At 36.4% G+C, this 113339-nt stretch overlaps 3 protein-coding genes across 4 annotated transcripts; 1 reads left to right on the top strand and 2 right to left on the bottom strand.

The window, feature by feature from the left end:
- Positions 1-26957: 26957 nt before the first annotated feature.
- Positions 26958-54815, bottom strand: FANCM (FA complementation group M; the record flags this gene model as incomplete). Its single annotated transcript, XM_079699500.1, has 11 exons — positions 26958-27179; positions 29241-29447; positions 35233-35417; positions 38588-38674; positions 39188-39313; positions 39949-40081; positions 41799-41930; positions 46816-46974; positions 50418-50495; positions 53540-53712; positions 54281-54815. 11 exons carry the CDS (start codon positions 54813-54815, stop codon positions 26958-26960), a joined length of 2037 nt encoding a protein of 678 aa, XP_079555626.1.
- Positions 54816-56342: 1527 nt separating this feature from the next.
- On the top strand, positions 56343-70518 carry FKBP3 (FKBP prolyl isomerase 3). The gene is made up of 7 exons (XM_079700682.1): positions 56343-56465; positions 58891-58992; positions 59566-59673; positions 66313-66448; positions 66940-67007; positions 68577-68674; positions 70197-70518. The coding sequence occupies exons 1-7, from the start codon at positions 56358-56360 to the stop codon at positions 70249-70251; spliced, it is 675 nt and encodes a 224-aa protein (XP_079556808.1). The 5' UTR covers positions 56343-56357; the 3' UTR covers positions 70252-70518.
- A 1014-nt stretch (positions 70519-71532) lies between these two features.
- On the bottom strand, positions 71533-108491 carry PRPF39 (pre-mRNA processing factor 39; the record flags this gene model as incomplete). Of its 2 annotated transcripts, XM_079700680.1 has the most annotated exons (14): positions 71533-71589; positions 71855-71975; positions 72214-72288; positions 75308-75492; positions 76361-76629; positions 76994-77120; positions 77435-77599; positions 78994-79101; positions 79553-79718; positions 84823-84990; positions 90092-90210; positions 90856-90981; positions 91894-92240; positions 108384-108491. In XM_079700680.1, 13 exons carry the CDS (start codon positions 92209-92211, stop codon positions 71533-71535), a joined length of 2004 nt encoding a protein of 667 aa, XP_079556806.1. The 2 variants fall into 2 exon arrangements, with proteins under 2 accessions (XP_079556806.1, XP_079556807.1); XM_079700681.1 differs by lacking the exons at positions 90856-90981; positions 91894-92240; positions 108384-108491 and adding an exon at positions 90339-90425.
- Between the last annotated feature and the right edge of the window lie 4848 nt (positions 108492-113339).

Genomic DNA, 113339 nt, shown 5'->3' with positions numbered 1-113339 from the left:
TACTTCTAACTGATATAAAATTATCTTATGTATTTATTCCAAGAGTAACTCAATACCCTGCATACCCATTATAATAACTTTAACTCCTGCCTATTAATTTACTTCCCTACTTTTCCCATTCATTTTCTTTCCATGTTCTACCTACATCCTTTTTTTGGCATTCCTTAAGCTAAACAAAAGATGTTTTTCCATAACTTTTGCCACATTACCTTCCTTTTTATTCCAAATCTATTTCCTTTATAAAGGATATGTTAGTAAAGAGTAAATTACAGAATTTTAACACTAGAAAGACCCAAAAGATCACTTAAACTAAAGCCCTCACTTGTCAAATCAAAAAAGAAAAAAAAATTTGGGTAACTGAAAGAATGACTTATCCAAGGTGACATGGTTCAGTAGTGACTGGTGATGAAAGGTACGTTGCTCAAATTGAACCAGTGTCTTATGTAAACTACATTATTTTCTTTTACATAATGACTGTATAATCCTTGAATTCTTCCATAGTGGCTTTCAGCTGCATTTCACTTAATCCTCATAACACCCCGGGATGAGTAGGAAAAGTATATTATTAACTCCTCAGAGCGAGTGATTTGTCAATACAGTGTCACAGAGCTATAGAGACACCAGAACTCACTGCATCTTCTGATCCCATATCCTATGACCTTTTCACTATTCTCAGGGGCTCCCCATTACAATTAAACATTACCCATAAAAATGCCCTAACTGAAGCTCCAAGCCTGCATTTTTTAATACATCCTAAGCATCCATTTTAGTGACCCACTGAGAACTCAACATATTCAAAATTAAACACCTCTTTGTCCCTCAAATCTGCTGTTTCTCTGATATTCATAATTTCAATGAACAGCACCACTACCTAACTGCCCAGTAATCAAGAGATTGGTCAGCTCAATAGTAATTCTTGATTGCTCCCACTTACTCCTGCTACCTCCTGATTTCACTTACCTCCTGATTCCTCCTTTCCCCCACTGCTACCTTATTTAGGGCCCCTCACCCTTTCTGGGGCTCCCAGAAAAAGACTTATGATTGGTTCACTTGCCTTCAATTTCTCACCCTTCAATTCTCACAAGCTGCATTTAAACACAATGACTAATGAAAAACATTATGGCATTATGTAAATATGAAATGACATTCATGAGTCAGGTATTTAAATTTTAAGAGCTTCCCACATCCTGACAGTAGGATAATGAACCAAATAATAGGTTCCTTTACAGCCCTATAAACAAAACCATTTAAAAATACAAACCTGTTTTTTCTCTGTCCTTTTCCACAATCACACATATTCTTTCAAACATGCTCTGTAGGTGCTGGATCTGGTCAATGAGCTTGTTCTTATTGACACTATTTAACATCTCAGATTGAGACCTCCTTTCCACCACCATGCGGTTACTCACAATATAGTCACAACCATTAAGAGGACAAACCTCTACCTGTAAGCCATGAACTGCTCTTAGGGAAGAAATTACTTCCGAACCAGAAGTGATTTCACGACTATCTACAAGAATACAAGTTCTTTGGCCTTCCTGTGGAAGTCTAAGAGAAGCATGTGTGCCAGCCAAGTGTGGTCGTGAGTTGGAACAGTATGCCACTGAAGTGCCAGAATCCTCCAGAGCACTAGTATCCTGAAAAGCAGAAAACATCAATCACGATCAGTTATACATATGTTAGCGCCATAAACTTCTAACACCTAGGCTGATTTTTCTTATTGATACTTTTTTTTCTTCCTTCAATATCAGCAAAGTGACTGTGTAGATGAAAGACCAAGCTACTACTTAACACCTCATAGGATGGCTAGAATTTTTTAAAAAGGAAAATGTGCTGATGAGAATGTGAAAAAACTGGAATGTACATTGCTGGTGGGAATGAAAAATGGTGAGGCCACTGTGGGGAGAGTTCTCAAAGTTAAAGAATTACCATATGGCCCAGGAATTCCACTCCTAGGTAACATACCCATAATAATTGAAACCAGAGACTCAGATACTTGTATGCCAATGTTGATTAATTTTGGAAAATCCTCAGCCATTGCTTGTTCAACTATATCTTCTACTTGCTCTCTTTTCTCCTTAATTCCAATTACATGTATCTTAGACTACTGCATACAGTCCCACAGCTCTTGGATGCTCCATTCTGTTTTTTCACTCTTTCTTTATATTTCTGATTGGGTAATTTTATTGACCTAGCTTTAAGTTTGTTGGTTCTTTCCATGGCTGCATTGAGTCTACTGATGGGCCTATTGCAGACATTCTTTGTCTTTTTTACCATGTTTTCCATTTCTAGCATTTCCACTTTATTGTTCTTTATATATTCCATTTATTGGATGATATTCCCTTTCTGTTCATGCATGTTTGTTTGACTTTTCCACTAGAGCCTTTAACATGTTAATCATGGTTATTCTAAATTCCCTGTCTGATAGTTCCAATGTCTGGGTCATATCTGAGTCTGGTTCTTGAGAATGTGTTTGTTTCTTCCTTCTATGTATCTTGTAACTTTTGGTTGAAAGCCAAACATCTTGTGTAGGAGAGTAGTCATTGAGGTAAATATGAGCTCTACCAAAGCACAGAAATAGCTTTGGACCCATGACAAAACATCACAAAGTCCTTTCAAACTGAGCTGAGGTCTGGGCTCATTTGCTAGGTTATTTTTCTAAATATTCTAACTTTTCTTTGTAAACCTGTGCCTCAGAGAGTTTTTCTCTCCATACTCTTGTCTCTCTCTCAGCAGTAGATTGCTTTTATTTCTCACTTACTGCTTGCTAGCCTGGTTGGAGGGAGTGCTAGGAGTGTGGGGACACGTGGGGGGAGGTGGGTTTCTATAGCCCTGGTTCAGCCTGTCTTGGGCAGGACTTGTGTCCCTGGATCTCAGAGATGGGAACTTCTCAATGATCCTCCCCCCCTCCCTGCCCCCAGTGGTTAGAGATCTCTAATGCTCTGGGCCCAAGATGTTTTCCTGCCCCTTTCTCAGATATAGAGCATTTCTCTCTTATTCCTTTCCTCCATCTGCAAAGGGTCTTCACCTAAGCCCTGGAGGCTGTAGGGTTTGCTGTTCTTCCCCCAGTAGTTTAATGCTTTTTGTTCCATAGGGGAAATAGGGGAGAAGGAACTAGATGGGGTTTGGTGCCTTTTCCACAGTAGCTTCTGGTCACTTCCCCAAGGCCTGCACTGGCAAGGAGGTTTTCTCTGATTCTCAATCTTTCTTGTGACCACCTGATGACTCTGTGGAAAAGAGCCCACGAGTGGGTGTGAATTACCCTTCTCTGCAGCTCCCAGGGGTTCTAAACGCTCATGCTATCCTGTTGCCTTTTGCAATTCATTAACGTTTTAGCTGAATTCTTCTTACCAGATTATACAGTGCCCAGTGACTGTCCCAAATCAGCAAGTCTCTCCTTGGAGGCACCTGTCTCCTTAGATATCAGGTTAATTGGCTGTCCTGCAACCTCAGATCCAAATAAACTTATGATTTTGTAGATTATCTGGCTTTTTTTGCTGTTGTTACAAGGATGGGAGCAATGCTCTTTCCAGCTTTCTGTATTCTAAGCTAAAGAGGAAGTCCTAATCACTCAGAATAATCTTTAAAATATATTTAATATTCAATTTTTTAAGAAAAGGAATAAATATAATGAAGGAAGAAATGAACACTAAAGAACCAAAAGAAAATATTGGAAATATTTCGTTATCGTGGAGTACAAAATGGCTTTTTAAACATGACACTGATGTCAGAAACTATAAAGAAAAAAATTGGAACTGTATAAAAAAGTTAAATTTTCCTGTGGCAAAACCCACTATTAAAAACAAAGGCAAATGGCAAACAAGGAATACTGTCTGCAATACACATGACAAAATAAATGTTAACATTTTTAGTATCTAACAGTTTTTGACAGGATATTTAGTCTATTTTCTGTCTTCTCAAATTCATGTCAAATTCCTTCCCCTCCTAATTTGAAGAAGAATCATACTATATGTATAGTATTAGATAGTAGAAGTTAAAACACATTTCTGTTAAAACTCTATTTATCCTGTTTCACAGTCCTCAAAATATTACTAGCCTATATCTATTTTTTTTTTTTTAGTTACAGCATGGCAAAGTAGAAATGTAGAGAGTGCTTACTGGTTTTGAAAGTACTGTGCAAGTATTACCTACCCTGACCCTTGGGATTACTATCTTTCTAATACAGCTGAGAATACCGAGGCTCAGGGAAATTAAGTACTTTGCTGTTCTCCAATCTATTTATAAGACTTAATCTAGTCAATTTTATCTAATTATGCCTTCCAGAAATAACTTTGTGCAAAAAAAGCCTGGAGATAATTTACAACTAGAAATGCCAATTTGAGGGCCATTGTGTGGACACTGGAGCATGTTGCTAAGGTGGAATGGGCTGAAACACCTGGAATAAAAGAGAAATCTAAGTCTAGTTCTAGGTATTCCTATTACTATGACTTTAACCCCTATTTTAGCAAAACTACTGCAACTATGAACTCTTAAAAACTGAAAATGATTTTATGGATTACTTCATCAATAGTAACCATTCTGGAAGGAAAGAAATTCAAAGGAAGGAAATCAGGTGGTACCCCTAAACTCCTCACCCCAATAAGCAGATGAGAGTTACATACCAGAAGCCTTCAGAGGGGGAAAGAAAAGTTAATCTGGGGAAACTAGTTCTGAGCTTTCATTTCTGTTAATTTTACCTTGTAGAAAGCCCATTTCCTTTATCCTTTTTATAAAATTAGCAGGTTTCCTTATAGAAAACTATTAACACATTTTAAAAATAAGCATCCTACAAATCAGCTACAAAATTTAGTGTTCTGGTTTCTTGTCTGAAGAATTTTATCACTTGCTAATTTTTCTTTGACCTAGTTATTTAACACAAAAGAAAGAAAAACCAAAGAAAACCTTTTGGTAAACATACGAAGGCTTTTTTTCTCTAATCTGATTCATACCTTCAACTGAATTGGAAATTTTCTACAGTCTTTCTGTGAATCAACAGTAGTGAATGATGATGAGGTAGATTCAACTTTAGTACGGCTCTGAGGTTTGAAGTCTGAGACATCGGAAACTAACCTTTAAATTAAGCGGTGTCTGTTGTCTCTGGTTTGGCGACTGATTAACAACTGGATTAGAGTGGTCCCTGGACTGCAATGAAGACCCAGAAGGCACTAAATTCAAACAGTGGTTTTGTTGTTCACTCTTGGTAACTGCACTTGGATTAATCACAGCGCTGGATTCCTGTTTATCATTTACATCGTTTTCCTCCTCACTTGAATCATCTGGTAAAATAATTCTGAATAATTTTTTTTTTGAAGATGCACAGCTTTGTCTCATCTTCATTTCTTTTAGCTTTACTGCATGTCGGGTTTTATATTTTTTACTCCTACTTGCAAAGCAATCTTCAGTTATTAGGTTAAAATCAACACAGACTTCTTCACTTGATTGGCTTTTGCAAGACTCCTCTTCATCAACACAAAAACTGTCTTCTAAATAGGTTTCATCTTGCTCAGGAATCTACAATACAAATACAAAATAAGAATATTATAAATTTCATAAAATCAGCATATTTTAACATATCCTTTTTTTTTTTTTTTTTTGCGGTACGCGGGCCTCTCACTGTTGTGGCCTCTCCCGTTGCGGAGCACAGGCTCCAGACGCGCAGGCTCAGCAGCCATGGCTCACGGGCCCAGTCGCTTCACGGCATGTGGGATCCTCCTGGACTGGGGCACGAACCCGTGTCCCCTGCATTGGCAGGCGGACTCTCAACCACTGCGCCACCAGGGAAGCCCCTTAACATATTCTTTTAAGTTCATGGTATCTTTCTGAGTATTTATTTCACTTACTTTATTAAGTCAGTCACTTGCTCACTAACATATATTGAGCATATTCTTTTTTTACTTCCAGTTTTATTGAGATATAATTGACATACAACACTGTATAAGTCTAAGGTGTACAACATAATGATTTGACTTATTACATCATGAAATAAGTTTAGTGAACATCCAGCATCTCATACAGATACAAAATTAAAGAAATAGAAAAAAAATTTTTTTCCTTGGGGTGAGAGCTCTTAGGATTTACTCTCTTGACAATTTTCATATTTAACCTACAGCACTGTTAATTATGTTTATCATGTTGTACATTACATCCCAAGTACTTATTTATCTTATAACTGGAAGTTTGTACATTTTGACTACCCTCATCCAATTCTCCTTCCCCCTACACCACTCCCCTGCCTCTGGTAACCATAAATTTGGTCTCTTTTTGTATGAGTTTGTTTGTTTTTGAAGTGTAATTAACCTACAATACAATGTTAGTTCCTGTTACATAACATACATTTCAAAATGATCACCAGGATAAGTCTAGTTACAATCTGTACAAAGATATATACATAATTATTGACTATAATCCCCACACTGTACATTTTATACCTATGACATTTATTTTGCAACTGGAAATTTGTACCTCTTAATCTCCCTCACCTATTTCTCTCCTCCCCCAGCTCCCCACTGGCAACCACCTGTTTGTTCTCTGTCTATGATTGTTTCTTTTTTATGTTGGCTCATTTGTTTTTCAGATTCCACATATAAGTGAAATCATACAGTATTTGTCTTTCTCTGTCTGACTTCTTTCACTTAGCATAATGCCCTCTAGGTCCATCCATGTTGTCACAAATGGCAAATTTTCATTCTTTTCTATGGCTGAGTAATATTCCATTTTATATATATACCACATCTTATTTCTGATTATATTCTTTATGGAAGAAAGTGGGGAGTTTGGGAATAAAAAAAGAATGATTTACCCTCTAGAAATTTACAGTCTAGTGCAAGTAGCCAGAAAAATAAACAGTAATTTATAAACAATGTGATAAATGCTATGTAATAAACACAATGAAAGTACAAAGATAAGAATGACCATATTTCCAAGGTGAATATGGCAATTTATAAACAAATAAGGCTAATATGAAATTGTTATCCATAAATGAAAAATAATCTATGGTTTTTAGGATATACCATTTTTATGAAAAAATTAATTTTCAAGAGAAATATGACAACATAGAAGAATTAAAATTTTAACTAGTAGATGATAAAGTTCTATTCACTTCCTTTAAGTATTCTCCTAATTGGAAAACAATTTAAGAGTATATTCTAGGGCTTCCCTGGTGGCGCAGTGGTTGAGAATCCGCCTGCCAATGCAGGGGACACGGGTTTGAGCCCTGGTCCAGGAAGATCCCACATGCCACGGAGCAACTAAGCCCGTGTGCCACAACTACTGAGCCCACGAGCCACAACTCCTGAAGCCAATACGCCTAGAGCCCGTGCTCCGCAACAAGAGAAGCCACCACAAGGAGAAGCCAGCACACTGCAACAAAGAGTAGCCCCCGCTCGCCGCAACTAGAGAAAGCCCGCATGCAGCAATGAAGACCCAATGCAGCCAAAAAATAAATAAATTAAAAAAAATTTTTTTAAAGAGTATATTCTAATTAGCTCAAGTTAACGAAAGGATAATTTGATCAAATTAGGACTAAAAGGGATTTTGAGAATTCATTTAGCCCACCTTCCTTACTCAGGGTAGAAATTATTACAAATAGTTCTGATGGTCCAATTTTAGAAACAAAATGAAGCCTTCATTAACAAGAATATATTTCAACACCACCACCAGAAAATTCTCCACTATATTTCTATAGTTCATACCTGTGAGAAAATGTTTATGTTGCTATGTTTCTTATGGACCATTTTGTACCCATTGTTCATCAGTGGACTTCGCACAGATTTCATGTAAATAGCTCTCATTTCAGAATCTGTGTAGAGATAAAAAAAAATTTTCAAATAACAAAATTATTTAAATGAAAACTAACAAAGTATTTAACTTTGACCTATCCCAAAGTCATATGATTCAAAACTTGTGGAATTATTTTACACAAAAGATATTTAATATATATTGAAACATGTTTAAAAACAATTATTCAAAAATGCAAAGTTAGGAGTTTTGCCTTTGACAGACCATCTAGTTGGGTGATCATGGACAATTTATTTAAGCTCTCTGCCTTAGCTATCTCTCTCCTCTGATAACAAAGATTAGGAGAGTGCCTTTTCATTAAAAATAAATGTACACAAAGACCTTAGAACTGTATCTGTTTTATAGAAAGCATTCTATAAAACTAAAACATAAAAAATCCAGGCAAAAAAAACCTATACTTAAAAACATCAAAAGCCACAGCCAATAGTAAGTATGTTTCATAATTTTCAGTCAAGCAAAAACTAGGAAACACAGGTTTTTATTTATGCCTATCTTTTTTTTTTAAGGTTGTAATCAGAAAGCAACTTTATTTTTGTCTCTCATTTCCCCTTACATATTTTTGGAGTGATTAAATTAATTAACACGTTATTTTGAGGGATAACATTGCTAATTTAATGACTATCATGCTTGGGACAAGATGTATAAGCTTTTCTTTGAATAATATTTCCCTTATCTCCATTCCATAGCTAGCTTCAACTATTAGATAGTCTCCTGACTTAACTACCCACTTCTTACTCATGATAAATCCCTACAAAATTTAGTGAGATCTTTATTTCCAGTTTACTGTTTAAAAGGACTCAATCAAGGAGCTTTCAGAGATTTTTTTTCGTTTGTTTTATAGATTTTTTTTGGTATAATGCATATACAATAAAATTCATCCTCTTTAGGGTATAGTTCTGAGTCTTGACAAATGCATAGTTATGGCAACCACTATTCTATTTGCTGTCGCTATAGTTTTACCTTTTCCAGAATGTCATATAAATCAAAGTATATGGTATGTAACCTTTTGAATCTGGCTTTTTCCACAAAGCATAATTCATGTGAGATTCATAGGCCTATCATTTTTATTTTTATTATTTTTTTTAGGCCTATCATTTTTAAAAGTTATATAGCAAAGAGTACCTAAGAAATGAGGCTTAAAAAAAAAAAGATAATGCGGATTTTGAGATTTTCTTAAAAAAAAAAAAAAGCTTTGAAATCCTACGTTTCAAACATACTGTTTCTAAATGGAGTTTCAGATCTCCCTACTCTCCATCCCAACTGCTCCACCTTCAACCTTCCCAATTGCAGCAACTAAAGTCCTTCCTGCTGCTCAAGCCCACTGACTCCCTCTTTTTCTCTCTAATCCATCAGAAAATCCCATAGCCAGAATCCAATCTTTCTCACCCTCTCACTGCCACCACCTTGGTAGAAGCCGCTAACATTCCTTGATTAGATTACTGCGATGGCCTCCTAAATGGTCTTTTTCCACCTTTGCTCCCAAATAGGCTGTTCTCAACATAGAAGCTAGAGTGATACTACTTAAATAATATGAGCTGGCTGCTCACTCATTACTCTCTGATCTCACTTCCTACTACTCCCCTTCTCACTCATTCAATTCCAGTCACAATGCTGTTCCCTTGAACAAGCCAGGCACACTCCTGCTTCAGGGCCTTCAAACTGGTTGTCAACTTTGCATCAACATTCTCCCACCAGATTATACAATACTACAGACCTGCAAAAGAAACCTTATTCTGCAAATCATATCAGTATCAGCGAGATGGTACCGAGAACTTTGTATTTAAAGCCTTTTTTCTTTAAAGTCACTGACCTTGGGAAACTTTGCTGTTTCAAATCATATCAGGCACTGCAGGAGCAGAATAATGGCAAGATTTGTGAAGGATAAGAATACAGAAGAGCCCACCACAATCTTTCCCATTTCTATTAAAGCCAATCTGAATCATCTGCTCTTAATATACTGTATAGAAGACCTGCTCAAGCATTGTTTGGGGAGACTGTTTTCTAAAAGTAGATCTCCCTTACCTTAGCAAATTTAATAAATTTAGCTTTGTGTCTCAGCTGGTTTTAAATTTAGCTTTGTGTCACACTGCTGGATTCTTCATCTCCTTCTAGTCTTTGATTAAATGTCACCTTCTCAATGAGGGCTACCCCTAATCACCTTACTTAAATTTGCAGCTTATCTGTTAATACCCCTAACTGCTGCCACTCCAAATCTTCATCTTACTCAACTCTTTGTTTTTCTGTAAAGTTTTCATCTTATACTAAATAATTTAGTTATTATGTATATTGCTTGTCTTCTTCCATTCAAATGTAAGCTTCATAAGGGGAGGGGGTTTTGTCCATTTTGCTCACAGATGCAGCTTTCTCAAGAACCTTACATAGTACTGGGCACACAGTAGGCACTAAATACTTGTTTATATGAACATCTGACATTGAGCCAACTAGGTCATTCTGGAGAGACATAATCAAATTAGCAGATGTCTATAAACAATCAACTCTCACATAAAGCAAATATTAACAGAATTTGAATGAAAATGACCAAGTATTTTACACACAACAAATTTAATTCCCTTTAAAGTCAAAGTTCTTTGGAAACTGACTAGAATATTTAAGTATAACCACATTAAAGGCATTGAAAATCAAAAGAAAAAGAATCATCATTATATCACTTACCATTTATAGCCTGTGACAGTTGAGTCTCATCATTTAAAAAGTCAAGTAATGAGGAATCCTGTTCATTTTCTGACTCATCATTTTCATCTGATGAAACACATTCTGCATCTTCTTGGGAAAGTTCTGCTTCATCATCTAAAAACTTCCTAGCTACAAGCTAAGATAAATGAGAAAAAAGGAAGATGCCTTTAAGAAAATCATTTTATTTCTTCAAATAATTGGAAACAGTTCTGGAAAATGGATTTCTTGCCAGTGCTTTTAAGATCAAAAATAATAAAAATAGAAAACTGCAAGAAGAAATAATAAAGTAGTATACTTATTTAAAATTTCTTCTTTTAATTTTGTTATGAATAAAATAAAGTACAAGTCAGCATGTCAGCTTGCTGAATGTTTCTTAATAAGCATAAAGTCTTCTTAGTCTTTCAGCTAATTAATTTTTGCCAGGAAAAATACGGTACCACAGAAAGACTGATCAGACAAAAAGGTGCTGAGAATTCTTTTCCAAGAATGTGAACATTAGATAGAGATAAGAAAAACAATATAATTATTACAAAAGCAAATATTCTAAAACTCAGATTTCTGTCTCTATATTTTCTTCAATTTGAATATTAAATCCTCAATACACTAAAGTTTATTCATTTAGTCATTCAAAATAACACAACACTGCAAGATAGTTTCAAAACACAAAGAGAAACTAAAATACCATACCTTAAGATTTTAATTCCAATACAAAAAGTAAAATTCGTGTCAAAATATTTTTTAATTTTGAGATTTTTTCCTATAAGAAATTATAGAGAAAAATCTACTTCTGTGTAAAATCTACTGTTCTTTACTAATAAAAAAATATATAGTATATTTATATAAAAATAAGAAACTGAAAAAAGTTTACCTTTTGGCGACTCAGTCTCTTTTGGACTTTGATGCCTCTTTTATTATGATCCTTGAAGTCTGCTGATTGTGGATCTCGTTTGCTAAAATTCTCACTCTCATCGCTAGATGATAAATCTAACTAAAATTCAATAAAATTCTTACATGAGAAAATATAATTGGAGTGTTGTATCTTAATGTGTTTCTCAAGGGTTATTGCTTCTGTTTTCATTTTTCCTTTTTAAATAGGTGACCTAATATTTTCTTGTTAGAAAAATAAAATGCTCTTACAACTCAAAGCCATGTTATAAATACACAATACTTAAGAATTTAAAAGTTAGGTAATTCTAAGTACTAAAATAATAAATTAGGTAATATAAATAATAATAGTATAGTATTCATTCAATTTTGTATGAAATTGAATGTACCTGATGAAAACTTGTGTTTTTAGTTTAACTCTTTCCTTTAGAAGACCCTGAAGGGCCTCACACAAAAAAAATTAAGTCTGTAAATACAGCTATCAAAATCAGTCCAAACATACATGAGTCCTTTCAAACTAAGAAACCAATATAACAACAAATTTTAACTATGAAACTTACTATAATATCTCTTACAGAATAATATAAAACCAATCAAAAGAATCAAAAGAAATTTATCAAAATAATTTCAATTAACAGGAATAATTTTAGGTTAAAGTAGATTGAGCATCAGCATTATCAATATTTTAATTCACTTCTAGTAAGTCAATCAGACATTCTAGTTCAAGTAGCAAGTTAAAGCAATTTTTCTAATGAAGTTTTATATGAGTATACAAAGTTAATATGGACTGACTGCATTTTCAATTAATTTTGCACAAATTATACTAGTTTGTATTAGAGAATTAAAACAGACAAGATTTCCTAATCTCAAAATTTAGCTATCAGCTATAAACTGATGACAAATGAATACTATTAGCCTTAAGACTTGCCCGCCGACCCAGATTTCACATTCTCATAGTTGTCAATGCCTGCCAGACACTGTCACTTTACTATCCCACATGAACTTCAAACATGTTCAACACTGAACTTACCACTCTTTCTTGTTTTCTCTAAAGATGTGACACATCTGCCAACTAGCCCAAGCCAAAACCAGAGAGTCATCGTGGACTCCTTCTTTTCCTTCTTTCAAGCCCATTCATTAAGGAAATGAAAGAATAAGGCCTTCCAAAAACTCACCCAGATTTGTCTCCAATTTTACTTCCTGGTACTTTTTGTCTTTACAATCCAGCCACAAGAGATGCTGTTTCCCCACTTTGTGTCCTTCTTTAAGCTGTTGGTAATGCCTTCCATTCTCCCTTCTCTTCCCTAACTGCCACAGATGCTTTAAGATTTAAGTAAGGTGTTATCTTCAAGAAGCTTGCCAGAACTCCCAAGGTCTACGTTAAGGGTTTATCTTTTCTTATCACTTAACTTAAAAAATTATATGGAAATTATCCACTTACTATCTATCCTTCCTATTAGATTGCAGACTTAACAGTATGAGGAAATAATCTTTACAGTATCCCCAACATCTTACACAGTAGATACAAAGTAGGTATTTAATCTGAATTGCTGGAGTGTACTGACAAAAATAGGAATAGTTTTTTGAAGGGGTTTAAAATTAAAATAGAAATTCCAGTCACATAGGATTTACTATCTATTTTTCTGTTAAACATATACCCATAAGATCAAACATACCTATGGTCATCTATACACATATTTCTCTTGTAATATTTATTTCAAAAGGAATTACTATACATTATTTGTTATTTACTTACTCTGTTTGGAGGAACCCTGCGCTTTTTGACAGCATGAAGTGGAGAATCAACTTCGCTATTTTTCTGATTCTAGAAAAAGTAGATAAATAAAGTAAAAAGTTAAAAAAAAATAGTTTTAAGGGGAACAAAAGGACTTCCCTGGCGGTCCAGTGGTTAAGACTCCATGCTTCCAAGGCCGGGGGTGTGGGTTCGATACCTGGTTGGGGAACTAAGATCCCACATGCCACGCGGCACGGCCAAAAAAAAAAAATAAGAGTAACAAAAAACTTTATGTGATCATGTTATTGTGATTATTGAATGACTCACCTCAGGGGACTCCAAAACATTTCCTTTTGTCTTTTTACTTTTTCTTCGGAAAATCTCATCATCTTCACTTTCACTGCTTGTTAACTGTTCATCTATAACTTATTAAAAAATAATGAATCTGGTCAACAGATTTAAGTTTATCCAACCACAACTATCTATTTTATTGATGGGTCCAATAAGAATTGTTTCTGGCAATCTCAACATTTATTCACTCTCAAACAAGATAGTTTTTTAGAAATTTGGCCCAAAAATCAGCATGGGAAAAAACAGAAAAATAAAAACAATGCCAGTGAAGAAATTAAGACATGATAACTCTTGGTAATAAACATATATTTAACTCAGGTTCCGTTTTACAAATTAACTGAAAAAAGTCCAGAAGAGTGCAAAATACAATTTTATTAGTCTTATTGGTTGTAGAATTCATCTCTAAAATCTACTATAGTCTTTCTGCCCTTTGTGTCTTATTCTCTTTCTAGTTGAAGGCTACAATATATGAAAAGATTTTTTAATGTATGTATGTACATATGTGTACATATACATATGTGTTTGTAAGTGTAAAATAAAAATTGGTAGCCACCCAAATGTTGTAATTGGAACAAGACATTCACAGGTAGAAAGAATGTTAAAAAAAAAAACACTCATGAGAAATCAAATCCTTCAAGTTTTCAGGTACTTAAAGAAAGTTCTATTTCCGTACTTTCATAAAATTTTGACAGAAGACACCTCTTATGTGTTTTTATGAAACCTTCTATAAAAGTCCTGTGGTTGTTTTAAGATATGTTCATAAATCCTCTGATATGCCTGCCTTTCAAGAGTTGGATCATATTTCTTCTACCCTTGAGGGTGGGCCACACTTGGTCACTTGCTTCTAACAGAAGAATATAATGGAAGTGAAGGTGTGTTACTTCAGAGTCTAGGTCATAAGAGGTCTCATCCTTGCTCTCTTTCTGGCCTCATTCACTCTGGAGGAAGCCAAATGCTATATATTAAGAATAGAGGAAGTAATCCAATGGAGAGGCAAACATGGCAAGAAACTGAGGCCTCCTAACCAATGGCAATGTGATCCTCTAAGCTTATTCAAGCCTTCAGATAACTGTAGCCCTGGCCAACGTCTTGACTGCAACCTCATAAAATATCCGTAGTCAGAATTCTCAGCTAAAGAGTCCAAAGAAACGGTGAAATAATATATGTTGTTTTAAGTCATTAAGTTGTGGAGGAAATCTGTTATGCAGCAAGAGATAAATAACACAGATTTTGGTACCTAGAAATAGGGAATTACCATACCAAAACCCGAAACTGTGGACATAAATTTAGAACTAGAGAGTGGGCAGAAGCTGAAAGGATTTTTTTTTTTTTTTCTTTTGCGGTATGCGGGCCTCTCACTGTTGTGGCCTCTCCCGTTGCGGAGCACAGGCTCCGGACGCGCAGGCTCAGCAGCCATGGCTCACGGGCCCAGCCACTCCGCGGCATGTGGGATCTTCCCGGACTGGGGCATGAACCCGCGTCCCCTGCATCGGCAGGTGGACTCTCAACCACTGCGCCACCAGGGAAACCCTGAAAGGATTTTTGAGGAAAGTTTTAGTGAAGGCTTGAAGAGCCTCAAAGGAATTGTTTGTAGGAAGATTAATGGCCATTTAGGAGGCCATTGGTGAGGGCTTAGAAAGAAATAAGAAAAACCTTATTAGAAATTATAGGAAAGAGGATCCTTAATGTAGCGCCAGAAAGTTTAGCAACATTGTGGTAATACAGAAAGTAGCAAATGTACCTAATGGGACTTCCCTGGCGGTCCAGTGGTTAAGACTTTGCCTTCCAATGCAGGAGGTTCGGGTTCGATCCCTGGTCTGGGAGCTAAGATCCCACATGCCTCGTGGCCAAAAAAAAAACCCCAAAAATGAAAATATACCTAATGAATGAGGTGATCTAAGTAAGGAGATTTCCAGACAAAATGTTTAAGGTATTACCTATGCTTCTTCCTATTTAAGTAAAATGTGAAAGGAGAGAGAGGAACTAAAGAAAGTACTGTTAAACAGGAAACAGTTGAGACTTGCTGGTTTTGAAGATTAACAGCTTCTCCAGCTGGCAAACAATATTAAATTAAGAAATGTTCCAGGCAAAGATCTAATCTAGAAGACTGCTAAGAAGCTATTGTGCAAATGGTGCTGAAGGTGTAACTGTAAATGCTTTAAGACCTCAGAAAGATCAAAGGTGGTACCTTAGAGTACCATTCAGTCAGATAAAAGGCCCTCCAAACATTTGAAAGATGTCTCTTACTTTTCCTCTCAAACAACAGGCCTTCTAAGAAGATTAAGGCACTATCTCTAGACATCTTTGGCTTTGGAGAAGCCAAAGGTAGAGAAGGACTTGCCTCCAAAAGATTTGTGGGCACAGCTAGTGTCTAATGGAATGAACCTCAAATAAGATTCACAAGAGATCCACAAAGATTTATGAGAATTATATGCGAAGAAACACAGCCAGCTACAACTAAAAGGGGCAGAGACAGTACAAAATGAAAAGAGGCCTTTGGATCCCCAAATTTTCACTAAAAGGAAGCAGGCTGAGAAAACTCCACAGGTGCTACCTGTTACGAAATTGAACCGAGCATCCAGAGGACAAAGCCAAGAACCATGGAGAATTATTAGCAGACTTTGAGTACTAATCAAGAAAATTCCAATCTCAGCTCTGCTAGATTTTAGAATTGCTATGGACCAGAGATTCCTCCCATCACCCTCCCCCACTTTCAAATAAGCCATCTTGGAAGCAGATTCTACATGCCCAGTCAAGTCTTCAGATGACTGCAATCCCAAGTGAAATCTTGACTATAACCCTAAGAGAAAGCCAGAACGACCCAGTTAAGCAACTCTCAAATTCCTAAACTACAGAAACTGTGAGATGTTATTTTAAGCCACTAATTTAAGGGGAGTAATTTTTTACATAGCAATAAAAAACTAATACAAGCTCACAGAGTAAATTTCTCCTCACACTCTATACTAATAAAACATCTACCCAGACAGATAAACTTGAATAAATCCTTTTTGTAGATGATCACTATATAATCCAACTCATTTTCCTTTTTTCATTATCTTCTATGGAAGCCACAGTTAAATGCAGGGCTCAGCTACAATAAGCAAATCACTCCAGGAGGTTTTCCTTTTAACTGCTTTAGTGGTGTTTTAATCAACTATTATTGTATACATATATAACATGGCAAATTATCCTAAGTCTTCTATTTCAGTTAAGTGGAATAATAAATACTAAGTAAATATTCCCTAATAAATTGTTCCTTAATGTATATGTATTCAGAATTATATTGCCCATGGCTAGTAGTTAAGTACAATGCTAGAAAAAAAGTTTTAATGCAAATATGACACAAAGAAAAATTATCTCACCCATTAACACAGACTTAATATAAAGGTGTTAAAGCAAATATTAAAGGATCACAGGCAACATACTTAGTAAAAATACACATGTCAGAGAACCTCCAGAACTATGCAGAATAGTCAGTTTTTAAAAATCAACTGTATTTCCAGAACTTATTTTAAATAAGTTTTTATCTTAAATAAAACATTCATTAATCATGCCTTTGATGCTAATGAGAACAGATAAGAAAAAGATTTACAAAGGAAATTCTCATTTTACCCTACAACTATTCTTTTTCCTCAGCCATAAAGAATAAAATTCATAAATGGCCTGCTATAATAATCTATACACAAACTAGAGTTGGATTCTATAACAGGATCTAAAGGATACTTAAATCATTTTAATACTAAACATCTATTTTCTGGGTTTTCTGTAGAATTAGATCACAGAAATCCAAAGATTCCTATAGATCTGCTATGGTCTTATCTCAATCTTCCAAATACAGTCTTATTTCTAAATTTTGCTATATAAATCCTCTATACTATCCCACCAAAATCTTACACTTTCCTTCTTTCCCTTTGTTTTCATCATTTTATAACATCCAAATTCCCTCCTGGTTATTTTCAGCATATCCAAATCATGAATATTCCTGAGGAGCCAAAATGGAAACCTACCTTTAAAGTCAACATTTCCAATCTAATCCAGTTCAAAATGTTTTCATTTTCTGAACCTCCTAGATGTCTGCCATCTTATTATTCACTTGGTAGTTATTTCCATGTTTTACTGGTATCTTTTCAAATGTACATGTCACACAGTTGTTTGTGTTTTACAATAAAGGGCTAGAGCCAAATCTTACACTTCTACATTTCACAGTGTCTAGCATAATACCTTTCCTATGGCATACATGCCATAAGTATATGCAGATAAAATAAGTACTGGATCAGTAAGCATCAACTTAAGAAATATATAATACATCGATTACCTAATTCAATACACCATATACTGAGAAACTACATTTTGAAAAATTATAGAATATGATCCAAAGTAATCATTCTAGAAAGATTTGTATTTTATAAAGATGGAATCTTACCTTTAGCAGAACGGCAGGATTGATGCAGATTGATTTGTTCCCTGCTTTTAGCCTTTTCTATAGAAAGTCCCGAATCATCAAAAGTTGAATTAAATGTTTCTTTGAAACTCTGTAGATTTATTTTTCCCTTATTGGAATCTGACTTCCTAGCCATTTCTATTCTCTTCTTAGAAAATGAGTTCAGCGTGTTTGACTGAGAAAGTGGTGTACTCATAACTTTCTCTCCTACTGGCAATGAAAACTGAGAATAACCAGGAGACATAAATTCTTTATTTTTTGTTGCATTCATTGGAAAACATGCAAAAGTTGGACTCCGCTTATCTTCACTTGATGGGTTAGTAATGGTTACACTCGTAGAACTATCAACAGGATCTCTTGATATTACTGCTTGATTTGAAACATAATTCGCATCATTTATCTCCTTAATGTCTAAACACCCTCCAGATAGATCATCTAAAATTTTATTCTTATTTGTATCTGATGCATGTTCTAGTATTTCATCATCAGTATCTGGACTACAAAATCCTAAATCAAAGGTAACAGAAAATAAATCCTTAGAGCAGTCAAAACCATATTCATCATTCTTCAGTTTTTCCTCATGTACACCTCTCATATCTTCATGAGATTTCCAACTATTCGTATCACCGATAATTTGATCTTGGGGTTCAGAATTATTGCCTAACAAAAGTTCATCAGAAATTAAGAACTGAGAGCCCAGTGCCATTTCACTTAGAGCAGTTTTGTCTGACACACATAAAGATTTGCATTCACTGTTCAAGGGAGGAAGGTTCACATCATTACACTCTGTACTAACATCCTCAAATAATAGCAAACTCTCATCCTGATCAGTATGCAATATTGGGAGGCCACTGTTATCAACATCATGATTCTTTTCTTCAACAAAATACTTTGGAGGGCCAGTGTTTATTTGAATATCATGGTTGGATACTAAATGTTCATTTTTAATATCTTTATGTACTTTATCATAGTAACAGAAGCTTGGTTCAGCAGAAATCTTATCATTCATTGTACCATAAAGGCAACTTTTTTCAGAAGGATGAGTAATAAATTTAAGTGAACTCAATTCTAAATTCTGTTGAGAATTTATAGTTGAATGTGACATCAAACAGGTGGATTTGTCATTTTGTAAACACTCTGTGTAGGGTAGAAAAAGCAAGTTCTCAAGTGCAGAACCCTTAGAAATTTCATATTCCACATTTGAGAGTGCACTAAGAGGCGGAGGAGAATGAGATAAAAATCTCTCTACATTAGCTAGCACTTCTTTTGTTAATGAATGACAATTATAAAATTTGTCATCTGTTCTAGCTATATAAAGCTCATCCTCAAATGGAAAAAATAAGCTAGATGAAAGAGATTTCTCATCACTGAAACTGTTATAACCAGAATCTAAAAAATTTCCAGTAAATGAACTAGTAGATTTATTTGTAAACTGACAATTTGCTAATAATCCACATGACCGATTACCTACATTTTCACTGATAGCACATGTGGCAGCAACTTCATCTGTATCTGATACCCTTTTATCATTTAGTAGGTCTACCTGAAAAATATTTTCAGCAGTAGAACTGCCATCAGTACCTAAAGGCCCCATAACAACCTCCTTATGTTCTTTTTCAGGTTGATCTTTTTTCTGTTCTTTGGAAGCTTTTTTTTTTAGAGAAGCAATTTCAGTTGGTTTGATACGAATTTGTTTAAAAATTTCAGCACATTCTTCATCAGATTCCGTCATTGAGAGTGATTTGCCTTGATTTATATTCTTTGTAAATGAAGATTTCTTGTTACTAGTAAAGGTGCCATTGGCAAAAGGATTATATTCATTCCTGGGAGCACTAGATGTTGAGCTAACATCTTCCGTTTGTAAATAAGATTTAATTTCCAATTCATAGCTGCATTCTCCCTATAAAGAAGGAAAATGAAAAAGTCACAGGAAAACAAGACAAAAAAAATACAATTCTAAGGATGAGTTTTACTCTGCTAAAATATTTTCTAAACAATATTACATTATTCAAATGATTTTTTATACCTTAAAAACTTATTCCAAGTCAAACAAAATAGAAATGACACTACTGTGAAATTATCATAAATTATCTTTCATCAGTTAATATTTTTGTATTCCCAGTACCCGGTACATGAGAGACTATTTGTAGAAAGTACAAATTAATACATAGAATACAATTATAAACACTGTTTTCTCACTTCTGACATTTAATTGAACAATTATTCTAATTTCCTAAGAACAGATATTTAAGAAATTTATATAAATGAAAAACACGCATATCTATGTTAAATTTACTCTCTTGATGAAGGTAAACTAAGAACAGCTTTTGAAACATCTGAAATAATGGTACCTGTATGTCTTCTAGGCTGTAAGCTAGAATATACTGTTTTTAACAAATTTCCCAAGAACACTTCTAGTGAATTTCCAAGTCTTACTTATCTCTAAATCTAAAACTACAGTCCCCACCATCCCTGACTCATCCTTCCCCCTTGCCCAAGAATGCCACTTTAGTCAGGATTCTTCTACTATTCAGAGACTTAAGCAATTAATTCTCCACTTTTTGAATAATAAATACAGTAAATATTAATGTGAAAATGTCTGTCTCCCTGCTAGGATATATGCTCCCTATAGAATATTTTATCTGACTTCTTCACCAATGTAGCCACAGGGCCTAGAACAAACCATGCCATGTAGAAGGCACTAAGTAAATGTGTTACTTTGACGCATAGGCTTTGCTGGGATCCAAAAATAATTACTTTATTTACATGTATTCATGAACAACAGCTAATAAAAATAGCTGCTACAATCTATTGAGTAATTACTATGTGCCAGTTTCTATTCTAATTGTTTTATGTGTATTAAGCCACTTAATCCTCACAACAATCTTATGAAGAAAGTATTATCATTATCCCCATTTTACAGATAAAACTGAGGCACAAAGAGGTTAAGTAACTTACAGATGCACAATTAGTAAGAGGTAAAGTTGGGCTTCTAACCCAGGCATTTTGGATTTCACACTCTTAATACGTTCATCATTCTGACTCTCTCAAGGAAGAATAATCAGGAAACTGCTCAAGAAATCACTAAATCTCTAAACTACCACCAGGATAAAAGAGACATACCAAATGACCTATATGATAGAGAACATTTATGCAGATCCCAATCTAACAATAATCCTAAATTAGCTTTACAGTTTATATAAATCATTAAATGGGAATTCCCTGGAGGTCTATTGGTTAGGACTTGATGCTTTCACTGCTGGGGTCCAGGTTCAATCCCTGGTCAGGGAATTAAGATCCTACAAGCCATGCAGCATGGCCAAAAAAAAAAATTTTAAATAAAAGAAAATTTTTAAAAATCATTAAATATATTAAAATTTTACTCTGGTCTATCAATATTCACAGATGGGGCTTCCCTGGTGGTGCAGTGGTTGAGAGTCCGCCTGCCGATGCAGGGGGCATGGGTTCGTGCCCCAGTCTGGGAGGATCCCACATGCCACGGAGCGGCTGGACCTGTGAGCCATGGCCGCTGGGCCTGCGCATCCGGAGCCTGTGCTCTGCAATGGGGGAGGCCACGGCAGTGACAGGCCTGCGTACCGCAAAAAAAAAAAAAAAAAAAAAAAAATTCACAGATGACATTTTTCTAACTAGGTCTACTTCCCCTAAGACAGAAAACTAGTTCCTCACTGAGATCACAAGAAGCTATATAGAAAAACAAAAATAGTCTAGCTATGATTATTTATAATAAATACTTGTTTCTTATAATAAAGACTTCAAATTAAGAAGAATAAAGATTAAGTATTCTAGTTTCACTGGCATACCGGCAAGAGAAAGTTACAGTAGAACCCTACCTCTTCATGTCTCATTCCTTCTATCATTTGCATAAAGTTTATGAAATGGTGACATCGATCTGAATGGTCAACTTGATATGTAGGTAAAGGATGATCCTGCCACAGTCTCCATTCAGAGAGAGAGAGTTGATGAATTCCAGTGGTTGGTTCTTGAGTCTTGATTAATGATAATTTAACATAATAAAAACACACATACTCAGATTTCACATACTGATTAAAAAATACTTAATATACAGATAGCCTACCATAAATAATTTTAATTCATTTAGGTATTTTCAACTAAAATCTCAGGAGAAAAAAGAAAATAATTTTATAAAGTACAAAGATGCCCTTTTAAATACATTTTAAAAATAACTGTTACATGTACTGCTTTTAAAATTAGAAAGAAAACAATAAATGTCATTAAAAATGAAATACAGGGCTTCCCTGGTGGCGCAGTTGTGGAGAGTCCGCCTGCCAATGCAGGGGACACGGGTTCATGCCCTGGTCCGGGAAGATCCCACATGCCGCGGAGCGGCTGGGCCCGTGAGCCATGGCCGCTGAGCCTGCACGTCCGGAGCCTGTGCTCCGCAACGGGAGAGGGCACAGCAGTGAGAGGCCCGCGTACCGCAAAAAAAAAAAAAAAAAAAGAAATACACAAATAAATAAATGTTATATGAGTTACTACTTGGCCATATTCCTGTTTATATAGTCCCATGTTAAGAGCAAATATTTAAGAAAATGTGTGGCTTCAAAATTACTATTATGCTAGATTTATATTCTATAATCTAATAAAGAGGCAGTCATAATCTGTCAGTGATACTGATCCCAGCTCTTCATGCCTACTGCCATTTCTCACTTTCCCTGTTAGTGAATAAAATACAAATTCTCAAGAGCCATATATTTCTAGCCCTATAAATCTTCCCAAAGGAATCTTCCTTGAGGTTGTTTTTCTAGTTCTCTAGGTTCATATGTAACCTTTGCTCAATTCTCTTGACTTTCATTAAGTTCATCAATAATTTGTTCATAGTAAACAAAATAAACAAGTCTAAGATCCAATTTAAAGTTTTACTGTAATTTCAAAACAAAAATTGAAAACAAGTTTGTACAAAGATGCTCATGACAGCCTAATTTTATATTAGTAATATACTGAAAATAATTCTAAAACATGACAGGGAAAGAGCCAAATTATGGTATATTGCAGAGTAACATAACAATCAGATAAATTACACCTACACAGACATGTTCATATGCAGAAAGTAATAAGAAAAGTCAGAACTTATGTAAATATATTAGGCATGTAGAAATATATATACAATAAGGAATACAAGAAAATTAGTAGTTTTACCAAGTTAGACTTTAATATTCTTTTTTACACTGCTTACATTCTTAATTTTTACATAAGTTGACATTCTGATCATGAACATTCATTCTCTTTACTTCCAAAGCTATTTCACAGTCGCTATAAAGAGCATCTGAAAACATGTTCAACTTACTGGTCTGTTCTCCTCATTTTGTAAAGATAGAAACTGAACTTGAGGCAATGTTATTTCCTTAATTTCATCAGTGTCTCTTAATCTATATCGTCTGTTCCATAATTTAAATTCTTCTTCTGATAAGAACCAATCATTCTTTGAATTACTCTGCCTCATTCCTATAAGTTTAAAAAATAATTGAAAAGAGGTTTAAAAAAATCTGCCAGGCAAACACAAAATATATGACATCAATTCAAACGCTCTACCTGTTTATGTCTACTCATCTCTGCTAAACCACTGATTCTATACCTTAAATTAGTGTTCTTCATACAAACACTCTGGTTATCACTTCCTGCTTCTACATATCTCCTAAACTTCTCTCACCTCTTTGAAAGTACTAGTGCACCCTTCCATCTAGAGCTAACCTTCGGTAATGACTTCATTAGCAAAACATCACCAGGCAGCTAGGCTCTCAGTCCTGGTTTCTTTTGGACTCTCTCCATTTTGCTGTCTAAGACCTGGCAGGAAACAGATAACTCACAGATGAAAACTAGTATCATGATTCTAGCATAACATTATTGGAAAAGTTATCTGAAACTGGTGTGGGGGCGGGGGAGATGCCAAGACTAAAGTCTTAAATGGTGGGGGGGGCGTTGAAAGGGGATAGGAAAGACCTACTGCTTTAAAAAATGACATAATAATATACTTTTTAAAAAAATGAATAGTAAATTAACCCTTTTTTTATTTCCATAATCTCTATGAAGGAAAACAATCACCAACATGGAAAGGATAAAAAATACAAACCTATAACTCTGGTCCCAATACAGATGAGGGCAGAAAAAAAAAATCAGAAAGACTACTGAATTAGGAATTAGGAAGCTTCTGTCTTAGCTAGTCCCAAATATTATATAGAAAGCTTTTATAAAATAAGGGGTTTCAACTAGGTGATCTCTCAGGTCCCTTTCAGATCTAGCAATCTGAGGTGCTAAGGCTTTCAAAGTAGAAAGGTATTCTATTCTCCTAGTCACTTTAAATAAACTCAGACCTCTAGGCCCAAATGAATTATATACTAATACATAGAAGATGACATTCATACACACTATCTTGGCAAGATGAATCACTGACACTTGAAAAATCAGAGAAAATGGAAGAAAAAAAGCACAGAAAAATAAACATGAGCTAACATTATCTCAATTTTTAAAAAAGGACAGGTTCTAGACTTTCACCTTCCATCCCTAGTAACATTTTATAAACAATCATTAAACATATGGTTAATTAACATTTATAAAAATAAAATGATCACTAAGAAAAATGTATGCCAACCTAATCAAGTTTTTTAATAAATTCAAGAGAATTCAAAATACATACTATCTTTTCATTTTAACCCAAAATTTAGCAAAGTCTTGTAAAATGACAGGTATATTCCTATTAAGTGGATTTGCATTAGGTTTAATAGGCATATCCAAAAAGCACTGATTAATGGCTCTGAGTTAAGGGAAAGAACATTAGCAAATTTAAGTGAGTGAGTCCAAAGCAGGTGCCTAGGAGGGAAAGAACTTTGAAACTTCACGGTAATGAAAACCAGTAGAACAATCAGTTGAACAAACCTGAGAGGTACTGTCTTCAAATAAATAAAGAACTGCCACCTACGTAAACCAAAGATCAAATCCACTCTTTGCGTCTAGAAGCTGTTGGCAAAGAAAGTCGCCTGCCATTTCAGTAAACAAAGGATGATGGGGCCATCAAGCCATCAGCCACTGCAGCTGCCCCCAAGGGGGTTTCAGCATGGAGAAAAACAGGATACTGGCCCCAGATAGTTAAGATGTATATCAAAGGTATAATTTTAATGAGCCCAAACTCTTGCATCTTCCCATACATAAAAAAGCACTAAAATCATTACTTGAGACGTCTGTTTTTTGTGATTAGCAGTAATCTTTTGATGCTCGACTACTAGGGTTCTTTTTCAGCAAAATTCCTATACATCCTGGCTCCTCCTATATCTCTTTGGAAGAGTCCCTCAGAGCTGTCTGAGAGGCTGCCTTCCCGGGCTACAGTCCTCAGTAATACCCCAAATATAACATAATTCTCAACTTTTACATTGTGCATTTTTTTTTCAGTTGGCAAAGCCAAGACTAAATCAATGAGCAAAAGGTACAAAGCCAGATTTTTTTTTCAACAGAGGGACTTCTTCTATATGGACAATTCAACAATGGAATGAACCCTCATAAAAGAATACAATTTCCATTAACAAAGATGTTCAAGTTGAGGCTGGATATACATCTAACAAGAATGCTACAGAAAATATCCCTACCTTGGTAAGTAATTGGACCAGATGACCCCCAAGGTTTCTTCCAAGCCTTAGAATATAATTACTTGATTTTATGATTCTTTAAAAGCTTACCTTAAAGATTAAGTAAAATTTTAAAAAAAAGTTTTTGTTTCTCATTTTTATAGTGCTAATAGTTCCAGATATTTTCTTGATATCACCAAAATCTCTGCAGTTCTTAAGCTAGCACTCTCATTACTATGCTCCCTGTCACCAAAGTATTTTTTTCTTACTGATTCAATATCACCAACAACTTAGTCTAACTTCACCGCTATCTGGTGTAACAGTAAACTGAAAAAAAAAAAGGGGGGGGGGATTTCACTGACGGTCCAGTGGTTAAGAATCCGCCTTCCAATGCAGGGGATGCCGGTTCAATCCCTGGTTGGGGAACTAAGATCCCACATGCCACAGGGCAACTAGGCCTGCACACCGCAACTACTGAGCCCGTGTGCTCTAGAGCCCGCATGCCACAACTAGAGAGAAGCCTGCATGCTGCAACGAAAGATCCCACATGCCACAACTAAGACCCTGTGCAGCCAAATAAATAAATAAATAAATATTTTTTAAAAAGAAAGAAAGAATATTTTCTCCTTTGCAGAGATGGAAATAAACAATTCCCCCTCCCTTTTTTCTGGAAGCAATTCCAGAGATACCTAATGTTCCTAAATCCTTTATTTAACCCTTTGATATTTATGCAAATCGTTGTAAAGGGAAAGCAAGCCTCTAGCTAGCTTTCCAACCAGAAATGATTTTCTTAAGGACCTAGGAGCCATATCTTTGAAATGTAAACATCAAAGAAGATAGTGTCCCTATCTCCCATACACCTGCAGAGTTTAGCCTTGGCACCTTTCTCTGAGCTGTCCTTATCTGCTTGTCATAGAGACAGAGAAGCTTTATTATTTCTTTGGATAAAGGCAACTAGCTAACACAAATGGCTACCTCAATTACCAGGTGAATTTGGAATGAACCATGAAAGAACATATAGCAAATGGTGCTGTCCTCTTATATAAGGACAAGTTACTGTTAGTCTTAAGAAAATGATGTAAAGGACTGTGACTGCTTGGATGAATAGGGTAGAATTTCTTTCTGTTTTTGTATTATCTCAGTGGATTGCTTACAATGCACATTGTAATTGGCTTAATGCTTATTCAATAATAAAACTATTTTCTTTCTTTTCCACAATTTGTAAAGAGGATTCTCTGGGCTGGTAAGATATTTTTAATTTTCCTAACACTGAGTTTCTTTCATTCTGTACTGCCAATGTCTCCTTCCCTTTGCCACATTAATCATTTCTTATCCTTCTCAAAGTGAACATTGTAACATCCTAGAATGTATGCTGAGTTTCTCATAGAAGAAAAATATCAATACATGACCTGCTAATGAACAACAAGAAGACAAATGCATGTCTCAAATGTGAAAAATTTTATTTACCCTTCCTATAGGAAAAGATAGATGACTTTCTCTGCAAGTTCCGAGAAGGCTTCTCTGGTTCATAGACACCATGCGTGATGAACATCTTATGTAAGTGTGGATTGATTCCATCAGGAACCATTCGTGGACTTCGTTGGTAAAAATGAAGGACCTGCCTATTACCTGCAATAGCTTTATAAATACTTCTTTTGTTACACTGACTTTGATTATAAGTCTGCAAAAACAAATAAACATCAAATCACATTATTTCTATAATAATCACCAAGCCATGACAAGCAGTTATTATATTAGTCTGAGTTTATTCTAAACAGTAAACTCTGATCCACTTAAATACTTGAAGAATGGAATATCTGTTGTCTTAAATTTGAAGCCTATTTAATTAACTCTTGATGAAAATCATTTCAAAATTCATTATTATAAAAGCTTAACTTAGTAACTATATTGTACAAAGGAAATCTGTCTTATTTAGTATCTTGCTATTTTTGATTAAGGCTGATGTTTATATATAAGTGTAAATTGCTTTTTAAAAAAATACTATTCTCGGGCTTCCCTGGTGGCGCAGTGGTTGAGAATCTGCCTGCCAATGCAGGGGACATGGGTTCGAGCCCTGGTCTGGGAAGATCCCACATGCCGCGGAGCAACTAGGCCCGTGAGCCACAACTACTGAGCCTGCGCATCTGGAGCCTGTGCTCCACAACGAGAGGCCACGACAGTGAGAGGCCCGCGCACTGCGATGAAGAGTGGCCCCCCGGGGCTTCCCTGGTGGCGCAGTGGTTGAGAGTCCGCCTGCCGATGCAGGGGACGCGGGTTCGTGCCCCGGTACGGGAGGATCCCACATGCCGTGGAGCGGCTGGGCCCGTGAGCCATGGCCGCTGAGCCTGTGCGTCCGGAGCCTGTGCTCTGCAACGGGAGAGGCCACAGCAGTGAGAGGCCCGCGTACCGGAAAAAAAAAAACAAAAAAAAACAAAAGAGTGGCCCCCGCTCCCCACAACTAGAGAAAGCCCTCGCACAGAAACGAAGACCCAACACACCCAAAAATAAATAAATAAATACATTTATATAAAAAAAAAATACTATTCTCTTATTTCAGCTTTTACTTCATCTCTCTACGTGTCAATTTTCTTTACTGTATACAACAAGAAAAGCACTAGTACTGCCCTTACAGTGTTGTTGACAAGATTTAAACAAAATAATGCATTTGAAACATTTGCAACACTGTCCAGCACAGAGTAGGTACTCACTAAATGTGGGCCATTATGACTACTTAACAGATAAGAAAACTAACACCTGATATCTAAACTAACAACTAACAACTCACTTAAGGCAACTGACCTTAAGTGAGTTGCCAAGGTAATACAATTAGTTAGAATCCAATTCCACTCAGTGATAATACATAGACTTTTAAAAGCTGCCAGACATTTCATTTATTGAAATCATTTTATAGGTAAACTGGATGTTACATAAGAATATGCTATAATCACATGAAAAGTATTGGGGGAAAAAGAAATTCATTTTTCAGGATGATTTTTAAAGGGTTTATAAAACATTTTAAATCATTTTTTAAAACTATCACAATTAATGAAAAAATCTTTAATGTAAAACTATTTACTTAGACACAGAAATAGTCCCACTCAGTTACAAAAGTTAGTTAATACTTTAGTGTACATACACAAAATAATATTATGTATTGATACAACATCGTATTTAGGAAGACCTGTCACCCAAGATTACAACAAAGTATGAATATCATTCAAGTCCCTTATCACTTAGAATAGGCATCAGCAAACTTTTCCATAAAGGGCCAGAAAGTAAATATTTTAGGCTTTGCAGGCTACCCATTATCCCTGGTGCATATTCTTATTGGTTGGTTGGTTGGTTGATTGATTTAGGCAATTCTTTAAAATATAAAAAAAAACCATTCTCAGCTCACTGTAAAGAACAAAAAACGACTAAACACAAAAAGCAGGCCTTAGAAGCACAGGGAAATAGTAACACAAAGTAATACATATTGATTTTTGTATCTATGTGTCTAAATTAATACTGAAGTACAAAAATGTGTTTCTTTATATGGATAAAAATATTAAGACTGAATCCAGTCAAAAATTCTCCTAATTACAAGAAAAGAACAGGCAGAATCTAATACAAAGGAAAACAGAAATCAATCACAATTACCTACAGATTGTTTGGACTTTGAATGTTAACAGATTGATACTTGTCTTTAGGCTCTGTTTCTCAAATTTCAATTGTCAAATTACGTTTCCACAAGTCTACTTACCCGTTCTTCTCGTCCTTCAGCAAGGATAACAACAATCCTGCCTTGACGTTTGCGGCCAGTTCTACCCATTCGTTGCACAAGACGAATTGGGCTCTTCTGGGCATCAAAACATATTATAAGATCAACTTCTCCTATATCCAAACCTTCTTCACCAACACAAGTAGAAACCAATGTATTGTAACCACCACTACGAAATTGTTTCACTACCTAAAATTAAAATGATTTAAAAATAACTAGATGCAAGTATAAGAGAATTGTAGATCAAAGCATACTTTTTCCATTTGTCCCTGAAATCAGATTCAAAATCAGCACCCAAAGTACTATCGAATAGGAAAAGAAGCAGCAAATGGCAATATAAGCCAAAAGACATTGTGGTAAAATGCAAAGGGCAGTCCCATTTTCTTTGCTTTAATAACGGTTATGATTCCAAAAGGTTTTGCTAACAATTTACACATGAATGAGAAACCACAGATACTATTTTTAGCATCACTAAAAGGGGTGTAGGGCTTCCCTGGTGGCGCAGTGGTTGGGAGTCCTCCTGCCGATGCAGGGGACACGGGTTCGTGCCCCGGTCCGGGAGGATCCCACATGCCGCGGAGCAGCTGGGCCCGTGAGCCATGGTTGCTGGGCCTGCGCATCTGGAGCCTGTGCTCTGCAGTGGGAGGGGCCACGGCAGTGAGAGGCCCGCGTACCGCAAAAAAAAAAAGGGGTGTAAAGCAGATAAGTGGCCCAAAGCAATTACTGTTATTTATCATGTCCTAGACCTAAATTTATTGTTTGTAAATTTAACAATTACAGTAAGTTTAATAATTAAACTATTGTTAAAGTAAGATTGTTTGATTACTTCTAGAATTCATATTTTAAATAGAAACAGAATCATGGACATAGAGAACAGACTGGTGGTTGCCAAGGGGGAGGGGGCTGGGGGAGGGATGGAGTGGGAGGTTGGGGATAGCAGACGTAAGCTTTTATATGTAGAATGGATCAACAACAAGGTCCTACTGTACAGCACAGAGAACTATATTCAGTATCCTAGGATAAATCATAATGGAAAAGAATATATAAAAAAGGAATGCATATATATATATATATATATATAACTGAATCACCTTGCTGTACAGCAGCAATTAGCACAACATTGTAAATCAACTATACTTGAATAAAAAAAATTTTTAATTAAAAAAATAGAATTCATATTTTACCTTTTATACTGTCATTCCAGTGAAGGGTATCAGAATATGCCACCCCAAAATATGACTGTAGGAGTTTAGAACATGCTGCCCCAACCTATGCTGCTTTGGTATATTGATTATTTTGAGCTATAGGCACTCGAAAAACAGCAAATGCGGGGAGAGGCTTTCTCTGAACTCCCCTTATCTGTCTAAAAGCAGATCCTCCAGAAGGAATTAAATTATCATAAATCCCCTCCCCAGGAGTTTCATCAACCAGGGAAAATTGACTCAACAAGACACTGAAAGTCCACACTACATCCAGACAAACTTTATCACAAACTATCATACCTCCCATCTTTTCTTTTAGGGCTCCATTCATTTTCCCTAAAAATCATTTACTCTCCCCTGTGCACCCCCCTTCTCTTTCCCCATAAGATGATATTTAAATCTGTATTCTAAGCCACTTCAGGGAGTTACTCATTTTTCCCTCAGTATCTCCTATGCATACATGAGGTATACATGTTAATAAGCTTCTGTTTGTTTTTCTCTTGTTAACCTTTTATTACAGAGGTCTCAGCTAAGAATTCGTAAGGATAGAGGAAAAAATTTTTTTCTCCCTTTCACCAGGATTTCTCTCTGATCAAGTTAATGAAAATACATTAGCATGACAATGAGTTAATGAAAAAAGTCAACAAATATTTTGAAAAGTTTCCTTAAGCCTTATAAACTTAGTTCTCAACTGCTCTGAGCCTCAGTTTCCTCATTTACATACACACACACACATATATACACACACATCAATGTTGCAGGTTTATGGATGGTGGAATAGTACTAGTGGTGGTAATTAAATAAGATCATGGTCAATAGATAGATAGAGAATAGAAACAAAAATTAAGTGATGATATTCCAGAGGAATCAGTCATACTTTTGACTAATACCTTTATAAATGCCTATTAAAATGTAAGAATGCCTGAACAAAATGGCTAGTATGAAGGACAGTTATCAGACCTCATATCTAAAAAGTAAATTTCAGGAGAAAATATTAGGGGAGTATACACAAAAAGGAAATATGAACTCTATCAAAGTACAGAAATAGCTATGGACCCATGACAAAAGACCATACAGTCGTTTCAAGCTCAAACATTCTACTATTCTATAATCATCAGCATTTAAACCTAGGTCTCTCTGACTCTAAAAAGCTATTATATTCATCCTTAAGCTAGTTCTTTTGTTTAAAACAACCACTTTAAAAGTAGGATAATAAATATAAATTTATCATGTTAAATCCTCTTAGAAACCTTTCCAGTAACACTAGTCAAAGAGTTTTCCTTCAATATGGAAAAACAGAATACAGGGAGAACCAGTGGTCATAATTAAAAGTTAAGAATAATTCATTTCCCTTTGTAATCTGTAATGACATTAAGCCAAGGAAAGACTGACCTAACATTACCTGTATGTAACTTAAAGTAGATGTCCTTTTTGTCCTGATCAAAAAAAAAAAAAAAGCCCACAGAGCTAGAGTTGTAAAAAAAAATAATTCTTTAATATAAATAATTAATAGATTAATAAAGGATGTCAAAGAACTTTCTTTTTAGTAGCAGGTACAAGCTAAATTGTTATTTATTTGCCTAGGATTGATATCAATTTCCCTAGAGTTTGAAAAATAAATATGAACCAGAAGTTGTTTAATTAATCAAAGAAAGGAATAAGTGATTAAGTAATTTCCACCAGGACTTCTTATAATCTACTGATCCTACCATTTTTTTTGCTGTTTACACTACACTCTAGCTTACAACCCACTCCCTTGCTTCTCTCTCCTCCATATTCCTAACTAAACTGCAACACTGATTACATCCCACTTTCCACCGGGTCTGTATTTACACAGTTGAATGTGGCTGAAGGAAAACACCAACCATGCTGACTGATTACACTTTAAACTCATAATATCTCACCTTGAGTGAGCCCTTAGTGCTATCTGAAAATAATCTTATATTTCCCTAATCCATTCACTCTCCCCATTCTCCTCCTCACTCCTCTCTCATCAAACTTCCAACATTTCCTCCCCACCCTCACTCTCAGTTGGTGAAATGACAAAAACTGAGCAATCAAAAAAGACTTTCCGCAAGGTGTCACTGCCACATCTACATACCCACCTCTACCTGTGCCTGAAGTTTACCTTCCCCTCCTATTGTTTTGGACAAACTATCTGTGTTCTTAACTGAGGTCACCCCCCCATAGTTTCTGCTCTATCATCAATTTTTCTTTCTCAACTGGTCATTCCTATCAGCATATAAGCATACTATTATGTATCTCAACATAAAACAAACAAACCAAAAACTACTTCCATCTCTGTGCTCCTTTTAGTAATAATCCTTGAAAGACTTGTATACTTGCTATCTCCAGCTCTTCTCAGTGGTGGCTTGTCCCACCATTCCACTGAAAATGTTCTTTTCAAGGTCATTTGCCTTCTTCTCTTATTCCAATAGTTAATTCCCAGTTATCATCTTATAAGACCCACCAGCAGCATTTATACATTTAATCACTTCCTCCTCCAGGAGATACCACACTCTCCTGGTCTTTCTCCCATTTCACTAGCCACTTATTCTGATTCCCCAGCAGTCAGTCTTTGGACACCTTCTATGTCTTCATTCAATCCAGTCTCATCTACATGATGATGATTCCCAAATATATATTTCCATGAACCCATGAAGTCAAGACATATACTCAATTGTTTACTTAACATTGCTACTTGATGTTTAAAACAGTGTAACTCAAACTACAATCCATGAAGTATTTATTACTGGTGCCAGTACTGGTTCACAAACAGTTTACTACCAGCTGACAAGACTACAAAAACTAAGAGTAAGAGTTTAGAAACTTGACAGAGTATTCCCCATCTGTTGACTCTAAAAGAAAAGTTTAGACATGAACTTTGTTTTTCATTAAGCTTATTTTTCTAGTAATTCATTTTTGTTGTAATGTTCAAAGGTATCTGTCTGTGATGTATTGAATGGAAATAAACTGGTCCTCCATCAGTTTTGACAGTTTGAAAACCACTAATCTCATAGGCATGCCAAAGTTAATTTGTCCAAAACCAAGCTAATATTCTCTACAAAACCTGCCTTTCCTGCAGTCTTATCCACCTTAGTTAATAGCCACTCTTTTCAGTTGCTCAGGCCAAAAACCTTGGAGTCAGCCTTCACACTCCTTTATTTCATATCCCACTCTAATTTGTCAATAAGTCCTGTCAACTTGACCTTCAAAATATATCCAGAATCCAATCATTTCTCACAACCTGCTACCACCCTAGTCCAAGCCACCATTATCTTTAGCTTGAATTATTATAATAAGTCTTCCAATTGGTCTTCCTATTTCCACCCTTAGCCCCTATAGTTTATTCTTAAGACAGCAGCCAGTGTGATTCTTTTAAAATATCAATCAGGACATGACCCTCCTCTGCTCCAAATTCTCCAAGGTCTTCTTCTCACCTTATTCAGAGTAAAAGCCAAAGTCATTAAAATGGAAATGTAAGGTCCTAAAGAATCTGGCCCCCAACTTCCTCTGTGACTTCATCACTTGTTTCTAGATAAATGAATAATTCAATTACAACTATTTGCTTGAAAGCTTATTTCAGAATAAAATTGCTGTTATGAAAGCAATTATGTATAGGAGTAATAAAAAGGATTGTTACCCTGGCCTACATAAAAATATTATTGATAAAAGTGAGTAAAAGACAAAGTGAATAAAACCTATAAGGTTTCTTATGGTACCTGACAAACCCAGGAAATATGACTCTGGGTAATAATGAAGCTGGCCAGAGACCAGGTTGGGGACTATGGGTATTTCAAAATGCTTGACTTCCTAGGTAGAAATTCACTTCATTTTTCACACAGATATTACTAATCACTAACATGATTATTAACATTAGTAATAATCATCCACTAGATGCCTGAACCCTTTAGAGTACTTATTAGACTTGAGATAGGAAAAGTGTTACATTCAGACTCAGGAAAACCTCCTAGACTCCCTCCACCAGATCCAGTTTGCTTAAACAGACTCTTCTGAGTACACTGGGGACTGGTATAAGAAGTATTTAATAATAGGAGTCCTCATCTATTAATGTTGACAGAATCAAGAAAGGATCTTTCAAAATGAATTAGACATTAAAGACATACCTAACTGTCAGAGGCTACTCAAGTGTAGACCTATAGCTAACCTGAAAAAACCTGTATACAGTTTATAAAAATCTATAGTCTAAAATATCCCCCAAAACATCATAGCACTCAAAAATTTATGACCAATATTCAGAGCATACAGCTACCTTAAATACCACCATGGTTTCCTCTGACCATATTTTTAAGTTAAGATTTTTAGATAACAGAAAAAAGTGTAAGCTTATTTGTTTGGAATAAATAACTAAAGTGACTTAAGATAAATAAATAGTAAACATTTCTTGAAGGCTCTACAGTACAATTTCACTTAATGCTTACAATAGCTCTACAGGGTATGTTTACAGATAAGGAAAACTGAGGCATAGGAAGTAAAGAAACTTATAAGTGGAAGAACCAGGATTCCAACCTACATAATATGAATCCAGAGCCTTTCTGCTTAACCATTATACTTTTAAAAAAACATTTCAAAATCCTCAAAAAAACCCCACTTTTTTTGGTCTTTCAAAATATGCCTAGTTTTATTTATACATTTACTACAAAATTATCTTTAAGATGTAGCCAACTGACCAGTGAGTTAAAGCAAAAAAAGGCATAAGTGCAAAGCTAATCAATTTTATTTTTATATTCATCATCTCCAAAAATAATTACCTCCAGTTGCTCCTTCTGGGTAAAACCCTTCATGCTTTTCCCTGAGGCATGGCCGACAAAGGTCATTACTCTAATAATTGGCTGATGCTGTAAAAGCATTTCTGCAATTTCTTGAACACTATCTCGAAATGAAGAGAAGATCATAACTCTTGTCTCGTCACATTTCTTGTCAGATGTCTTTTGAGCTATATAACAAAAATACTTTAATTACAACTTTTATAAAAGCATTTAGATGAGAACTAATTCAAAAGACAAACCTGAAACTATATACTAGTGAGTGACAATTCTTTCAAAAAAATAATTTAAGGCATCTTAAACCTTTGCTGGTTTTCCTCCTACCTTTTCTAGTAATCTTAATAAACCTGGCTCCTTATCTCTCATTGGCTGTCATAAAATAAAAACCTAAACCAAATAAAAATTACCTTTTGACCAGTCCTTCAATTCATGCATGACGCCTGTTATTCCCCTTTACCTTCTAAATCAGAAGCACAGGACTGCAGAGCTCTCACTGATTTTGTATATCTTCCCTTTCCTTTCTGCTCACTAAAGGCACTGTCTTAATCCAGGCCATTGTATTCTGTCTCTGAATTATTGATATGTTCAAATTCTCCAAGGAAACTGCAGAATATACCCAACAGTCAATCACAAAGCTGTTGCCAATGTCTCTGTGCTTGGGAGGAGTAGAATGCATAAATAAAAACATAATTTTGAGGCTGGACCACTTAGTCTCTGGGTGATGTGTGACCATGGTAGTCATTTAATCTCTTTAAGCTTTAGTTTCTTAATATCTAAAATGGATTGAAGTGATGATTAAATGAAACAGTAAATATAAAGTATGTAGACTTGCATATAGCAATTGGTTAATAATTGCAAGTTGTGTGGAGTTTTTTGTTATTTGCTTTCTTTTGTTTTTTAACTTTGCATGGCACTTTGACAATCCTTCTTTCTTAAACATGATTTATATTATGTTAATCATCATGTGTGTGCCAGAGACTACACTAAGCATTTTATATATGAACTCATTTAGTCTTCATAACAACCTTATGAATTAAATGACTTAAAAAGTTAATGTATAATACATAAGGAAAAAGAAGCAGCTGCTGTTGCAGGAAAATTATTCCAGATAAACCTCCTTTGAATCAGCATAGCATCAAGACTCTACATCTTTATGGCTGAGTAATATTCCATTGTATATATGTGCCACATCTTCTTTATCCATTCATCCGATGATGGACATTTAGGTTGTTTCCAGCTCCGGGCTATTGTGAATAGAGCTGCAATGAACATTTTGGTACATGTCTCTTTTTGGAATATTACTCAGCCATAAAGAGAAACGAAACTGAGCTATTTGTAATGAGGTGGATAGACCTAGAGTCTGTCATACAGAGTGAAGTAAGTCAGAAAGACAAAGATAAATACCGTATGCTAACACATATATATGGAATTAAAAAAAAAAATGTCATGAAGAACCTAGGGGTAAAACGGGAATAAAGACACAGACCTACTTGAGAATGGACTTGAGGATATGGGGAGGGGGAATGGTAAGCTGTGACAAAGCGAAAGAGAGGCATGGACATGTATACACTACCAAACGTGAGGTAGATAGATAATGGGAAGCAGCCGCAGAGCACGGGGAGATCAGCTCGGTGCTTTGTGACCGCCTGGAGGGGTGGGATGGGGAGGGTGGGAGGGAGGGAGATGCATGAGGGAAGGGATGTGGGAACGGATGTATATGTATGACTGATTCACTTTGTTATAAAGCAGAAACTAATAAAAAAAATTTTTTTTAATAAAATAAAAAAATAAAAGAGTCGACACCAAAAAAAAAAAGACTCTACATCTGACCAACTGCAGATCAATAGCTACTTTCAGTGCAAAGCCTATCTCCTTCAACAGGCCACAGCCTGCCTTTCTATCTTCATTCCATTAAAGCTGCTCTACCAAAGTCATCAATAACTCTATATTGCCAAACTCAGGGGATGCTTTTTAGTTCATTTGACCACACCTCTCAGTAGTATTTAACACAATCCACTCCTTCCTACTGAAATAGTCTCTTCCCTCAGCATCTCTGGTAATTCACTTGTCTGGTTTCTTTCTCAATCTCCTTTGTGGCATTTTCCCCTCTGAACTCTGAATGTTGGTATTCTGCAGGACTAATTCCCGGCCCTCTGTCCCTAAACTGTATTCCTGGTGATATGATCACATCCATTCTTGAAACTTTTAATATTGCCTTTATGCTGATAACTCTAAAATTTATTTATATATATGTAAATAGATAAAAATATCCCAGACCATTCTTCTGAGACCAGGATTCACTTATCCAATGCCTACACATCTCAACTTCGATGTCTCAAAAGCATCCTAATATGTTTGCTCTTTCTTCTCCATGTTGTTAGTTTTCTCTTTGTTCATATAGTCATCTGCAAACACACACACACACACACATACTCCTACACTTATGATTTTTTTTCTCATACTCTATGTCCAATCCATCAATAAACACTGTTGGCTCCAACTTCAAAATATATCTAGAATCTATAACCACTTCTCAGAACCACCTTGCTGCTTGGTATTACTATCTTGGTATAAGCTATCATCATCTGTTATCATCTTAGATTATTACAATAGCCTCCTAATTGGCCAACATCTATGAGAGTGATCTTTTAAAAATATAAGTCAGATCACGTCACTCTGCTGCTCTGAATGCCTCTGTAATAGTTTCACAAATCACAAGCATGCACAGAATAAAATCCAAAGTCCTGACATGGCCTACAAACCCTACGTGTCCTGGCCCCTGGCTATCTCTCCAACCTCTGCCTACACCATTCATCCTCATTACACTACTCCAGCCAAATTGGTTTGTTTACTGATCCTTAATCTTACCAAGCACCCTACTGCCTCAGGGCCTTTGAATCTGCTATTCTCTTTGCCAGGAATGATCCTCCTACAGAAATCCACAAGGCTTGCTCCCTTACTTCCATCAGGTAACAGCTCAAACGTCACCCTACAAAGAGGTCTGTTCTAAAACCCTATATAAAATAGCCTCCTTCATGACTCTCTATTTTCTCACCTAGCTTACTTTTCCCTACCATTATATTATACATTGTTTTATTATCTGCTTCCCTTATACTGCCCCAGGCTGACTTTTCTTTTTCACATAATGCCCTATTCTTAACATTTCCACCATTCCCCTGGTGCCTACGCTCCCAAAATTTCTCAGAGCATTTTTATATTCATTATCCAGAATAATTAAAAGCTATTTTCTCCATAAGAAATGTTAGCACAAACTAATGAGTCAGAGTTTTAGCTTTTTCAATAACTTTGCCTTGCCTTGAGTCTATTAAATACGACCTACCATTCCATGACTTGAAGTGTTCAACTACAATTTCTTCTAATTTCTTTAATTTTGGATGACTATAGCAGAACTTTTTATCTTCATCTCCTGTAGAAAAACAAAACACAAAAAATTCTTCTGTATTTTTCCATATTCGATTACATTAATGTATTTTAATTACCCTTTTCAAAATGGATTCGTTAAAACTTATTTCTTTTTATTTAAACAGTAAGTAGCACCTGGGTAGCACACAAACCTTACTGTAAAATAAACTGAATTTCTATGAAAATTTCATTCTGAGAAAGACTCCAAATGAGAATCAGCAGCAAAGAGAAGGCAAAAATTCACATTTAGTTAAGCTATGAATCAGTTTTTGGTAGTTCTGAGAATTTTCACTACCAGTAACAACTACTACTAACTTCTATTATATATTTAAAGTTTATGAACTGCTTGAATATATATTTATCCTAAGTTGAAGAATAAGATCTTTTAGCATTTAACAGGTCTATTGCTACAGAAATATAAGTAGATATAAATAGACATGTGGATCAATGGAGCATAATTTTAAAATTAACCTTGATAAAAAAGAAACAAAATAAAATTTTAAAAGAAAAACCAGACCTTTTTTGATAGCAGAAATGCCACTTGCTGAAGTACTACGTGTATGTGCAAACATGCACTCTAGATGATTATAGAGTTTCATGAAGTCCTCATTTCGGCTAAGTTCTTTTCTTGCCCGAGTCATTCCTTCAGAAATTAAGAAAATATTTTTCCAATAAATTTAATAGCAAAACTAATCAAATATATCATTTATTTAAAAGGAATTAAACTATAGCAATGAATGCAAGTTTTTCAAATTTAAAAATAAAAACCAGCAACTTTTTCTAGTTCCACATTTACATATGTATTAATGAATGGCTTCTTTTCTTCCAGCAATTTATCTAAAGCAAAGAAACATGGGCTGGCACCTTGATCTTGGACTTCCCAGCCTCCAGAACTGTGAGAAATACATGTCCATAGTTTAAGAAAAAAAAGAAGAAAAAGAAAGGAAGGAAGGAAGGAAGCAAGGAAGGAAGGAAGGAAGGAAGAAAAAACAAAGAATTTGTTACATAACTATTTCATTGCTTTTTATGTTATTTATTTATTTATTAAGCTGCCCTGGGTCTTAGTTGCAGCATGCGGGATCTACTTCCCTGACCAGGGATCAAACCCGGGCCCCCTGCATTGGGGAGGACCACCAAGGAAGTCCACTGGACCACCAAGGACGTCCCCTTCACTACTTTTTAAAATAAAGCACTTTAAGTAATCCAAATGGCTCAATACATACCGTTAACCAAAATAATACATGTCAGCACTTTAAAAAATAATTTCATATAATTTACCTTTAGTTCCATCCATAATTCCACAAAGGAAGAAATATAATGATCTCATTCCCATTTGCTGCAATAATTCATAACCATGATATAAACTAATACAAATAGCAAACTCTCCCTCGATTATGCCTTGTTGCAGTCCCTAGAAAAAACAAGCATGTATCAAATTTACCCAGAGAAAGAAAAGAAGATACATGTTCCATGCAGAACTTATTGGTTCTACTGAATGTCCTAAGATGTTGCTATGGAAAGGTGTCAATATACTTTCCATATACAATCTGCCCCTTTAATTAATTCAACAATCTGCCCCTTTATTTAATTCAATATGAAACTTACATTTTAAAGAGAATAAATGAACAGGGGAATATTTATCATATGCTGTTTTTCTTTGCAGGTAAATTATTAGCAGTATATAGATTTATTTGGTCTTTCAAAACAATTTAATAAGCACCTACTATTTGCCAAGCACTGAGCTAGACATTTGGGATACAAGGGAAAATAAAACAGATATGGGCCTATCCTCATAAATGTTTCTGACATCAGGACAAATATTTAATCAAACTGTTTAACACTAACATTTAACACCAAGTATACATGCCACAGTAACATCTGACAGGGAGCACCAGACACTGTTATATGCACACTACTTATACAAATTTATTTAATCTTAACACCTAGAAGGTAGGTACTATTGTTATGCCCATTTTACATATGTGGAAGCTCACGTAGGTGATAAGTAGCAGAGCCAGTATTTGAACCTAGGAAATTTGGCCCAGTGTGCTTGTGCTTTTAACCACTACTCTCAAGGAAAAGTAGAGTACATATTCCTTTTATAGGAGCATACAGTCGGTATATCTATACAATAAAATACCTTTAAAAGACCATTGAGAATATATTTTAATTATTTTCCTTTATTAGAGATGAAGACTATTATTTAATACCCTACATTTTTAGTAGCATTTAATATCAGTTACGCTCATTTTAAATGTTTCCAGGATAGTGATAAATGCCTTAAAATGGCACCCTAATTACCTAAAAGTGTAAAACAACGTCTCTGTAAAACATAAACTCTCATCAGTGAGATCAAGTTCAACAGGTTTAGATTTATGATTTAAAATTTTAATGAACTTTTAACTCCTAGCAGAAACTTTAAACATTTTATTAAAGTCTAGTATAATACACTGCAATTTCACAGAAAATTCCCTTTGTGGTTTCCCAGATACTATAGAATAAAGTCCATATTTCTAGTATAACATTTAAAGCTACTCCCAGGTGGTCACAACCTAGATCATATCTGACTCCCTCAATCCTTTACCTCAGGCAAATTGGTTTTCTCACTGTCTCCTTTATACCTTCATTCAATTGCCTCTGTTCTTTTACACATGCATTCCCTCTCAGTTCCAAGAATGACTCAGTGCCTTTTCATGCTTGTGAGCATCTCTTTTGACTCTGGACCTAACTTGATGGATATGTTCCTATCCACCTATTTTTTTCCTATAAAGATTAAAAATACAAAGCTTACTGTGATGCTTAATCCAACCTCGGTATGGAGATTTAAGACTAAATGCTATCGGTCTAAAAGTTAGTTAAAATCTACCCTCTTATGACCCTTTGACTTTGCAAAACAGAAGTGAACTAAAAGACCAATTCTTAATTAAAAGTTATAAGATAAATTTATCTTAATTCACATAATTAAACCGTATTCCTGCTAGATCTTTTTCATGTTTTTAGAAACTATATAAACCATCCCTGAATTCTTGATGAGCTAATATATACCAAAAAACAATCATTATTTACATTTCATCCTGGTTCTAAGTAAAAACGTAGTCTATCAGCAAAATTTATTTTAAAATACCTACCACAATATTTGGAGATGGGTTTTTCCTAAATTGATCTCTTGCCAGAATTATCTGGTATTTTGTTAGATTGGGAATATCCCTTCTCATCAAAACATTCCTCTGGATCAAAGAACTTGCAAGTGCTTCCAAAATCTGCAAATTTCAAAGAAATTTAGTTTAAGTTTATTTTAAAATCCTTTTACAAATATATTTCCTCACATACCAAAATAGTTTTATATATTAAATTATATATTAAATAAAGTTTGTCTTAAAATGAATTTTTAAGTAAACACAGAGAGATGATAAAATTTTAAAGTACTTGACAATTATCCCCAGATAATCCATGTGAGAGTCAGCACAAGCAATTATTAGATTCAACGATAATTCAAGAACATATGTGTTGGGCTTTCCTGGTGGTGCAGCACTTAAGAATCCGCCTGCCAATGCAGGGGACATGAGTTCAAGCCCTGGTCTGGGAAGATCCCACGTGCCACGGAACAACTAAGCCCATGCGCCACAACTACTGAGCCCGCGCTCTAGAGCCGCGAGCCACAACTACTGAGCCCGTGGGCCTAGAGCCTGTGCTCTGCAACAAGAGAAGCCACCACAATGAGAAGCTGGTGCACTGCAACGAAGAGTAGCCCTTGCTCGCCGCAACCAGAGAAAAAGCCCGTGCACAGCAACGACGACTCAATGCAGCCAAAAATAAAATAAATAAATTTATTAAAAAAAAACACAAAAAACATATGTGTTTGTCTGTTTATTTCTTTTCTTTTCTTTTTTTTTTTTTTTGTGGTACACGGGCCTCTCACTGCTGTGGCCTCTCCCATTGAGGAGCACAGGCTCCAGACCTGCAGGCTCAGCGGCCATGGCTCACAGGCCCAGCTGCTCCACGGCATGTGGGATCTTCCCAGACCGGTGCACAAACCCGTGTCCCCTGCATCGGCAGGCGGACTCTCAACCACTGTGCCACCAGGGAAGCCCGTCTGTTTATTTCTTAACTCTCCTCCTCTCCCTCCAAACTAAGCACAATGAAAGGAGGGCCTTGATTTTTTGCTCTGTTGCATCTTCAGGGCCTAGAACAAGTCTAGCACATAGGTAAATATTTGTAGAGTGAGGACTAAATAAAAATTCCTTGAGTACATTTAATTTAATTCACTGATTCATTCTCTCAAAAATATTCATTAAGGGACTTCCCTTGTGGTCCAGTGGTTAAGAATCTGCCTTCCAATGCAGGGGAGGCGGGTTCGATCCCTGGTTGGGGAACTAGGATCCCACATGCCGCAGGGCAACTAAGTCTGCACGTCACAACTACTGAGCCCACATGCTCTGGAGCCTGCATGCCACAACTAGAGAGCCTGCACCACAACTAGAGAAGCCCACGTGCCATAATGAAAGATTTTGCATGCCACAACAAAGATCCCGCGTGCCACAACTAAGACTTGACATAGCCAAATAAATAAATAAATAGATATTTTAAAAAATATATTCATTAAGTATATACTATATATCAAGCATTGTTCCTGATGCTGGGGATATTGTGGATGAGACAAATGAAGTTAGAATAATTTTGATTATGATAACACATTTAAGAACCTAAAACTCAGTAATGCTTTGTAGAGTCTTTGATGGGAAGGGGGTCACTATTTTATAAGTGGACAAAGAGGCTTTCTTTCTTTCTTTCCTTCCTCCCTCCCTCTCTCCCTTCCTTTCTTTCTTTCTTTCTTTTTTTGGGGGGGTGGGGGGAGGAGCAGCAATTGTGCTGCCCGGACACCCCCTGCCTCATCCGTCGTCCAGCCCCAGGATGCAGAGGAGCGGGCCCTTGGATTGTGACCTTGCCAGTGCCCTTCCACCTCCCAGCAGCCCGTTTCCCACACTAAGGTTCCTGGCTGGGGATGGACCGCTCTGGGCCAGGGCTGCCTCTGGTACCAAGCAGCAGGAGAGACAGTGGCCTGGGTTGGGCAAGCAACGGAGCCTACTGCTGCATGAGTGACAGCAGGGCGCTCTCAGGGGAGAACTGGGCACGCAGGCTCCCACAGTTCTCCACGTGTTCATGCCACCAAAGATGGTTTCTTTTAAGAGGTAATACTTGACACCTGAATGATAAAGTATGCCTAGCCTGAGAAGTTCTGAAGACAGAGCATTCCAGGGAGGGAAACCGCAGACAAAAGGTCCTGAGCTTGATGCCATAGTGAAGGTAAAAAGCGACCTCCAGATGAAGACCTACTACAGCAATATGTAATTTACCTAAGTTTTATTTCCTAAAATATAGCTATTTTAGTACATTTCAATCTTTCCTCTCTTCTAGCTTTGCTGATCAGCTTTGCTGACCACATGTGCCTAAAGAAGCACTCTAAAAAAATCAATAAAGTTAAATTATTATGTGATTATACAAATTACAGCTTTTATATTCTTATAAATGGAGTGATCTTAATCATAACCAAATGTATTAGCATTTATGAGATAATTACCAGAAACACTTTGCCATATCTTAAATTATTAACACTTAGAATTTTGTTACAAATAATTTAAAAACAAAAAACAAACCATATTTCTATAAAACTTCTTTTTAAGAAAGACTTATTAAAGATTAAATGATAGATAAACTTTCTGGTTATTCATTCCAGAATAACAAACTACTTCAAAACATCATAGGTTAGGGCTTCCCTGGTGGCGCAGTGGTTGAGAGTCCGCCTGCCGATGCAGGGGACGCGGGTTCGTGCCCCGGTCTGGGAGGATCCCACATGCCGAGGAGCGGCTGGGTCCGTGAGCCATGGCCGCTGGGCCTGTGCGTCCGGAGCCTGTGCTCCGCAATGGGAGAGGCCACAACAGTGAGAGGCCCGCGTAAGGCAAAACAAACAAACAAACAAACAAAAAACATCATAGGTTAAAACAACAACCATTTCATTTGCTTGTGATTCTTTTTCTGCAGGGAAGAATTCAAGCAGGTAACAGAGAGGGCCTAGAAGGGATGATGACACAGTAACAATGAACATATCTAGTGCCCATGTCTTGGTTTCTAAATACAACTCTTCCATAGAAGGAATAAGGATTCCTTGGAGAAATGGTTGATTCTATGGCTGGGACAGGACAACTACTAAATGAACATAAAATATCTTGTAATACCAGGAAGTTAGGAACTAGTCCTCCCCCAACCAACCCCCTGCCCCCAACAAAAAGTGAATGTCTAAAGGACACAGGAGCCATCTTAAAGGAACTCCTAATGGCCAAAGCTGTAACAATCTGAGCAACAAAATTAATAATGATAGTATAGAACTTAACCCACAGGAAAAAGAAATTATCCATTAACATAATAATTATCCATACTAATATAAAGGATTGAAAAAGTAAATTGGGGAGAAGAAACAGCTCTTCATTATAGAAGAATTCAAATTAACAAATGTAAAAGAAATGAGGGAAACAAGAAACAATGATTAGGCAAATACTACAGGAATAACTGTTGTAGGCAAGAACCATCATTATATGCTAAAGTTAGTGGACAAAATATTTTGAGAATCAGGGTATTTGCATAGTCTCAACGTAACTCCCCACTGGAACTCTCTATACTATTTTTGCAAATTTCCTAAAAGTCTAAAATTATTGCAAAACAAAATATTAAAAATAAAAAAGAATTCTGTCAGGGCATTGCAGTGACAGCTCGTCTCTGCTCCTGATGTCTAGAGTCTCAGAGAGCTGGGAGCTTGCTGAAATAGCTCAACTGAGGCTATGTGTCTGCACCCTCAGTTCTAGCTATCTACTGGCTCCTCCTTTCTCCTCAGCATGGTTAACTTGAGGCTCACCATGGCTAACTTAGGGTTCACCAAATTCTATTGGTCAAAGTCAGCCTAGGGTAAGCCTAGATTCTAGGGAGGGGGAAATGTATCCTGCCTCTCAGTGGGAAGAGTAGCAAAGAATTTGTAGCCATCTTTAATCCACAGCAATGAGGATATAAAAACAAGGTTTTCTCCTGGCATGACAATAATTATGAACTTTAGAAAACCAATTGCTACCCCAAATTTCTCCCATTGAAAGTGATAACTGCCTAAGCAGTTGTCTTACAGCTACAGTATTGACATTTGGACCAGATAATTCTTTGTTGTTGGGGGGTGCTCTCCTATCCATTGCAGGATGTTAAGTAGCATTCCTGGCCTCTATACACTAGATGCCAGTAACAAGTCCACTCCCCACACCCTCCAGTTAGAACAATCAAAAATGTGTCATTGGGCTTCCCTGGTGGTGCAGTGGTTGAGAATCAGCCCGCCAATGCAGGGGACAAGGGTTCGAGCCCTGGTCTGGGAAGACCCCACATGCCGTGAAGCAACTAAGCCCATGTGCCACAACTACTGAGCCTGCGCTCTAGAGCCCGCGAGGCACAACTGCTGAAGCCTGCATGCCTAGAGCCCGTGGTCCACAACAAGAGAAGCCACTGCAATGAGAAGCCCGCGCACCGCAACGGAGAGTGGCCCCCGCTCGCCGCAACTAGAGAAAGCCCGCGTGCAGCAACGAAGACCCAACGCAGCCAATCAATCAATAATGTGTCAAGACATTGCCAAATGCCACCAAGTGGGCAAGATGGTCCCCAATTGAGAAACACTGCTGTACAAGGGATCAGGGAGGAATATATTGAAAATATATTCCCTTACAAAGAAAGTTCTGGTTGAATTTGTATACATGTTTTGGGTGTGTTCACTATGTGAAAATTCACTGTACTGCACACTTAAATTTAATGTACTGTGCTGTTCATATATGTTTGGGGGGGCTGGTTATACTGCAATTAAAAGGTTTACTTAAGAAAATACAAAACCAAATTGGCTTTAGAAATGGTCCATCATTTTGTATTTCCTCTTTAACTAATAGTTTGCCAGTACATACAAAACATGGCGCTCATACTGAAAGTTGTCATTTCAAAGAATTTTTTACCATATTAATTATATAAATGATTATAACTATACATTCTCACAGTCAGATTCTGTTAACTAAAATAATTACATTATCAGTTCATTTATTAAAACCCTGAATTATGATCAAAATGGCTTACCTGTATATATGCCTTTTGGATAGCTCCAAGTTCTTCACCAAGGGGAACAACAAGCTTTTCAACTCGTCTTTCATGAGAGTATGGCAAAATATCTGGAGAATCTTCAGAACGAATCTCTATCTGCCCAATTAGTAGATTAGTAATAACCTGTTGCACAGCCTACAGAAAATCAATTAAGCAATTAGTAGATTAGTAATAACCTGTTGCACAGCCTACAGAAAATCAATTAAGTATGATTATATATTATATTACTTATTAAATTTTTTTAGTTTGTCACTAACAAAAATAAAATAGCAATAAGTTTTTGAAAAAAATTAGAAATTTATATCATTAAATATTTTTTAAAACTACAAATTATAGCACATCAGGAGTGGCACAATTGGGGAAAATGCTTTTGAAACATCTGTCTTGCATGCCAAGCATCCAAGAGATAAAATGTCCAACAAGTTCCTCAAATGTGTTTTGTGCTTTCCAATGGTAGTGTTATATCCTGTCAATATTTATAAAGACTCAGACAAAACAGAAGTTTCAGATTAGCAAACCAAATCCCCAAAACATTATATAACAGTCAATTTTAGAGCCAGAACTAAAACCCAGATTTCCTGATTCCCTGGCAAATACTTTTTTCCACTGATTTTTTATGGGGAAAACAGAGAAGTCCTGTTACTACTAAAGGATACAAATGTACCGTGGAAATACTTTACAAACTGACTTGTTAAGAAACTGAGGGCACAGGTCCTACGCTAAATCAATTATTAATAAATGAGTGGAGGGAATTCCCTGGCAGTCCAGTGGTTAAGACTCCACACTTTCATTGCCAAGGGTGCGGGTTTGATCCCTGGCTGGGAACTAAGATCCCACAAGCTGTGGGTGTGGCCAAAAATAAAAATAAATGAGTGGAATATTTTCCATTTAAATCAATATATATACTGTGAATATATTTCTGGAGCTAAATTTCATTCACCAAAAGCTTATAAAGGAACTTAATTGTAAAAATAGGGAATTTAAGAAAAAACAGAAAACCTGTTGGTATAAACAACTGCTGTACCATTAGACCACAGTACTATTGGGTGTGATGAAAAAAAAGAATGGAAGGGAGAGATGGATGGATGGAGGGAAGGATGGAGAAAGAATCCTGAAAGTATCCAGAAATTAAGAACTCCTTTTTTTTAAACTAGTAAAGCCTCATGGGCTTAGTTTCAGACAAAAAATACCCTAGGGCAAGAATCACATCTTAGTCACTTTTGTATTCCCAACACCTAGTATAATGCGTAATACAGTAGTACACTATAGTTACTGAATGTCCACATACATTCAAACTCTAGAGTAAATATATGACCATTTTATAAAATTGACTAAGACTTCAATATTTTATTTTCCTTTGGCCGCACAGCATGTGGGATCTTAGTTCCCCGACCAGGGATTGAACCCGTGCCCCCTGCGTTGGTAGCACAGAGTCTTAACCACTGGACCACCAGGGAAGTCCCAGACTTTAGTATTTTTAATCATTCATTCATTCAAGAAATATTTGAGTAACTCCCATATGCCAGGTATTGAATTGCTGACAGAGGTATAACCAAGATAGACATAATCCCTACATTCATGTAGGTACTATTTTAGTGGAACAAAAATACAACAAATAAATGAATAAGAAAAGAATGACAGATTGTGATAGATATTAAGAAGAAAATAACAAGATAGGAAGAGTTGACTTTTCATAGCTTAAGAGTGAATTTTTCTGAAGAGGTGATATTTAAGCAGAGACTTGATGACTAAAAACAATCAAGCATGTTTAAACAAGGTTGGGCAGAAATGATAGGATAGAAATTTCTAAAACTAATCGAGGCTATGGACAGAAGGAAAAAAGTCTGTGGCTTGGCAGAATTGAAAGCTACCTTTGAAATTATCCAGAACCTAACACAGAAGACCATTCACAGCTACTAAATTAGAATGTCATGGGATAACGCTCAAAATCTGCATGGGATAGGGCTCAAAACTTTTTACCATCCTCCAATAAAGGAAACCTGAGCTCCCTGGAGAAATGGTGGATTCCACAGCGGGGACAGGAAAAATACTAAATGAGCATAAAATATCTTGTGATGCCAGTAAGTTAGGAAGTGTTCAAAACAAACACACAAACAAACAAAAGTGCATTCTAAAGGACACAGGAGCCATCTTCAAGGCACTCTCAATGGCCCAATCTAGAACAATCAAAATTATTAATGATAGTATTGGATTGTAGCCCATAAAATATATGTATCCATTAGTCCATATTGATGTAAAGACCTGAATTAAAAATAAATGAGGAGGACTTCCCTGGTGGCGCAGTGGTTGAGAATCCACCTGCCAATGCAGGCGACACGGGTTCGGGCCCTGGTCCGGGAGGATCCCACGTGCCGCGGAGCAACTAAGCCTGTGAGCTATAACTACTGAAGCCTGTGCTCTAGAGCCCGAGCTCTGCAACAAGAGAAGCCACAATAATGAGAAGCCCCCGCTCTCCGCAACTAGAGAAAGCCCGTGTGCAGCAACAAAGACCCAACAACAAAGACCCAATGCAGCCAAAATTAATAAATAAATTTATTTAAAAAAAATAAAAATAAAAAAATAAATGAGGAGAGAAGACAGCTTTTCACAACAGAAGAATTCAAATTTTAAAATGTAAAAGAAATGAGGGAAGGAGGAAATAATGATTTGGCAAACAGCACAGAAATAATTGTTGCAAGCAAGAACCATCACTGGATGTTAAAACAGAATATTTACAGTCTCATACAGTCTCATTAACAGTCTCATAGTATCTCCCCCACAACAGACTTAATTAAAAAGGGAAAAACAGTAGTTTTACAATAGAGAAACCAGAAAGTCATCATCTGAACCAAGTCAAAATTAACAGCACCAGTAATAAGACAAATCATCATGTATTCTCGGATACAATGCACTAAGAAAGGTACAGCATCATTTCTGGGGTATTCTTGCCCAAAATGCATACATAACCTCACTCCAATCATAAGAAAACATCAGACAATCCCAAATTGAGGGCTATTCTACAAAATAACTGGCACCTACTCTTCAAAAGCATCAAGGTCATGGAAGACAAGAAAAGAATGAGGATTGTCACAGACTGGAAGGTACTGAGGAGACGTGAAAACTAAATGCAATGTGGGATCATAGACTGGACCCCAGAGCAGAAAAGGACCCTGGTGGGAAAACTGGCAATAGTCAAATAAGATTTGCAGATCAGTTACTAGTATTGTACCAATGTTAATTTCCTGGTTTTGATAATTTTACTATGGTTATGTAATATGTTAACATTAGGGGAACCTGAGTGAAGGATATATAGACTTTAATTTTTGCAAATTTTCTGGAAGTCTAAAGTCATTTCAAAATAAAACAGTAAAAATTTAAAAAACAGCTTTAGGTGATTCTTTGGCACACTGAAGTCTGAAGACTCTAATGTAGATAGTCTCTTACAACCATAGAAGAAAAGGTATGCATCTTATATGAAATGCTGTACTCCTGATGTTAAACTAAATACTAGAATGGAAAACTGATCTGGTCACATACAAAAGTACTTATTTTCTTAAACATTAATAAATTTTACTTACCTTTATATCACTACCTGGTGTGGCACTAAGAGCCAAGATTCTAAAGTGATTTGTATATTTGACTAGTTCTCTTACAACCTTAAAAAAAAAACAAACAAACAATTCTGTAATTTCATCTGCCCAATACAAAAATAAAAAATGATTCTGTTAAACAAGCTAGTATATCTGATCCACTATCATTGTTCCTTATTTAGAGTACTGATGGGCTAGCAGATGGAACTATCTTTAGTTATGTTATCTGAAGAGCAGATGATTTAGGTTTATACGCTATCCCAATGAAAAACACTTTAGGGTTTCTTCTATACATAAAGCTACAACATCAAGGCCTATACTGAGGCAAATCAAAATATTCAAAGGGATAATTCAAGAGCAAATGGTAGAAAAAGATCAAGCTTATTCTCCATTGCTTGGGCCACAGTCTAGGCTTACAGCTATATCCATATGCACACTTGCCAGATTAAGATAAATCATAACACAAAAATAGAAAAAAAAATTAAATACAGGGACTTTCCTGGTGGCGCAGCAGTTAAGAATCCGCCTGCCAACGCAGGGAACACGGGTTCGACCCCTGGTCCGGGAAGATCCCTCATGCCGTGGAGCAACTAAGCCCATGAGCCACAACTACTGAGCCTGTGCTCTAGAGCCTGCGAGCCACAACTACTGAGCCCACGTGCCACAACTACTGAAGCCTGCACACCTAGAGCCCGCAACACCTAGAGCCCGCACACCTTGTGCTCCGCAACAAGAGAAGCCACTGCAATGAGAAGCCCTCACACCACAATGAAGAGTAGCCCCTGCTCGCCGCAACTACAGAAAGCCCACGCGCAGCAATGAAGGCCCAACACAGCCAAAAATAATTAATTAATTTAAAAAAATTAAATACAAATATGAAATTAGATTTGAAATGAAAAATGTTTGTTTTAGGAAAGATTTTAAAGAAGTTAGATTTCATGTGGAAGGCTCAAAATTTTTAAATTAAGTTTATTCATAAAAGAATAAGACTAATTTGGGGTAATTTTTAAAATTTAAATTCCCTTTTAAACCCTAAAACATTTTCCAAGGGGCACCAAAGCATCTCTCTAGGCTTTACAGTTTGAATTCAACACCCACTTCTGGTATAATCAATACTGGATAATTTGCCAGATTCCCATATGCCCCAGTACAAGGAAAAAGGACCCCTAAGTAAACTGAGTCACAGGAACAGCTCTTAGTATCCCATAGTTCCACATTAGATGTAGGAAACTAAAAGCAGATTTTTTTTTTAATTGAAGTATAGTTGATTTACAACACTGTCTTAGTTTCAGGTGTACAGCATAGTGATTCAGTATTTTTGCATATTATAAAACATTATAGATTATTACAAGATAATGGGCATAATTCCCAGTGCTCTACAGTAAATCGTTGTTGCTTATCTATTTTACATATAGTAGTTTGTATCTGTTAATCCCATACCCTAATTTGTCCCTCCCCCCTTTCCTCTCCCCTTTGGTAACTACAAGTTTGTGCTCTATGTCTGTGAGTCTGTTTCTGTTTTGTATATACATTCATTTGTATTATCTTTTTAGATTCCACATATAAGTGATATCATATAGTATTTGTACTTCTCTGTTTGATTTATTTCACTGAGTGGCAAATGACAATATTTCACTCTTTTTTATAGCTAATATTCCAGTGTGTGTGTGTGTGTCATATATATATATGCCGCATCTTTTTAATACAATCATCTGTTGATGCACATTTGGATTACTTCCATGTCTTGCTATTGCAAATGGTACTAAAACTAGATTATCTTAAAACTGCTCTGATTTCAACCCATGACAAAGATGAATTCAATGAGACTCAAACCGAATATTGATTAATACTCAAAAATATTATTTATGGAGTTTTTTAAAACATGATACAGAATATATTTAAAGATAGAACATTATAGGGGATTCCCTGGCAGTCCAGTGCTTTCACTGCCAAGGGCCCAGGTTTAATCCCTGGTCGGGGCACTAAGATCCCACAAGCCACAAGCCATGAGGCACCGCCAAAAAAAACCCAGATAGAACATTATACTTAATGGAGACTTAAGAACAACTGTCCTAATTAAAAACTGATACAAGACAAAATGTCCCTGATACATTACTTTCTTTCCAGGAGGGATTCTCAAGCATTTTATAGAAGTGGTGTTGTGTTTGTAACCCAGGAAGCTACATACTTCAACAAGCTGTGTGCCTGTTGGAAACTATATCTGGAAGATTCAGTGTAGTATAAATTCTTAGTGCTATTTATATATTAAAGAAGTCAGTCATGTCTCATTGTACTCAGTGAAAGCACAAGCCTTGTAGTTAAAAAGAAAATCACTTAATGTGTAGAAATTTTCTGAAAATAAAATAAAGTTGCTAAGGGGAGTTCTCTGGTGCCTAGTGGTTAGGATTCTGGGCTTTCACTGCCATGACCTGGCTTCAATCCCTAGTCAGGGGAACTGAGATCCTGCAAGGCATGCAGCACAGCCAAAAGAAAAAAAAAAAAAAAAAAGTTGCTAAATATAAGCTAAATGTACGAAATGAATTCCACAGAGTTAGAATAAAATTTTTAAAATGCTCCTTTCAAGCAGAAACTTTAACACACTGGGTATTAATTTAACTTGGAAAAATATATCTATTTCCTGGCTGAGATCAACTCTAGCAATTCTCGAGAAGATAATACAGAGATATAATAATACTTAAAAGTCCCCAAGGAAACTGCTTTACAAAATCACAAACTGGCAGTGAAATTCATCTCTTTGCACTAAATGAAATAAACTTTCCCTCTACTCTTACTCTATACCCTCTCCCTAGTATCACCACTTATTATTGTTTTAACTACCTACAATTGTATGGTAGTGGATCACTGCCTCAACGAGACTCTCATCATCTACACCTGACACTAATAGTCTTGTTTAAATTTAAAAAACAAACAACAGCAGAGACTGATTTGAATGGATGAAGGAAAGTATTTCCTATCACCATCTGTTGAGATGATAGATATAAGGCTTTTTTCATAATAATACCATCAGTAACTTCCATCATTAATAATTATTCCCCAAAATGCTCTTCATCAATATACTTACACTATAAAATACTTTTTAACAAAATTACCTGGCAATAAGCATAATTTCCAAGAGCTTTATGAGCTTCATCAATAACTAGACACTTTATTTCAGCAGCAGGGCAAGCTCCTCTAGAAAGATCATTTACCATGACTTGAGGTGTAAGAAAATGGACTCTTTTACTGCCCCATATTTCCTTCCTGGTGAAAGCTTGAGTAGATCCTGTAAATAAAAGTGACATTGTACATTCTAAACTCCCGACTGTTATCTGTAAAATATAAATAACCTGGCCTATTTTCAGAATGCATTCCTGCTTTGGTAACGTGCTTTCAAGATGATAATTAGACAAATCATGGGAATGCATTTTAAAGATTTGTTGTGGTCCCAATATCAATGCTGGCTTTTACCGAAAACCACGACTAGACTGCCATTAGAGAATTCCTACAAAATGACATAATATTTGAAGAGAACAAAATTCTTCAACTGGGAAATCCTTCTGCGGAAGAAACTCATGTTCACTTACCGATGGGGTATACACACATAATCACTTCAAAATGCTTTGACAAGATACAGGAATTCTCTGAAGATTGAATAAAGCAACCCTATTCATTAGAGCTGGACTTGCTACAAGTAGATGATGTTTCAAGGGAGAAGACGTAAAATAAGCATATTGTGATCTGAGGACTATTCCACACGGGTCAGGAATTCCTTTAACGCTATTTCCCAGAACGCATACTTTTCCCTGGGTCCCAGCTCTTAATTTCAAATTAGCCCACTGTTTCTAAGATACCTGTCATTTCGGCCATGTGGGACTGCGGGATACCCATCACCCGGTAGCAAGCCTCGATCTGCTGTGTCACCAAAGGTTTCGTGGGGGCCATGAAGACAACCTTGCCGGAGGGGAACCAGCGGTAGAAATTGTACATGACTACGGCGGCAATAAAGGTCTTTCCCAAGCCGGTAGGCAGACACACCAGCGTGTTGCAGAACAGAGCGGTCCTGGCGATGTGCAGCTGGTAGTCCCGCACCGGGCAATTAGTAGGGTAAATCCACAGGGCGCCCGCTGAGGTGCAGAACCCGCCATTCTCTAGACTCAGCTGCCGCTCTGCTTCGTACACCGCGACCAGCAACACATCATCGTCCGACTCGGGCTGAGCCTCTGTCGCCTCCGCCGCCTCTGCTGCCTGTGCCGCTGCAGGAAAACTCGCCCCGGAGATGCCAGGGCTCTGAGGCCGCTCAGTTCCAGAGCTGCAACTCGGAGCCCCAGTGGATCGGGAGACTCTTGAACCCCACGTCTGAAAAAGCGTTCTTTGCCGCCCGCTCATTAGGCCGACGACCACCGAAGGCTTCTCTCAGACGCCAGCAGCTGCTGCAGCTCAACAACCTCCGTTCCAATCCCCATCGGTTATCTTCGCATTAAAAAACACTAGAACTAGAAGGCGGGACTGAGGCCCTTTTATCCAGTTGAAAGTGCCGCCACTGAGTTTGCGTGGGGAAAATGATTGGCGGGCTTCCCGGAAACGCCGCGGCCCTCTCGGAGACGCATGCGCGTTGTTATGGAGCCACCCTAAATTTGGTCCCCTTGTCAATTTCTTTTCGACTCTAAAGTTGGGTTCCGTTTCTAATGACGAGGTGTCCGGGCATCACTGCGAAATTGATGCCTCTTATAAATGATACAATAAATAAACTTGAGGTCCAGAAACAATGGATACCCATTTTTTTTAACAACGTTATTGAGAGTCTAACTTGCCTTATTCCTTGTGGTTGGCCATGTTTTTAAATCGGAAGATGAGGTGAAAAACAAACATGTTTAGATAAAATTAAATAATGTGTCTTATTTCTCTATCCAGGCTGAGAAAACAAAACGCCAGGTCTCTTTTTCAGGAGTGGCAACCCATTATCTTAATATTTTGTATTGCTAAAAGGGAAGTGAATGGTTTGGTCCTGATATTCGTTGGAAAATCCGAAGGAAAAAAAGCAAGGCGTCCTGATGCTCCACCAATTACATCTTCATAAATGATATAGAGCAGTAAGCGTCGGGGTGATATTATTCTACTCTAGCGATAGCATTCTACCTCAGACTTGGATACAATTCCCGGCTTCTCCCCTCTAAAAGTGGCGACTTCGAGTAACCTCTGTAGATTTGTTTCTTCGTGTATTGAGGAAAAATACACACACATTATGAGGTTGTTTGGACCGCTAATAATGTCAACCCCTCATCGCCACCATCAGCAAGCGCCATCCTGCGTGTAGCCACTTTACATTATTTTATATGGTCAAGTGTCTGGACTTGCTTTTAGACATGCTGTTTATCATATGTTTGTATTTGGGAGGGGGAAGGGAACCGGCTGTATTTTAGTTTAATTTGTGTGAGTTTTAAAAGGAAAGTGGTGGAATATAGGTTGTTCTGATGGACAAGGACTGAGCCAAGTCACATGTGAATCTTTAGGCTAGAACTAGATAAAATGAGATTAGATGTCTGAATGCTTTTGTTTCCTTTAAACAGATTAAAGACTTTAAATGCATAGCAGCTTGTCGCTAATAAACAAGTGTGGGTAATGGCTGGTAAACAATCACTACCATCGGAGGTCGTCGCCTCACAAGGGTTCCAATTAAGAGCAGCTGACAGCTTGCGGCTTTCTGCGTAGTCAGCTGCCGGGGCCACATCGGCCGGTTTTACCCCGGACTGAACAAAGAGGCCCGCGGAGCACAGCCTTGACGTCACTCAAACACTGGCCCCAATCCTGCCGGGTAGCGCCGTGACCCCGCCCCCTCGAGCTCCGAGCAGGGTCCGCGCCACGCCTCTGGGGCGGGGCGATGCCGAACCCAGGCGGGCTGGCTCAGTAAAGCGGAGGCAGCGGGGGAAGATGGCGGCGGCCGTTCCACAGCGGGCCTGGACCGTGGAGCAGCTGCGCAGCGAGCAGCTCCCTAAGAAGGACATTATCAAGTTTCTGCAGGATCACGGTTCAGATTCGGTAACGGAGGCGGCGGGGCGGCCGGGCTGGTGCGGCTGAGGGACACTTCACCCCCCCGTAGATGCCCATACATTCCGTATTCCTCGGTGCCCCCGCCCTCGCTCTCCAGCGGCCCGTGGCCTGGAGGGCCGGAGAGGTCCCGCGTGCGCTCCCGAGCCACGCTCCCGCCCCTCGGGCCGGCCCTACTTGGGCGGGTGGAGCAACTTTACCTCTTGGGGCACGCAGCAGTAGCAGATTTAGAACCTCATTGAGATGCTTGAGTGAGGTGGAGGCTGTGAAAAAAAGGAACCCAGTAGATTTTGGGGGTTGAGGCGGGGGCCCGAGGACTGGAGGCTTGCGTGAGATAGATCCCTGGCGGGGAGTGTGGGCTGTTAGGGAAATGAGAAGAGATGTGAAGATTTCGGTGGGAACGATGGTGCGATTTGCTTTTCTCATCAATTACCAAACACTGAACACTAATAAGTGTGATTTTTTTACAGTCTCGCTGTTTAACTTTTAAAATATCGACGCTTTAAATGACCTTTTCACCTGTATATTTAGGGGAGTTACATGAGTATTTCGGGTACAGTGGTCTCCCATTGTTATAAACAAACTAAGAAATCTATTTGGCATTCTTCCTACTTTTACGCCCTGCATTTTTCAGCACAGTCTCCATCTTAACCACTCTCTGTAGTCACAAGTTATTTTTGTCAGACGGCTTTTTTTCCTTCGGAAATTAATATAATTCATATCTCCTTAAATTGCTGAACGACTGTACAGTTTGTGTGCCCGCAGCATCTCCCACTTATCAGAAATAGCAGTGGTCTAAATGTGGTTTATCTACGATTTTTAACTTAATTTCCAATAATCTCCCTACTGAATAATAATTCTGACATCAGCAAATACTTACACAACATCTACAGCAAGAACCGTACTCAGTGTTTGGGGATACAAGGGTGAAAATGAAAGACCATGCCTCAGAGACACCATTTTATACCATTTTACTATTTTAGTGGAATTATTTTCTCTTAAACCAATCCACATTTCACTGAAACAATAGAGTAGATATATCATTTATTAACGTGTAATGCCTCAAAACTGTACTATATTCATCAAATTCTTATAAAACAAATCATCCCAACGTGGAATCTAATGTAAAACTGGCCCACGTTGGACAATTTCAAGAGACTTGGCTTGTCAAAATACTAATATACTAATACTAATATACTAATCTTTTACATGCATATTCTCCAGTGCTCATTCACATATGTAAACCTATATTTGACAATCACTATTTTATTGATCATAAGATATCATGGAGATGTTTATATTTTGGATATCTTTCTGAAAACTTGCTAAAGAAATCACAACAGTGCTAAAGTAACTGATTGCTTCTATTTAATCAAAATAGCCTTTCCCATGAGCCTTTATCGTTTAGAACATTTCTCTCTAAGAGTGAGAGAGAAAAATGCAATAGTGATAGTTTCAGAAAAACTGCTTTATTGTAAGGTTAGAAGGTTAGAAAGGTTAAAAGATGCCAGAGGACAACTTTGGGAAAGTAACAAAATGAGGAATCAAGCAAGGACCACAAGGTAGAAAAGGAAGAAGAAGAAGGAAAACATGTACATGATTTTGAGATGAAGGTACATGATTTTGATGATTTGATATTTCAGTAGTAGTATTTCGGTATTCATCTGACAGTTTAGTCTTATATTTGAGAGAAATGGAATTCTACTGTTAGAGTTATTAAATACATTATTTTATTAATCAAATAGGTAATATGTATTGAGTTCTTACTGTGTGACTGGAAATGGTTTATTACATTTACCCTTATAAGAAGCCTCTGACATAAGATGCTGTTATTAATCTTTCACCGTGATGCAGAAACTGAGTCTTTAGGAAAGCTTAGTCCCTTGTCTAAAATCAGACAGCTAGGATTTTAACCCAGATGGTCTGACACCACAGCCTATACATTTGAACACTATATATCCAGCATTGTGTAACAGTGTTTTGGGTGTGCCAAGAATGGGTTACAGATATGTCAAGATAGAAATACCCAACATGGCTGGAGGCTCCCAGGGCACAGGCCAGGTAACATCCTGCCAGGAGCAGCTTTGCCCAGTTACCAAAATGTGTTTGCTGTGTAAGTGTGCTCTTCCGTGAGTTCCATGATGGGAAAAGGGTTAGTACACACCAGTGTAACCACTATGCAATATTACAGTTCTAATCTTTGAGTATTTCTTATAATTACCCAATATGTTTTTTTTTTTAATATTCCTTAAATCTTATTTTTGTTATGAAGTAGAGTATAAAATGTAATGTCTCATTTCTTTTATCAATAGTATGATTGAAAACATAAGTTCTAACTCAAAAGTTCATTTTCTAATTTTAGACCCTTTCTTACATGAGGGAAATTATTTTGACTAACAAGCTTTTTTCTTTATAGTTTCTTGCAGAACATAAGTTATTAGGAAACATTAAAAATGTGGCCAAGACAGCTAACAAGGACCATTTGGTTACAGCCTATAACCATCTTTTTGAAAGTAAGGTGAGTATTGTTACATTTTATTACCAGAATATCATTTTAGATATTTTATTCCCAAAAAGAAGCTTTAAATGCATTTATTTGCAGAATATGTTGACATTTTTCCACCTGTACTTTTTCTTAACTGTAATCATAAATGGACTGTCAAATTTAGCATGGCTAATCTGTAATATGGCAGGATGTTTTCATATTTTGAAAGGGAACAGATTTTTAAGGACACTGAAAAGTTATAAATCTAAAGTAAGTTGCATTTCATTAATGAATTTAAAGTCTTGGTTAGACCTAGACTGAGCCTTTAGAAAAGCAAATTTTAAGAAATTCTCCAATATATGTTAACTATGAAATGACCACCTTCCACAAAAAAAAAAGATAATCTTTATTAAGGAATTGATTGAATACTCTTCATATCTCTGAGTCTGAATTGGTCTTTCTAAAGGTTACGGGTCTCATTACAGAATTTATTTTGTGAGATAGTTTGAGATTCATAATTTGTTGATTAAAATGCTTAATATAAGATTCTTCGTTTGTTCTTAGCCAGACATGAATATGATAAACATTAGACCATTTTCCTTACAGCGTTTCAAGGGTACTGAAAGTATAAGCAAAGTGTCTGAGCAGGTGAAAAATGTGAAGCTTAATGAAGATAAACCCAAAGAAACCAAGTCTGAAGAGACTCTGGATGAGGTTTGTATAGAATGTATTCTTACTTGATTTCACATGTGAATTTGAGAAAAAGTATTTGCTTTACAGCACTGACTTTTCATAATAAGGGGTGGCCACTTTCAGTGAGCCAAACACTAATATGGAGTGGGTTATCTCCCTTGGGTGTACTCAATAAGGAAAAAAAACCCCTAAGAACCAGTGCTTTACAGTTGGTAAGACTTTCCTGTGAAATACCTCTAGTTTTGTATTTTTTTTTTAAACATGTTCTCACTCATAGGGCCAAATCAGTACATCTTTTTGTTTGTTTGTTTGTTTGTTTTAATTAATCAATTTGTTTATTTTTGGCTGCGTTGGTTCTTCGTTGCTGCGCGTGGGCTTTCTCTAGTTGCGGTGAGTGGGGGCTACTCTTCCTTGCGGTGCGCGGGCTTCTCATTGCGGTGGCTTCTCTTGTCGCAGAGCACGGGCTCTCAGCACGTGGGCTCAGTAGTTGTGGCTCGTGGGCTCTGGAGCGCAGGCTCAGTAGTTGTGGTGTACGGGCTTAGTTGCTCCACGGGATGCGGGATCTTCCCAGACCAGGGCTCGAACCCGTGTCCCCTGCCTTGGCAGGCGGATTCTTAACCACTGTGCCACCAGGGAAGCCCTAGCTTTGTATTTTATATTGCCTCTATGTCTGGCCAGAACTTCTGAGCTTTCAAAGCTATTTTAAGGGCCTCTTCTTTAGCAAGTTGGAATGAGTGAAAGAAACTTCCTTTTGATTATTTTTAGCTTTTTCTGATGTACATGGTATCCTAGGCAATATAAATAGTTAATTCGGGCCTGGCTGCAGGGTGTGGGTTCATCTGTCTCATCTTTCCCAACCCAGGTTTTATATTTTGGTACCAAGGTTTGAAGAGCCAGATAAAACTATTTCTGAAATTGGGAGATTGGGATTGACATACATACACTAATATGTATAAAATGGATAACTAATAAGAACCTGCTATATAAAAAAATAAGTGAAATAAAATTCAAAAAAATAAAACATTTTTCCATCAGTGTCTCCATTAAAAAAAAAACAAACTATTTCTGTAAATGGACAGCCCTAGTAGAGCTAAGGACAGCTCTTTGAAAAGCCTCAGTAGAGCTAAATTGATTATTATCTTGCCACTTTTGATAATATCTTGCTAACAACTAAGCTTACTCATTCCTAGCAGTGTTAGTATCAGTGACAATAATAATAATAATTTGATAAATGTTTTATATACTGGGCAAATATTGAGCAGCTACTAAGGTAAATAGAGGTATAATAATTATTAGAAGGGTTACAAAAGCAGTTGGCATCATAGTTTATCTTCCAGAAAGAGTATTCCAGAAAATTAGAGTAAGGGGCGTATGAGGAAGCAGATAATATATCAAGAGATTAAGAAAAAGAGCATTACAAATAAAAGTAAAAGCTGTAAGGGCTGGAGGCAGTTTAGAGAGATTTCCTGAGAGTCCTAAACTATATCCTTTTCTTTAAGACCTCTTTTCATTTCATTTAACTGGTCAGTGTGAGCCCTCTTTTTTATGTACTCATTGTCTTCCTGCCTAGATTCCGTAACTTCTTGACCAGTACTTTGCTGTCTGCTTTCTCTGTTCATGCTTCAGGACTGCAGAGCAAGTATTGTGAAGAAAAATAATCATCAAACTTTTTACTGGGCTTTGTATAAATTAATGCTTAATATCAGACAAGCATGGTTTCTAGTTTCACTGCTACTCAGCAGCTTTCATACTATCCCTCGCTCAATTCCCCATCCACAAAAACTACTTGACATTTTTCCAGAAGTTCTCAACCTTCTCTTATTCCTTTCTCATTATATACTCTTGTGTTCTATTTTACCAAAATATTAACATACATAGTTGTAACCATTCTCTTCTTCCCGTTTATAAGTTCCCTGATCTTTGGTTTTCTTTTTCCTTTTCATGTCTCCCTCAGATCTAAGGCTCTCAAACATCTTCTTTTTCACATCTTCATCCATTCCTTTTTGATTCTCAAGCATTCCAAGGCTTCAGACCTGGAGTGTGGGAAAAGTCACTAATCTGTCTTCATTCTCTTTCATCATCATTCAGCCCCAAAATGGCTGTTCTAGTAAGTTTTCTAAAATATTTTGCAAACCACACCCTACTGAAAAATCTTCAGTAACTCTATACTGTCTAGAGCTGCACTGTCCAATACAGTAGTCACTAGCCATACGTGGCTGCTGAGCACTTTGTGGCCATTCCGAAATAAAATGTGCCTTAAGTATAAAATATGCAATTTCAAAGTTTTAATATGATTTTTTTTAAATGTAAAATATCTCAACATTTTTATATTGATTACATGTTGAAATGATATCAATGCAGCAATTAGACAACTTAAAATTACATTTGTGACTCATTGTTTTTCTATTGGATTGCATTTTTGGCATTCAAAACCTTCCAATATCTGGCCCCTGCCCAGCTCCATATTTACTACTTCTATAGAAATAGTCTTCTTCGGTCACAAATGTCTGCCCATTGTCTACTAAACTGTCCATACTTTTATTTCTTGCTTAGTGTGTCTCTGCTCTCAACTTCCCTATTTGTCAGTTCTGTGTGCCCTTCAAGACCCAGGTCATGGGCTCATTGCTTCCTCTGAAATTTTTACCATCCCAGACTTTACATAACTGCCAAAAATTTCTGTAGCACATGGTTATCTATATTATTTACCTCTACCTTATTCATCTTAATGCAGAGAACCTTGTCTAATAGCTCTTACTGGACTTTAAATAAATCAGTCATAGTCAATATATTTATTACCTATTATGTATTAAATAGTGTTGAGGAAAGTTTTCAAGTATGAATGAATATTGGACAGGAGAGAAAGTATAAGTTAGGTCAGGAACTCACACTCAGACGTCAGAAACGACTGTAAAAGTACTCAAGCCAAAAACTTGAGATTCATCCTTCATAACTTCTTTACATATAATCATCACCAAAGTCTGTTGATTCTGTATAAATATATCACAAAACTGCTCATCTTTTGTCATCCTCTATGTTGGCACCCCAGCATAGACCTGGACTACTATACTAAGCTCTTCCTATCAAGTCTCCCCACTTCTACTTTTGATTCCCTATCCATTCCTCAACTAGGTCAAACTGATCTGTTTAGAACACAAATCTGATTTTGTAACTTCTTCGTTTAAAACTGGTAATTGGCTGCTCAGTGACAAAAAGATAAAAACCCAGACTCTTAACATGTGTTATATGTCTTTCCAGCCTCGTCTCATACCATTCTCTTTTCTTTCTTACCTTGCAGACTGTACTATTTTCATGCTCTTCCCTGCTATGAAAATGCTATTCTCTGTTGTAAACCTTCCCCTACTACCTGAGTGACCTTCTTTTGTCCTTCAAGATACAGTGTAAACATTACTTCAGAGAACCCTCTCCCAGCCTATAGCCTATACTGGAGTACGTCACTGTGTCCTTCTCATGTTGGCACCCTGTGCTTCCTCTTTAGGTCTCCTAACACACACCTATATTCTCTGTTAGAGGGAGGGCCAGAACCATGTCTGCCAGCTCAGCTGTGTATCTCTAGTTCCTGACATATAGAACATGCTCAAATATTTCTTGAATTAAGAATAATTATGTAATATACAGTTGACCATTGAAAAACATGGGTTTGAACTGCATGGGTCCTTTATAATATGCAGATTTTTTTCCAGTAGTAAATACTGCAGTACTCCATGACCCTCAATCCTTAGTTGGTTGAATTGGCAGGCGCAGAACAGATACAGAGGAATCATGTAAAGGGAGGGCCAACTATAAGTTATACATGGATTTTGGACTGCAGGAAGGGTTGGCACCCCTAACACCCAAAGTGTACAAGGGTCAGCTGTACTCTCATTTTTAGAGGCAATGCCGTGATCTAGTTAATTGCAGCTATGATGATTACTCTCAAAAGTTCCTTTATCTCTGTGTCTAGAAGTTTCTAGCTCAGACTCAGTCTCAGGAATGTAGTTCTTTTCCTCACTCTGGACTAAGAAATTGCTGCAAAGCCAGGAAATTACCTAAAAGCCAGGTCCATTCAAGCACATTAACTCCAGGATAGCTTGGGACTGATCTGACCTCCCACCATGAAGCAATCAGGTTCTTGAAATGAAACCCAAAATGAGATCCACCATTTTACAAAGTGTGTTTTATAGGTCCCAGAAGTTCCAGGTTGTTTTCATGTGTCATCAAAAGCTGTACCTTGTGTCTCCTACTTGAAGATTCACAGTGTATATTAGCTAATGCATAATTAGCTTTGAGAAGTTATGCAAAAGAGGCATATTTAACTTGAATGCAGTATTTCCCAAACTTAATTATATTAGGCCCTTTTCTTCTAACAATGCCAAGGAATGGGTGATCCATAAAAGACACTTTGTGAAGCACTGAAATTGAGGCCCCAAGTAGGCAGATTGCGCCTTCACTGTTAAGACTGATGAGATTAGCCACCAATTTATTGTGTTTGCATTATACTAGGACCTCTAATGTAGGTAACACAACATGCCCAAGCAACGTGGTACAACAAATGGGAAAATAATGAAATGACATTGTTTTTGTTTTTTAATTATTTATTTTTGGCTGTGTTGGGTCTTCGTTTCTGTGCAAGGGCTTTCTCTAGTTGCGGCGAGCAGGGGCCACTCTTCATCGCGGTGCGTGGGCCTCCCACTGTCGCGGCCTTCTCTTGTTGCGGAGCACAGGCTCCAGACGCGCAGGCTCAGTAGCTGTGGCGCACGGGCTTAGTTGCTCCGCGGCATGTGGGATCTTCACAGACCAGGGCTCGAACCCGTGTCCCCTGCATTGGCAGGAAGATTCTCAACCACTGTGCCGCCAGGGAAGCCCGACATTAAGTTTTAAAATGTGGCTATTATTTGCTAATCGTACCTTATCCACTCAATAGTTACCTGTAATTTCTTTAATAAAGTCTTGATATTCTGATATTCTCACATAATATACGTATATTGTCATCCTCATTTTGTGGCTTTTAAATGTTTTAAAATTATTTTCAAATTTGGGATATATGTTAACAGTTTTTGTCAAGTCAACTATATTCCTTAAAAATCATTTGTTTTTCTGATATCACAGAAAAGGATAGAGAAAACATAATTCCAACACCTAGAAATGAATGTTTAACATTTCAGAATATTTTTGAATATTTTCTGTGTATATTTATTGAAATAGTTGAGATTTTACTGTAGAACTTTCTACTGATTTTTCTTGTAATCTTATAAGAATTTTTCCACGTTACTCAAAACTATTATATTATCATAAGTGTGTGGTTTTATTTTGCCATTATGTATAATAGTATATGGAATAACTGCATAAAGATTTTTTCCTAAGTTTCAAATTACTTCTTGAGTATATATTTGTATAAAGAGAATTATCATACTTTTAACATTTTAAAATCGCATTCCAAAGAGATGGCACCAGTTTACACTGCTAGCAGTAGACTTCTAAAGTAACTGTCTCACTAAAACAAGCTTGGAATGGGTCAGGAAGAAAGTTAATGCTTACTTTTGTAATACACTTTGTATTCAAGCTATAGATGTGACTTTCTTTTGACTTAGGGAGGCAGCCCAGTTTTAGCTGAAAGTTCTAATCCTTAAGACTCTGAATTGGATAGGGCTTCATACACTATCCAGGCCTCACTACTTTCTCTATAAAAGATGGGGAAAGAACTGCCAGGTTGCTGTATGGTTAAATGAATGGACATAACAAAATGACTAGTATTAATACCTGACATTCCATATGTGCTTGAGAGGTAGTAAAGTGGTTAAGAGCTTGCGCTTTATAACCAGGCTGCCTGGTTTCCAATCCTACACAGCCACTTTGGAGCTCTAGGACCTTAAGCAAGTTACTTATCCACCCTATCCTTTTGTTTCCTTATCTGTAAAACAGGGATAATAACAGTACCTACCTCATAAGGGAGAGTTAGTTTCTGTAAAACATTTGCAATATTCTGTAGTATAAAATTCTATATATTCTTAAGTTTGCCTAAGAAATTGCTTTCCTCTCAGATTCCTCACTAATGATTAGATTAACCCTTAGCTTTAAAAAAAAAAAAGACCCTGATAATCCTTTGTTCTAGGAAATATGCCGCTTGTGGTAATTTCTATAGATAATTCCATTCACTGTGTGAACTTATTTTCAATTCAAGTCCAGGAACAGATGCAATATTACTTGTATTTATTCTAATTGGATATAATTCAAATATTTAGTAATACCAATTATTGGTGCTAACACAACTCAAATCTTTGAAAAGATGTCACAATGATTTAGTGCCTTATAATTTTATAGGAATTAAAATGTAATGATATTTCTAACCTTGGAAAATAACTGGATTCATTTTATGGTTTGATGAATAATTAATCTTGTCAAAAGAACATTGGTTTCCAAAGAAGCTGGAAGTTATTTGAAATTATAGGTATGCTAGTTACTAATATTCTCATCACAGACTTGAAATGAGATAGTGAGTTTTTTAACTCAGTGGTGAACCAGAGGCAAAATAGTTTGTTACCAAATCTGTGAAATTCTTGTGACTGGACTTAGGTCACAGTTGGCTGTATTAAGTATTCTCTTTGTCATCCTTCTAAAAAAAGGACATGAATTAACAACTCTGTGTGTTGTTTTTGTTTCTAGGGTCCACCAAAATATACAAAATCTGTTCTTAAAAAAGGAGATAAAACCAACTTTCCCAAAAAGGGAGATATTGTTCACTGCTGGTATACAGGAACACTACAGGATGGGACTGTTTTTGATACTAATATTCAAACGAGTAAGTCTAAATGTAATCTTCTCTCTTTGGCTTTAGGGCATGCCAAATATTTGTATTGGCAGTACCTTTTTCTTGGCTGTCATTTTTTTTCCAGAAGTCTTTTACACCTGTGATTTACTTGTAAAAGGTTTTCAGTTCACTACTTGGCTGGGTGTAAATGAAGACCTTTTGGTCACTGAAAAGCAAAAAATAAAGCAGCTTAGTCTAAACTTTGTTAATGCCCCAAATTCAGGCTTTTGTATTTTAATATAAAAGGCAGAATAGTGTTACTTTAATGGTGTAAATATAGGTCCTTTCCGTCTCCCTCCTTTAGACCATAATTATTTTTACATCCAAAATTTTCTTGATGAATTACTTGGCTTTCTGAATTTTTATTTCTTTTCAGATGCATAGCATGGTAAGTTCTGAAATCAATTTAAAGACTTAAATCACTGTGTTTTTCAATTGGAACTTAACTTCATTATTAATTATAAAGAAAATCTGTTTTACAGGTTCGAAGAAGAAGAAAAATGCCAAGCCTTTAAGTTTTAAGGTTGGGATAGGCAAAGTTATCAGAGGAGTAAGTAAAAACTGGCCAAGAACCAGTAGATATTCTGGCACACGCTACTTGTGGTATGGTAACATAAAGAATTAGGTTTGAGAATAAGATGAAAACATTCTTTCAAGTCTCACAAATCAAGTGCTGTCATTGCTAACTGATCTGGCACAAATTACATTCTCTGGGTCTCAGACAGTACAGCCTATCTCAAGGTTGCTAAAAGATTAAGTGGGGGGCTTCCCTGGTGGCAAAATGGTTAAGAACCCGCCTGCCAATGCAGGGGACAAGGGTTTGAGCCCTGGTCCGGGAAGATCCCACGTGCCGTGGAGCAACTAAGCCCATGCGCCACAACAACTGAGCCCATGTGCCACAACTACTGAAGGCCGCGTGCCTAGAGCCCGTGCTGCACAACGAGAAGCCTCCGCAATGAAAAGCCCCCACACCGCAACAAAGAGTAGCCCCTGCTCGCTGCAACTAGAGAGAATGCCCGCGCACAGCAACAAAGACCCAATGCAACCAAAAATAAATTAAAAAAAAAAAAAAGATTAAATAGGTATAACTTAAAGCACATAATAGAGACTCAAATATTATTTCCTTCCATGCCTGCCCCTTTTATTATTTTTTCTTTGTAATTGCCAGAATGTTTGGCTTTCTAAATTTGATTCTTATGTTAGATAGCTGTTGTACCGCTTATACATGATTCAGAAAGGTAAAATATCTGTTCCACTGAAGTACTGATAGAAACTTCTAGGAGTCTTTCCTGTGGCCCTCTCACCTCACAATTTGGCTCAAACACCAAAAATATCTTTCAAATGTAAGTATGCCTTTACCCACCCTTACATGTGAGAGATAACAGAAGGAAACTCTGAAAAAAGGGGAAGTTAGGCTTGAGCTGCCCTGACCATTGCAGTGTACAGTACAAAAGGAGATGAAAGAGCAGGACGTCAAATATTAATAGCCAAAATGCCTATTTAAATGCAGTTATGAGAACCCTAAATGTGTTATTCTTTGTACTGTGGTAAGACCTAAAATATTGTTCAATCATATCCAGAGCCCAAAGTAGAATATAAAACATCTTGAAACTAAAGGTTTAGTTGAAAATCACTTTTAACTACTATCTGATTATACCAAGCTGATTTATCAGGTTGAGCTATTTTTGTTTCTGTAACTAAAATGTTTACTGGTAAATTTGTTCTAATCAACCATACTCTTAATTTCCAGTATGTGACAGATCTCTATCATTTGAGCTTTATGTAATTGTTACATTTCAACAGAGTATATGATACTAGTAATATATTCTGTATCCTTGCATCATATTGTTTTTGGTAATTTGGCTTTAAGATCCAAATTTGTACAAAATGACATATCATTTTGAAAAGTTCAAGTACTTACACTAGAAAATTATTTAATGTGTCCTTAACTTTTTTCATTGAGGAAATAAAGGACAGATTTAGAGACTCTCACCCAAGGACATTACCTTAGGACATGAAATCCTGTAACAGAATGCTTTGTATGTAATCTTGCCTTTCTTCTGGCTTTGCATGCTTTTGTAAAGTATCATTAGTTTTGATTTTATGTTTTTGCCTTTAGTGGGATGAAGCACTCTTGACTATGAGTAAAGGAGAAAAGGCTCGACTGGAGATTGAACCAGAATGGGCTTACGGAAAGAAAGGACAGCCTGATGCCAAGTATCCTTTTTTCCTTTGTAATTAAAAGAAAATCACTAAGAAAGATCACTTGAAGGTATGTAAATGCTGTCTAGGTTAACCTCTAGATCAGAGATCCTGTCCAGACCAGTCTTCCTGATATATAGATGCTTTTGTGTCAACACCTCCAATATACACAATATTTTCTACTGTTACAGAGTATTCTAACTTGAGCTGGAGTCTTTTTTTCTTCCTATTTAATCTCTTAATTTTCAAGACCTAAACTGAGGTTTAAGTTTCCATCTTTGAAAAGCTACTATTAATGTTTGAAGGGTTTATTTAAAGGAGTTAATATGCTCAATACAAACAACTGTAGCAAATTGTAGGATTCAGATATGGCTCATGGTAATTTTATGCTTCCATATGATATCAGGCAATTAATTGGGTACTCAAAGCTTAGAAATGGAACACGTTGGGGATCACAAGTTGTGAAATGAAGGAGACCACAGGTCCAACATCATAGTGTACGCATTTGTGATTACAACTAGTGACAGTACTTTTCTGATAGGCCCAATTTGTGAACGTTAAAAAAAAAGAGCCATGACTCCAGTCTGTTACAACCAGAACAGTCCAATAGCTAAGTAGGAAGGTAGTTTAGTTGTTGGTTCCATTCCCAGTGGACTAGTTGGACCAGTTAGAGTAAGTTTGGGGATAAAAAAATTGGAAGTCCTTTGTAGTGTTATCAATTACAGTTACTTGGGAATATAACAGCCTTCTTCACAGCCTATCAAAATCCTGTGGCCAACTGCAGGTCCCTCTCGTGAAGTACCTCAAGACCAGTCAGATAAAAATCACTGTTCTCTGAATTCAACATCTGAAAATTCACAGCAAATACCAGGTACTACCTCAAATGAACTTTGATTTAATGTAACTTATACAATCAGCTAGATTGAAATCACTTGGGGCAGGGGTGGGGCGTACTGAGTAGCAGTCTTCATCAAGTAGTGGCCAACTTGGCAGTACTAGAGAGGCATCCAGGTAAGGAAGATCCTAGTTCAAGCTGAATTTATCTAGTCAGCCTTTACTGACAGGTTATGACCTCCATTCACAAATACTTTTAGGAACCTCTAGGTTCCTATGTACTAGCCCCTGAGTCAACTATAAAGCCCTCCCTTTGGAGTTAATTACTAGTATCCAATATACATAATTCTATTTATTTTTATATATTTATTTTTGGCTGCGTTGGGTCTTTGTTGCTGTGCGTGGGCTTTCTCAAGTTGCGGCAAGCAGGGGCTACTGTTCGTTGTGGTGGGCTCTAGGGCATGGGCTCAGCATTTGTGGCTCGCTGGCTCTACAGCACAGGCTCAGTAGTTGTGGTGCACAGGCATAGTTGCTCCACAGCATGTGGGATCTTCCCAGACCAGGGCTCCAACCCGTGTCCCCTGCATTGGCAGGCGGATTCTTAAGCGCTACGCCACCAGAGAAGTCCCATAATTCTAATTTACACTAAGGGGAATGAGGGGAGAGGCAAGTTTTATCAAATTTACCTTGACTTCTTCAACAGAATTCCACCAAATGCAAAACTTATTTTTGAAGTGGAATTAGTGGATATTGACTGAAATAGTAAAGACATCAGCAACAATAAAACACGGCCTTGAAGAAACTTAGGTGTCTAATTAGAACTGGTTACTACTTTAAGGGAAGAGTCAACTGGAAAATTCAAGAAGTTAAGTTAGAACTTGTTTACTTGACCCCAACTTCTAAGAAATGTAATCCATTATAAATCCTTGAAGTTTAAAATATTTTACTACAGCTGTGTAGAATATCACTTAAAAAGAACTGACTTGCCTTTTACCTCATGTTGTAAACTAAAAGGCTCAATAAAAATTTATCCTATGTCTTGATTTGTGTTGTGTAAATATATTCATGTTCTGATTAGGTTAACCAGTACTAAGACTTCATCAAACCTGGGAGTAACAGTAAAATTATCTGGACAGCTTTGCCAGAGACAATCATCTTAAAATCTTTAAACATTTGTGTATAAGGAAGGCAAAAGCACAGAGATTGAGAGGAAGCAAAAGGCTAAAAGGTCTAAGAAATTGTCAACAATAGACGAATTCAAGAAAAGTATACTTCAAAACCAATAAACCACTAATACTGGTTAATATAAAGTTAATATTATTAGGTGATTCCCCCCCAATAAATTCATAACAATCAATGGATGAGTCTGCAGTTTTATTACAAAAATGAAGATGATCAGTTTGATCAAAATGAAAGCTTGCTCACAAGTTTTAACATGAATATTCCAAATACAAAGTCTCCTGAAACAACAGTTTTGATATGATTTTCATTTTTTAAAGGGATGCAAACATTCCATTTCCTCATTTATAATCTCTATTCCAAGACAATATTTTAATAGGTATCTTCTGCTGTTCGATCCAAATTCACAAGGATAATTGAACCACACAGACAATATCTTGTCAGCAAAGGTTAAAAAGCCATTTTTTTTTTTTAAGGAGGAGGCAAATCCTTAATAACCAGCCCTTATGTATTTTCAGAATCTGGTACTACACTGACATGATTTGCAGTCAGTTTTTTTTCCCTATCCTTAAGGCTACAAAACTCTGTTGCAAATGCATTGCAAAAGAATTCTAGACCACTTAATGCAAAAATCAAAAAAATAGTTCTCCAATAAAAAGTAAATTTTATAAATGGTAGGAAACAGTATCTGTGGTAAGCTACTAAGTGACATTTTCCCCTATTACTGAACAAATCATGTTACACAGAAACAGGGAAGACAAGTTATCAAATACAACAAGCTTATGCTATGTTTACATCCCTCATTAAAAAAAAATAATTTCAAACTTTTCACACACTCCATCTGATATTTAATTTTCCCATCAGGTTGGAGGGGGAGGATAATACTGTCCATAATTCCAAGGATTCTGATAATTGTACTGAAAGGAAAAAGCAAACATGTTAGCATACAAGAACTATGGCTGAGTTTATATAAAAATGTAATTAAAGCAGGTATATTTAAGAAAACAAGCATGTGTTCACTGCTGAAATTCCAAGTCTTAACCAGAAGACTATGTATTATACAATCTGCAACCGAAGCAAAGAGTTGTTTTTTCTAAAGGGAAAAAAAAAAAAAAGACTATCCTCATTTATGCATTTCTAATAACATTAACAAAAAATTCAATTATAATTATGTAAACTCACTTGATACCAGGCACTATAATTATATGCAGCTTGATTTGCCTGTAAATCACCATCAATCATCTGTGTAGATGATGAAGTTGTATCTTCTGTGTGTGCTTTCTTTTCCTCTGGTTCTTCTGATCTAAATCAAAGGTCAAAATGGAAACTTTCAGAATTCCCACAGATAAGTACTTTTAACAAATGGATGAATGTCACCTATGTACATTCATCTGAAGTTCTTGACCACTCTGTTTTATATGATTTCAAATCATGAAAATAAATTACCACAACATAAAGGTAATAATTATCTTTAAAGGGATTTCCACAATGAAATGTCTTCTTTTAAGCATCCCTTCTTGATTCAGCAGGAAGTTACATACCCATTTTCTGCTTTCCTTTTTAAAGAATCCTGTTCTTTTAGGAGTGTTTGATGTTCATCATAAGCATTCAGAAGCCTGAGGGGGAAGGAAAAACAATCCTTTGGAATAGACAAAAGCCAAACTTAAATTTTCAAAGTTTTTAAGTTATTTCCACTTAGGGAAACAAAAGCATGTTGCAATGAACATCCTTTTGGAAAAAGAAATGATCCAGCAGGCAAAACTGCCCCCAGCTACCTTTTCTATGTTATTTGCTTTGGCAAACCGCTGCCTTACACTTTCCTTCTCAGTCCATGTGGTTCATTTATGAGGCTTCAGAGATACAGGCCTAGCCAATTACCTTACTACATATCTCTGACCAGGGAGTGGTTTAGAGGTGATCATGTGACTCAAACCAGGATGTCAGTAAGTCCCAGGATTTCTGACTGAGCTACTGAAAAAGTGCCTGTTCTCTGTACTACAGTGGGCTAAAGCTGATGGGATATTGGCCAAGAGCTACCTGTTTTTATTATTTGTAACACATGGGGAGAGCCCAACTAAGGAGCTATCACACAACAAAGACAGTGACCTTGACAATATGTTTTCGTCCAATGCAACCACGAGTCCTGACAGTTACATAATTTGTATACTTTTGAGATCTAACTTAACAATGCTTATTAAAGACACCTGCCACCAGTTAGGATAAAGTGTAAACTTTGGCCATGTGATAAATTGAATTAGAACTAAAATAAAACTACAGTATAATTATTTATCATTGATTAAAAAGATAATTTTTAATAAATAAAAAAATTAATGTGATATGTATTATAGGTCTCACCTGGAACTTAGAACTTCAAAAACAATGTCAATTGAAGCCAAACTGACTTTAAAATCATAATGATTTTGTTTTCCTTTTTACCACTTTTTTTTTGAGCGTGGAGTCCTAACCACTGGACCACCAAGAAATGCCCTCCTTTTATCACTTTCTTAAATATTTTTTAGAAAGACAAAGATGGCCTTATTTTTTAAGGTAATCAGAAACCTGAACACAGATAATTAACATTTCTGTGGAAATGACCTTGATGTTTACATGCATGTTCAACTTCCCTGGACAGCCTGCATATGTATACATTTAATAACAATTAACAGTAACACTGGTCCCACAATATTCCTGGGGCAAAAACTGTCAATACCAGTAATTTCTGGTTCAGTGTTTACTCAACATAGAGGACTTTAAATGGACTAATTTCCTTAAGACCTTTAACAACTCATGGGTTGGCAACAAGAGACTCAATATTCATATGAGAAAATGTGAAAACAGGAATACAAAATATTAAGTGAGAGCTAGGATTTAATCCTATATTTGTCTGATTGAACATTAATTCTTACCAATTCATTACACTGCTACCTAAATTTCTAAGCGACTCATTTATTTTCCATACCACTCCCTTTTTAAATTTCAAATACAACAATCTTAGACCCGATACTCAGACCCTCCATAACTATATTTGCAAGGGCCTAACTGGCATCCTTGTGTGGAACCTCAGATTTGTCTGTATATTACTGCCAAATTTAAATATGTTATTTAATCTAATTCAAAACTCTAATAGCTTCCTACTGTCAACCGTGTACATGTGCTCAGAACTCAGTCTAGCTTTTAAAATACAGCACATTTAGCATCAAGCTTTTACCGCTTCATAAAACCCTCCAATCAAGCAGATATTCTTTTTACATGAACTTTAATTTGCTTCCACCATTTTATCCTCTCCTTAGCTTATCAGAATCCAGTAATAACTAAATGAAGCCCCACCTCCTCTATGAAAGATGCCAAATACATTCTGTTCCAGAGAGATCACAGCCTTCTTAACAGTTATATGCTACCTCACATACTTATGTACAGCCTCTCTAGTCACCATACCATCCAACTAGACTAAAAGCTAGAATTACGTATGCCATTTCTTTTGTATACTTTCTTCAGTTCAAAACAAAAAGAAAACACATACAGCACATGAGGTGGTTAAGAACACAGGCTCCACAGTAGGTTCTAATTCCAGCTGCACAATGTAATAGCTAAGTACCTTGGAAAAACTGCCTAATCTCTCTTTAAGCCTCTCTTTGTCTATTAAAAGACCAGCACCTCCTCCCCTCGTTAGACTGTTAATGTACTTCACATTAGGTAATTATAAAACTTTTAATGTGCCAAGCACATATATACAGTTGTATTAAAATGTGACTCATATTAAATGTTTTTCAGTTTAATTAAAATCTTACTCAGCCATCAAAAATGTATACACACTTGCCTAACAGGAATTGGGGTATTTCCTTACTAGAACCAGTTAAGAAAGGAACGGCAGCAATGCTCTAATCAATATTTCTACTCTTCAATTTTGCAGATTTAAATTTTAAACTTGTCCTTTTCCCCACCCTCATCTCTTAGCCTTTTATAATGCATGAAGATGAGGTCATTAAGGCATGATCTGTAAAACCACACCCATCCTCTTCTCTAATCTGAGATGGCATTCCTATTCCAGAAAACCCCATCTACCTTTGGTGGTCTATATATATATTTTGTGTGTGTGTGTGTTGTGTGTGTGTGTGTGGTACGCGGGCCTCTCACTGTTGTGGCCTCTCCCGCTGCGGAGCACAGGCTCCAGACGCACAGGCCCAGCCGCTCCGCGGCATGTGGGATCTTCCCAGACCAGGGCACGAACCCGTGTCCCCTGCATCGGCAGGTGGACTCTCAACCACTGCGCCACCAGGGAAGCCCTGGTGGTCTATATATTAAATGTTTCTGTGTTTCAGGGTTCAATCCTTCACCCATTTCCTTTTTCATAGAATTCCTGCCTCCTGCCTTCTCTCATCTACTCATTGTTTAAATTACCATGCTAAAATTCTGAAAATAATTTTGAAGGAAAGACAAACCATATGTCCTTCTCATTAAGCACATAGACATTTGCAAAACTGAATTTACCCCCACATATACCCGAGGAAAAAGAAACCTAGGAAACATTTTAAATTTAACAATATATTATTTTGTACTCATCATCAAATTCCAATCCAAAATTATCAGTGCTCTATTACCATTCAGATAGATAATAATATATAATTAAGATCTTACTTATTAACATCTGAACCAAAATCTTCAAGAAATTCCACTTTTCTCTGAGAAAATGTAATTCTCATTTTCATAGGTAATGAACCATGTATAGCTTTGTCAAAACAATTTAGGATATTTTCTTCATTTTGTTTGAGGTCACCACTATATTCCATTTCAAGTAAATTGAGGTATAACTTTGTGTTCTCCTGTGTAAAAAGCAGTACCAATTAATCATATTTCTAAGATATTTTGATTAGACCACAGATATTTTAAATGCCTGAATTTTTATGTCTCAACTTGAAAAATTCAATATTGAAAATTGTATTAAAATGTAATTCATGTTAAATTTTTTCAGCATACATCTAATAAACAAGTAAAAAACTAATAAGCACATTGGTAGGTAGAGACAACATCCTAGCATCTCCTAAACTATGCAAATTGTTAAATGCCAATAAATTAAAACCCTATATCCTATCTTGGGTTTAATGTAGCTTAACCTACCATAACAAATATGAAGTAAAACATAAAAAAATGATCTCTACAGTTCCCAGTAATCTAAATCTTCACAACCATAGATAATCTTCCTCACTGCAGCTGGAAGCAAACCTCTTATAAACCTGCATCTTAAACAGACCTGTCATTAGCCAAAAATCTAAAAAATGAGAAATTTCCTAGACACTGTCTTTTGACATCAGTTGGTATAAAAAAGAAAATACTTTAGAAAAGGAGAATAATCTCACTGCTACATTTGTTACAATGTAGGCAACTGCCATACTTTTGTTTATAAAGTGTTCTCAGGCCCTCTACTCTACTTAATAATCAATAAAATTGCCATAAAATTTCTAAATGTGGAGAAAATAGAAAATCCAACGTTAATTTTCTCAACCTTTTAATGATAATTTGAAATTTTTTTAAAAGAATGGCAACATCAGTTTAGAGGGACTGCTGTCTTCATTTAGTAATAAAATATATTACATACAGACCAAAACTTTCATCATAGTTGCCAAAATGAAAAACAACAACAAAGACTACTTTTTTTTAATGGAAGATATTCTAAAAAACACAAATACATACTTTGTCTCTTTCAATAGCTTCCAAAAGCACCTTTCTTGATTTTGGAAGGTTTTTTTGTATTTTGAAAAGATGTCGGGCTAGTTTGATAGCATAAAATGATGATTCATTATTTGATTTGGCATTTTTAATGGCTTCCTGAAGCAAACGTTCAGCTTCTTCCATATTTCCAAGCCGTCGTTCTAAACTTACTCTTCTCAAACGAACCATTGCCAATCCTAGAACACATTCTTCAAATGTTCTCAAGATATTCCTGGCTTCATTAATATTACCTAGAAATAGTAATTAAATGTTTATGCTTTTGTTTAAACGTATGAAATATCCTTTATGCCAGGTATTGGCAAATAACAGCCCACAGGCTAAATCCAGCCCTCTGGCTATTTTTTTTTTTTGAAATGGAAAACAGCCATGTTCATTTTTTTATGTTATTGCCTATGGCTATTTTGGAGCTACAATGCAGAGTTGTTAGGAAAGAGACCATATGGCCTGCAAAGCCTAAAATATTTACTATCTGGCCCTTTATAGAAAAAGTTTACCTGACCTCTGCTTTACACCATCTCTCAAGACTCAATTCCTATAACTTTATCCTAAAGTAACTTAAATCCCAAAATACCAACTGAATTTCCTCATTCTTACCCTGCTGTTCCTCAAAAGCTGCCCAAAGCATATGCACCATGGGTTTCTTTGGGAGATGAATTGTGCAAGCTCTGCTGAAGACATGCCTCACTCCTTCAATGCTATGATTTTCCATATACTTGGCATACTACATACAGAAACAGAGGAAATACTGAATAATTTACAGTTGAACAAGCCATTAAATATGTGACAGAACGATAAAATTCTATTTTTAAACCCATTCAGCACCTTTATTGAACCACTAGACTAGTTTCTGTAAGGAAGGACGAAGAGAGGCAACGAGGTTGGCATATGCAGCAGTCAAATCTGGTTGCAAGCAGACCATCTCCTAATGCAACAGATATAGTTATATGAACAACATTCAACAGAAGTACAAAAAAGGTTAGTCACTAGATCAATGTTTATAATATATTCAAGTTTCAGAGCATATAATTTTCTTACCTTAATCCAAAACTCCTCATAGAGGGCACATGATATGACACATCTTTCAAAGAGAACCACAACTCGTTCATGAGTCCCATTTTCAATTTCAAATTCTAAGTATTCTTTCCAGTTTTTCAGTTGTGCCTTTTCCAATGGTTTCACATGAAAATAAGGTCTTTTAATCTGTAATAAAAGCATGACACGACAATGAAAGTAAACCAGTACCAACACCAAAATATGAATGACTACAGTAATACAAATTATTTAAATTATAAATATAATAATGAACCAAAAAATTTTAATCACTGTATCTCATGAGTAAAAAAACTTCTAAAATTAAAATCCCTTTAATTACTTAGGCTGTATAAATTGAAGAAACAGAATGTATTTTCCACTTACCCAGTCATTTTAACAGAGCTACACAATTTTATGTTCAGAAAACTGTATTCTTTGCTGAGTATTTTAGAATTGAACAATTACACAACAGTAACAGAAAGCAGATCAGTGTCCATCCAAAGATGAATGGATAAAGATGATGTGGTAAATATACACCAATGAAATACTACTCAGCCATAAAAAAGAATGAGATAATGCAATTTGCAGCAACATAGATGCAACTAGAGATTATCATACTAAGTGAAGTTGGTCAGAAGGAGCAAGACAAATACCATTTGATATCACTTATATGTGGAATCTAAAAAATAAAACAAACTAGTGAATGTAACAAAAAAAAAAAGTAAAGTAGATCAGTGGTTGCCTGGGGTAGGAGTGCAGTGTAGGTTACTGACTGAAAAGGGGTTCTGACGTGACAGAGTAGTTCTATATCCTGATTGTTGTGGTGATCACAATGCATATACATTTGTCAAAACTCATTTTACGAGCCAGTCACAAAAAACCACAAACTACATGATTCCATTCACGTGAAAAGCCAGAACAGGGAAACCTATAGGAACAGAAAGTAGATTAGCGGTACCTTAGGGCTGGGAGTTGGGGGCAGTAAGCAGATGAGGGAGTAGAGGGGTGAAAGCTGAAGAGTAAGGGATTTCTTTTTGGGATGATGAAAATGTCCTAAAATTAACATTAATTAAATGTTCTAAAATTAACTGTATGTACCTATCTGTGAATATACTAAGAACTACTGAACTGTATACTTTAAATGGGTGAACTATATATGGCATGTGAATTACATCTCAATAAAGATGTTTAAAAAAACAGAAATAAAGAATTAGAATTCTGAAAAAAAAAAACACCTCATTTTACCTAAATGTACCTAAAATAGGTATTTTGTTGTACATAAAACTCAATGAAATCGATTTTTAAAATTGAACTGTAATAAAATAGTTCAGATTAAAGATAATTTGCAATTCACGTTAAGTCTGAATTCAATGTTTCTAAAATTGATAATGGAAGATGATAAAATAATGGAAAATTGATAATGGAAGCCATAACAAATATCTCATTACTTAAATAAGCAAAAATAAAAGGCAGAGACATCACTCAAAACTAAAAGAAAAATACATTATTCCTATCTGTATTTTGAAGCATATAATGACAATAACAAAAAAGCAAGCACTTACACCTTCTTCAAATGTCCACCTTTTACTAACTTCATGCTCATTATAATTAAACATTTCTTGATGAATTTCAATGATTCTATGTCTCATGTTTTCTATTTCAGTAATTAGCTAGGGAAGAAAAAAAATTTTAATCACACAAGTTATATACTAAAATTTTAAATATCACTGCTTACATTTAAGTATTATCCACCCATACTATAGTCTTAGAATAGTGAGGTTTTTAACCATTATCAATTATGTGCAAAGTACAATTAACAACACTGAAATCTGTAAAAGTATTTCCTAATAAACTACTTTCTCATATGGCTTTTTAAAAACAAAAAACAGGGCTAGTACATCACAACATAGGCCAAATAATCCTTCTAAGCTAACGCAGCTTTTCAGGTGTCTCATAGTAAAATACATTATCTACTCTAAATCAAACTAGCTAAAGAATTCCCACCTGCCTTAATCAGAAATTGATTTTATATGAGCTACAAGTCATACTACACATGCAGTCAAGGGACATAAAGTTTAGTTTCTCATGCACTGAAAGATTTTTTTTAATAAGTCTGGTTACCTTTGCTGGATCAGTTATGTCTTCAATTCCTGATGGTAGATCATCACCAGGAGGACCATCATCACCACTATGCCCATTTACAGAAGCTAATTCCCTTCGCAGCTGAATAAACTGTTCACCAGTTAGAAGATCTCTAGGTAAGTTATTCTGTATATGTTCTTTAAATCTAAAGGAAAACAATAAAAATACAAGCTGTATATATGAAGTATAATTTTTAGATCCCATGTTACATTTCTACTACACATTACTCTTTCAAAGGAACTCTGATTTAAAGAAGCCAAAACACCACACCCTTTCTCCTTTTCTACAGTAACAACCTACCACTTGATAAAACAGTCTACAGACATCTTCATTTCCTTCCTGCCTTTGCAATGGAATGAAGAAGGCGTGGACAAGTCATACATTGAAATCCTACTTCTGTCCATTACTAATTATTTGACTTATAGGAAGTTTTTTTCCCTTCTCTAAATCTTGGTTTTCTCATCTGTCAAGTGACTGTAAAATTAAATACAGCAATCCATGTTTAAATTATAAATGATTACTTATAAATGATCAACAAATTTTGCAGTTCCTTCCTCACCTCCCAGTTACTCCTGAATTCACATGTCTGTGCCAAACACTCCAATGAAATTGCCCTAATTAAAGTCACCAAGTACCTCTTACATGCAAAATTAAATGGATACTTGTTTTATAGTACAGCCTCTATCCTAATAATGTCCTCAGTACTTAAGGCTGTTAACTAACCTTCCTTTCAGAATCTTCTTCACCCTGGGCTCCGAGTTACCACTTTCTTGGTTTTCCTCCAAGCCTCTGACTGCTCCTTGATTCCAGCCTGCCCCCAAATGCTAGTATGCCCAATGATTCCACTCTGCATTTTGTTCTCATCTATTTTTATATACTTTCTGTCCAATCTTATTAATACAGCTTGAAATAATAAGAATACTATGACTTTAAAACTCTAACTTAAGCCCAAACCTTTTCCCTAAATTTCAGATTAGTATATACAACTGCCAACACTCTGCATAAAGAAATACAGATTTTAAGCAGAGTGTTTTGAAAAACATGTCATTTATCTACACACACTAGTTTTAATATACACACACACACACACACACACAGATTTTAATCAAAAACACCAAGTTGGGGAGCTAAAATATCTACATCATCTCAATTTGGAACCTTATATACAACATGTCTGTAAGTGTGTAACTTTCATCCACAAATCAACACCCTCAGCATTTCTATCTTTTTATTATTATTATTTATTTAGACTGCACAGTGTCTTAGTTGCAGCATGCGGGATCTTCGTTGCGGCATGTGGGAACTTCAGTTGCGGCATGTCAACTTCTTAGTTGCAGCGTGTGGGATCTTTAGTTGCAGCATGCGGCCTTCATAGTTGCAGCATGCAGACTTCTTAGTTGTGGCATGTGGACTCTTAGTTGCAGCATGTGAACTCTTAGTTGCGGCACGTGTGTGGGATCTAGTTCCCAGACCACGGATTGAACCCAGGCCCCCTGCATCAGGAGCGTGGAGTCTTACCTGCTGGACCACCAGGAAAGTCCCAACATTTCTAATCTTGATAGTCAACCACTAAGTTGCCGAATCTCTTCCACCTACCTTATCTCTTACATTCCACTGGATACTAGGTCCAATTTAGTCTACCTTCTAAATATGACTTCATGCCCTCCTCACTACTTAGCTAGATAAACATAAACCGGTCTTTCCAGCCTCTAGTCTCACAGCTTCTAACCCCACCTCAATACTGCTATCAAAAGTGTTATTAAAAAGTAAACATGAAAAATAAAATAGTAAACAGGATCATATCCCACCCTCATGCCAAAATCACTTCAATGTTTACCCTGCATTCAGGTTAAAATCCAATCTCCTTGAAGTCTTTCATATTCTGACCTAGCCTCTGACCCAGACCTACCTCTTCAACCTAATTATCAGACATGGTTGTACATGTACCATATGCTCCAACCTTATGGATTTTCCCCCCAAGTTTCTTAAAATTGATTTAGGCTACTGACACCTGGATTTTTATGGATTTTAAGACTTTCACAGGGACTTCCCTGGTGGTCCAAGGGTTAAGACTCTGTGCTCCCAATGCAGGGGGCACAGGTTCAATCCCTGGTAGGGGAACTAAGATCCTGCATGCCGCATGGCACGGCCAAAAAAAACAAAACAAAAAAAACTTTCACAAACATATGTAAATAACATTGGAAACTAATTTAAATTTTGCAAAATCAGTGAATACAGAGGCTTAACTTGGCCTATTTTATCACCAGGAGGACAAAAATACAGATTGCCTTATTAAAAAAATTTTAAATGAGGAGGTAACTCTCAAATGTGTAGTATGAAAATGAACAGATTTAATACTCAAATAAATACTAAAATTAAAAATTGTCAAGACATAGATAAGAAACTTGAAATAAGGTAAAACTGAAAAATAACTACTTATAGAACATAAATTTAAAATAATTGGACTGCCCTGGTGGCACAGTGGTTAAGAATCCTCCTGCTAATGCAGGGGACACAGGTTCGAGCCCTGGTCAGGGAAGATCCCACATGCCGCAGAGCAACTAAGCCCCTGTGCCACAACCACTGAGCCTGTGTGCCTAGAGCCCATGCTCCGCAACAAGAGAAGCTACCGACTGCAGTGAGAAGCCCGCGCACCACAACAAAGAGTAGCCTCTGCTCGCCACAACTAGAGAAAGTCCGTGCGCAGCAACAAAGACCCAACACAGCCAAAAAATAAATTAAAAAATAAAATACAATAAAAATAAATAAAATAATTGCCACATTTTATATATATAAACTTCTTTCACATAGTGATAAAATATGCATAATACTAAACAGTAATATTCCATTAGCTTTTTCTACTATAAAGCTAATTTATTCAATATAGAATGGCTGAGTGCCTAATACTGGGTTGGCCAAAAAGTTCGTTAGGGGTTTTCCGTAAAGGAAAATACCTGTTCCTAGGTATTAAGGCCAAAAAGAATTAAAAATCCTCAGAAAATGACAGACATGTGAGGATACAGGAGACATAAATTCAAAACAGTGTTATCAGTGTGCTAAGATAAATTAAATAAATGTAGGTAGAGTGCTGGCACAAAAGACAAAACAGACACTTCTGTTTAGGTGAACGGGAAAAAGTGTCACGGAGAAAACATTAAGCTGTATGGGTCTTAAGGAATATGAGTTCACCAGACAAATGGAAAGTGGAAAAGGTATTAGTCATAAAAGCATAAAACATCACTGCCCTTTGGGATATTATCAGTACTCAGGTTATGTCTAGAATTTAAGAACTACCAGGGACTGGGCCTGAGGAATTAGATCATATCACAAAAGTACTCATGCTAAGGAGGATTTTAAATTAGATATTTTCTTAGAGATAATGTTCAGTGTATATCCAATATACAAGCCTACACAATAGAAATATTTCTATTACAGCACTTAGTTCCTTTAGCACATGCTTCCTCTTCTACACTTTTGAGCAACTTGAGGGCCAAGTCAATGCATACATATCTTCTTTGGGCCTTTATTCCTACAACTTAAATGCATATCATCTGGTACATGGCAAGCACTAAATAACTGACTTTAAATAGGAGAAGTATATTTGGCAAAAGAAAACATTTCAGCAGTTCTCAAAGCAATTAGTAATGTGAATTAGTTTACTTATATAAACTGTAAGATTTACTTATACCAACACTACTTCTGAGTTTGCTATACTCATAAGGAAAGTGGGTCTCATTACATTAAGTGAAAAAGAGTAGATTAAAAAGCAGTATGTGTAATGCAATCCACTAATATCTATTATACTCATACATGCATTTTTAAAAGCCCAGTGAAATATTAAAAAAAAATACTACACCAAGAACTTTGGGGCCACACTGTCTAGGTTCCAATCAGCTTCCAACCACTTACTACTTCTGTGACCTTTTGCAAATACTTTAATCTTTCTTTGCCTCTACTTCCATAAAATGTAGATAAATAATAGTACCTATACCTATACCTGGTTAATTGTGACGATTAAATAAGGCTCTCAGAATACTGTCTGTATAACTGTTTCCTAGTCATATTTTTTCTTACCAACAATAAAATTATTATAATCATATATTTTACCTATACTTTACACCCTAGAAGAATTGGTTTATGAAAGGAACCCGCTTTGTCCCAGAAAACTTTTTAAAAAGCTTTTAAAAAAACATTAAAAATATTCTTTTAACTTTTTTAATTCACCAAGCGACTCCACATGCCAACTCTTGTGTTAATAATCTCTTTCAGCAAGTGTCTCCCTAGGTCATTATACCCTAGAAACCTGCCCACCTCCTCTATTTCATGAAAAACAGAGATGGTATATTCAGGTCCACATGCTTTCTGTTTCTAACCTGGGTCTACATAGCTTAGCAAATTGATCCACAGTTCTGTACAAACGTTTCATAAAGTTTTCTAATTTGTTAGTAAAGAAAAATATAGTAAATCACTTACTTAATAACTACTTAAAGTTTACAGGCTCTACCACAATACTAGTTATAAAAATTATGACAGAAATATGGCAGTTAAGAATAGCAAACATTTATCATTTATCAACAGTCCTCATAACTTTCTTGTTCAGAAAGACTAATTCCGTATTAGTGGGATCCTTGTTAGTGGGATACTTTGAATACATCAGAAACATGGAAATCACAGTACACAGAACTAGTTGTTTTAACAGCACTCATTAAAATGAAATGATACCAGTCATAACAGATTATCATAGTAGAAAATTAAACTGAAACTATTTTTGATTGTTTGAATATAAACCGGACTTACTACATAAAATACATTCTTTGCTCTTTTGGATATAAGATGTTATGTGAATCACAAGAATGGACCTTTAGTAAATCATTATGCTTTAAATAAGCATCTATTATGTGCCATGTACTGTGTTAACCATAAAGAATAATTAAACTTAGATTCTTTTCTCCCATTCCTTCACTACTCTGAAGTATCTTAGACAAAAGACAGGATTCCTATCGTTTCCTCACCTATAAAACATAAAGAGAACCTTCTGTCTAAAACCAGTAAAGTTCCTAAACATTTTATAAGCTATACTGAAAATGTCAAAATTTTAAAGTGTATATAACTTGTGATTATCGAGCAAGAAAATTTATTCCTGTTTGTGTCTAATATAATCTTACATTTCAAGAGAATAAGTATCCTCGTTATTGGAAATTACCTGAGTAATCACAAAAAAATTTTAACGACCTGATTTTTCCACTCACCTCTGAAAATGATGACTGTACAGCTGTGTTGGAATACCAAGAATACGATCGTATATAGCTGTAACTTCTCTCAGGTTTCCCTGTTCATTTTCCCAGTTTATATACATTTCCCAGAGTCTGTCAGATCGGAAATCTGTTCCTGCAGCTAGAACAGCATGCTCAAAAGTTCTGAAAAATTAAATTACCTTTAAGTTATCTTTCCAAGATAAAATCACTTTAAAAATATTATTTCTACACTTTGTAATATATACAAATATCAAATCATTGTCATACTCCTGAAACTAATATGTTATACATCAATTATAACTCCATATTTAAAAAAGCAAAAAAAAAATATTTCTAAATTTTAGAAGATAATGCTAAATTCAAAATTATATTCAACTTTATACAAGTAGAGATTAAAAGGAAGAAGGAATCGTAGAAAAGTGTACGACAGTTGCTTTAAAAAAAGGGAAAACATAAAGGGAATAGGTAAATGTAATTTTATGTAACTGTATATTGTTTTATATGATATAAATTTGCAATGCAAATTACATTGCAAACATTTAAGAGTAACACAGTAGACACTAAAATATTCATTAAACTTGAAATGTCTGTTGAATAGATTCCTTTAGGGCAAAAGACAAAGAGACAAAATTTATCTCACTTTAAGAAATAATTTTCTGGCAAAACAACTCTCCAACAAGGGGTCAGCTGCCTTGTCAGGTAATGAGAAATATACATATATTTTAAAACTCTCAAAATTCTCTCCTAATTCTAAAATTCCACAGTTACAGTTTACTACAAAATCAGTTATTTTAAAATACTCAGCTCATTTGAAGAGATTTCTGTAAGCAATTTTAATCACTGGATTTGATATCCCAATGGGATAAAATTTTAGGTACATGTTTTCAAAATAAATATTAGAATCAAGAGGGATTTTTAACAGTATAAACTACACTACCTAAATTAATCTACAACTTTAACTGAATGCCAATCAAAGCTCTAAGAAATTTTGGATCGAAGAGAAAAAAACAAATTCTAACATTCATCTAGCATACAAAGATGCAAAACATTTTTGTAAAAGTACAAAGCAGCAGGCATTTTCCTGAAAGGTATCAAAAGAAACTAGAAAGCTATATAATAATTAAAAGTATGGCACTGGCCTGGTATCAGAAAAATGGATTAACAAAACAGTTCCAAAACAGAAAACAAAATAGATCTATGTATATGTGAGAGTTTAGTATATGATAAGGTATTTAAAATCAATGCACAAAATTTTTTTAATTTAAAAAATAAAAAAATAATAAATCATTGAAGAAAAGATAGACTATTCCAAATAGAAAAAAATAAAAGGTTAATCTCTGACTTGCAAAAGATGCAAACTAAGGTTAATCTGTTTCACAAAAGACACAAGCTAAATGTCAGATAAGTGAACTATAAAAAAAAGCCTATAAAAAGAATTAGAAAAAAATTCAAGATTTATAATTCTTGGCAAGATAGGCACAAAACTTAGAAACCAATAAAAGATTACAAATTGAACCACAGTAAAAAAAAAAACAAAAACAAACCTCTATATGATAAAGATACCCTAAACAAAGATGTGCCAAAACTGGGGGAAATATGTTTAATACACATAAGGGATTGAAAGAACATGCATGTGTATGTGTGTGTGTGTGTGTGTGGTACGTGCACACATGTGTATGTTTGTTTGAGATTTTCAAAAGAGTTAAAATACATGTTATTCCTCTGCAGAATCCCAAAATAATTCAGGAAATTAATGCACCAGACACTAAGAAAACTGGAGGTAGCTGGAAGAGGAAGGATGACAGGTAATGAACAAAATGTTTAGACGAAGGTTTGCTTAATGAATGGTTAGAGGCCTTAAACCCACTTTCCTGCTCAGCTATGGGATTTCAGAAGCTAGGTATATGCTCCCCAGGCAGATCAGATGATCCTTCAATGAAAAAACTGCTTGGTATAGGAATAAGATATAAGGATTCCAACACTGGGAGTCCCACAACAAAAACCTGAGTAGCCACCTGATCATGCACTGTGAAGCCCTTTATGCCAGCTAACAATGTAGTACAGAACTTCCATTCAGTTTATTAGTATTGAATCTTTAACATAAGCAGAAATCCAGAGATCAAACATATCAGAAATGAAAACAAGCAAACAAACAGAAAAGAGAAAACAGCGTCGAGGGCAGAGAAAAATTTCAACTATCCTTAATACCCTCAAAGAAATGTCAAAAAGATATGCATCCAGGGACTCCTCTGGTGGTCCAGTGGTAAAGAATCCACCTTCCAATGCAGGGGACGCGGGTTCGATCCCAGGTCAGGGAACTAAGATCCCACATGCCGCGGGGCAACTAAGCCAGCGCCTCAACAAGAGAGCCCGTGTGCCTCAAACTACAGAGCCCATGCACTCTGGAACCCACGTGCCACAACTACAGAGCTCATACGCCCTGGAGCCTGCGCTCCACAACTAGAGAGAGAAAACCCACACACCACAACTAGAGAGAAGGCCGTGCGCCACAACAGAAGATCCCACAGGCCTCAATGAAGACCCCGTGTGCCACAACTAAGACCAGACACAGCCAAAAATAAATAAATAAATAAATAAATAAATAAAAATAATAAATATATGGGACTTCCCTGGTGGCACAGTCGTTAAGACTCCACGCTCCCAATGCAGGGGGTCTGGGTTCGATCCCTGGTCCAGGAACTAGATCCCACATGTATGCCACAGCTAAGAGTTCGCATGCCACAACTAAGACCTGACACAACCAAAATAAAATAAATAAATAAACATTTAAAATAATAATTAATAAATATTTTAAAAAGTAAAAAATTTGGATATTAAAATAAAAAGATATGCAGCCATATAACAAGAATAGGAGGCTATAAGAAAAGGAATATTCAAAGAAGAGGAAAGATTCTTAAATACTAAAAATCTTATGGGGCTTCCCTGGTGGCGCAGTGGTTGAGAGTCCGCCTGCCGATGCAGGGGACACAGGGTTCGCGCCCCGGTCCAGGAAGATCCCACATGCCGCCGTGGAGCAGCTGGGCCCATGAGCCATGGCCGCTGAGCCTGCGCGTCCAGAGCCTGTGCTCCACAACGGGAGAGGTCACAACAGTGAGAGGCCCGCGTACCGCAAAAAAAAAAAAAAAAATCTTATAGTAGCTATTAAAAACCCAATACAAGGTTCAAGGAAATACCTCAAAAAGTCAAACAAATCCTAGGAGATTGAGAAAAAGGTAAGAAAATTAAATGATTAGAACAAAAGGTCCAATATCCAACTATTGAAAACAGAGAAAACCAAGGGAAAGAAATTATCACAATAAGAATGTACACAATAATAACATTTCTAAGACTAGAAAGATGTGCTTTAAAGCACCCCAGATTGAAAAGGCCCACTAAGTAAGCACAATTAACTAGAAAAAGAAAGTCCACACCAAAGCATCACAATTGCAGTTACAACAAAGATAAAGAGAACATTTTAAAAGCTTCCATGAAGAAAAACAAGTCACATAAAGAGAATTCAAAAGAACAATGGTATAATACGTCTCAAAAGCAACACCAGAAGATAGATGGAGAAATGCCTTCAAAGCCCTAAGGAAAAATTACTTTCACCTCAAAATTCTACACCCCACCGGACCATCAATTGTTTCAGACATAAAGACTGAAAAAACTTTTTTTCATTCCAAGCATCCTTTATCAGGAAGTTATGGGATGTACTCCTCTAAAAGGCAGGCATGAACCAAGAAAGAGTAGGATCTAACAAGCTCTAAATAAATAGAGCTTGACACCCAGGAAAAAGTTAACGACATCTCCTAGAATCATGGTAATGAGGAAATCCAAAAACTGCTGTACAACAGAATCAGAATACAGCAACCAGTCCAGATTACAGAAGAGGAGGTTCCAGGAGGGCTATCTCCAAGAGGAAAAAAAATGGAATTTACATGTCTCAGAACATAATTCTCTTTTTGTAATGTTCAGATTAAGTAGAGTAACACTAGATACATACATTTTTTAGTTTCAAAAAATAACTTATATAGCATTTGTACGTTGTGGAAAGTCAGTATTAGTACTGACTACTGAAAGTACCTGTTGGAGGTGGTAGAAAATTTTAAATGTTTAAAGAAAGGCAGGCGAATGGGAAAAAGGGGGGAGGGAAGGAAAGGGGTAATTACAGGAAAAACAAAAAGCTATGAAACGTATCCACACTGGAAAGATGAGGAATGGGAAGACAGGGTATAAGTGAACTAAAAATCTCATCTACCATAACAGAATGATAATGTCTATAGGTACTGAGAGAGAAGCAGAAAGCAGTGGAGTGCTACTGTTATAAACATGTTGGAAAATATCAGAAGAAACGGTTAAAATTTTAAAGAGAGGTGGAGGGATCACTTTGTTACAAGCAGTTTAACATTAACTTTTTAAACTACATGTACATATCAATAATTTGATGAAAATAAAAACCAAAAACACATTTTAAATTCCTATAATCAGTAACAAAGACAATCCAAAAGTAAAATGAGCAAATGTCATGAACAAGCAATGTAAAAATGCCTTATATTGACAGCATTTGAAAAGATGGTAAACCAGGATGACCAACCTACAGATATGTGAACTAAGATAATGAAATACTACTGGAGGTTAAAAAAAAAAAACATGGCATGACTATGGGAAAATGACTACCCTCATACACTGTGGGAGTTTAAAATTGGTACCACTTTTAAAAGAACATTTGACAAAACATAGCTGCGATTCCCTTTGACAGAAGTTACGTTTCTAGAGTGCTCTACATAAACATTGACTTGTAAAGAGATGTTCACTGAAGCACTTATTATTTCCTATAAATAAGAATTTGGTCAAATAAAATATACTACCTTGACACTATAAAACATTCTTGCAATGGTTTAAAAAAATGGTAGGGAGAATTTCTAAAACATTGTTAATTTTTTTAAGAAATCAAACAAAAATATGTGTAATATGTATACACACATATATGTACATCTATGTGTATCTGAAAGAACACACCCCAAGTAATTAACCATGAGAGGGATTGGGGACGTAAGAAAAGGGGCTGTGAAATGGTGGAGGACTTTATTATGTACATTTTTTAATAATCATGCATAAGTTTACTATGTGTATCATTTTTTTTAATAGTGAAAAAGAAAGTTAAACTTTTAGTTTAGCATTCATGAGTAGTTCCATTATCAATATCAGAATACTTGACTTATTTATATCTTTAAATACATTTAAGTATCAGTGTTTCACATACCCTCTTATTGTACTGTTTGTCTCAGGATCACCAGGGTCCAATGTTTCTTTTAAGAAGTTTATATAATGTATCCAAAGGTCAACACTAAGAGGTATTGCCTGAAGCCCCCGGCGATACACCTAAGAAGAAAACAACAAACTGTACTTCAAATATTTAATTACTTCTTAACAGAGAGGCAACACTGTGTTATCCGGTGAACCTTAGAAATACTAATTACTGGAATTTTGTTTAAATAATCTACCATTACCATTTGGGTGGAGGTTGGATAGAACATGGCAATGTTCTGATCCCCACGTGCAGAGTCTTGATCTTCAAAGCGCAGCAGTCCCTGCATTCTGACCGGGTTGTGTGGGCAGGCTTTGGGTTACAGACCATAGGGCACAGACCCATTAGAGCATCAATGACAGCGTCTGACCAAAAATGCAATAAGACGTAGCAAATGTGACTAGCAAACCAACTATATTGTTTGGAAAATGAGAAATAAATGTAAGTGAGAGAAAAGCCCTGCCCTACTTGTTAAGCTGCAGTGTAATACAGAGGCTTGCACTGCAAAGCTTGACAAACTGTAGAGGTTTAACGCACCTGCCAACAAAGAGAGAAAATATTAGCTACAAATGCCACAAGAGTGACAAATGCAAATAAAATACCCTATAAAATTGTTTGACCATAAATCGTAGGTACTGCCAGCCAAAAAAAGTCTCTGTTTTGTTATTATTTGGCTTACAGTACCTAATGGAGATAACTTTATTCAGTAATGTACGCACCTCATCTGATTGTTTAATGTTGTCATGCCGCTTTTCGAGGTCTGCATACTTTTTCCAATAACCATAGCAATACGGATAGTGTATGAAAAATTTGTCAAACGCTTTCCTGGCAGCCATCAAGTGATTCTGATGAAAATAAAACAAGGTGTTTAAACATCTTAGAAATTTTTGTCACAAAAACTATTATTCCTTTCAAATGTACAGGCATACCTCAGAGATATTGCGGGTTCAGTTCCAGACCACTGTAATAAAGTGTATTATCGCAATAAAGCAGGTCACACAAATTTTTTGGTTTCCAAGTGCACACAAAAATTCTGTTTACACTATACTGTAGTCTATTAAGTGTGCAATAGCATTATGTCTAAAAAAACAATGTATATACCTTAATTTAAAAATACTTTATTGCTAAAAAATGCCAAAACAATTACAATAGTAACATCAAATACCACCGATCACAGATGACCGTAACAAACATAATAATGAAAAAGTTTGAAATACTGCAAGAAATACCAAAAATGTGACAGAGACAGGAAATGGGCAAATATTGTTGGAAAAATGGCATCAACAGACTTGCTCGACGCAGGATTGCCACAAACCTTCAATTTGTAAAAAACGCAGTATCTGTGAAGCTCAATAAAGTGAAGCGCAATAAGACGAGGTATGCCTGTTATTATCTCAAAATAAACAGCGGGCTTAAAAACCACACACACAGCAGCCCTTTTTCCTACAAATGCAATCTTATCCTTTGAAACAGAAGGAACTAACTGTCAAACAGCAAGGTAATTTTTTTATTTCAGCAATTTCATACACACATACATACACACACCAATTATTACAAACATTAGACTTTGATTTTAATACTTTCCATAATGTACAAATGCTATGAAAGTTATTTTTGAAGCTAAAAAAAATCTAAAATGTTCTTCAGCTTAATCTGAAAATTATAAAAGAGGCAACTTTAATTACAGAACAATAAGGCCTAGTCTGATATTACTTGATTATTCTGTCCCCTCTAATCCCATTTAAATAGTTACTAACCTCCTGTTCTACATACTGAAGCAAATATACCCAGCCTGTAAAATCCTGAGGATTACTTTCTACAGTTTTCCAAAACTTTTCATATTCTGGAGGGAAATTTGCTTCTGTTTCTGTCACTGGAAGGTCCACAGTATTTGCTATTTCATTTTCTTCCGTAGTTGTATTCACATTAGGAGATCCATCAGGTGACTGTTCCATTTCTGTAACATTCATAATCTCAGTACTGAAATCAGTAGACTGATCTACCACTACCTCTGAACTGTTGCCTGTGCTGCCATTATTGGAATTTCTGTACTCATCCATGTGAGAATTTTGCATGGCTGTTTATTTTTTCTTCAGTTAATGATCTGTGGAAACATAAAGAGAAACATCTTCCAAATGTTTATTTGGCATCATCAAAACCACCTTTTAAAAGCCCAAGTTAGCTATTAAAGGAATATGTTAATTTGATTCTTGAGCTCTCCTGTAAGTCATAATCAGAAGGTTTATTAGTTTTTATATTACAAATTAAATTCTGTAACAAATTTTCCAAAATTCTGCCAGTTTATTGTTGACTGAGTTAAAACTAGCTCCTTCATCTATAAAACAGTGAGTATTGAGCCTGCTCCCTAAAGAAACAATCATATCTAGAATTCAATGCTCCTTAGCTAGCTAAGAATCTAAATTTTAATATCTGAATGCTATCTTGCTACCAATCCTGAAAAATAGCAGTATCTTTAATATCTGTTCTGGAGGCTTTAGCTAACAAAACAAATTCTGGTCATGGATATAAATGTTTCAGAGGGAAACTCATAACTTAGCTCAGGATAGATTTTTAAGAAGGTTATACTGTTGAAATATATCTATAAATTTTAAATCCTAGCAGCTAGGTTAGATTTTATTATATAAGATACACATTAAGGTTTTAAAATTAAAGAGTGATCTTTAAAGTGAATAAGTTATTAAAAACATAGTCATAAAAGAAATAATAAAAAAATAAAAACATAGTTATAAGGGAATTCCCTGGCAGTCCAGTGATTAGGACTCTGTGCTCTCATTGCTGCGGCCCCGGGTTCGATTGCTGCGGCCCCGGGTTCGATCCCTGGTCAGAGAACTTAGGTCCCACAAGCCATGCAGCCAAAAAATAAAAAATCATAAAAAAAAAATTTATGAAAGTTTTACCATCTGGATAGTTACTTCATAAAATCTTTTAAATTAAGTCATCTTACGGTTAAGGCTATAAAATAATAAGGAATTATTATTTTACCCTGTAAGGTAATACTACAATATATTTTCACAATTCACTTCATCTCTTCCACTAACAGTTTAAATGGAAACTGAATCATTAAATTATAGGGCATGTCTTCTTTTTAAATTAGGGATTATTCTCAAAACTAAACAGACCATAAAACTGATTTACTCCTAAAATACACTCAGAATACATAATTAGTTAATATTGCATAATATAATGTAAAAAAGGATTAAAACTAAAGGAATTCAAAGAAAGAAATGCAAGTGGCCAATAAACATATGAAAGGACTGAATCTTTACTAATAAAGATGTAAATTAAAACAATGAGATATCAAATTGGCAAAAGTAAAAAGATATTTCTGGGGCTTCCCTCGTGGCGCAGTGCTTAAGAATCTGTCTGCCAATGCAGGGAACATGGGTTTGAGCCCTGGTCTGGGAAGATCCCACATGCCACGGAGCAACTAAGCCCGTGAGCCACAACTACTGAGCCTGCGCGTCTGGAGCCTGTGCTCCACAACGGGAGAGGCCGTGACAGTGAGAGGCCTGCGCACCGCGATGAAGAGTGGCCCCCGCTCGCCACAACTGGAGAAAGCCCTCACACAGAAACAAAGACCCAACAGAGCCAAAAATAAATAAATTAAAAAAAAAAAAAGATATTCCTGGAGGACAGTCACACAAAATATACCAAATGGCAATTGTGCATATTTTATGTTATGTAAATAATCAGATAAAAAACATTTGTTTAAAAGCACTCACTAGAACACTATTAAAGCGAAAAAAGAGGGTAGTATTAAGAACACTGCTTTAGTAGGTGGCATATTTGTACAATGGAATAATAATAATTTAAAAGGAAATATGTGCACCTGTCTTGATATAGAAAGACAACCACTACATATATATTATATGCACGCTACACACAGATCTGTAAGGATTTATATCAAATAAAATACACTAACAATATTAGTTGGTGTTAATGGCTGTTCTTCCCATATAACTGGGCTGACGCTTTCTTCTTTTGGCTTATCTGCAATTATTTAACTGAAGTTAAAAAAAAAAAAAAAGAGGTATTTTGTTTCATTTGTTTTGTTTTTAAGAAAAACCAGCTCCAGATATGACATGCCAGTGGTTGGCTGGATACAAATTTTTTTTTTTTTTTTTGCAATTTTATGCCTACTTTAAAAATCTGGGTTTCTCTATAGTCTACACAACCTAGCTCCACATAATAGTCACCTAGTAAGCTATTTTTTTTAAAAATACAGATTCATTGGCCCCAACGCCAATGATTCTGAGTTCTAGGCTCAGGTCCAGAAAGTTCTACTTCTACCATGTTCTCTGAATGATTCAGAGGAACAGAAACTTATTCATGGGTAAACTCTGAACAATGGAACTGTTGCATCAAAGATGCAAAGATGTGTATATTAAATTTGGGAATACGCTGACAACTTATCTTTAGAAAAGTTGTACCAGCCATTTGACAAGACACTTTTAGTTGACTATCCAACATTCCCTCTCACCATCTTCTCTCACCATCTTCCTAATAAAACACTGTTTTGGTTCAGAGCAGCAATATACCTAACCCCAGGTAAGGATTATGAGTCTGAAAAGCACGTCTGCTGCAGAGCTCTGGGAACAATTTTGCTTTTCTGATAAAAGGGACAGTCAACAAATAGTGTAGGCTCTACCACTTTCTTCTTACTTCGAATGTGAACACATGTGAAACTTGTATTCACAAAGCAGTCAAAAGAACTGGCCAGGAAAATTAAGAAATGCCAGCCCCGACATCAAGCTGCTAATAACACAATGCCAGCTTCATACTGTGTAAGAAAATAAGTCCCTATTTGCTTAAACTAGTATCAATAGATGAGTTTTTCTATTACTTGCAGAAAAATGCATTCCTAACTAACCCACTAATGAGACATGGACATGAGAAAGTCCATTCTTCCATCTCCTCTTGTCAGCGCTAGGTATCATGAAACAATTTTTGCTCATCTGATTAAAAAAAAGGAAAAAAGAGAGTAGTACCTCATTTTGATTTGCATTTCTTTAACTACAAGGATGTTGAATTTCTATTTCCTTTATTCCCCTTAAATACTATTTCACATCCTTTGTCTCTATATATTTTTTAAATTTATTTACTTGTTTGTTTATTTATTTATTTATTTATTTTTGGATGAGTTGGGTCTTTGTTGCTGCACGTGGGCTTTCTCTAGTTGCAGCGAGTGGGGGCTACTCTTCATTGTGGTGCGCGGGCTTCTCAGTGCGGTGGCTTTTCTTGGGGCGGATCATGGGCTCTAGGCATGCAGGCTTCAGTAGTTGTAGCTCGTGGGCTCTAGAGCGCAGGCTCAGTAGTTGTGGTGCACGGGCTTAGTTGCTCTGTGGCATGTGGGATCTTCCTGGACCTGGGCTTGAACCCGTGTCCCCTGCATTGGCAGGCAGATTCTTAACCACTGCGCCACCAGGGAAGCCCTGTCTATATTTTCTACTGCATTTTTTATGAATGGTTTGCAAAAGCTCTATGTAAACTAGAAAATGACACACATTGTAAAACATTTTTGAGTTTGTCTTCTTACTAGTTTTAGGTTTTTTCTGTGTGTATGGAAGGCATCTTTTAAATTGTCATGTAGATTTGATATCCGGATTTTAAAATATGTCCATTATTTCATAATGCAGTATGCAGCAAATTTTTTCCCAAGAAAGGATAAATTTAAAATGTTAAATCAAGTGAACTTTGAGGCTGAATGCCACTGGAAGAATTAGTTATAATCAGATAAATCTAGGGAATATTTTTTAAAAAGGAGAAGAAGAAGAGGGAAAGGAGAAGAAGGAAAGTGGGGGAAGGTCAGGTGGGGACAAAAAAAAGTTTTCAATACTTGATGCATATCCAGCACTATACTACATTCCTTGTAGAGAATACATAGGTATAAGATAAGGTCCTCACTCTAAGGCTTATTAACTATTAGTAGTTGGAAAGCGATAAAAAAAACCATGCAAAACAATGAGAGACAGACAAAATTTCAAATGAAACAAAGTCAAAGTTTAGAAAAATCAACTGAAAATTATAGGCATCTAGCAAACCTTCATGAAATACAGAATTTGGTCTTCACTTTGAAAAACTATAGATTTTGGAACAATAGCGAAATAATGATAAATTATTCCAAAATAGCGAATAGCCCACTTGACTTGACAGAACAACCCTTCTTATTAACAGTAGACAAGAAGACGGAAATTAGGACTGGTTCCAAGACAAGAAGGAAATAAGACTGACCAGAATGAAGAGGGTCTGCATTGGGGAAGTGAAATGAAAGTAAGCAGCATGGAGAGCAAGAGGAATCTGAGAAGAAATAATACAACCAAATCCAGTTGGTACACGATAAAGGACAATCCCAAAGTATCAATATTAGACTACCAGAAAAAATAGTTCCCTCCTACTTGAATGACTAATTATTGTCATAAACTTTTCCGGATTTACCAGTTGAGACCCTAGGAAAAGGCGCAGAAGCTTTTCAACTTATTTTGGTCTCTTTTGCCCCCTCCTTTAAAGAAATGACACATTTGAAGACTAATTTTCCAGATACAAATTAGTCATTATTTTGTATCTTTTTATTTCAAAGCATACTGTCAAAAAAACAAACGGAAAGTTGTTAGTTGATACATTCTGATTCATTTACTACCTGTTCTATGCTAACTGCATACTTAAGTGGGACATAAGGGTTTCTTCTGGAATCAGCAAATTTACCACACCCCTGCATCTTCAGAAATGATCAATTAGTCCACACCCTGCAATTACAGTGTTAAAATAAGAGTTAAGGGGCTTCCTTGGTGGCACAGTGGTTGAGAGTCCGCCTGCCGATGCAGGGGGCACGGGTTCGTGCCCCGGTCCGGGAAGATCCCACATGCCACGGAGCGGCTGGGCCCGTGAGCCATGGCTGCTGAGCCTGCACGTCCAGAGCCTGTGCTCCACGACAGGAGAGGCCACAACAGTGAGAGAGGCCCGCATACCTCAAAAAAAAAAAAAGAGTTAAGAACGCCAGCCTTACCCTTAGGGAGATCATTTTTCTGGTTACTTCAAAAAATCACACGGCCAAAAGAAAAATACACTAAAGTTATTTTTTAATAAGTTATTCTAACATATACTTCATAATGTGGCAATTACTAGTACCAGTTTATTCTTAACAACCACCAATAACTTCCAACTAGCAACATAAAATGGCAAAGGGGTAAAAAACGACTATCAAAAGGAAGAAGACAACAGTGTGGTATTGGCATAAAGACAAACAGACCAATAGAATAGAACAGAAAGCCCAGAAATAAATGTTGGACAAGGGTCCCAAGATCACTCAATGGGGAAAGGACAGTCTCTTTAACAAATGGTGCTAGGAAAACTGGATATTCACATGCAAAAGAATGAAGCTGAATCCTTATCTTACAGCATACACAAAAGTTAACCCAAAATGGATTAAAAACCTAAATGTAAAACCTAAAACTATAAAACTCCTAGAAGAAAACATACGGGAAAAGCTTCATGATATTGGACTTGGCAATGATTTCTTGGCTATGATACCAAAAGCACAGGCAAAAAAAGCAAAAGTAGACAAATGGGGCTACATCAAACTAAAACTTTCATGCATCAAAGGACACAATCAACACAGTTAAAAGGCAAATAGCAGAAGAAGAGGAAATATTTGCAAATCTTATGTCTGATTAGTAGTTAATATACAGAATACATAAAGAACTCCCATAACTGAACAACACTCAATTAAAAAATAAAAAAATGACTTAGACATTTCTCCAAAGATGATAAACAAATGGCCAACAAGCACATGAAAAGATGCTCAACATCACTAATTATCACAGAAATACAAATCAAATTCACAATGAGACATCACGTCAATACCAATTAGGATAGCTACTATCAAAAAAAAAACAGAAAATAACAAGTTTTGTCAAGGATGAGGTGAAATTGGAACCTTTGTGCACTAACTGTGGGATTGTAAAATGGCACAGAAAACCAAATGGAGTTTCCTCAAAGTATTAAAAATAGAACTACCATATAATCCAAAAATCCCAGGGACTTCCCTGGTGGTCCAGTGGTTAAGACTCCATGCTCCCAATGCAGGGGGCCCAGGTTCAATCCCTGGTCAGGGAACTACATCCTGCATGTCACAACTAAAAGATCCCGCAAGCCTCAATGAAGATCCCACACACAGCCATGAAGATCCCACGTGCTGCAACTAAAACCCAGCACAGCCAAAATAAATAAATATCAAAAACAAAAACAAAAATCCCACTTGAGTATCTATCCAAACTAACTGAAAGCCAGGTTTCAAAGAGCTATCTGTATACCCATGTTCATAGACGCACTATCCACAACAACCAAAGGAGCAACCCAAATGTCCACCAACAGATGAAGTAAATAAAATGTGATATATACAAACAATGGAATATCATCAGTCTTTAAAATGAAGGAAATCCTGTCATACACTACATGGATGAAACTTGAGGACATTATGCTAAGTGAAATAAGCCAGTCGCAAAAAGACAAGTACTACATGATTCTACTTATATCTAGAGTTGCCCAATTCATAGAAAGAGAAAGCTAAATGGTGGTTATGAGGGACTAGAGAGAGGGGGAAAAGAGGAGTTGTTGTTTTAATGGGTATAGTTTCATATTTGTAAGATGAAAAAGTTCTGGAAATCTGTTAAAACACGTTAATATACACAACACTACGGAACTGTACACTTAAAAATGGTTAAGAAGAGGGCTTCCCTGGTGGTGCAGTGGTTGAGAGTCCGCCTGCCGATGCAGGGGACACGGGTTCGTGCCCCGGTCCGGGAAGATCCCACATGCCGCAGAGCGGCTGGGCCCGTGAGCCATGGCCGCTGAGCCTGCGCGTCCGGAGCCTGTGCTCCACAACGGGAGAGGCCACAACAGTGAGAGGCCCGCGTACCGCAAAAAAAAAAAAAAAAAAAAAAAAAAGGTTAAGAAGGGACTCCCCTGGCGGTCCAGTGGTTAAGACGCTGCATTTCCACTGGAGGGGGCGTGGGTTTGATCCCTGGTGGGGGGGGACTAAGATCCTACATGCTGTGCAGCATGGCAAAAAAAAAAAAGATTAAGGTAAATTTTATGTGTTTTTACCACAATAAAGCTTTTTTTTTTTAAAGGAAGAAGACAGCTAAGCTATAACTAAATTAGAAAAGACAAAATACGAGAGACTAGGAATTAGAATTTCCAGATCTTTCTTTCACCATAAGAAGACAAAGTATAGTGTGGTAAATATTATAAAGAACAAAGGGGTAGAGGAGGGTGAGTCCTACTTCTCTCCCTTAATAGCATGAGATTCTAGGTCAGTCTTACTTTTCTCACTTCCAAATAAGACTAGTAATACTTGTATTATCTGCTTCACAGGGCTGTTGAAAACTTCGGATGAGATAAAAGCATGTGAAAGTCTTAAAAACTATAAATTCACATAAATGAAGATACCACTGCAAACAATTAATTCCCTGGAAATTGTTATCCAAACTTAAGGTGTTATACTTTAAAATTAATAATGAAAATAAAAGTGAACTTTACAATGCATTTAAAATTTGTTTTGTAGAGGTTTTAAGAAGAGGAAGAAAAAACTCTGTTGACTTTAACTTCAAAAAATTGGTAATCAACACAGCGTTTATCTGAAGGCATTATTTTATTTCTTGACTTTTCCATTTTAGATCTTTTTTGCTATTAGAGAAGATACGGGTTTAGTTATTATACCAAACACACATGCACAGCTTTCCTCTCATGTGCTCCCAATACAGTTCTATCAGGTTGGGCTTAAATCAATATTCAAGTTTACATTATTATGACCATGTAAACATTTTTTTCAAGCTATCTTGTAAACTATAATTACATTTCCTTGCTTCTCTTTCTTTAAATATTTCCTCATTTTCACATGTTTTGTTGCCTTTGAAAAATGACCCCACATCCTTGAGGTCTTATAAAGGTCCTTCAAAAACAACTGTCACTCATACTTATCAATTCTATTTTCCCTTCCGGAGCCATCCTTTCTGAAACCATCTAATCTTCTGCAACAATTTAGACTGGCTTGTCCTGTCTAGGTTTGTCTCTTCATTTTGATCCAAGGAATTCCTTTCACTTGTCCCCTTGGTTGAATCTCATTTACAATAAAATCTTTTTCTTTGTTGATTTACTCCCTCTTGTAAAGAATCATTTCTGTAACTCTGAAAAAGGGTATGTAGGGTGAAAAAAAGTAAGACTTTCCAATTCTAAAATCCTCATAACTGAATGCCAGATTGTGAGTATAAAATTCTAGAATGAAAATAATTTTTCTTAAAAGTTTTGAAGGAATTTATTCATTGTTTCCTAGCATCTGACGTTGCTGTTGAGAACATCTGATGTCTTTTTACTTCTTATCCTCGATATGTAATCTTTTTTCCTCCACAGCTTTTAGTTTCTGTTTATCCCAGGTGTTCTGAAATTGCATAATGATGTGCCCTAAGGTGAGTCTTTTCCATTCATTCTGCAAGGCATTCATTTGGAAGGCCTATTGTAATCTATTTATATCATTCAGTTCTTATGTTCTGTATCTATTATTTATTTGATAATTGCTTCCTATTGATTTTCTCTTTGTTGGATTCACACTGCTCAGGTGTTGGACCTCCCGGATTGATCCTCTACTTTTCTTACCTTTCCCCACATTTTTCTTCTATCCCTTTGATTCATTCTACTCTGCCATAACCCTTTTACTGGATTTTTAATGTGAGTCAAATTTTTAACTTCCATTTTTTATTCTCTGAGTAATCAATATTCCTTTTTCACTGCCGTATCTCCTGCTATCTCTCTATAATTTACTTTAAATTTTCTTCTGTTCTCAGCACTATCTGTCTCTTCTGAGTGTCTTTTGATTATTTTGGTCTCTCAAGTACAGTGATCTTCAAACTTCTGTTCAAGAATAAGTGTGAGGCATTACAAAACAAATTAGAGGCTGGATAAAGCTTGGCAACTGGTGGGCCTCAGTGCAGGATGACATTCTTTTTTTTTTTTTTTTTTTTTTTTTTGGCCACGTCATGCAGCTTGTGGGATCTCAGCTCCCCGACCAGGAATGAAACCCATGACCTTAGCAGTGAAAGTGCAGAGTCCTAATGACTGGGAATGTCCATGATGGCATTCTTTGAGGGGGTAACCCACTAAATGTCAGCGCTCTACATTATTTCCCTTGGGTTAAGTTTTCCCAAAGAAGAATGTTTCAACTTAAGTAAGGCAACAAGCATTCGGGGAGCAAAGAAGACAAACAGGGCTGGTGATTTCACCATTCAATATATAAACTTTCATTCAACTTCCCATTTTCGCTAAGATCCTTCACCCCTGCTCCACCTCCCAACAGCTGTGCTAAATAACTTCTCTGCTTTCGCCCTCTTCAAATAACAAACATTCAGTTTTTTGCTGGCTATACTAGATGGAGAAGGAAAATCTAGGGTCTAAACTACTCTAGATTTTTAACAAATCTTACAATTTTTAGTTGCATTCAGCACTCCCATCTTCAGAGGCCCTTGGAACCTGAAATTCCTGAGCCTTTCTGGGATTTTGTGGGAATATCCATCTTGTTTCTTATTAACTTCCCTCTCTGCAGGCACAGAGCTGAACGCAAAAAAGTGAAAACCTACGTTAATCAGTTAAAACTGGTCCATCTGCTTTCTTCCAAAACGTTGAATTCTCATCTGTTGATACCTCCTCTTCTGTTCTTTGTCCTTTTGGGTTTATACTATTTTATTTCTTTTTTACTTTATCTGATTTATATTTTTCATTTATTTTACTGAATTTAGGTATACAAATTACTCTATGCTGAACCCCTTTTATTTAGTATTTTTAAAAATCTCTAACCAATATCATTTCCGAGTGTAATAATATTCATTCAACAGATATTTAATGAGCTAATTCTGTGTGTCAGACACTACTATTCTAAGCACTGGAAATTTAGCTGTAAACGAAACAAAGTCCCTGCTCTCAAGGAGCTGACATTCCAGTGGGGAGATAGAGACTTTTTTTTATCTAACTACATTTCTAATATGTATGTGGTACCAAGTGCTAAGAACAAAATAAAAGAGAGGATGAGGTAGTAAGAAAGCCAGTCATGCAGCTGTCTGGAGAAAGAAAATTACAGGCAGCAGAAAGAGCAAGTTCTGAGATAAGTAAGGGCAGTATGGTTGGATTTGCTTAAATATTCCTCAGTTTGACTTGAGTTCTTTCTAAGATTTGGCTTTACTAAGTATATCACAGTAAACTCCCTCATGTAAATGCCTATTTGTAAAAAGCAATTTCCTTTGGGTTATATTCTCAAAATGCAGTATGTAGCATAAACCTTAAAATTAAGCATAGCTTTGACCTATGTTTAAAAGAAAATATTCTAGAATTTTCTCCTTAAGAAATAATGATGAATCTACAGGCAAATTATTAGAAGTATTAGACTTACAAAGTTATTGGCTAAAAGAGAAATATGTAAGAATAAGTAACATTTCTATCATTAGAAATAATTTTTAAAGGCCATATGAAAGAATTAATCATGAACAAACATGTTCTATTGCAGTATTTTTCCTAAGAAAATAACCATGTGTTGGTACACTATGTAGTCCAGCCCATATCACTCCAATGAAAATACTAATTTCTCATATTGACCTAGCTGCCACAACCAACGGTGGGTCAGGCTTTATCCTCATAGATCTCCATTAGTGCCCTATTTCCTTCTTAAAATTCTTTATACCTCCAAGAAGTAAATCTATTGTTACCAGTCTCCCAATCCCCTCACCTCTTCTATTATTCTTTTTAATTTCTATTTTATATTGGAGTATAGTTGATTTACAACATGTATGTTAGTTTCAGATGTACAGCAAAATGATTTAGTTATATATACATATATCTATTCTTTTTCAGATTTTTTTCCCATATAGGTTATCACAAAGTATTGAGTAGTTTCCCTGTGCTGTACAGTAGGTCCTGTTGATTATCTATTTTACATATGTAGTGTGTATATGTTAACCCCAACCTTCTAATTTATCCCTTCCCCTCCCTTTCCCCTTTGGTAACTGAAAGTTTGTTTTCTATGTCTGTGAGTCTATTTCTGCTTTGTAAATAAGTTCATTTGTATCACTTTTTAGATTCCATATATAAGACATATCATATGATATTTGTCTTTCTGTCTGACTTCATTTAGTATGATAATCTCTGGGTCTAGGCATGTTGCTGCAAATGGCATTATTTCATTCTTTTTTATGGCTGAGTAACATTCCACTGATATGTACCACATGTTCTTTAACCATTCCTCTGTCCATGGACATTTAGGTTACCTCCATGTGTTGGCTATTGTAAATAGTGCTGCAATGAACACTGGGGTGCATGTATCTTTTCAAATTATGGTTTTCTCCAGATACATGCCCAGGAGTGCATTTGCTGGATCATATGGCAGCTCTATTTGCAGTTTTTTTTGTTGTTCTGTTTTTGTTTTTTTTGCTGTATGCGGGCCTCTCACTGTTGTGGTCTCTCCCATTGCGGAGCACAGGCCCTGGACACGCAGGCTCAGCGGCCATGGCTCACGGGCCCAGCCACTCTGCGGCATGTGGGATCTTCCCGGACCAGGGCACGAACCCGCATCCCCTGCATCGGCAGGCGGACTCTCAACCACTGCACCACCAGGGAAGCCCCTATTTGTAGTTTTTTAAGGCACCTCCATACTGCTCTCCATAGTGGCTGTGCCAATTTACATTCCCACCAACAGTGTAGGACAGTTCCCTTTTCTCCACACCCTCTCCAGCATTTATTGTCTGTAGACTTTTTGATGATGGCCATTCTGACCAGTGTTGAGGTGATACCTCACTGTAGTTTTGATTTGCATTTCTCTAATAATTAGCAATGTTGAGCATCTTTTCATGTGCTTTTTGGCCACCTGTATGTCTTCTTTGGAGAAAAGATCTTCTGCCCATTTTCTGACTGGGTTGCTTGTTTTTCTAATATTGAGCTGCATGAGCTGTTTGTATATTTTGGAGATTAATACCTTGTTGGTCACATTGTTTGCAAATATTTTCTCCCATTCTGTGGGCTGTCTTTGCGTTTTATTTATGGTTTCCTTTGCTGTGCAAAAGCTTTTAAGTTTAATTAGGTCCGAATTGTTTATTTTTGTTTTTATTTTCCTTATTTTAGGAGGTGGATCCAAAAAGATATTGCTGCAATTCATCCTGAAAAGTGTTGTTCTGCCTATGTTTTCCTCTAAGAGTTTTCCCTCACCTCTTGTATAATCTTCCCTCCCTTTTGCTCTCAAAGTATTTGTTCTGTACCCCTATTATAGCACTCCTATAAAAGTTGAAATACATAACCATTATTTGTCTTTTGCTCTCTAAGTATTTATTCTGCACCTCTATTATAGCACTCTTATAAGAGCTATATTATTTGTCCTCCTCCTTACCTTGGTCACAATGGATGAAGTACCTCTGCTGCTATGAAAGGTCAAACCCTGAACTCATGACTTGGATCACTTCTCCCACCCATCTTCTCAAGAATGTTGCTTCTTAAATTATCTTCACTCTCTCCTTATCAGTTTCTCTCAGTATATTAGATTACTTCCATTAGCCTTCAAACATGTAAAAAATCTCTCATCTTTTATATAACAATTTATAATATACATACTATAATTTAGCTTAAAAATAAGCAAAGGGCAATCATAAGCTATGTTAAGGATTTGGATTTTGTTCCAAGTACATCGGGAAGACAATGAAGTTGTCTACTTCTACACCCTCCATTTACTTGTAAATTTGGATTCTTCTTTATTACTACTCTGAAATTCCCCCAAGATCACAATCTCCTTATTTATAAATCCAACTGGACATGTTCTGATTCATCTTTCTGATCTACTCTTCACAGCATCCAACAGTAATGATGACTTCTTCCCTGAAAGGCTCTCTCTTCTTGCCCTTTACTGACATATCACAGTCACCTAGTTTTGTTGTGTTTTCCAGTTCAGCTCATTTCAGCTTCAAAGCCTTAGTGTATGCACTTTCTTCTACCTGGAATGCTCTCCCACCCCTGTACCCAACCCCCACACTCCCACTCAGAGCCTTCAACCTAACTGAAGCCCATTCATTAATCTGGGCACATTTAAACATCCCTTCCAGAAAAGTATTCCCATACCCTCCAAATTAGTTAGGTTCCCCCAATGATGCTTCCATAGCATCCTTTTTCCCCATAGCACACATCACATTTGTGATACTCATTCAATGTCTATCTTCCTTTGTCTCAAATTCCGAGAGTAAGAACCAGGTCTACAAATACGCAGAGATACAGTACACACGCAGGCCTAGTACGCACTTAATTCATTGTATGATAAACAAAAAACATCACAGGCCTTACCCTCCACCCAGAGTCCTAAACCTAGTTTACTACTTTCATAATCAATTGGAAAGTTGTATAATAAAGTGCTTGGGCTTTAGAGCCTGATAGAACTGAATTAAAGATCTGGCCCAGTTTCTCATTAGGGAACTTTGAGCAAGTTACTTAACCTCTCTAAACCTCATCCACAAATAATCACACATACCTTGCTATAAAGATTAACTATCCTCTTCTTTTACACTGCTACTGTTACAATATAAATAATTATTCGCTCCCCTCTTGAATAATGTTTTTCAAACATTATTCAGAATGCTTCAAACCAGCTTTTTTTTTTTTTAAAGGAAAAATACAGAGTAGAAAAAATACATCAGAGTACAATGAACATGTTAAGGGCATACTGTTGAAATACACATAGAATTCAACTATTGGATTATTGGATTGAAATGTTACATGTACATCCTATTATGGGTTGCAGTCAAAAAATCTGAAAAACATTGCTACACTATTGCTACAGATAAATTAATATTATTAGAATATTAAATTCAGTGAGAACAGGGCCCTTGGTTTTGTTCACTACTATGTCCCTAGAACCTAAAACAGTGACTAGTATAAAACAGCACATAAATATTTGTTGAAAGACTTGAATGATATATCTGGTCCCAATTTAACTTTTCAAACGTATTAATCCTACAGTATTCCTTACTGTCATTTACAGAGGACAACACATTCTCATGCCTGAGCCTGGGCTCATGCTATTCTCTCAGAATAACAAAAGTTTCCTCCTTTTCTCAACTCACCAAGCCACTCGATGCCCTTTTACTACTCTGTACTTTCTTATATAAAACCATGAGAGGCATAAAGTCCACAAGTATAAAAGAAAACACGATATATTAAAAGTGAATATGCAGTACATGAAAAAATACAGTTCTACATCAGTTCATACAGTTCAAGTTTTAGTTCAGTTATGACATACATCTGACCAACAATTCAGCATGCCATCTTAAAATTTAAAAGCTCTTTTGGAGGATGACTTAAATAACCCATACTCAAAAATGAAAAGTCTGATCTATTACCTTCTTTTTTCTCTCTCTATAGGCATTTATGCTGACAGAGGTACTCAAAATCATACCACTGATTATTCTTTTCATAAAGAGGGTAACACATAAAAATCTGAAGTCATCACTAAGGACTGAAAGTCAGGAGTTTAAGTATTGCAAATCAACTAGCTCTGCAATCCAGAAGTCACTCTGTACCTCATCCACACATAAGCCAATGTGAAGACTCAAAGTGTTTAGAAGAAAAGAGGCTATCATAACCAGTGGCTTTGGAAATTGTTTTCAGAGGCTGAGCAGAATGTTCACAGATTGACCTTTTTAAAGTTTCCACGTATTAAGCACTTACTATGTTCCAGAAATTGGACTTTATTTACATAAATGTTTCTATCATCTTTGGTCTTTGGAAAAAAAAAACAAACCACCATTTGGCTGGAACTACTTTCTTCCCCCTTTGGCTACTTTTCAAAAAAAAAATTAAAATCCTAAGTTTTATGCAGAATTATTTGTTAGCATACCACAGAAAGTTCTGTTCTTTCTCTCCTTTTTTTTAGGTTATTACAAAATATTGAATGCAGTTCCCTGCGCTATACAGTAGGACCTTGTTTATCTATTTTATACATAGTAATTTGTATCTGCTAATCTTTCTCTTGAAAAAAAGCCACACACACTTTTTATCTTTCCCGTATTCAACTACAAGCAAGTAAAAAGACTACCAAATATTCTGACACTAAAAAAATTCTGCTTTTCAGTTCTCAAATATCTCTCATCACCTACTAATTAGCCATCTTTGATCACCCCTAATTATTCCAGAGTTCACAATCTTAAAAACGTTTTCTTTAGTACAACTCCTTTCATTCACTTTATCCCTACCAGAGGCTGAAGAGTGGAAAATTCCAACTTCTGCAATTTTAGAATGAGGTTATAAAGGGGGGGTTGGGAGGGACACCTGACAGTAGTTGCTTGTTTTTTTTTCAATCCACTTAAGCTCTCAAAGCCAAAAACACTTAAGTTCCAACACGAGTTTCATATTTCCCTGTATGAAACTTGCTTTCTTAGGTTTCAACCTTTAAAACTGTAAAAAGAAAAGTGTTATGTATTTCTGAACAAGGATCAGTTGCCAAATAACCTGATGTCCTCAAAGAAAAGGCAACATGAATATTAAACTAAAATTTTAGATGGCATAAATATAGTACATAATATGGTACTTAATAATACATTAAGAGCAGTACTACTAATTAACTTAAAGATGTGATTTTTGGAACGAGAAAAACATCAGTGTTGGTCTCTGGCTACAAAAGGTAAACATTATTCTTTCATGTTTGGTTTTTCTGCTTATACTCTATCCTGCCAAAAGCTTTAGCTGATCTTTGGGGTGCTGTGACTCAGGGTCCCAGAGTGTGGCTTTGGTCAGAACGCGAAACACGCCCACAAGGCGCCTAAAAGTTTAACACAATTTGTATTATATTCTCCCAATCCTCTGGGTCCCTTCCACTTCCAGCCGTCCCAGCCAGAGTGATTCCGAACTCTCGGGAAAGCATGGGCTTTAGACTTACCCCCAAATCTCTTCCTAAATCAAGGTGGAGGCCCACATTTCCCCTCCCGTCCTTAAAGCACCGGCAGAGAAACGTGTGGTCTAAGAAAAGAAACCTCGCACCGCTCCACCCAACAGGTGGGAAGGAGAAGGGATGGACAGCTGGGTCCCGAGGCCAAGGCAGGCCTCAAACAGGGCGGGAGAGGGAGGCCGCAGCCCTAGCGCGGCCTGAAACAAGGCAGGCGCCTTGCTGCTCCGCGTACCACCCCCTCCGGCCAATTCCAAGGCGCCCGCCCCAGCTGACCTGACGATGGATGCCACTCAATGCCATGAGCCGCAGTCTGGGCCAACCGAGCCGAAGAGGGCACTTCCACCGTCTCTGTCCCCACAGACACCGGAGCAGACGCCACCAGCGCCACGGCCGCCTCGTCGAGAGTGCGACACGCATGCGTCGGTGTCCCCGGAGGCAAGGAAGTCACGTGGTTGCGCAGCGCGCAGGCCTCGCCCTCCGCGGGATCCGGCGGGGGCCGGTCCTGCCCGGCCACGCCTCGCCCAGCCCCGCCCTGCCTCGCCCAGCCCAGCCCCGTCCCCGCCCCGCCCCGCCGACACGGAGGGCGGGGTCGCTGCTCCAATCCAGTTTTTCCTCCTCAACGGGGACTTGCAGAGCCGAAGGAGAGTGTTCAGGGCCTTCCACACCCCTGATTTTAAACACAGACAGCGCCCCGCCCAGTCAAAGAAAAATACTGTTACTATTTTTGGGCAAACAACTGCCTAGGCTTCACGCCTCTTCCTCAAAATGGTCAGAAATTCAGACTTAAACTCCTAAATCTCACGATGGTTTGGACTCTGGGTCCACCCAGGTTCCCTGAAGGTGAAACAATAGTGGAGTTAGGGGCTTGAGGAACTGATTATTAAAGGGATATGTAAAATTATTCCCTGGACAAATGAAGGCTGCATTATTTTGACAATCTTAGCAGTACTCTTCAGCTGTACTCCCATCCTCAGTTTAAAAAATAAAAAAATTTTTTTTCGAATCTGGCCTCTCTCCTGTTTATATTTCGAGGTTCCTGAATTCACCGACCATTTACCAGGCAATCGCTTGTTCAAGATTCAACAGTATCACAACTGGGCTGCAATTTCCTCCTCTGGAATCTGTCTGCTTCCAGAAATATTTCTCTGCAAGATGATGTTTTCTGTCTATTACCCTGTTAATCATAAATCCCCTCAACAGCTCCTTTGCTTCCAAATATCAAAACCAGTCTTATCTTTCACTTACATCAAACTCCATCTAATTGCAGCTTTCCCTTTGCATTGCCTCTTCTACTCTTCAAGCTAACTTTTTTGAATTCTGTGACAGTGCAGCCATGCTTTTTACTGTTGTAACCAGTGACGTTTATGTTCACTATGGGAAGGAGCAGTTAAGGGTCTCTGATACATTGGGAAGGCATGCAGACTTTGCCACAAACACTGTCATTCAGTGGCTCTGAGTGCCACAGCTTTCACTCCTCTCCTGATCCTTTTCAAACTTTCCTAAAGTAATCTCAAATTCTTCATCAGTAAATAGGATTATCTTTGAGATTCTCATCTCCTCTAAGAGCCATTTTCTAAAACTCTACCTGCTTCTTCAGCTTTATTCACTGTAGATTCATTGTTTCCCTTTATCTGGTTTTCTACATCTTAACCTTTCAAGCCAGTACTATTGCTTTCACGGTCCTGCTTAAAAACCTTCACTGGTTTCCCCCAATGCTTTTAAGAAAAACCTAAACATTTTAGCATTGAAAATATAGTCCTTCATAATAACACCAGCCCTCTTACTGGTTTCTGCCTCCCCATAAATTTACAAAACCCACTGTTCCCTTTTAAGTGTCTATGTCCCTTTTTTTTTTGCTGCGTGAGGACTTCTTAGTTGCGGCATGCAGACTCTTAGTTGCAGCATGCATGTGGGATATAGTTCCCCAATCAGGGATAGAACCCTGGCCCCCTGCATTGGGAGCACAGAGTCTTACTCACTGGACCACCAGGGAAGTCCCTTGGTAGTTTATGTAAGCAGTATGATACAGGATCATGGAGCCAAAATTCCTAGGTTTGTAACCCATCTGTGCTACTAACTTGCTCATGCCAGTTGGGTTTTCTTTTTTCCTTTTCTCTTTCTTCTCTTCCCTTCCCTCCTTCCTCCTTCCTTTCTTTTTATCCTCTTGGCCATAGATTTAATAAATGTAAAGCCGTAATTTAAATTCAGAACTCTGCCGGGAATCCCCTGGTGGTCCAGTGGTTAGGACTCTGTGCTTTCACTGCCGATGGCCCAGTTCGATCCCTAGTCGAGGAACTAAGATCCCACAGGCCTGGCGGCGCGGCCATAAATCAATCAATCAGTAAATCAATCAATCAACAAATTCAGAACTGCCTTCAGAGTCAGTTCTCTCACAGGGGTCTGAAAGCATTACAATCTTCTTTTCTCCACCACCTGCTTCTCCTCCAGTGTTCTCCATTTCAGTTAATGGCATCAGCATTCACCAGTCTCTAGTGTGAGAAACTTAACTTTGACTCCTTTATGTTCCAAATCTAAGTACGTCCTCAATTTAGTCAGTCCTGCCATCAGAATACCTTTCAGATCTATTCTTTCAATTCTCACTCCTGTTATACTATTCTTTAGACCTTTACTATCTAGAATCTGGCTCTGAGCCCTGGATAGTAAGTAGATCACTATACTCTTTCCTATTGAAACTTGCTAGAACCTCACAATCTTTTCAACACATTGAACAGGCAGACCTTATCTATCCATTAGGCTGGGACATCCTATGAAATACATTTGCCACAGGAGGCCTTTGGATCGGTGTTTCCATCCAACTATCCCTCTTCTACTAGTTAACTTTTAAAATACACCTCCTCCACCCTTGAAAACATTGCTCCAGAATAAATTTCAAACGTATATAACATTTTACTCAAGTACTATTTATTCAGCACCCAGTATAGGCCAAGGCACCCAGTATATGCATAGAGGTGAACAACTCATTCAAGACTGGTCATACCACACCATTGTTTTCATCTTACATAACATTGTCTCACACATTCCATGCTCCAGTATTTAAAAAGAAAAAAAAAAAAAAAGACTATTTGCTAAACCTACAACTCACTTTGAAATCTGTGTTTATCCCATTGTTGCCCAGAGAAGAGTTTAAGTATGAATTTAGGTACTCTTTTACAGAACACATTATGAGACTTGAATTCATTGATATAGTACTTAAATGATTTTGCCTTCGTTTGATGTATTTAACCTCCTAACCAGTAATGAAATAAGTAGGGTTAGCTTATCTTGGCTCTAAAGATTTCTGTAGTGTTTCTGCCCATCTCTCCTCAACTTCATTTTCTGCTGGGAATAAGTTACCTTTGTACAGAATTTGAGGTTTACAAATGCTTTCTTATACATAATCCCATGTTAATTTTGTACCTCACACCAACTGGATATATGTAAAGTTTAACAAGTAATAGTAAACCTGGGTTCTAAATCCATGCTTTCTGAATCAAAGTCTTATGCTCTTTACCTTCACAATTTCTTGTTTCCCTTTCTTCTCATCTCTCTTCTAGTCGTATCACTGTCTACCTCCCTTTGCACTTTGATATTCACTACTGTCTCTTCTTTGCCATGTTTTCTTCTCTTCATGTTACCCTTATTTTCAGATTCTCTTCAGATTACCATATTGTAATTTAAACTTTATTACACAGGCAATACATGTTGCTCATTTCTGAAAAAATAGAAATTGCAGACTAGTGCCCTGAAAATATTAAAATAACTTCTTTACCCACAGATTACCACCACTAACATGTCAGTGTATATAATTCCAGTTCTGTTTTCTCTGTGTATATATATTTAATAAATAGAGATACTGTATTTTGTAGTCAGGCTTTTTCCCTTTAACACATTGTGAACATGGCCCTGTGATTTAAATGATTAACATTTTTAGTAAATATATGCTATCAATTCCATTGGGTAAATATGCCATTTATATTTTTTGTTGTTTACTTTTTAGTTGCAGTGCTGGTGGGGTTAGACTTTTATCACTATCACTGCTTGTAAAAAAAAAACAATTCCTTTATTTCAATTTATTCAAGCCTTCAGCTTTTCTTTAGTTCTTTCCATCAGTGATCAGTCTCCAATTCTTTTTGATTTCTGGGTTGGTAACAGTTCTTGGAAACAGAATGCTAGACTTCTGAGTGCTCAATATCAAGAAGTTACTAATATAGAGAAAAAACTTTTAGGCGTGGGACTCTGTTACATTATGGCTATTTTCTTTATAATAAAAACACACAGATTGTGTGAAGTAAAGTTTCCACATTATTAGTAGTGATATATTTACTGTACTTTTTTCAATGCAAAATTCAAACTGTATCTACTGAAAATAAGGGATGATTAAGCTTTAAGTAACGTAGTACTCTTCTTTGGCCTTTGAAATTTATATATTTCAATATATCCAACAATCAATCAATGCAAATTTACTAGGCACATTTGCAACGAAACAAGGGCTGTGGTAAAAATTAATAAAATTTAGAATCTGTAACTATTGTTTCAGTAATGAATATCACAAAGGTTGAAGCAAAATTTAATGATTTCAGAGTTACAACTGAAGTCAAAGAATCTAAGCCAGGTGTTGGCAAACTATGCCAGAGGCCTGAGCCAAGAATTTTTTTACATTTTTAAAGGGCTGTAAAAAAACAAAAACAAAGAATATGCCAGAATCTGTGGCTTACAAAGCCAAAAATATTTATTTTCTGGTCGTTTACAGAAAATGTTTGCCAATTTTGGACCTAAATTATAGGAACATAATAAAATACATTTAGAAGAAAAGGAATTTTAAAAGTATGTATTTAATTATAAAACAGTGTATACAAACAGAAAAAGTAGCCACATCTTACTCTCCTTTCAGATCAGCTTCAAACTTTTTTTTTTTGCTTTTTTCCTCAGAAACTCCAGATAATACAAAGAATCACAATTTAAAAAGTAGCCAAATATCAATACATTAGGAAACTAGTCAGTGACACAGAAGTGAAAAGGTAGTTTACAATTGTAATAAAGTGATCTTAAACTACAACATAGAATCACAGAATTTTAGAGCAAAATGGAACCTTAAACATCATCTAGTCCAGTCCTCACATTTTAGAGATGAGAAAATTGAGGCCTAAATCTGGCAAGTGACTTGCCCAAGGTCACAGAGTGAATTTTCTGTAAAGCTAGAACTATAACCCAAGTCTATTGTTAGGTCAA

The sequence above is a fragment of the Hyperoodon ampullatus genome (genome assembly GCF_949752795.1).
Source record: "Hyperoodon ampullatus genome assembly, chromosome: 3".
Classification (NCBI taxonomy): domain Eukaryota; kingdom Metazoa; phylum Chordata; class Mammalia; order Artiodactyla; family Ziphiidae; genus Hyperoodon; species Hyperoodon ampullatus.
This window is presented reverse-complemented; position numbering and strand designations above follow the sequence as displayed.

What these genes read in the sequence shown, in the direction of transcription:
- FKBP3 (XM_079700682.1), top strand. Translation starts at nt 56,358, where the DNA reads ATGGCGGCGGCCGTTCCACAGCGGGCCTGGACCGTGGAGCAGCTGCGC. An exon ending in AGGATCACGGTTCAGATTCG is followed by an intron (nt 56,466 to 58,890) that starts GTAACGGAGGCG and finishes TTTTCTTTATAG; the next exon opens with TTTCTTGCAGAACATAAGTT. An exon ending in ACCATCTTTTTGAAAGTAAG is followed by an intron (nt 58,993 to 59,565) that starts GTGAGTATTGTT and finishes TTTTCCTTACAG; the next exon opens with CGTTTCAAGGGTACTGAAAG.